We start from the raw sequence: 139,382 nt of genomic DNA, 5'->3' as shown, positions 1-139,382 counted from the left end.
GATCTTTTGAGTACAAGGTGATGTTTTTTGTAGTCTTACAACACCAAGTCCTGCGATGTTGGGCACGTCTTTGATTTCAGCGTTCCAAACGTGCAGTGGGCATTGGCCTTTCTCTAACCACTAAGCCAGGGGTAAGGCTTGTTACAAACAAGGCATTGGCAATTTGGGTCAGAGAATGAAGCATTTTGGGGTGTATTTGCAGAAAACACAGAGCATGCAACACCTCACAGTCAAATCCAAGCCTGGGAGCTTGTGGGAAGCTCGAGCCATGCCAGGCACAGCCTCCTCTAACCATAAACCCCCCCAGGCAATCGTCTGCTTAATGAATTAACAGTTGTGGGGACAGGAGGATCTTTTGGGAGATAAGCTGAAGTGGGTGGAGCAGGCTGGGAGCAGGCATGTAACCCCAGGGCTAACTCAGGAGCAGTGTGATAGACTTGGCAGGAGCACCAGGCTCTCTTCTAAGGGCAGGATTTTCTCTGCCAGGATTCAGCAGAGTCTCCTGAGCTCCCCATCTTCCGTTATCAGCTTGTGTTGAACAAGCAGAGATCAAAAAGGAACTGAGTTTGAGCAAGGAGGTGACAGTAATTAACAGGGGCAACATCTCGAGCAGCCAGATAGGCTGAGAAAGAACTTTCTTCTTCTCCTTCTCTTCCTCTGTGCTGCATAAAAAAATATACATCAAGCAGAAGCATCTTGTTCCTGATGGCAAGACTGTCCTGCTGGACAAAAGAGCATCATAACCACTGGCATTTCCTATACACCAGCTACCAAAGGAAACTGCCTGTGGAAAGTGCCTTTGGGAAGCAGACAGCACACACCAGAGCTGGGATGGCTGCTGGAGTCTGGAACAGCAGCCAAAGGGAACTTCAGGCTTCCCAGAACCAAAAATTTCCAAAAAGTTCTCTCTCCCCACAACAAGAGATCCCTTGATTTAACGGATGGCTTTGCCAAAAGCCACGTTGAACCTTCTCTGCCACAGGCTTCAAGAACTGGCCTCTTCCTCATCCTCCCTTCCAGCACTCGCTGCTCTCCCCTGGCATCAAGATCAAACAAGCACCTTGATTTTCACTGGCAAAATGTTTTGTCTTCAGGTCCTGGAGCATTTCCTCTGCTGTGTTTTACATGGATGCAGGGAAGAACATTAAATATATCTTAACACTTCGGAAAGGATATTTCAGAACTTCCTAAAGCCAATACTGGGGCAGTCTGAAGTGAGTGCTAAATTACTGAGTTTAAATCCAAATGACTCAGAGGTTCATCCCCCCCCCATCAGCGCTGCTGGAATGATTTAACAGCTGTAACAGCAGAGGTTACTCAGATTTAGAAAAAAAAAAACTCATTATGAAGATAATGAAGAGGCATTCTTCAGAAGCCCTACATTTTCACTCCATGGAAGCAGCGTTCCCACCACAGACACAGTGTCTTTTGGACACCTTCCTGCAGGCACATGGGAACGTTTGCTGCAGCTAGCAGAGCACCACAAAGCAACCAGACCACCTTGCATCCCTGCCTTCAGGTTGTCAACACCCTCATCCATCAAACCCCTGCGTAAGCAGCTCCAATTAACCAGCACGGCCTCGGGCTTTCATTTCCAACATGAAAAAAAGGCTGAGCTGCAGACCCATCAGCTCCTGGAGGGGAAAAAAAAATAAAATCGAATGGAGCTGAGGATATTTAATATTAAGCAATTTGAATTGCTACACTTACTCAGTGTGACTGGTAGGGACAGGGCAGGTTCCATGCTGGAGCCGTTAGGGATGTGACCCTGCACTCGTCTGCCCAGAGGAAGCCAAATGCTTCCTAGACAGTGAAATCACAGCCTGAGGGAGCAGGGCTGTCCCACTGTCAGCAAGATGCTGGTCTCAGCCAGCCACATCTCTCGGCTGACAGTCAGTTTTCCGCAGGAGGGTTGAGCAAACCACGGAGAAAGGAACATCCTGGGCAGCATCCCAGCCCCAGGCAGGGGGTACAGCACCACCCCCTCCCTGCCTGCGTCAGCACAGGGATGGTCAATGCTGCCTGTTTCATCCCTAAACACCTCTTAGGCACTTCAAAGGTATTTAAAGCGAGCAAACCAACAAAAACAAGCAGGCTGGAAAACATAAAAGCAGGTTTCTTCTACCCCTGTCGGATTGATCCAAGGGTTCAAAGATTCCTGTGAAGAGGCAGACTCAGAACTGCCATCTAGGATGTAAAGCCCCACAATCAAAGCCCTGCAGAGCTGATCACTGCTGAGGGAGGATGGGATTTCATGCCCACCTGGGCTCAGCTGCAGAACACAACCTGAAGCACATCTGCCTCATGCAGGTGGGGAGAGCACCCAGCACGGAGCCTTCCTGAGCACCAAACCACGTGCAGAAGACGAGCAGAGGGGTGGGGGAAGTCAGGCCAAGTCCTTCCCTGCCCTCAGAGCTGCTGGGCACGGCGGGGCAGAGGTATTTGTGTACTGCAAACAGCACAGAGACCGTGCCAGGAGCCAGCTCACAGCGCTCTGAAAGCATCCACATGCCAACGCCTCCTGGAACACCTGCATCCCTCCCCACCTACACCCAGCTGCCAGGAGAGGTGTTGCTTGGTGTCTCCTGACACTGCTGCTGCCAGCAGAAGATGATGGCTGAGGCTGACGTGCTGCTGAAAGCAAAAGAAGAGCAACCCAGAGTGAGTTTTCACTTTGGAGGGGCAGCAGGGCTGGCCTAGGTTGCTCCCTGCCTTCTGCCAGCGCCTGCAGCCCTGGGGGGTGGGTGATCCCTGTCCCTGCGCTCCTCTCCCAGCTGGCAGGATGTCCTGGCTGGTGCCAGCACCCAAAGGGCAGAGCTGGCACTGGGGAAGCGAAGAGGGCAACGCTGCAACATGAACCAGAGATTTACCCACCCGGGGCCAGCCCGGCAGGTGCTGCCTCCGGGATGGGACAAGGAAAGGCTCAGCTGAGTGCTCCTGATCCCCTGGGCACAGGAGGGGGACATCAGGGCTATCCTGGGAATAGGGTTGGGGGTTTGCACCCCAGGGCATCTCCCAGCACTGCTTCTTGTCCTGGTTGCCTCCACCCCTACAAATCAACTCCCCCTGGGCCACAGCGAGGCCCCTCACTTCTCTCCCACAGGCAAAGCCAACCACTACTCAGGTCTCAACTTGAAGTGTGTGAAAGAGGACAAGACCATTTTTTTCAAGGCCACATTTTTGGTTGTTTGCAGAAACAAACCCAGCCTGTGTTTATTTACTTCATGGTTTAGCTACTCTCCAGCTTCCTTCTGTTTGTTGCTCTAAGCTCTCTGTGTTTGCGTTTCTCAACAAGGTCGTTGCTTTCACAAGACTTCTGCAGCGCTGCCCCACTCCCCTGGCCTCCAGCTTTGTCCTCTGACGTCCAAATACACTCAGAATATTAATTAAAATCACAAAGTGTTCAGCGAGAGGAGCCAAAACAGCAGCAGAAAACATCAGACACTCCTTCCACCCCCAGGCCCCCCGTGAAGGGCAATGCCCAAGACCCAGAAGCAGATGGAACCCGGGAAGGACATCCCAGTGATGGTCCTGCTCAGGGTTTCTCAGCCTTTATTCTACCTGCTTGATGAAATGAATGTGTTTTATAACAGATGGTTTTAGCATCCTTAGGAATATGCAGCTCTTTTGTAACCTTAAGCAGGGAAAAGAACCTGAAGGGGGAAAAAAAAAAAAAAAAAAGGAAAGCTCTCCTGACCATGAGATTTGTTGACATCAAAAGGCACGGCTGGTTCAGAAGTCAACTTGAATCTCAACTCCCTCACCTGCTTCCTATTACAGAACCAGATGTTCCTCTTGCTGTAAACTGCTGCTATTAATAAGATAAATAATTATGCTTTCCTAATCATTTAATAGGTGCACAGGAGAGTATCAAAATTTCTGGCAGGCATTAAATGCCTCTCCCCTCTCTTAAGGGCTCAGGGACCCATTGGTGGCCTCTCATCCTCCACAGGATTTCAGAGTAAGAGAAGCTGAAGCCAAGATAAAAGCTAAGAGAGCCAGGCTCCTCTGCACAGGCTGTGCTGCACACCCATCCTCTCTCCAAATCTCCGTGTGACAGGGACAGCACTTTTCCCACCTGAGATGTGTCTGCAAAAGCACCCAGTGCTTAAGCCAGGTGTGATTCCCACCCCATCTTTCCATGGCAGGACTGGTGCTGCACAGCCCCAGCCCACAAATATGGGGGCAGCTGGTTTTTAACCTGCTGGTTTTTACCACCCCTGCAGGTTCCCAGGACCCGGCGAGGGGCAGCCCTGCTCTGCCAGATCCCTCCCTCCCTCTCTCTCCCCTGCAAGCCCCAGTCATTTACTGTTTTTCCCTCCCAAGAACACTTTGTCCTTCTGTTGACAAACAGCCTCAGCCTCGGGAATGTGAGCAACAGCACCACAGATTAACGAGGTCACTGCAACCTCCAGAACTCTGCCTGCAGCTGCTCAGCCCCTTTCCCATCCTCCAGAGATCTCACCCCGACCTGCACGGCTCTGCCTCAGCCTGACGAGGGGATCAGCCATCACTGCTGGCTCCAGGTGTTAACACAGCACATCTGGATCACTGGAGCCACAGGTTCAGGGGCTCACCCTCGGGGTTGAGCTCAGTGACTGATCAGGAAAAATCCCAACCCTTCAGTGCCACACGCTCCGAGTCCCCCGCTGTGAGATGGGGGTGGTGGGGCTGTGTCACCACCCACACGGGGGACACACACCAGGCTCAGCTCTCCCCATGAAGGGCTCTGCTCAGCCCAAGACCCTCCCTGACCCCCACAGTGCACTGTCCTCACACTGGGACACCAGGCCAGTCCACAGCAGGTGACATCCAAGCCCAGAGTCAAGGGTGAGCGCGTTATGAGAGCAGAGACCCCCTTGTCCTGTTTTTTTCCAGCTAAGAAAAGGTTATGCAATACGGTCAGAGCTGCAAAGCCCCTCTCCCAGATGAACCTGGCTTGACCCTTTCCACCACAGCTCCTCCACACAGCATGCTCACCCCCCCACCCAAACACAGCTCAGCACCCAGGGCTCTCATGCCCACGCCATCCTTGGCACTGCCCTCCTCCTGCACCTCTCCACTCCCACCCCAAGGGACCTGGCACCCCACCAGCTCATTTCCACCACACTTCCCCCTGACCAACATCAAGGTTCATTTCCCGTTCCCCTTTCACAACAAACGTAACTTGCCAAAAGGGAAGCCCCTAAGGAGATGTCGGGAATGAGGGGAAGGCTCCAGCTAATGCGTTTTCCAGGAGTTACGAGGATGAGCTGACGTGCAAAAGGAGGCTGGGGCAGCTGTTGTGACCCCCAGCCTCTTTGAGGCAACAGCTCAGTGGGGCATGGCAGGACACGCTGGCTCCCTCACCATGTTTGATTTCCCAGGAAAAGCTTCGGCACTGACGTGGCCGGTGCCACCTTTGAGATCGATACCGAGAGCAAACACGCACAGCCAGCCCTTCCCTCCCAGAGCCTCAGCCCAAGCATCACCTTCTTCTCCACGTCAGTTCCACCACCAGGAAAGGGAACACTCCGCCTGGGAAAGCGTGTCTGTGCTAACAAGGTCATATTTAATCAGCCAGCACCTCCCGGGACGCGGCTGGGGCTGTGTGAATTAACGAGTCTGCCCGCGGCACAGAGCAGCCAGCTGGCACTGCCCGTGCCAGGCACCCACCAGGGCCTGCAGTGGCCACTTCCAGGACATTCCCTGGAGCTGGGGGCACACAGCAACAGAGGCAGAGTGACCCAGAGTCCAGTGCCCTGAGCAAAGCCGTTCTGTCTGCTGTGACCACGTCTTGCCACTCCTCGTCTCCAGGCTCAGCATCACTGCAGGTGCTCCACGGGTGAGATGTCACCCAGCGGACTGATGCTCCCAACCTGCCTTCAGCCCCTACCCTAGGCTTGTTCTTGGGTGCTAATCAGAACAAGAGCAGCCAAAAAATCCCCGCCAGTCACTTCAGAAAGCCTGTGGTATCAGTTAAATCAGTTAAAAGGGCCCTGCAGAGCTTTAAAAGACACAAAAGCCAATTTGCTGCACGGCACAGGGAATTTTATTCCCAATGCAGATTAATTCCATTAACTCATTCTGTGCCCTTTTTTGGGGTGATCCTTCCCTGCCCTTGCAGGTTATGGAAAGCACAGAGCAAACACATCAACAACCTCCTTTCCTTCGAAGCCACTCTTATTTCCTCCCCGCTTGCAAACACCTCCCCCTCCCCACACCATGTCTTCCCAGTGCCACCAAAAAAAGCCCAGAAAACTCACCTTGTGCTTCATAGCCAGAAGAGTGATGAGCTGCACCCACGTCCTCATCCCCAGGGCTCAGGCCAAGGGCTGACCTGAGCTGGGCCACGTTCAGCTGTGCCGTCAGCTCCCCGCTCCGGTCCCCAATCTGCAGCGGGAACACCAACAGGGCAGCTGGATGAAGGCACGTGCTCCAAGCAAACAGCCCCCCCAGCAAGGGGTTTGCCAGTCCCATCTCAAAGCAGATGCAGAACCAGCCAGAGGAGAGCTTGGAGACACCTTGAGAAACCACACAGCCCAACTTTCAGCCCCAAAGGAGCTCTCTGAAATATTCCTCAGTGGTAATTCGGGATGGGATCCATGTGTGCTGTGCTGCACCCCAAAACACAGTCCTGTGGAGATCAGAGAGGGCTCAGCTCGCCCACAGAACTGAGCCACGGTTAAATGTGCTTGTCTGGTCTGTCCTGCAGCCACACATGGCTTGGCAGAGAGCCCTGGAAATCTCAGCCCCCTTCCTCAAGTATTTCCATGGTTACTGAGCACCAGACACCACAGTGCCATCAGCCAGGGTCACACCAGGGCTCGGATGCTCCCAAAGCCCTTCTCTCCTGGCTCAGGTCCATACAACTTTGAGTTGTTCCTAGTGATCCACCCACACACAAGGCTCCAAAAGTCTTTTGGAGTCTACATTTTTCCCAAATTTCCACCTCTCTCTAGCCTGAGCCCAAGGAAGCTGATGGTACATGTTCAGGAAGAGCTCTGTCCACCAGCTCCTGCTGCTTAAAACAGGGATGTGACACTGAGCCCTCCACAGAGTTCAACTGAACAACGAAATGCTGGTGCTGCACATCACCAGGGAACACAGAGAGGTCACTCAGAAACAGCCTCTCATCTTCAGAGCAGGAGCAGCCTCTGTGACAGAGGAAGACCTTGGCTGTTCCCCTGGAGAGGCCCAATTCCCTGGTAAATGCCTGGCAACAGCTCTTTTGTGGCCCCGTGCGATAGACGGCAGCGGGAGCCGTCCTGGAACAAAATCATAAATCCCCACATTATTTATGACAAAGCCCCAAGCGCCAGTAAAGGGAGGCAGATCAAAGGGCTTATCATCAGCCATAAATCCCCCTGCCAATTACAGGAGATTTGCTGTTGACATCATCTCCAGAGAAATTACTACGTCCTGGTTAAGGTCTTACAGTCCTTGATGCTCTATTAAATGCTTCCATGACTTCCACTCATTCCAGATCATCTCCAAAGCCCTATTAACAACCCAGGAACAGACTGGCAGGACAATGATCCTGGGCAGGACCTGCCACACAACACACGACAGCTGAGCCCTGTTTTCTGCCCTCAGCTTCCCAGGAGCCTCCTGTCACACTTGGACATGGCAAAGGTATCCCAGAGCAGTATCTGAGAGCTGGGGCAGCTTCCAAGGTTTTTAGGTACACGTCCTTTATTCCAGCTGTTTCAGGAGAATTTTGTCAGTAACCCCTGACCATCCTGCAGCAGCTTCCAGTGTGGTTACCCTGAGCAGATTTCATTGGGATTCAAATGTCAGTGTTAGGTTTTTGTTGGGGGGAAAGGGAAAAAGCGATGGGGAAGTGAGTTACAAACAATGGTGTGAAAAGGTTTAATTTCACAAGGTTTCTCCTGGGCAAACTACTGGTACAACAGCACAAGCAGCTCACTCTTTCCCCAACCAGAACATCAGCTTTAACAGAATCACTGCTAAAAGCCAGTGCAGGTTCTCCTCAAAGGGACAGTCTCTGCTCTGTAATTAATGATGGAGGGGGCTTTATCAGCCACCTGCCATGAGGAACCTACTCCTGACACTGCCTGTGGTCACAACCAGCACCCTGGAATGAGAACCCACTCTGGTGGGTTTCCCCTCCACCCCCAAAGGCCCCAGGACCAGCACTTCTTGTCCTCCCATTGCTCCTCATCTGCATTTCACTCTGATGGGCTGGCTCTGCCTCCAGGACTCAGCCCACACTGCCACAGTCCAACAGAACAGAGCTGGAAAAGTTAATCTGTCCTAAAATGTACAGGGCCAGAAGAACAGTGTTTCTTCTGGGTGTCTGATAAGTATAATTAAATCTGTAATTAGGCTGCTGTGTCAGCCCTACTCTGAGATTTCACCAACCTAGCAGACAGGCAGGAGAACATCCAGCTCACTTACATATGGGGATTTCAATTAGTGCTTCAAGAGGGCAATTTCTTCATCTGGGGAAGACTAAAAGAGGCCATGGCCAATTTCCTCAGCACCCTGGAAGGAGCAAACAATGGAAATTCTTGCTTTCTGCACTTCTGAGCCACCCAAAACCACGGTGTGTTCTTGCAGCGAGCTGGGTGAGCAGGCAGTGGCACAGGGTGGCTGCAGGCTGTGTGTGCCCAGTGACAGCATGGATTGCATTAGGACACTGCTGGAGCTCCCACCTGCCAGGTCCACTGAGAGGAAACAGCTCCCCAGGCACACTCCCTGCTGCAGTGCAGAGCACAGAGCCCTCAGGAGCTGCCCTCGTGTTCTCCACGTGTTTTAACTGGCCAGCAAATGCACCAAGAGGTGTCAGAGCTCCTTCATCTGGGTGCACAACACCTTGGCCAGCAGAGCAGACAGCTGGTGCCCAGGTCCTTTCTCAGCCACAAATATTGGTTAAGAGCAAAGCTCAGCTAATAAATACATTTGTTGTAATTAAGAGGAAGACTGGGAGCCTCCCAGCAAAAGAATGTTTTCCTGCCAAGCTCTGCAGTTCCTAAGGACACCACTGAAGCAGCACACAGAGAAGGGCTTTCCAGAGCAGTCACAGTAAGAGAAGAACTACATTAATAGAACTCAGTGGCGTAAAATAACCTTCCTCTCACCGCAGGGGGACTGGCTCCCTCTGATCTGAACCAGCCTCTCTTACCTCTTGGGAGATTTCAAGATGTTTCCTTGCGAAGTGCAAAGCTTGTTCGTGGCTCCCCAGTGAGATGTAGGCATTTCCCAGACTCCAGCAGGCTCTTCCTTCTCCCACCCTGCAGAACAGCAAACTGTCAGCCACAGAAACTCTGGGCAAAGCCCAGCAGCCCCTTCAGGGCCTCCCTGAGAGCACTGACAGTGAGGCTCCTCGCTACGCTTTCATCTACACAACGCTTCTACAGAGGAAAATGAAGAGTGTTGTACATCTTAAACTCCTCTCACTGAGGTCAGCAAGAGCTGGGGATGAACAGCAGCCTCAGGAGCAGATCTGTGCCCACAGTGACACACAACTAAGCAGTGTAGCAAAGGCTCAGGCCAGTTTGGCTTCACTGGTGAGCACCTGCCCAAGAGGGGAAGCCAGAGCTCCTGTCCAGCTTCCACCTCGCACGGCAAGGGCTCCTCAACAGAGATGCACGAGAGGGAACACAACATTTGGCTCAACACGAGCCCAGAGCTGAACTGGTGAGAAGATGGCAAGGAGGGAACGCTGCAGGCAGGCAACAGCCTCAGCTGAGTGCCAGCACTGCATCACCCAGGGGGCACAGCTCAGACTGCCCCAAAGCTGAGTGAACATTGACCGGTGTCCACAAGGTCTCCAGGGCACTGCTCATGGTTTCCAGAAGCCAAGGAAAGCAGGTGGGTGTGGAACCTGCCCTGTGCAGCCCTGACCCCCAGCCTGGCCCCCCCCGGTGTCCCTGGAGGTCCAGCAGCTGTTTGCAGGAGCCTCCTGCTCCCCAGAGCCTGCTCAGCTCTGCAAGCGAGCAGATGTGGGGGGAGAAGGGATAAAAAAAGCACCTGGGGGCGCGGGGGGAGGTTCAGCATGACTGCAACTCCCTTTTCAGAGGTTTGGGCGGGTTGATCAGCATCTCAACGTTTTTCTTGTCACCCTGTTCAATACCTTCTGCTCACAAGGGTGTGTTCCCAGAAACGCAGGAGCCCACAGGCCTGCACCCCCACACAGCATGATTCACCCTTGGGTGGGATTGTACCTTCTCTGAGCAGATACTGCCCGGGTGGTGGCACAGCTCTCCCATCCTGATGTCCCTGCTCCATCTAGTGGAGGACACCCAGCTTCCAAGAGAACTCAGCATAACGCTGAAAAGTCACTTCAGCTGCAAGAAGGCTCAGGATCACAGAGTATCCAGCAGAAAGGAACCAACCCCTCGTAAAAAAAATTTATTAATTTTTTAATTAAGCCTCCAAATAAGGAGGGACGAGGCTGAGAAACAAAATACATCATCTCCACATCCTCTGTGGAACAGCATTTGTTTGTACTCAGAAGTTTCCAGCATTAACCCAGAGAAACAGGACGATGGGGCACACATTTATGCCCTAAGCACACAGTTTCTAAGGAAGAGACAACATTTGTGAACCTGAGGGAGCTTCAGAGAGACCATTCTGGGGTAACAGCAGCAGCCACGTGGCAAAGCACGGAACACGATGCATTTTCTTGAAGTACCTCCTGTTACAGATCTCAGCCCACACAGACACAGCATTCAGGGCACAACCTCCAGGTTTGAATGACACGATAAAGGTGTCAATCATGTCACGTTTCTGACAGATGACTGGACCAAGGCTTGAGTTTTGAGAGATTCCTAATGACTTCCATGAACACACATTACTGTTTAACCCCAGCAACAGCAAACAGTAAGCCAGGGAAGGGTCAGTGCTCTGCACCCAGCACAGACCCCTTTCCCTGAGGCACTGCTTTACCTGTCTCCCAGCTCCTGTGCTATCACCAGGTGCTTCAGGTGGTACTCAATGGCTCTTTCGTAGTCCTGAAGCAGCGTGCACGTGTTTCCGAGGCTGTAGCAAGCCTGGGCTTCTACTGCTTGGTCTTTGAGTTGCCTGGAGAGCTGGAGCGTTTTCCTGCAGGGGACAGGTGGCAATGAAGAGACCTGCTCACTGCAAGGTGATCACTGGCAGGGAGGTCCCCCCTTTGGCACACACTGTGCTGATGCCTGTGAGGTGGCTGTATCACCCCCCACTGCTGAGCACCACACATGCCACTGGCCTCCAGATCCCTTGTCACAACCCCCCCTGAGCTCAGGAATTCACTGCAACAGGTCAAGATTCCCAGGGCAAGAGGAACAGGAGGAGATTTCCCCGGCACTTACTTGTAGTACTCGGCGGAGATGTCGAACCTGCCGAGGAAGATGTGAGCGTTGCCCAGGTTGCTGTAGGCTCTGCGCTCGGCTGCCTTGTCCCCAAACTCCTTGGCAATGGCCAGGCGCTGCAGCAGACACAGGGCAGTGGGCACAGGGGGCACTGACAGCTCTCTGTCCCACGCCAGCCCCTCTGGGACATCAACGTCCCAAAGCAACGGGCTTTGCAAAGCTCCCACCCAGCCAGGCCCTGCTGCCCCTGCCTGTCAGGGCTGGATGCAGCAGGAAATCTCTCCCTCTTTTGCAATTCGGCATCAGGAAAAGCCTTTGGAAAAGTTCCATCCCCATGCTGTCCCCCCCACCCAGGACTTAAAATCCAGAGGAGCTGCGACAGGGCTGAATTTCCAGGGGGCTGAGCACGTTCCACTGCAAGGAAACTGATACTCAGTGAAACAGAAGTTAAACTGCATCTGAATTGGGGCAGCGACTGTGTCACCTCACCCCCCTGTAAAGCTTTACAGAAAGTTATTATGTTCTACAAGCTGCATTTATTCTTGATCAACAGCTCTTTCAGCAGCTTAATTAAATCCATGGCTTGCATTTATTAAAATCTAGACTGAGACAAATTAAGAGCAGGAAAAAAAAAAACCTTGCTAGACCCAGCTGCAATTTGCCCTTGGATACCTCCTTTGGTTTCCAAGCCAACAGCACCCTTCCCTCAAGCTGCTCATTAGGTGCTGATGGGGATTGGAGCAAGATCTGCTCAGTGTGAGTTACTACAACAGGGTTCACACAGGAGGGAGAAAAAAACTGCTGGGGGAAACATCTCCCTGTGCTTGGTGGGATGTGGTGGGCAGGAAAAGCTGCTCCCACAGCCCCCCTGAGGCCAGCAAGGCAGGCAAAAGGTCTCCTACCTCCTTGTGGAAGGCTATGGCTTCACTGAAGTTGCCAAGTAAGTACTGGGTGTTGCCCAGGTTGCCATAAGCTCGGCCCTGAGCAGCTCTGTCCCCCAGCTCCTTCACCAGGGACAAGTTCCTCCTGCAAGACACCAGAGCAGAAGGGCCAGTGAGACACAGCCAGTAAATCTGCACAGAAGGACAGGAGAGCCAACCTGGAGAAGGCATTTCCCTCCCAACCACCTGTGCTGGGGGCAGAAGAGTCTGGTGAGCTGTGCCAGGGCAGCTCTGGGAGCTCGTGCCAAGCCAGGGGTGCAAGTCCCTGCTGCTCCCTCTGCTCAGGAATTGGGGGGCTGGTGCAGGAACCACCCCAGTGCTCAAACAGAGATCCCACATTAAATAAGAAATGGCCTCTTCACTGCACAGGGCAGAGCCAGGGGCACAGGAGGAAGGAGATCACCTGGAGCAGGACAGGGACACACCTGGGGAAAGGGGCAGGATCCACAGTCCCACGACAGAGCTCCTCTCTGGGCTCTTCCCAGCACTTCTTTCCCTTGTTTCTCCCCTTTTACACACACAGCACACAGAGCACTCACAGATTTACCCACTGGCTGTGCTACATGCACCACTCCTTGGAAAAAAGGAGTGGTGAGCTATTTACAGGCACTATCACATCCTCAGATATGAGGAGACAGATATAAGCTCTTGTTTCTCTCTTCATTTAAAAAGCCTGCTTAAAAAACCTGCCTCATAAAAGCAGAACAAGGAGAAAAACACAAACCCAAAAAGCCTGGTAAACAACCTTCCTGCGTGGGACATCACAGGGATCTCTGAAACTATTTAGGAAAAGGAAGGACGTTGCAAGCAGGATAAAGAGAGGGACAAGCAGGACTTCAAAGTGACTCTTCCCTTGGGTGACAGAGATAGAGGCACACGGGGATCCATCCTCCAGGAGGCCAGCAGAGAGCAGCAGGGGCTACAGGAGCCAACAGTTCAGCTTCCCAGCACACACTGCTGAACTTCAGTGCACGATCATAATTCGAACCACAGGGAGTTTTACCAAGGCAATGCCAGGAGGAATTTTAGCTCAAATTTTGCAGAAGGCTCGTAGTCCTTTCCTCACCTTCCCTGAGAATAATTTGCCATCATAACTTGGCATCTCAGGGGAATATTTCTAATTCATTTCAACATGTAAATTCTCACTCAGGGGCCCTGTTCCCTGCAGGAGAAAGGGCTGGCCAAGCTTGGATACTTACTCATAATATTCTGAAGCTTTCTGCAGCGTCTCCTTGACTTCCTGAGGGAGGGAGCCTGGGTCCTGAGCCATGTTCCACGATAAGTGCTTTCCCTTGGCATGGTAAACATTTCCTATATTATAGAGTGCTCTGGCTTCACCTACCTGAAAGGAGGAAGAACAGGGAACAGCAAGATATTACACTTCACATCCCAGCACGGCCCTCTCCACTGCTGGGCAGGGATGGTCAAAGCCAGGAGCCCACATTTCCCTCTCCCCACCTTCACCCTCCTGGCAGCTGTTACTGCCAGCACCGCAAGAGCAGTGCTGGCAGCCAGAAGGGGAGAGCTTTCCCCTCCACCTCCACCAGATCCCATTTACTGACTCGCAGACAGATCATTTCTAAAGCCAGGAGATATTTCCTGTTGGATGCCACGAACCAATTACCTTGTCTCCCTGCTCCTGAGAAATGTCCAAGTGCCTCTGGCAGCAAACCACAGCTTCATCAAACTGCCCGAGGATTTTCAGGGTGTTCCCAAGGTTGCCACTTGCCTTGGCCTCTCCAATGCGGTCCCCGATGGTCCTACAAGGTGAGGGTGGTTCAAGAGCTCACAGACTTTTATTCACCAACTGCTGGAAGCAGAATTCCAGCTGCAGCAGGTGCTGTGTGGTACCTGCACCACATTCCAGGAGCTCCCAGCACACACTCCCGCAGCTGGAGACTTCACACAGGTCCCACAGCTCTGAAAGACAGATCCTTGTTCCCCGTTTTGCTGCCTCTAATGATTTCAGGTGTTCTCACCTGGGCACAGGAGAACTGGACACTGCCCTGCTCTTGCTCCAAGCCCTCTCCTCACATCCATATCCCTTCCTCCACCTCCCTGCTCTGAAGGGACCTGACCCATTCTTGTTGCCCCCCAAGTTCTCCACAGGACAATCACCCTCAGGGCTGCTTCTGGGTGTGTGTTTTGGGCAGATCCCCTCAGGTTGTTAGGTTCAGATCCCACAGAAGTTGCCCTCGCTCAAGGTTGTGTCTGATGAGGATGAAGGCAGCGGTCACTCACTCACCTGGCCAGGGTCAGGTCGTGTTTATGATACTCCAGGGCCTTGGAATACTCCTTTAGGTAAAAATAGGCATTGCCCAGCTGGCTGTAGATGGCACTGAGAGTCTTCAGGTCCTCAGTCCCCACCTGCACTGCTGCTTCGAAGAAGGCTGCCCCAGCTTTGAAGTCCCCAGCCTTGCACAAGCGCTCTCCTTCCAGGGCCAGTTCCAGGCAGGATGCCTCCATTCTGCAAAAAACCAGGGACATCATTCCCAGAGGAGTTCAACTGCAGTGCTCCCACACTGCCCTGTGATGGTTACAAAGTTTGCTTCGTTGGACACCCATTTTCTCCTGGGCATGATGAGACACGGGAGCATCCAGATTCCACCTTCTAGGATGGAATGAGAGTCTTTAAGGTCCTTTTCCACCAAACCATCCTGTGATCCTGTGATTTATAGACCATACCTGCAAGAGGCCAAAGGCAGCCCAAGGTTCCAAGTAGAAATGTGGACAAGAAACTCAAGGCTCTTGGCTCCAAGACAGGGAATCATCACAAGAGTAACACGGCATCTGTTTTCCTTCCAGGGGGTGCCACGTACCCAGGTACTCACCACCTTCCTGCACCTCCTTCCCTGGGGTAACAGAGCCAAATTGTAACACATTTTTATTGGACAGCAGAGAAAACCCTGGACTGTGCAGAATTTCTTGGCTGAGCAGCTCCCAGTGCTCGGTGTCTGCTTTTCATTAACTCTCCTGCTGTCACTTTTTCCACACATTAGCCCTCAGGCCAGCTTTCCTCCCATGTACTGCTGACACCTTTGGCAATGGCACACACCATGCTGTCAGAGGGAGCGCTCTGTGAGCAGTGATACTGCTTCAAGAGAAAGGAAACACGCTCCTTTGAGAGCTCCACCAAGCCCTCTCTGAATTACAGCTGTCCCTGTTAGACCAGCATATCCAAACTTCTCCAAAGGGACTCTCCCCAAGCTTACATTGGAAATATCCTGCCTGCTGCAAAATCAGCCCCCTCCTGAGGAGGATGGACACAGCATGTTCCTGTTCCTCTATTCACACACTTCTCTTTGCTCTTCTGGGCTTTTTCATCTCTGCTCAATGTATTTTCAAAAGTCAACACCACCAGGTCAAAGGTGGACATCTGCTGACAAAAAAAACACAGCTCCCCTGTCCAGGGGCTGAACAGCCACAGTCTGATGAAGGATAATAAAAGCCCAGGGTGGTTTCTGTTCTGTTCTCAGCCAAAGAGCACTTGGAGGGAGTTCTTGGTACCCACACCAAGAGAACAACTTGCCCAGCTGGCACCTCCTGGGGCACTTTCCTGGAGATGCTTCCCCCAAAGCCACCCACGAGCCAAGGCCCAGCCCCCCAACTCATACACCAAGGTTGAGATGTGGAGGCCAAGCACACCCTGCCCCACGTACCCCATCTGCAGGGCAGAATTCCTCCTGCCCCAGGTCTGTGCTCCCACATCTCCTGCCCAAACCCACAGCCAGCACCTGCCTCCCCTTCCTGCAAGGGGCACAGGGAGATGCACGGAGGAAATACCAATCCCAACACATTTTTTTTCCCTCCAAACAGGCAGAATGGTGCTTTCTCAGCTGCCAGGAAACAAAGCCAGGTCCTCTCTGAGCGTAAACTGCCTGAAATCCAACCCCATTTGCTTGGCAATCTCCCTGCTGAGTCGGCTCCACGTGGTTCCAAACTCGCAAGGCTTGGCAGCCCCACAGCCTCCTCCAGAGCAGGGCAGCCCACAAGGACTGTTCAAATAAAAAAATCAGCAAAAGAGATGGTTTCAGCCTCTCCCTCCCAACACACCTGTGACCTCTCCTGTCTCACTCTTCATTTGTCCCCCAAACCACCGAGGAACGAGGGAGAAAGGGATTGTGAAGCTGCTCCCGTGAGCTCCCACCTCAAACTCCCACACAAATATTTGATTCCAAGCTCACTGCAAGGCCCACATTTGAGTGGTTATTTTATTTACACAAGAAAGCTGCTTGTGGTGCCAGTGCAGCATCAGCCCCTGCCTCAACTTCTGTTTGATAGAGGAAATAAAAATATTAATACTAAAAATGCTTAACTTCTCTCTACTGATCCTCTTGCTGGACCACAGGAAAAATTAGTAAGAACGAGCTTGGGGATCACACCAAACTTCCATCGTTCCCAAGGCACATCCATGGCTTGTAGATCACTGGAGTTATTTACTGCCTTCATCGGGTATTGGCGAGGCTTGGGACTGAAGAAAGACAAGGAACACCTTGTACTCAAATCAGCAGGATTAACTTCAGGCAGCTTAGAGGAGATGAATCTTGAGAGGACCTGAAATGCAGCAACGAGCTGCTAACACAGGAATTAACGCTGGATTCCAGTTAGAAGATGGCAGAGACAGCAGCAAAATTTCAAACTGATTCCAGTTCGAATTTCAGCACAAACAAAACTCTGTCCCGTATCCAGGTTCTCTTTGAGAAAACTGAGTTTACCAATGGTAAACAGTCCAAAATCTGCGCTGGGGACCAATTCCCCTAAATCCTGGCGTTGCTGTGCAGCTCGGACCAAACTTCTGGTTGGATTTTAAACAGTTTGAAGTGAAGGTTCCCATTCCCACAGCGACAAAACCCAATTACAAACTCCGAGGGTGGCATCTCGCTCGGGCTGCGTTTGCCACATCCCAAAGTGAATGTTGTGCCCTGGAACCCCCACTCTGCTACATTCCCGGTGTTCCCATAGTAACTGCTCAGGCACAAGGCAGTGCCACGACCTTCCAGTGCTCACAGCCCTTAATTAAAATCTGTTTGTCCTTGAACAGGCTGCTCTGCAGAGTATCTGACTTATCTAATTAACATCACTGCTGGGATTGGGACCTGAGCGAACAAGGGGAAGGGACAGGGAGCTTTTTCCCTGCATCACACTCTGCCAAGCCTTTGCTGCCTCCCAAAGGGACAACAGGCAGGGATGGCAGCTATTTATAGAAACGCAGCCCACTTGTAAAACCCCACCTGCCCTTCCCACACAGCCAGAGCTACTCTGGGAAGCACCTCTGCATGTGCAGTTCAATCACTTCAGGCTTAAAAGCACTCAGGAACAATGCCCAGGGCAGAGGAATCAACTAAAGGTCAATGAACAAACTCAAGCACACTAAAGCTTCACTTTAAAAAGCTTCCAGAGGCCACAGATCAACTGTCCATTAAAAAAAAAAAAATGACTAAAAGGGTGAAGCTGAACCACCCTGGCAGGCCAGCAAAGGCAAAACACTCAGTGAGGACACACCGCAGAGGGTCCAAGCCCTCTCTTACCTCTTCTTCTGCAGGCTGTGCATTTCCTGAGCATAAACCCAGAGCTCCAAACCCAGTGGCAGAAGGAAGCAGTGGGGCTGAGGTCTGCTTGGAACAATTTTGCAGGCAGGCAGGATCCAGGCTTTGGAAGATGCTGACGGCATCTTCACATCTATACAACGTGAACTGCTCTCCAGTTCTCAACTGGTCTCCAATTTTCACTTCATCAGAAAGCAATGTCTTCTTTCCTCTTAGAAATCCAACATCCTTCATCCACTGTTGTAGCAGATAGGTGAGTTCACAGCCAAACTCCAGGAACAATATCTTGGTTCATTCACGTATTTTCAGCACTGCCCAAGAAAAAGGTCCCTAGAAGAGGCTTCAAGATGATCACAGGCAGGCAGTTCCCTCCTTTCTGGATTCGTCTCTTCCCAAAGCACTTTTCCTTTGTGTTCCATCAGCTATTCCTGCTGGTGCCTCTTTGCTCCAGGAGCAGAAGGGCTCCTGCTGCTCCAAACCTGTCCTTGTCAGGTGAGGAGCTCAGGGCTCCTCCTAAAGAAGGTCACCTTTGGGCACAGCACTTGCTAATCCGTCAGTCCCCAAAGAGGCCTCATCCATCTGCCACCCAGGGAGCTTTGGGAGTTCCAGGAATGACTCCAGCATTCCTCAGACTGGGGAAAAGCAGGAGAAGGTGGATCCCACCTTGCCCATGTAAATGGGCTCCAAACCATCCCTGTGGCACAACCTGCTGCCTTCCCAGCCCTGGGGTAGGAAGATTCTCCTCTGCTGACACACAGGCAACACACCTAGGTCTGGATCACTTCAGCAAGCACCTGCTGCTCAGGTGTCAATAGCAGGAAAGAAGATTCCAGTTGTCCCAAGTCAGCAGATCACCAGGACAGGCTGGAGGAGCTGGGCTTGGCCACCTGGTGCAGTTCAGAAGTGGCACTGCAAGAACTCAAGCTGCTCATCCACAGCTGAGACACTGGGGCTCCTCAACACGGTCCTCCCACCACACTCAACCTTTTCACGCCCTCACAGCATGTCCCTGATCCTTCTGCAGAAGGTCCCTCAAAAGGGGACACTTATTTTTTTAAGAAACAACAACAAAAAAAACATTATTTAAAAACAAACAAACAAACACAAAACCCACACACACAAGAAACCAAACCTGTAAAAAGGCCAAATATAAACCCAATGCTTGGCCACAAACACTGGAATTCTGCCAGGGGGATGAGTGAGTGGCACAACACTGGCAGATGACTCGGTCCCCACCAATGCAACAGCTGGGACTCTCCATCCTGGGAATGGGATGTTGCTTGGGACACTCAGGAGGCAGAAAGGGGTGACCTCCCACCATGAGGTGGCAGGGAGGAGGAAATCTCTTCCCAATCCAACACAGGGCAGGGCCTCCCTCCCTCCTCCTTAACTTGCTTTTGAAAGGATAACTGTTTGAAGGCAGAAAAGGCTGAGAATGGGAAGAGCAGCTCCCGCCCTGAAGGAGCAGATTTGCCCGGGTCGTTGATCACTGTCAGACAGCAGCTAATGATGGGATGAAGCACAGATTGCCTTTTGGCTGCTGGCAAGCTGGCTGGAAGGATTAAAGAGCAGAAATGTGCCTTCACAAAAGGTGCACAAGCAAAAGGCAAAGATTCTCACTCATCAAGGGTTGGAGAAGGCAAGGAGGGCCTGGGGATGCCAAGGACACTGCCAAGGGAGAAACAAAGGGAACAGCACAAGGTGTTAGCACTGCCATTAACAATCATCACCGTGACTACTCTAATTAGGATTTGTGTGATGATACAGGTCCCCAGAGGGGGAACACCACTAAAGAGGTGAGTTCAAAAGTGTGGAGCCACAGCCAGACCTCCCAACACCCTGCTCTCCCTTGCCAAACATTCCAAGGAAATAACACTGCATGGACAATATCACAGCCTGTCAGGCTGGAAAACAACTGGGCAGGCTGCATTTAGCCAAGAGCTTGTTGTGCAGGATGGTGGGTTGTGCACTGACCTCAAGCTCCCACCTCTCAGCCCTGCTCCACTCCAGGCAGGTGGAAAAAGAAGGGCAAGAGAACCTCATTATCCCAGCAAGGTGAAACTGCCTTAAAAAAAAAAAAATTGGGGGGAGGGGGGTAGAAGGAAAGATATTTATAGATATTTGATTCATATTAGTGGGGGCGACTGAAAAACTCATTCCTTATCACAGCTCCTGTAGTTCTAAAGTCAGGAATAAAGCCCAAGCTTTTAGACAGAAGGTAAGGCAAGGGAAAAAAAAAAAAACAACACAACATCAACAGTAGTAAAAAATCCCTCTTAGTAGATCTATTGATATGAATCAGTGAAGCAACAGATTTTAGCATCTTGCAATTTTAGCATCTTGCTCGCTGATAAATCTGATTCAGTTTTATTCAAAAAAAAGTGTCCTTACAGAGCACTGATGACAGGGGCAATTAAACGCTTTTTCCTCCGACCAAAAAGGAATCGCATTTACCAGGTGTTCAGTGGAAATGCATATTCACCGGTTTAACCAACTCAATATGCATTTAAATAATTACTTTCTTCAAGGACCTGCTGCAAGTTAATCAAGCTGGGAATTATTCCCCTTCAGCAATTTCCTTTTCCAGCCCTCACACAGCTCCTGCACCTGAGCTGATGATTCTGAACCACCAGGTAACGCAGCCAGGGCAGGGCTGTTCAAACCCCCTGAGGGGTCACAAAAGAAGGAATTCACAGCCCACAGAAACCAGCTCAGCTTCCCCTGGGCCAAAGCCCATCCTGCTGACAACGGGTTCGAGTGTTTTCCTGGGCTTGCCTACACCAGGAAAGCTGGCCCAGAAGCACAGCCCAAATTTATTCACGGTGAGCTGATATCCTATTTAGCCTCGGGCCAGCACAGCAAGCCAGACTGAGCTGCTCTTCTCTGCCCGGGGCACTCTCACAGGGGTGATTAGGGCAGTGTCTCTCTGGGTCCTCACTGCTCATCAAGTGACACTTTCCTCACCCCAGCCTGGGCACTCACATCATTCTGCCACCAGCACATCCACACCTGGCTCTCTCTCCCCTCTTGCTCACGAATGAGGAGCTTCAGCCTCTGAGAAGAAAATCTTATTACTCGCCCCTAAATACACAGATTTTCAACTTCCTCCTGTTAAATATTATCACTGCCACAACACCACACCTTTCAATCGATCTCCAATCATTACTCCATACTCATCCTCCCCTGTGCTGCTCCATATCATCAACATGCCCAGTAGCAAGCTGAGAGGGGACTGATGAAAATGCTCAGTGAATGATCTCCCTCCCCAGCCCAGTTGAGGTGCAGCGTGTCCAGCAGTGCCAGCTCTGCCCCCCCTTCCCTCCCACCCCAGGTCCCCAGCACTGATCCCCTCCTGACAAGCAGCTTCCCTGCAAGGCACCCTATCAAACACGGGCTGGCAGGGAAGGGGACAGATAAATCAAGATACACATGAAATCAGCCTGATGCAAACTCCTTTTGGAAGTCTGAGACCAGCACACAGGAGCTGGTTCCCCTCCAGTCAGAGGGCAGAACCTCTGGGACGCTCTCACCTCCGAGTCACCTCATTAGTGAGGGGAAGGAAACAAACCTCCTGTTTGGTTTGGAGAGGAAGAGGCCAAAGATGAAGCCGTGAATGCTGCACCCTGCCCTCCCCTGCTCCTCAACTGCGTCCAAGTGCCTGGGCCACTTTCACATCTGTGCAGTTCAGGGTCACCAGCACATCTGGAGGGGAGAAGGTTTCCACTCCCCACACTTCCACTGGTAGGAGCAGTGCAGCGAGTCCTTTCGGTGACCCCTGAGCTGAAAATAAGAATATCCACACACAGTTATTGCTGCTGGGGAGGTGTTTGCTCAAGCTGGAGCTCCAGGGATAACCCACACGAAGCGATTTTTTTTTTTCACTGCAGTCTTTTGCTCGGGGCGTGAAACAGAAAATCCAGAGGGGAGAACTCCAGGGAGTTCTGGAAGCTGCTGGCTGTGTGTGCTGGCTCCAGATTTCCTCTTCCCCTCACTGAGGCAGCATCAGTGCTCACAGTAGTCATTTCAGCTAATTGCTATCTACCATTAGCTGCAGAGTACTTACAAGGGATTCAATTCCACTGCATATTTGCTAATAAATACCAAATGACAGTGAGGAAGACAGCTGTATTTAGCTGCATTTACCCTCTTATTAGCAGCACTGAATAAGACCCCATTTCAGTGCATAATGGCTCCAACAAGCTGCGTCATTGTCAGAAATTCAAATCCTAACTCCCCACCGCCTGCTTGAAAGCAAAAGTCATCCAGCATTCCCCTGCTTACACAACCTCTGTGGCTTTGATCCATGGGGATGTGGGGAATGGAAGGCAGATGGGAGTTATTTGCTGGTTTAGGAGCATTTGGTGAGGCAGCTCATGATGATGAGTTGATGGGTGCAGCAACTTTTCAACCTAAGGACCCCAAAATATTTTGCAGAGGTGCGAGGGCAGCCATTCCCTCATTTTGTGAAAGGCAGCTAAAGGCACCGGGGGCAAATTGTGCCTTGCTGTGAGTCAGCTGGAGGGAATGGAAAGGAACACAGGAGCCCTTGGCTCCCAGCACCCCTGCCAGGTCCTCCCCCACAAGTGCCAATTGGAGCTGATCCATCAGGAACGAGGTGCAGCATCTTCCACCCAGGCAAGGACGCTCACACAGCTCGTGCCACCCGCTCAGCATGACACCCAACAATCCCTGCAGATGCCCCCAGCTCCAGGAGCTGAAGATGCTTTTGGCCTCTGGAAACCTGGTCTACACGTGGAAGGATTGGGCTCTCAATAAATTACGCACAGGGAACAGTTATCCTGATTCCACGTACCAAACCCTTCCCACAAACGCAGCTAGACCCACAGGAAGAACAGAGAGCACAACGAAATTTTTCTGTGTCATCTGAGGAGTGAAATCTCTAAGAGGCAACGAGCACAAATTTCAGTCTTTGTGCTCCAAAATTACTCAAATATCAAAGGGCCCTGATGGATGTAATTAACTTCCAGCACTTGAAAATGCTCAGACGAGATTAAGGTGCAAATGTGGATTTCATCTCATCCTGGTTAAGTTTCATTTGATAGCCAGTTTCAAAGCACTTAAATTATAAGATGCAAATACTTCCCAGGGTCTAAGGAAATTACGATTAAGGAGATACCGATTTGAAAATTAATTCAGTAAAACATGTTCTGAATCCCAAATGAAAAAAAAAAAATTATTATAAATCCACCAAGCATATGAACTGATCGAGATTACTCTGAAGGGGGACTCAGAGGAGAACTTTGTTTTCAAGGAGGGTGAGAAGGAAACCTTCTGAAAGGCTCGGAATACAATTCCTTACCTCTGCCTGTCCCAGCTCCTTGCTCGTGCCCAACCTCATCCCAACCCTCCTGCAGCAGTTGGAGGCTGCCCACACTCCCCACGTGCTGCCTCTTTCCTGCCCACAGACCCCTGCAAAGCTCTGATCGCACCCAGGGGACAGCAAAGGCATCGTCATCGCCACGCAGCGCAAAAGGAAACGATGACAAAGTTCACACCAGGGTTTTTTTCCACTGACTCCACAGCAGCCTACAGCCAACTTGGTTCTGTTCCCTTCCTGTCTCAACTGCTTCCCTCTGCCCCAAGCCAAGTCCAAGAGAGAGGGGGCCTTTGGGATCCATCAGAGAACTCACACCCTGATCCTGGGCCATCCAGGCTTTGGGCCAGGGAGATGCTGAGCGATCACAGCTCACCAAGAGGCTGCTGAGGATGCTCTGCAGCACCAGCACTCGCTCCTGAAGGGGGTTTGGATGTGACCTTAGTGACAGAACCAGACAACCCTCATCTTTCTACAGAAGTCACTGGAAAGCAAACAGCAGGAACCAAACAAGTCCAGTCAATCCAAGCAAGCAGCAGCTTCTTTTTCAAACAACCACTTGGTAAAGCCTGTAAGGAGGGTGACATCAAGCCAGAGCCCGTGACAGTTCCTTCCTTGGTCATTACAGCCCTCTTGCCCAAAGCAGAGGAATTCACAGAGGTGCCTCTGCTGGGTGGCACGGGGCACGTGGGCAGAGCTCGTGGCCGGGCTGAAGCGACGCCAGGCACTGGGACAGAGTGTTGTTGGCAAAGCAGCAGCAGAGCAGACTGCACCCATTCTACATTGTTTTTCTGCAGCTGTCTCTTGCTCTGAGGGCTGTTAAAAGCATTGTTGTGTTCTTCCTGAAAATTCCAGGGGTGCCAAAAATCAGACATCAGCCCGGAGCCACTCGTGCATTTAAGAGGCTGCCTTGGCCAACTGTGTGAGAGCTCACACAGGACACAGCCCTTTTCCCTGACATCCACGCAGTCACAAGGCATCCCTCTGGGTTTTGTAAAGATAATACTCCACATCTGTCTGAAAAACCAGGAAAGAGGCTCCCCAGGAGCTCAGATATCAGCCAGGTGTCCACTGCAGCCCTTGCCAGCATCTCTGTAAACTGTTCCTGCAGCTCCTCTGTGCAAAACCAGACTCAGCAGAGCAGCACCAGAAGGGCTTTTGGGTTCTCCAGCGAATTATGGGAAAAAAATCTATGCATCCCATCAATCTGCAAGCGTGGCAGGATTCCCAGAAAGCCAAGCAGTTCCCATGCCAGGTGAGAATTACACACTCAGCTCATCCAAGGAGAGCAGCCCCACCGTCTCGCACCGGCTGTGGTGGGTGTCTGCTGCCCCTGCAGGGAACCCTGCAGCTCCAGCACCCTGCAGGATGGTTCCCCAGCTTCCAGAGGATTGTGTGGCTGACTCCTCCACCACATTCTCCCGGATTTTTAGCACTTCCATGGGTAACATCCACCCTGGAAAGGCTCGGCACGTCTGTACAAATCCAGTCTGGCTCCACCCCACACCCCACGGCAGGTTTTGCTCCAGCACTGTGGCATTCCTGCAGTTCAGTCAGTGTGTAAACAGCAGGAAAGCACACGTTGTGATATGAGCATGCCATGGAGAGCAAAGCATGGTATGTCCTTGCATCTGTGAAACGGGCTCTGGTCCTGTTCTTCCACAGGAGGAATTCATCTGTGTAAAGATCGTGTTCCTTGGAGAGTCTTTTCAAATACAGCAAGAAGATTCTTCTCCACAGACCTGTTTTAGGTTTAGGGTAGCTCCTTCTTGCAATCTTGCAGGTATTGCAGTGGCTTTATGAAGACCACAGGCTGCTGCTCCAGAGCACTGGAGGAACTCACTGCTCCCCTCTTGCCTCCCACTGGTGAGAGAAAGGAGGATACAGCACCAGGGTTACACACCTGCCCAAATCCAGGGAGCTAAGCAATCCTGACAATTGAATAATGCAAGTCTTCAGGGGAAAAAAAACCAAACCTCTGCTCCTGCAGAGAGACATCACCATCATCCAGCAGGGAAGGAAAGACATGGCACAGCACCAGGCTGAACAGAGAAACGTGCTTTGGGAGCAGCAACAGGGGGGAGGAGACAGGTGACAAGACAGCTCTTACCTTAAATCCATAGGGGTGATGGGCTGGGAAAGCTGCTGCCAGGCAGGAACAGCACAGCTTCCAAACGGATTTGGTGTGCTGGAGGAGCCTGCCTGTCTTAATGCAGGGCATCCTGGAGTGGCTGCATTTGTGCTGCACAAACATCCTCCACGAACCTTTCAGGAGCAGTTACGTCCTCCAACACGCACGGTTTTAATTGGGAATTTCTTTTTTTTTTTTTTTTTCCCCCTCTTTGATTCCAGTCACATGTTCTGAGCTGTTACTTTTCTCTCCCTCTGTGTGTATAGATAGCTGTATTCTCACAGTCTCCTGTCTGTGTGCCACGCTTGCCTCAGGCAAGCGGCTCCCAGAGCCGTCAGCCTCGACAAATGACTCAGTTCTGTTGGGAGCCAGGTCTGCAAAGCATCTCCTGCCTCGCCTTGCCTTGCCTAGGCTGCTGCTCACACAGCTGCCCTGGGCTGGGCAGGTGAGCTCTGCCCTCTGCACGTGGCTGGAGTCAGACCCTGCTTCAGCAAACCTGAAGGGAATCCAAGTCTGAGGAGAACCTCACCCAGGGTCCCTCAGAAAGAGATTTCCATCCCAGAAGAATCATCTGGCTCAGTGTGGGGAGCCAAGGGCAGGACACACCCCAGTTCTCTGCTCGCTTCTCATCCTTGTGCAAGATCTGATCTTACAGGTACCTGCAAAACTGGCATGGCTGATGACAACTGTCTGCCAAAAACACCGATGCCAAAGGGTGGTTTTAGTGAAGAAAACATACATTTTGCAGAGTGACTTTTCCTTTTCTTCCAGGGCAGCAGAGGAAAAAAAATGGGTATTTTCAACCTCTTCGTTATTAACCCCTCAGACAGCTGACCGTGCTGAGAAAGCTCCTCGTGGACCCCCATCTCCTCAGAGCCCCTGGGCCCTGCTGGCACACTCAGTGTGCACTCCCTGCCTGCACATCCAAGGGATGAACACAGATAAAACAACAGCCTTCCCTCCTCCCAGGGCCTGACCCAGGAAAGCACCAAACCACAGACGTCCATCAACCAACCGGTTCGTGCCTGTAGTTTCCTGGATTACTGCCCTGATGGAAGCAATTCATGCAAGAGCTGGCCAAGGGCTGTGGCCTTGAAATTCTGGGCACATCACAGTGAACTCATATGTTTTATTATTTAAAGCCAGGCAGGAGCTCAGACACTCAGCTGAACTCAGAGACCAGGAAATGCCCTGAGGTACAACTGGAGTATCACAATTCCAGGACACTCATCTGCCTTTATGGATGTAAATCCACACTCACCCTCCAGAAGGTGTTGGCACATGGGCTTCCCAAGCTGCTCCTTCCTTGGGGAAACCAGAAGGGCTTATTTGTCACAAGGGCGAGGAGAAACACGCGTGGCTTTCCATGCTCCATATTTTCATTTGCTGAATTCATCTGCTGGTGGTTTGTATCCCTGCCTTCCTGCTGCAGAAGGCTTGGCTGATGAACGAGCTGAATCTGATGGGCCTCTCTGTGTTTTGCAGCAAAACGAAATCCCCGGAGCATTTTCTCCACACAAATCTCTGCAGATAGTTGCTGAAAAAGGGGCTGTTCCTGAGGCTGCACCAGCTGTGATGTGGTAACTGGAAGAGCATTGCTGGAGTCCAGTGATGACAAGATCCTCCTCAAAGCACTGGCAGCTCCTGCCCATCCCAAATGCTTCCTGCCTGACTGTAACAGATGCGTGGCTTTTTTCCCCTCCATCTTTCACCATACCCCAGAGACAGAGCACCCAGGAACTCCACTCACTTATCCAATTTAACCTGCAGGATTTTCTCCATGTCCCTCTCTCCCTTCTTAAATTAAGTAAAGAAGTGCTGAAGGGAAGGAGAAGGAGCCAGGACGTTCAGCTCCCAGCTTTGCCACCTCTATTCTCTTTCACCCTGAAGACTCTACAATTTCCCACCCTTGAAAACAGGAACAATATTTCCCAGAAAGGCTGCAATAAAATCCTGATGTTTACCAAGCAATCTGAACCCCTGGAAGGGATGTAATCCTGCCAGGATCCACTCAGCACAGCAATACAAACCAGGAATAACAGGAATTAACAAACAGCCCAGAGAGATGAATATTAATCGACACTTTCCAGGTCTCCTCAGGCATGAATGGATATTGCACAGATGGAGTGCACAAAGAGCCACCTCAGCTCTGCATCCTGGATCCCAGCAGAAACCTGCCCCACGGTTAATTTGGGCTCAAGCTGCTCCAGAGCACAGGAAGTCACAGAATTTGCACCAAAATGCCCAGGAAGGTACCAGCAGAAATCACAGAATCAACGAGGTTGGAAAAGACCTCTGAGATCATCAAGTCCAACCTCTGACCTAACACCACCTTGTCAACTAGACCATGGATGGCACTGAGTGCCGCTTCCAGTCTTTTCTTAAACACAAAAAAATTGATCCTTGCTGTGAGCAAATACAGCCCAGTGCTCTGCAAAATCCCAGGAGGGATTTGATCAGGAAAGTCCTGGAAACACAGACCTGGGACAGCAAACTCTCCATTCCACCTGCAAACACACGAGGCTGTGAAGCTTTTTGAATCAGCACCACACACACACACACACAGAGACCTCTTGCTCGTCTCAGCTGTGGGATGGAGCTTCCCCTCGGGAGCTCAGCACAAGGATGAATTCTTTGTGTTGCCCACGGCCAAGCTGCTCTCCCTGAGCAGACTCTGCTGCTCTCCTGCAGCAGGAGTCCCCCCTCCCAGGCTCCCCAGGGCAGGAGAGCCCCAGAGAGGCTGCAAATCCAGGAGCTGCCCCAGGGATCCCATCAGGGATCAGCAGCTGGTCCCACTTCCACAGCCAGCTCTGCCCAGCATCCTGATGTTCCCAGGAGCCAGCCCTGCTCCCTGGCAGCCAGAGTGTGGCAGGGGAATGGAGCTGGATCCCCAGGGCAGCAGAGGAGCCCTGGCACACCATGTGTGTGTGCAGAGCTGCCTCCCAGGAGCACAGCAACAGCCTCATCTTCCACGGCTCAGAGAGCAATCTGCAGCAGCAACTGATGGTTCCCAGCTCCAGCCATGCATTTTTTAAAAGCAGCTTCCAAAGACAAAACATCTGCTCCCAGGGCTCCAAATGAGATGGCTTCCACCCTGAGTTGTGTTATTAGTGTAACAGAGGTGATTTTCCCCCCCATTTCAAGCCATTTTCTAAGCCTTTCCCCTGCATTAGCCCCAAACTCCCAGGGAAGAGCCCCTCTGGCTGCTCCAGAGGGTGTAAATGGAAAGGTAACAGAAAAGCATGAAGGGAAACAAGCCAATCCAATATTCCCCTTCCAAAAAAAAAATCCCTCCAGGTGTAGCAGGTGCACAGAGCCACTGATTTACACAGAAGGTGAAGGTTCTTCAGATATACCCTGCCTAATATCCGAGCTGGAAAGGAAAATCCAGTGGTTCCAGTGCTGGCATCCTTGGGCAAAATCCTCCTGCTGAAAGAAAACTGGGAATAGCAGATGATTTTTTTTTAAGCTATTTGCTCCTAGCCTGTGATCAGGCAGTGATCAGACAGCAGCACTGCCTGCCAAGCCATTCATTCAGGGTTTGTGTTGCTGCTCCAGTGCCTGGGGACTTGCAGAGGGTCTTTTTATTCCTTCCACTGAATTAAGGATCCATAAGATGTTTCAGGACAGGCTTGCTCCCCCTTTCCCAGGCTTCAGTGGGACAGGGGGGAGTCAGGCACTTCCAGGATCAGGCCACTGCACTGGCCTGGGTTTGGCTCTCAGTCCACAAAGCCTCAGATTCAGTTCCAAAAAGAGCCTGTATTTGCTCCACTCCTGGCAGGAAGAGAGGTCATGGCTATTGCCCTCACCAGCCCCGTTCATTTTATCCTGGGAGAAGCCAGTTAAGTCACTTAAGTACAGGGTTGTGCTGCAAATTGCTCATTTAATATTGCCCTTGAAACTGCGCTGTAATGATAATTTTTCACTTCCTTCCCTAGATAGTTGCATAACAATGCTGGGCATTGTTTAGAGAGCTCCAAACTAGAGGCAGCCTTGGCCCTTTCCCCTTCTCCTCACCAAGAACTTGTGACTTTCTGGCTGTGGGGAGGTTTTTGGCTTTTTTTTTTATTTAATACACTATCAGCTTATTACATCAAACACCAGACAGACGTGAGTCTGAATTTTAAGCAGCCTTCCAACAAAATTATTCCTACTTTTCTTTCATCAGAAAAAAAAAAATAATCCCATTTACACCAGTTAAATCTAAGCCAGTTAGAAAGTCAGATCTGCCAAATAAAATTTAATTAAAAGTATCTTTAGGGAGGGAGCAGCTCAGTCAATGGAAAGCTTTCCCAACTGACAGTAAATAGCCCAGGCCCAGAATTCCACAGCCCCACTTTGTGGTCGGGATGTGCAGCAGGAGTGCCCAGAGCAGGAGGAATTTGGGTTTCATGGCTTTGGCTGGCAGGGGGGGTTTAGGACAGGGAAGTGGCTTTGAACTCTGAAAGCTGGGCTGGCTGATCAGAACAACACACAGAGCAGGATTGGAATGAGAGGGATGGGACACAGCACCAGGAACTCCTGAGCAGCAATTTGGAGGTAAAACTGCTCCTGAAGCAGAACAGCATCTTCCATCCTGATGATCTTCATTTAACAAACCAAGTGATTCTGTTAGTCTCCATAAAAACATCCCCCTCCTATCTGCACAGCCAGCTGCAGATGTTTCCCTCCAAGCCTGAGGGCTGGATCAGGGAGAAAAGAAGCTGATTCCCCAGACTTTTACCAGAACAGCCAATTTTAAGCCTTTCTGCTCCTGGCTGTGACTTTGCTCATCCTCAAGGCACCACCAAGGCTTTCCCCTGTGGTTTATGTAACATATCAGGAATAAATCCAATGTCTGGGACACATCACTGAACTGGAGGAGGAGGGGAATGCCAACAGAGCTGTGCAGCCTGTTCCTGTCTCCTTCACCCAGGAATTTCTACTCTCCCATCACCTCCAAGTCTCTGCTATCATCACCAGAGCAGTCATGGCCCAGCTGCACTTGGCTCGAGAGAGGAACAGCCAAAAACGATTTTAAAAAGTCCCTCTCCTCCAACAAAGCAATTTCTCAACCTTCATAACACATTTTCATCCCGTTTGGCGTAACAAGCAAGGGGAGGCAGATCCCTAAGTGGCTACATCCTCCAGGAGAAGAGAAATTCATGACACAAGGTCTTCTCGTGGCACAAGCAAGTCATGCTGCAGACGGCAGCCTGAAGGGGACCCAGCACTCATGGAGTGAACCTCCACACCCAGCTCTGTGCTCAGCCAGGCTCTGGTGTGATCAATAGATTATTAACATTTATCTCACAGGGAACTGGTGCCCTCAGGCCACACACACACACACACACACACACGAGTCAAACTTATTTAAACTCCAGTTGACTCAGGAGTGAACTCCACACAAGCCACAAACACGTGGCCAGCACGCAGAGTTCTCTTTCTTACTCTGCTTGGCACAAGAGCCTCGTACAACACGCAGAATTTCGGGATAAAGCATCCACAGGGACAGCTCTTGCCTGGGAGAGGCACAGCAAGCAGGAGGTCTGGCAGAGCTTCAGTCAGAGAGGTGCAAGTCAGGGAATCACCTCAGCTCCCTTCCCACCTGCACGTAGGAGTCCAATTAACGCCCTGCAGACACGACTGTTTGTACTGCAGCAGCACCTACAGGGCACAGGGAACAGGAGGATCACACTCTACAGGCACATCCCTACCCAGAGAGAGCAGGGACAGAGATTTTCCCCCCCCACCATCCCACGAGGGGAAACAGAAACACCAGAAAGGATGCCCGAGGTCCTGGGGACACCTGAAAAAGCAGCCAGGCACTGACTCCAAATCCAAGGTCTGAGCAAGGGTCTCACGAATTTGCTCTCCCTGCTGTGGTAGAGATTAAAATGTCCTGCTTGGCTGCACCTCGGCCTTGACCACAACGTTGGGATTGACCAGATGACTCACAGATGCTGAAAGTGCAAGTGAGTCGTTCAACATGTCCCAAAAAGAGATGTCAGCACAACCAGCACTGCCAACACCGCCTGCTAAGCTATCATGTAATTTTTTGCTCAGGCCACCTATTATGCAGCACAGCTATTTTAGAAATGTTTGTCCTGTTTTTCACATCCTTCTGCAGTCAGGCTCCATCAGGCAGGGGCCTGCAGAAGTAAAATTGGAATCTTTCTCTGAACCAGCTTTCTCCAGGGTAATAACTGAGCAATTTCAGCTTTGATCCATGGAGGAAAGAGAGGCAAAATGTCTGGTAGCGTACCTGAGCCCTTTCTCAATCCCACAGAAGAAGCTAATAGCGTTTTCCCAAAACCAGCACTGCTGCTGGTGCTAATTTTCACCTCTGGGGCAGACAGAATTAAATACCACCCCTTGGAAACAGGAGAGCTTTTAGCATTATATAGAGTCCAGACTTAAAAAGTTGTGGAAGTTTACAAGAACTAGCAGCATGGAAATATCAGAATATTTCATGTTGTGATCCCTTGGAACCACTCCGGAGGGAGGTTGATCCCGATGGTGGATTTTCTCTCTAATTTTCTCTGCAAACACCAGTTTATTCTGCCTTAACCACCAACACTGAGTTGTTCCCTCACTCGCTGCCTTCCGTGTCAGAAGGCCAAGCAATTCCTCCCTGCCAGTTTTCCCATCAGAGCAGGAGGAAGATGCCTCCTCTCAGAGCACTCTCTAATTGCCTGATGCACATTCAGGTCAGGTCCTCGCTGTGGTGACACTAATGAGCGAGATGGGAGACTGTTTGTGACACAATCAAGAAAAGTTTCCAAACATCACAAACGCCAACAGGGATATTGAAAACACGGAGACTGCAAGAAAACAGAGCAGGGGAAGGAAGGAACAAGGTGTGCTTTTCTCTGAGTTCTCATGCCAGATTAATACATTTCTGGACCAACTGCAGCCTCATCTGCTGTTCTTTCTGTGTGGGATCAATAATGTCTCCCTGATGCCAGTGCAGCACAGTGATGGCTTGCCCAGGACATGCCCGTGCCTCCCTCCCACACCCAGAAGCCTCCAGAGTGGCCTCATAAAGCAAAGGGCCAAATCCAGCAGAGCTCTGTGGACACTGCTGGGCTGGGCCCTGGAATGAGCCTGGCACTCTCAGGAATGATGGCCCAGGGTTTGGTGCTTCCTCCACATTCCAAATTAGTCAGCACAAAAAGGCAAGTTAGGGCACCTGCAGCAGCAGAGAAGAGCAGGACACTACTGCAAGCAGGTACTTCACTGCTCCCCCAGCCCAATTCTGCCCGACAAGAGCCCTCAGAGGTCACAGGCAGCTCAGCTGAGGCACTTGAATGGGTACCAGCTCAGAACCCCACGGAAGGTAAGGCAGGAACTCAGGCAGTACCTGCTCAGCTCGAGTTTGTGGAGCAGTCCCAGAGCTGGACATTTCCAACAAGCCCCAAGCAGAGATCCCACACCCAGCACCAGGAGCTGAGCACCACAGGAACAACCAGCCCTGCACCAGCACCACTGCTCAGCTGCTTCCAGAGCCCTGGACCTTCAACGAGCCCTCCTGGAGCAAATGGCATCAGAAAGGTCAGCAGGGGCAGAGCTGCACAGGGGGCTCCTCTGCAAAACCACACGTGGGGTGTGACTGCTGCAGCACAGGCTCCAGCTCTGGGCTCTCCAAACAGCAGTTTGGCGCCGTCAGCACCAGGATTCTCTGCTGCCAGCACAGAGCAGATGCCTTTGTTTAGGATGGGCTGAATTCAGGGACACACTAAGGGATGGAGTGAAATGAATAAACACTTGCATTTCTTTGGGGCACACTTCTTCCCACCCCATCCCATTTCCCAGAAGGGACACACCTCCCCCAGCCCAGCCTCCACAGAAGAGGTCTGGCACTCTCTGCCTGCACAGGCAGCACCTTCTGCAGTTCTTACACCTGAGTTAATGCTCCCAGAAAAAAAACAAACAAAGAAACAAAAAAAATAAAAACCAACCAAACAAAAAACCACAAACAAACAAAAAACCAGGCTTTGGTAGCAGTCACCATGGCTTTGCCACCCAAACTGTCACCTGAGATTCCACCTGTTACCCAGACATGCCTACCAGATGGAGTTCAGAGTCATTTACTTCAACCCAGAAGTTTCAACGCTGCAATGCAAGTGGAGTTAAGGAAAAAACTCTCAGTGCACTTCACAGTGCTAAGGACAGAGAGGCTCCACCAACACCTACTTTTCAAGGCCTGAAAAGCACAGCAGGGACTTCCAACACCACACACCCTGCCAGAGCCACACAGATAAGCCACAGGAGAGGTGCCTCCCCTTTCTCTTCTCTTTTCCTTCCCTTACAGCTGGTAGCAGAGTTCACTGTGCTGGACAGGCACGTGTTAGTGGGACTCAGCCCCACACTAGAATTTCCTTCACAGAAAGGACCAAAATCTAGTCCTCAAAAAGTTTCCAAGCAAAACAAAAAAGAGAAGGAAAGAAAAAGCCTCAGCCTGATTAAAATCCAGCTCCACCAGAGTAGGCAGAACAGTGGGTTTTAACTCTGTGTTCTCCTTTCATTTTCCCAGGAGTCGCTCCATAATACAACAAAACCAAGAAACACCTGCTGCCCTGATGAACCAACACTCATTAAACAAGACAACCCACTAGCTGTGGGCGCTAATTATTGCAGAGCATGCAAAGAGAACTGATGAAAAGCTGCCGTAGTTCATACACTTCAAGCATTCTTGGCTTTTTTAGCCCTCAAGTCCAGCTACTGCATCACCTCCACTTGTGACTGCTAGAGGAGAAATAAAACACGAGGACCAACAGCACGAACAACAGCGTTGCGAGGCCTCAAAGTGACTCGTTTAGCCTTCTTTGCTTTCAGTCTTGAGAAGAATGGGCAAGGCACGGCATTCCTGCCGAACGCTAAACAGCCTGGAGCTGTTTTCCCCCAGCCTTGTGCCAATTCCCGTAGCGCCCAGTTTTAAAGCTGAGACTTGGGAGCCTCCGCAGTGCGATCCCAGCCTCCCGTGTGAGCACCCAGCGCTGACCAGCGTTCAGCATCACCCTCCTTCAGCGGAGGAGCCGATCCCTCCAAGGACACCCACCGGGCACCCACCACCCCAACGCGAGCGGGAGCTGCCCCCGGTGTGGTTTTTTTTTTCCCCCCCCGACTCCTCTGGGTTTGGTCGGGGCTGGGTCCCGATGCGAGCAGCAGCTCCTCGCTCGGCGGGGATGAGCGCGGTGCCGCGGGGGTGGGCGCAGCCCCGGGGCCGGGACGGCGCTGCCGCCGGGGCTCAGCTCTCCCCGGGGCCGGGCTCGTCCCGGGACGGGCTCACCTGGAGTAGAAGCGTCTGGCAGCGGAGCCCGGGCTGTCCCCGCCCGAAGGGCACGCCATGGGCGCCGGCCCCGCGGCGGGGAGCGGGCAGCGGAGTATGGCAGCGCCGGGAAGTGATGCACCGAGCAAAGAAACTCGCGGGCAGGCCCCTCCTCCGGCTGATGTCAGCTCAGCCCGGCCCGGCCCTGCCTCCCGCCCGGCACGGCGTGGGACGGGGGAGCAGAGCCCCGGCCGGGGCGCCCCGCGCTGCGGGCACCGCGCCCCGGGCACGGCGCGGCCACCCTCGTACCCCGCGCTCCATCCCCTGCGCTCGCATCTCCTCACCCTCTCTCTTACCCACCCCTGCGCTCACATCTCCTCACCCTCCCTCTTACCCACCCCTGCGGTGCCTCCCCGCTCACCCGGCAGCTCCCGCAGCACCCCCGGACAGCGAGGCGAGGGCACCACGCGCGTCATCGCCAAAGGGATGTGGCACAGCATCGCCCGTGTCTGACCCGCCCCAGGTGGAGCCGCTTGGGTCCGTGATTAGGAGAAGCAGTTTTGGCTGAGCCGAAGCCTTTTTGGCCTCGAAAGGAAGTGTCTGCACCTGGAGGCATCCCCGAGGAGCAGCTGGGAGCAGGACCTGGCAGGGCCGTGCCACGAGCAGGTTGAGCCACCAAGCCAAGTCTGGCTGCTGTCTTCGGTAGGGAGGAATCCACCTGGAAAAGGGGTGTTTCCCTCCAGCCCACAACAGCTTCTTTCAGTTAATTCTATCTTGTTCAACCTCGTGGCCTTTAATATTTATTAAACTGTTACCTAGAGATGGATGCAGCTCATCCTCAAACACTGCATCCAAATCCCTGTGTTTCCCAAGGCTTGAGATGCCCCTGTGGAAGTTGGTGAGCTGGTCACTCAGCAGAAGCCTGTCTGAAAATTAGTGCCACTTACCCAGCAACAGCAAATTAAACGTTGTTATCATCACAGAACCCCCCAAAAGCAGCACAGTTGTAAGCTGTGGCTTTCTCTGGGTTCCAGCAGCTTCCCTGAACACACAGAACTCTGTGGCTGGAGGGAATCCAGAGCAACGCTTGCTTACTGGACTGTTTCACCCTGGGGACCTGCTGAAAACCCCTCTCTCAAGAGTAAACCCAGATCCTGCTCGGGGGAAAAAACATCCTCAATAACACCCCACTAGCAAACCACAAAAGCCTCTTTCCCCAGAGCTAATTGATTGGGCATTTACATTCAAAACAAAACTCCATAAAACAAACCTGTATCTGTGTCTCAGCTTAGGAACAGCCTCAGTCCTGTAGATAAACCACAGCAGAGAAAGCTGAAAGCATCCAGCTCAGAGCTGCCTCCTCGCCCAGGGAGGTGGGATGGTGTCCTGGGTGCCTCATCACCCCAAAAATAAGGAATCCTTCTGCCACAGAAGCCCCTGTGGGAGGATCATCACCAACCTGTGGGCCAGGCTGGGACTTTGTGCCTCACAGCAGGCAGTTTTTAGCCAGGTTGTGGTTTCCCTGACAGCAGCAAACATCCTGGTGCAAGCAGCTTTTCACAAGCACATGGGGGAAAAAAGGAACTGTTCAGCTCTAAAAGATTTGGGTATTTCTAGGGGGCAGGTTTGAACATGCCTCCCCTCTCCCCAACCCTTCTTGAAGAGAAGAACATTAGTGCAAAAGATGCAAAGCAGCAGCTGCTGCCACTGGTTCCAGCTCTTCCCCAGCCACGGAGGATGCTGGGCTGGCATTCCCTGCGTGTGGGCAGAGAGAGGAATTGCCCTTCAGAGAAACAATGCTGGAAAGGGGAGCAAGGGAAAGGAGGGTGGAGGCCAGCTTCCAGTTTGGGCTGCAGCCAGAGACACGGAATTCCAGAGAGCTCTGGGCAAAGGGGTCACTCCCACGTTAATGGCACAGCAATCGCCGGGTCACGTCCCACGGTCTGGGTTAGGCAGGAGGGCAGAGGGAGGGGAGCACAGTGGTCCCCTCTGGCCTTCAAATTCATGAATTTGCAATGGATAATTTATCATCTGACAACCTCAGCTGCTCATTGCTCTCGTAGAAGTGGCAGATAGGTCACAATAGATTTGAATTCGTCAGATGAAGGAATTCAATGACTTCGCTGCGGGTTGGGGTTGGTTAACCCTACATGTTCACGCCAAGAAGCTCCCTGCGAGGACTTGGACCCGAGCCACAACTCGGATCCAGTGCTCAGCTGCAAGGAAACAGGCAAATTATGGGAGCACAGAGAGAAAGGGACCCCCAGTACCTCAGAAATCCCACTAATTCATCTGGTGAACTGTGTGCACATCGTGCCGTGTGCTGGGAAGGACACGGAGCAATTAGAGAGGCTCCAGATGAATGTGACAAGTGTGACCTCTGAGAAAAAAGGTATGAGAAATTGATTTGTTCAGATAAGATCAAGAAGTGGAGCTCTAATCTTTAGACACGAAAAAAGGATGTTGCAGAGTGGGGAAAAAAAAAAGGAGGAACGGATCATGAAGAAGAGGGTAGGATGCAAAGAAAGTGGGATAGAATCCATCAAAGGTGAGGCAGGTTCATTTCTGTCAGACCTTGGTTACCTCTGCACCTCCAACACCTTTTGTTCCTGCAATCTCGAGCCTCATCATCCTGTTCCTCCCAGTTCCTGAGTGTCTCTACACCTCCACTTACAGGCAGAATCACAGTGCTAAATAATAGGATTGCAGGATCCTTAACACTTCTTGAGTAGTTCTTAGGATTTCTTTTATAAATTCCTACCCAACGCTGTCACAGCACAAGATGGAAGGGCTCTAACTATCATCATATTTCCCTGCACTTGGAAGAGGCAAGAAGGCACAGGAAGATGGAAGTCAACACAGTAAATTTTACCAGTCATTTAAGGATTGCCAGGACATAGGAACAGCCCTCCAGTGCCTCCATGTCTTCATCATCCAGACACGCTCTAGAGCCAGGCACTCCCTCCAAAACACAAAGATTCATCTTAATTAGCAGGGCATCTTTCTTGCAGCTCGTGGAATGGATTGCTGGGGGCCTCTGCTGGGGTTTCTGTGCAAAAAGAGCTCTGCAGTTCAGCTCCCCAAGCTGGCAGCCCCCAGCTGAAATCACTACACAACTGGCACTGTAAATCCTCATCTCTCTCTGGCAACAGCTGGAATTAATCACTGTATTCTGCACTGTCTTTTTTTTTCTCAAGCTGGCAGGTTCCAAAAGCACCTTGCTGTTGTCCAACATTCCATTTTATAAATCCCTACAAAGGCAGCCTGCAAGGAAGTTCTAGTTTAAACCAGACTAAAAAAGAACCCCACAGCAAAACTGAAGAAACTTTGCCCTGGCTTTGATATCAGATGGTTCCACAGCCGTGAATTTAGACGGGAATAAACATGTCTTTGAGGAAGTTTGCACCTCTTTTAATATCAGAATACCCCAGGGGATGTAACTTCCTTTTGTGTGCAGGAAATGATAGCTCATAATGGGTGGTTTTCATCTTAGATCCAGTTCTTTCCCAGTTTGTTGGGACAGATGGAGGCACCAGACAAGGGACACTGGGCTGGGAAGGGAGGGGATGATGGGCAGCCTTGGCCTGGGCTGCTTTCCTGGGAAACACCCCTGGAAGCCTGACACCAGTGTGGAGTTGGGAAGAGAGGAGTTGGCCTTGTGAAAGAAAAAGGGGATCACAGAAACGCCCCTGGAGGGTGTGAAGGCAAAGCGGGGCCACACATGGCGTGTCTGAACCAGGAACGTTTGCTTTGGCTTTGGGATTTTCATCCACCATAATTACAGGAGTTGCAGCAACAGCCTGCTCAGAACAGCCCAGAGCCATGCAGGAAACTGGGATGGGTTTCAGCAGGACTGCTTAGCTATTCCTTTCCTTAAAACAACATTTTAGGAGCAAGGCTCAGTGTCTGTGTTTGGGGAACGGAGCCCTCCGTGCTTCTGAAAGATTGAACAGGTCTAAACAAAACTGCTGTGCCACACAGCTTTGCTTTTTTTTTTCAAGACCTGGAAAGGAATTACAGTTTTCAAGGGCTTTTACAATCCTTCTTTCCCCTGAATCTGGTCCTAAGGCAACAAAGCTCCTTTGATCAGGGAGAAGGACTCAGTGAGGAACCATTATTTCATCTCCAAAGTAGAAGCACAAAAGGTTATTACAATCTGCAGATAACCTGTAATAAGAGACTCCCAGCCAGGGATATTATTCATACCTGAAATGAGGAGGATCATCTGAGAGTGAGGAGTTGATTTGCTGACTATGATTGTCTCTTTTAAAACCTCTTGGAGCACAGACACACAGGAAAAGCTCTGAGGAACGAGCTCCTCTGAATAATTTAGCTGTGTGCAGACACTCCTGAAACCACTGCTGAGCTCACGTTCACCCCCAGAGCTCTGCTGCCCAGGCTGAGGGGTGGCTGAGGTGCCTGTTGGGCAGCAAAGCTGGATGCAACCCCTTCCCAGAACCTGGGTAGGATTGCAAGTGGGCTCTTAACTTTCTTTCAGGGTAAGACCTTATTCCCACCCCTCCCTTCTCCTGGTGCAGCCTGAAAACACACACCAAGCCCTTAATCATTCTCCCAAGTTGCATTCCCTCATGCCTGGGTGCACGTGGCAGCTGAGGATTTGGCCTTTGCTTTGTGAATATTTATATATCCTGTGTCTCTGATGTCCCTGAATTTCCTCTTCATTAACACTTCTTTCAGCCTCGGAAGAGGCAAACAAAGAGACAGAGCTCATCCACTTCCTTCAGCTTCCCAGCCTGACTGAAAAAAAAAAGCTTCATTAAATAAATACCAAGAGACACTGAAAATGCCCTCATGGACAGCTGGATGAAGTGGAGCCCCATGGCCTGGCACTGGGATGTTGGGGATTTTTCAGGCAAGGCCAGAGGGGACTGTGCTGGTGTCTTTGTGCCAATCTCACGCGTGCCTTGTGGCCAAAAAGCAGCTCCTCTTTGCTGAAATGCTGCTCTTTGCCTGGGAGCAGAATGGCTGTTTGTACAGAGTGCCTGGAGAGGCTTTTGAGCTCAGCAAGTTCCCAGCAGAGGCAGCTGATGAATGTTGTAACCCAGCCCTGCCCTGTGCCAGCTCCTCTGTGCCCTGGTGCAGATTCCTGAGGGACGCTGGACCAGCTGAGCCCAGCACAGGCTGCTCAGGGGCTCTGCACACACATCCCCCTCCTGTCCTGGAGCGATCACTGGAATGGTCCGTGTTCCAGCTTGGCTTTGCCATGGCTGTGAATTCCCCCAAGATTCCTTCTCATCCCTTGGGAAGTTCCCTACTCCTCACTGCCTGGGGGGCACCAGCTCTCGCTGTTCCTGCAGGAGAATTAAACATCCCGCTGGTCCCTGCACCAAGAGAGCTCCTTAGGATTTCAACCAAACCCCCAGCAGGGTGGTGGGAGCCTCTTTTGGGATTCACCAGAAATATGCTGGATTTTTATAGCCTTTAGGGAGCTTTTCTTGGAGGCACCTTATCAAAGTTTTATTGCTCAGGCAAATACCCCAGGGTTGTGATCAGCTTGTGTTTACAATGAGGGCAATGGGTTTGTTTAACCAGCTTCAATTTCCAATAGTCAACAGAGAAAAACCCAATTACTCCTGCTGGAAGTCTGGGAAAAACTCCCGTTGGCATTGATTGAAATGAGGAATAACCTTTTGTTAGAGTTGAAAGCCCGGGGGGGGAAATTCACATTTTCACCTTTGAAGGGGGCTTTATTTCCTTTTTAAATCGTAATGGTAGATAATGACATTAATTAAGAGCGTGTTTGGGTTTGTTTTTGAAGCAGATTGCCAATATTTGCAGTGTAATTGCATTGTTTTAGTCGAGCCTCTGCGAGTGCTTCCCATCACTCCCTGCATTACTGACAGGGCTGGTTTCTGTTCCACTCCCAACCACTCCTAAGACCAGAGAAGGAGTGACTCTGTGACACCAACCACGAGGTCACCGAGGCTGCTGCAGCAGCCCCAGCCCTGCAGAGCCCCTGCAGTCGCCAAAGCAGCCCTTTGTGACAGGAAGCACGTTCTGGTTATCACTAAAGCTGCAGGGAAACCACCCAGGCTCAGGTCTGAAGCCACCGAGTTCCTAATCAGCAGTGAAAGCCAGTGCAAAAATACCACCACTCACAGCTCAGCTCTGCTCAGTGGTCGTGGCAGGATATACGTATTTTTTTCTGCATTTCTTCCACTTGAAGATCAGGCTGTTCTTAGCATTTGCATAGAATATCCTAGTAACATTAAGCAGTATTTCCTAAACTTAATAATTCTCCTTTCAGGAGTGATAACCGGCACACAGGACACTTTCTGCACTGTTAATGCTGGGTTTTGAGCAAATAAAAGAACACAAGGAAAGTTTCAAAGGCTCAAAGAAATCCTTCCCTGTGAGGGTGGGCAGGCCCTGGCACAGGTTGCCCAGAGAAGCTGTGGCTGCCCCATCCCTGGAAGTGTCCCAGGCCAGGTTGGACGGGGCTTGGAGCAACCTGGGACAGTGGGAGGTGTCCCTGCCCAGGGCAGGGGGTGGAACTGGATGAGCTTTAAGGTCTCTTCCAACCCAACCCATTGTGGAATTCTAGGAAATAGAAAAGTAACTTTGGCCTCCTTAGTCCAAATATAATGCCATGCTAATATGGGACACAGTCTGTGGAATGTCAATCCCTCGCTCCAGAAAACTTCCCATCAAACAAGTAATCTTTCATCTAAGTTCAGTTTTAATAAAGATAATTCTGCTGACATGATAGACTTAGACTTCTCCAAAGCAGTTGACTTAATCTTGCATGACATTCTGTTAAAAATAGTACCCCCCCAAAAAAAAAGAGATCAGTGTAGCTTATTTTAAATGGATGGAAAAATTAGTAACGTGCATTTAAAAGTAATTATCTGATGGAGGAATTTCTGGTGTGTCCAAAAGGATTTGCTCTTGGTACAGTGTTATCCAACACTCTCATCAATCCAGATTTAATCAGTTCTCTGGAGAATGAGTATAAAGACATTAGTGGTAAGATTTGTGTTAAAAAATGGAATTCAGAGCAGTGCCAATTAATGGGAGAGGTGAGATTGCTTTGTTTGGGAGGGTTGGATACCTTGGAGCGTGTGTTCCAGCACAGCCAAACATCACTGCATTTACCGTTCTGGTGACAAGAACAACATGAAGCTGCCCAAGTTGAAAGGAAGGGGCTGTGAGAGGCCAAACCACCTGTAAGACCACAGAGCAGCACTGCAGCAAAGACTGCAAATGTCAGCTCCAGGAGAGATGCAAAACTGGCAGGTGAATTGTTTTCGCTTGCTTAGGTGGTTTTTAAGGTGTGACTTAATCTCAGGTCACAGCTGACTTCACAGACATGAAAATTTCTGGGAATAGAAAGCGTTTTGTGCTGGTGGGAAGCAGCAAATCCAGACCTTGCAGAGAGGCAAATTCAGACTGGAAATAAGAGGTGATGTTTAAAGGCAGGTAATTAAGCAGCGCAACAATTAACTTCTCGGGAGAGCAGCCTGCCTTAGGTGGTGTCTGGAGGAAGGGTGTTTAAACATGCTGCAGTTCCAGCACGAGTTGGGGTCTGATGCGGCGTTCACCAAGTGTTTGCTCTGCATTCTGTCAGATCTCTAATTAGACAACCTGCTCTGTTATCTGCAAAACCACTCTTCTGGTTGTACCTATTGATCAGATTAATCAGCTGATGTCTAGTGTGTGGCCCGGCCTGGCAGTTCTCAGCGTTCTGGCTGATGTGCCAATGGTGTAACCGGGGCTGTGGTATCGATCCCTCCCCGGGTGATTAACAACCTGCACCGCCCCGGGGACAGACACAATGAGCGGGAACGTTTGCTCAGATCGCCCAGCGGGATCAAACATTTGTGTCCTTTGCTGATTGCAGCCCGGAGGCTGCGGTGGCCTCTTGGAAAAGAGCAGAGCCCTGGAACCGAGGGAGAGGTTTGGGAGTGGCAAAGCACAGTGTTAGTCGCTGCCTACAATCCCCATCCCCTCTCTCCCTTGGAAAAGCAGAGGCAGTGCAGGCAGTGTCCTTGCTCCTGCCTCCTCCCTGCTGCTGCTTTTGACTCTCACTCCAGAGCTGCTGAATGATGTTGTCATAGAAACAAAAAAGGGGCATCTGGGAACCCTTCCAGGCCAGTCTGTGCCCAGGACAGCACATTTTACTTGCCTCTACCTCAGTTTCTACAAACTCACCACCCTTCTACCAGACAGCAAAATTAACCCAAGTCCACGTTTTCCTACCAAATTCCTGCATAGTGCTGGCAGTCCTTGCTCCCAGTGGCTCAACCCCGAAAAAAGCATCATTTCCAGGTGTCCAGGATCTGCTCTTTCCCCAGCATGCCCACCCTTTGCTGCAGGCAAGCAGAAATTGCTCAGGGTCAGCTTCCCTGCTTACATAAACCTGGAGAGCTCTGGTTACTGGCACAGGGCTGCACCACTTGAAATCAGCAGAGAATTGAGCCTCCCAACATATGCTGGGTTTATTTTCCATTGGAGATGAGCACGCAGTGAGTATCTATTTTCCTTTGCACTTAGCTCCATATAGATTAATTTTGTCAATAATGAGGCAATATTTTTGCTGCTTTACATTATGATCTGAAGAGACAGGGGAGAAAAAAAAAAAAAAAGAAGAAGAAAAAGAGCCCAGACAAACAAATTCCAGTCAGTCATAAATGATCTTGGGTTAAATGACTGTGCTGCCTGGAATCCCAGGGGAGAGCAGCAATGAAACTCCAGCAAATCTGAGGGCAACCTGACTTGACGGAGCGTGGCAAGGCAGGAGACGGCCTGTTGTGTCGGCTTAAGCTGCTGCTTCTCACTGCCAGTGCTTGGGAGTGGCATTTGGTGGTGAAACAAACACAATCGAGGGGAATCAGGTGAATTTATGAGCAGAGGGGCAGTGACACTGGGGACTGTTCTCAGTAAGTGGGGTTTATAAAGCTGCTCTGCTCTCAGAACCTCTTGTTGTGGGAATTTGTGCCCCGGCCGGGACTGAGATCGGCTCTGAATCGAGGCCTGAGATTGATGGCCTGAAAGTGGCTGAGTGGACTTAGAGAGCTGAAAGGAGGCAGGAGGGATTTGAAAGCTGAAGGTCCAAGGAGAGCACTACAAAGAGGAATTTATGAGAAAGGAAAGAGGAATTCTGGCTGGCAGCATCTGCTGTGTGGGCAGGACTTGCAAGGGGCAGCAGAGGTAGGACAGGAGGACCCAATTCCCAGCTTTTGATTGGACTATTTGGATTTTGAACATATAATTCTTGTTGAAGGAAGAGGCTAAATCCTGCCATTCCTGGTAGCTGTTTGATGCTTTGTTGAAAGGTTGAAGCAGAACACAGTAACACTGGAAGAAAAACCTGTGGAGCACAATAAAACACCCTTACAGAGTGTACAGAGCTTTGCCTTTGCTGCTCAGGACTCTATTCTCCAGCTCAAAAGGGATTTTCCTTCTTGTGTTTAATGTTATAAATATACCCAGGTTTGTAGTAAAGTCCATATTTAAATCCCCTCACACTAAGCCATGACTAAGTCAGGAGATTTTGAGGTTTGTTACCAGATATGACAACAAGGCAAGGCAGTTAAACTCAGTGGAGGTAAAGACCCCTCCGGCCCCGTGGTGGTTCCATGGGATTTACCCACTGCCCTTCTCTGGGAGTGGGATCAGACAGGTGTGTGGGGTCTGATCCAGAGTACTCTGTGGTCCCATCACCTGGTAACTTATGGAGATGAAGGCAGCACTGCAAAAATGATGTTGTTGCTGTCTCACACCACTCCACAGATCCCTATGCTGGAATGTCAGTACATGGAGCATCTGCAAGCAGTAAGTCATTCCCCACTGCCCTGATCCTTTGCAGCAGAGCATTGTTTGGGGCTCACAGCACACTTTGTCTCTAACAAGCTGGTCTGGGGGCTTTTACCAGGTGGACTCTTCCCCAGCTCCAAACAGAAAACACAAACTGGGAGCATTCCTGAGCTGCGGGGTCTCCAAACTGCAGGTTGTGCAAGCAGGGAATGGGCTCTGCTTCTCCTCCCTCTGAGTTTGCTGGGCACAGGGATGGGGCATCCTTGTGCCTGCTGCTCTGGTTTGGGGCACAGGGGGACACGTGCCTGGTGCAGCCCCCACCAAAAGCCACCAGAATCTTTGCATCAGCTTCTCTGTGCGTTTTAGGTCAGGCTTTAAGACACCTCATAACTCTGTGCTGTGATTCTCACCACCCACCTGCCCTTCATCACTTCACAGTGCACAGGGACAACGTGGAAGGAAAATGTGCCATTTTACCTGTAGATTGGTGATTTAAATTGCCCAGTCCCAGCCTGGCACTATAAATCCTCTCTGCAGCTGGAGAGCCCCATTTACTACATCGGGTTTCCATGGCAATGCTGTGCTCTCCCACATTCCACTGCACAGTGCAGGCAGCCCCCCCCTTTTCACTTCAGATTCCATTCACATAGTCTCCTATTGATAGGAATAAAACCCAAATGGGCCATGGATAGCTATTTCCTAGCTTAACACACTTTCCCCCAATAACTGGATGACAGATCTGTATTTTAGCCCATCAAGAGAACACTTGCCCTTTTTCCAGACATCACTTGGCAGGCAGCAAAAACATCCAGATATTCTGAAGGTCTCGTTCTTTCCTGACACACATTTACCTCTGTTATTTTAGGACATCAGTAGGAAAACGCAAGCTTAATATTCCCTCGTGTTTCTGGCTGTCATCCAAGCAAAGGAAACCTATCTCTGTGGCAGCAAATCCCTCCCCGAGCTCGGGGCAGCCTCGTGGCAACCTCCCACCTGCATCTGAGCTGTTCCCTGAGCAGCACTCAGTGCAACTCAGAGAGTGAGTGTACAGCACAGACCATGGGAGAAGGATCTGCTGGTTCCTAACAAGGAAGGAATTAGGAATTTAATTTGCTAGGACTGGAAAAAAAAAAAAAAAAAAAAAAAAAGAGGAAATACTATGAGTGGTAACAGCAAAAATTCTGCAGCCAGGGTCAGGTTCCTCCCCCGTATCTCTGGGTGTTTTACATGAGTGCTGACACCTTCCAGCATTGCCTGTGGAGGGAGAAATTTGTGTCTTATCTCAGGAACTCTGACAAGGCAACACTAATGGGGCAGCTCGTTTATCTCAGTCTTATGCTGCTGATTGGAGAGATGATAAGAACCATTAAGATTGACTTCAAAGTGTTGTGGTCAACCCTCAGCTCTTTGCAGGTTCAAAACAAATCCCAGTTTATTAAGTGTCCCTTTTAGCTTCAGCTAAATTGTCACCGATTTCAGTGGGATTGGGCCCTTGGCTGTCAGACTTCAGAGCAGTGCACTTGCTTTTTTTTATCAGCTGCCTCTTCCCACCATATGCTCACTCCCAAATTCATGTCACATCCAGCTTGCAATCCAAGTCTGGATTTGGGCTTCGATTGTTTGCTGACTGAGAATTGCTGTGAAAATGGTTTACAATGGAAATTGCTTAGTCAGGCACTGTAAAAAAAAAAAATAAAAAAAGAAAAAAAAACCAAAGAAGTACCTTTTAGCTAGACATATTTCCCAAAAAGTGAGGGAACTCACAATGTTCCCACAAAGCCAGGCACAGGGAGCAAGTCAGCAAGAGAATAAAGGAGTGTGTCTGCCAGAGAGGGGGATTATTGTTTTTAAGATCCTTGGGGCAGGTCTGGTGGGTGCAAAACCTTCAAAACACAGAGGCTTAGGAGGAATTTCTGGTTTGGGTTGACACTCCTCTGCACTTCCTGAATTTTGCTGGGCCTTGTGGGTTATTGGGTGAAGTATTTCCTAAGCAGTGACAGGGCACAGCAGCGGAACATGAAGCCCCTGGGAGATGAATCTGCAGCCTGAACCACGTCAGACAAACCTCCAGACCCCAAAGAGCCTCCCACAGGGTTGAGTAATGCCCAAACCCATTTGTCTTTGCCTTCAGGAACACCAGAAATCCACACTGGAGCTCCAAGTGCCACAATGTGGCAGAGCCAGGCACTTCTTGTCCCACTCACCATCATGTGTGCAAGTGGGACAGCAGTGGAATGTGCTGGCTGGGAAAAAGCAGGAATTCCAACCTGGACCATGTGCTCTCCGTGGGATAACTCCCTGTGGTGGGTTCGCTGCATCTCTCTTGATAGATTCCTAGAGGAGAAACTCTGCAATATCCTACAATGGCTTTTGTAAAACCTCCCTGAGTGTGTGATAGCCTGTTGTCTAAGTTGCTAAATTGAGTAGGTGGTAGTTGGAGCATCTCTGCAGGGGAAATTCAGAGTTTGGGGGCTGATGCCTCGTAAATGCCATAGGATTGCAAACACGGGGCCTAATCCTGCCTTAGTTCCACGTGACAGGAGCTGTGGAGTCAGCAAGACAGAACTGTGCATTGCTGGCCTGTTTTGTTTATCCAGGTCTAAAATCCACCCCCAATGGCTTTGCCCCTCTCTGCCCCGGCTCACACTTGGCTCCCTGACTCGGGAGTTTCACACCCTGCACGCGCAGGATTTGGCCCAATGATGGGTTTTCCCTTCATCTCTCGGCAGATTTGTGGTCTAACACTCCAAGATGTGCAGCATAACACGCTGGCAATCTGTCACTCTGCTGGCTCCTGCGAGCTCCAACAGCTTGCTGAGGAAATGCCGAGCCAAAACAGACTCCAGCGCGACCTGAGGGACGGGAGAAGCTCTGCCCGTCACAGCACGGGCGTTCCTGCTCCACTTGGCTCCTCCACCAGCCCAGCAGGCTGGGAGCAGCCCTGGGCTTTCCTGGTGGCTGTTGCAGCTTCCCATCTTAGCAGCTTTCCCCCCCTGCACTGCTGAGGTTGCCCACTGCGTTCTGTCCCCTCCCTGCAGGACCCGTTCCCCTGGCACGGTGGGTGCCCCTGAACCCCGAGACTGCAATTAGGGCTCCTCTCACTTGTGCCCATGGAATGGCTGTGGTTCCCTCTTGGACAGGCTCTGCATTCCCAGCACTGAAACCTCCAATCAGGCCGAAATGTTGGCTTGGAACAGCTTGAAAGGGGAATTTTGCAGCTCAGGAATTCCTGGGTTGGTTAGGCTTGGAAAGCTGGAGTGCTGGGGATGTCTCAGCACAGACTGCAGGGACATTTATTGCATCAGGGGCTGTTTCTTTAAGGGGGCTTCAGAGGCCACAGGGATCTGTGGGCATCAAAGGATGTGGTGCCAGTGTCTTGTCTCACCCTTTGAGTGCTCTCCAGTAAGAACGAGCACTTACAGTACTGACACTGCTGCTTAATCTGTACAGTTATAAAAAATGAACAAATGATTGAGGATATAAACCAGAAAAAAGAGCCAGATTCAGTGTAAGCCAAAATGCTGATGGAACAGTAGACAGATTCCTCTGCTCTGCAGCAGGGTGGGAGAAGGGGATACAGGGCCTCCTCTCAGGGTATTTACAGGAATTCAACCCACAGCAGCACTAAGTGATGGCCACTGCTGGGGGGGGAAGAAGAAGAAATGTGTTTTAACCCTATTTGCTTGTCTTTCTTGTGTTCAAATGCCTTCCATGAATATCTGAGCCAAGGGCAAGGATAGCCTTGGGACCTGCAGAACTTCAGCATGCGAGATGAGAGGATGACGAGATGAGACGTTTGTGGGAAGCAAATTTAAAATTCACAAATGGAAAAATGCCATTCCAGGGGAAGCCAGTGTCTCAGGAGCATCCAAGCAAGGAAGAGAGGTGGCACTGACTGACCGGCATGGTCCGGTTATTTGTTGATTGTAACAATTTTGGTTGTAAGCACAGATCCGGGAATGAGCTGTGAGTGACTGTGGGGCAAAGAGCAGCAGAAACCACATCCCCAAGAGGGAAGCAAACAGCAGGCAAACCCACCATCCGAGATGTGCCTTAAGGGATGCTCAGCCCTAATTTTGGGAGGGTTTAGGAAATGCACTGGCAGGCTCAGTCCAGGAAGTGAATCGCTGCTGTGGTGAGAGGTTTTCTGCTGCTTCCTTTCCAGGTTGTCTTTGTCCAAGGTGGCACCTGCCGTTCTCCCGGGTTGTCCTGGCAGAAAGTGGGGCCCGGAGCCTCCCAGCACCGAGCGCTGCGTCCCCGGTGTGTGAGCTGCGTTTGCCCTCTGCTGTCGGCTGATGAAACTGTTCCCTCTGCGTAATCCAAAACGGGAGCGGCAGGAACTGCAGGACCTGGAGAACCAGAACCGTTACCCCCGGACTGCAAACACTTGCACTTAAAGAAGAATCGTGACACTTAAAGAAGTGACACCCAGAAAGGGGTGAGAGTTCAGTGTACCTTTATTTTATATTCTCAAGCTTTTCTTTGTAATCACAAGTACCAGACACCTTTTTTTTTTGTCCCCTTTAGTTTTCATTTTTTTCCTGAATAACACCCAAAAATTAAGCCCCCTGAGACCAGGGGTTCAGGTGTGACTGAATCTCCATGCTGAGAGAGCAGGATGAAGGGATGGATGACCCCGCAGAGCAAGGTGTGAGCAGAGATGCCCCAAAACGGCAAGAACTGCTTTGCAATGAGGAAAGATGCCCTGGACTGAGGGTGGCTCTGGTTTCTCGCCCTGCTCTGGCATCCCAGAACTGCAGAGCTGCTCCCACCTGGGCCCCGGGCTGCTCCCTCTGCCCTCTCCTGCAGCCACCCAGCCCTGGCATTGCCAGGATGCCCGGGACGCCCTGGAAAGGACACAAGGGCCTGTCAAGAAATCTCTTGGCATCTTGCCACGTGTTTGCAAGTTGAGATCAGCACTCGGGCTCCTCTTGTTGCTGTTTGTTTTCTCCCTGCCTCCCAGCAGCCTCTCCCCGTGCTGTGGCCACCGTTGCCCCGCACTGAGGGGCTCAAACAAAGGTGTGGCCGTGGCTGGGGGGATCCCTCTGGGCTGGGGGGATTCCTCTGGATGTCCTCCCACTCCTGCCAGGACTCAGGGGCAGGGCAGGGACTGACCTGGAGGGTGCCCCTTCTGCGTTCCCAGCTGGCACCAGGGATCGATGCCCGTGGATGGCTCAGCCCGGGGAAGGAGCAGCAGCACATGGGATGTTGAGGGCTGAGCTCTTCCTCACCCCTCCCTTTGGAAGTGGCCACTGTAGGCAGACTGGAGATCATCTTTAAGTGCTTTTCCACAGCTCCCAAGTGGAGATTTTGTTCCATGCATGGCTGAGGCTTCACGAGGTAAGTGTTGAACTGGCAGTAGCAGGGGACACAGCAGGGAGGTGATTTTTCTGTCTCTCTGAGCACACAGTCCCTGCCTCAGGGGACTCCTGAGCTCCCAGGGCAGCTCTGTGATGGGCATCGACCCAGAGCAGGACTTTTCCCAGCTCTGCCATATCCCTGTCTCTCCTTAGGCTCCTTCACAAGGCTGAGAAAATTAATAGTAACAGGTAACATTTGCAAGCCCCACGGAAATGTAAATGCTGAGGGTCTTTATGGGCAGTCAGTAATTACAGATGAGAAAATTTATATATATATCTGTATATAGAGAGACATCCAAATTACCTAGGCTGTTCTCAAAGGGCACCAATGACTGGTCCTTTTGCATGGCTGTTTCAGACCTTGGGCATCAAGTAAGCAGAGCTGACAGATGGATAAGAGCTTTGCATCTGGAGATCCTCTAGCTGGTATGTGGGCAATGAGCTTCCATTTTCCTCTGCACAGTCATTGGGTAACTTCATTTTAAACCAAGGATTTATCACTTATGGAAAGTGCTTAGTTTAGTCTGGATTCAACAACTTCAGGCACAGTGGAGCAAATATGTTGAAGTTTGGAGAGGGTTGGACAGTTTTGTGACTGCTCAGAGCACACACTGAAATATAAAAGCAGCCAGACCCAGTTTTTCAAGAGCAGTTCTGTGTTTCACCCACCAGCTCTGTGCTCTATTCTGGCTTGGGCATTTTAGCAGTGAAGGTGCTAAAAGATGTTTTTCATCTCTTGACTCCCCAGATGTGGCCTTGGCTTGGAAGAGTCTCCAGGAGGCCAAAGCAGTGGTAGGTGTGGATGAGGGAACATTTGCTGTCACGTTCCTTTATCACTTTCTCTCAGCTACCTGAGCATCATCTCCACAGGGTTTAATTCCATGGAAATATTTTCATTGAAACATGTAAACATGCCCTTTGTATTATTCTTTTCCAATGAACATATCACCTCTTTAATCCTTTGCTAAATATGATTATTAATATATTAATAAATGACAACAAGAGGATAAAGGGAAAAGCAAGGAATCCTTCCCAGTTTCACAACACTCATCAAAATTAATGACAAGAACAGACAAAGCTTGGCCTTGCTTGTGTTTGAAGTCCTGAGCAGGATAATAGTGTCACTGTGTTATAGCTGACACTCACTGAGCTGGGGCATCCCCTGAATTCTCCCTGTCTTATCCTCTTAATAGGGAACGTGACAATGCTGATATCAGGCACATCAGGACTGGTATTGCTTGGATAAATCATCACATTATCCCAATTTGTGGGGTGTTGCTGACTCCGGGATCCCACTGTTGGGAGTTGCTCTTGGCTGGGTTTGCTTCCAGCTTAAGCTGGTTTTAAAAGCATCAGTAAAAATCTGCAGCACAAATACAGGCAAAGTGTAAATAAAGAGAGAGGTGATTTCATCTCTTATCTTCCCAGTCGACTGCATTCTTTCCAACTGTAGGAAATGCCACATGGAACATGCTCAGACACGCCACTATTTACCCAGTAACTAGGAGCTGCAAAATTAATCAGAGAGGCAGTGTGTGCCAGCAAAGAGCTACCAGGGAAAAAAAAAAACCCACCCAAAAACATATGTCACCCTTCAAAAGAAAAATCTGCCTTTTCACAGCTACAAAGGATTGAAAACAAATTTTATCATCAAACGTGGAGTGGTGCCAAATCTCAGGCAGCCAGAAGAAAGCTTTGGCACCAAAAGAGCTTTGGTGAGTTCTGAATTACTGGGGAACTGCTGAGATGGGACTGCTTTGGTGCTGGAGGGAAGGGAAGGTGACAGGAGATAGTGGGAAACCCTTTTTGTTGAGGGAAGTGTCTATTTTTATCAGCTTTCTGTGATGTTTCCAGCAAGAAGTGGTGGGGGAATAATCCCCAGTAAAACGAGCTGTTTGAATCGAATGGTTAAGGAACATTTCTGCCACTGACATGGTTTTGCTGTGCTGTAGATGGTGAGAGGAACAAAGATGAGACAGCTCTGAGTGAGAAAAAGAGCACTGAGATTCCTCCAGCTCACAGGTAAATAATAACCTGAATGTACAGCACGTGGGGGAGGAAGAGATGAAGCCACACATAAAGGGATTTAAAATTCTGGGATGCAGGACTTCAGAAAAAATTTAGCACCTCATTGTTTATTAGGGGGAAAAAAAAAGAAAAAGGAACAAAAAGTCACCAATTTCACCCTCAGAAATGCTGACAAGGCACTTGAGGAAGGCAAATCCTGACATCAGCTCTCTGTGTTTGTCAGCCCATGCTCATAATTACTCTTATCAGACCATGATTTGCATTGTACTTTCCTAAGATTATCTTAGTTTGCCAAACTTCTGGTAAGTGGCAAAATGCTGATCAGAGCATGTTGAAGAATCTCAGCGGTCCCTTATATCAGTGTAGTGACCAATTTAATAAATCATCCCACGTGTTCACTCTTGGTTTGCTTTTTTCCTAAGAAAGGGAAGCCCTGCTGCTCTCTGTGCCTGGGCACAGACCTGTGTGCCTGAGAGCCCTGCTGTGATCTGTGCCCCTTCCAGGATGATCCCTCTGTCCCTCGGGGCAGCCTCACACTCAGCACCTTCCAGCCCTTCCAGGAACTGGGCTGTGGATGGCGCAGGCACGGCTGGGACGTGGACTCCTGCAAAGAGCCTGTGCAGACCAAGAAGGGACGATTTCGGGGATCAGGCAGACTCAAGGGGTCACAGAGTACAGCAGGATAAACCTCCCTGCTCCCTGCATCACCCACCTGACCCCCCTGCAGGGAGCAGGTCATTCTTGGCTGACCCTTGGGGCACCTGCAGCAACGCTCCCATGGACCACCTTTCAGCAGCCAGCAAGGCCAGTGATCAGAAGCTGGAAGAGCTGTGGAAAAAATCACCCCCAAACAAGTTGGAGCAACTCAAGAAGAGGATCCAGGAGCAGAAGCAAAGGCAGCAAGCAGCACCTTGGGAGCAGAAGCCCCTGATTTCTGCTAAAGAGCCACTGCCAAAAAGAGCCGTGAAGAGAAAGGTGTGCAGGGTGGGCTCTGCTCCTCCTGCTCCAGCTTACAGAGGTCAGTGGTTGTCTGGAATCTGTGGAGAAAAGGCTAGAACTGTGTGTTACCCAGCAGAGCTTTGGCACAGCTGAATAACTTCCCACACAGCTTCCACCCCACCTTTGGTCCATGCTGGGCATCACCCATATTCTTATGATAAATCCATTGATTTCTGCAGCTGCAAACTTCCCTGGGCTGTCCATCCCACCCTGCTCCCTCCTGAGGTCACTTCTCCACTGGATTTACTTCCCCCAGTGTGCACAAATTCATTAATTTCTTTCCACAGAATAGCAAAGGATTTGCTGCAAATCTGTTTTCTGCCCTTTCCTCCCACATCCTTTTGCCCCATGTAAAGCATGGAATGGGACACAGCAGTGCAGAGGCATCCCAGGTATTTAAAGCAGGAATTGTGCAGTTCAGAGGCATTACAGGGGATTTGACAGTCCATTCAATGGAACTACTGTGGATCTGAAAGGAAATATTATTAGACTGTCCTTATCCTGCTTTGCTGCTAAATTTGGGGCTGAAGAACCATCCATGCACAGCTGTCACCTTAGTTTAGTGTGGTTTAAGATCTCAGGTTGCTGGGAGCAAGGCAAGGAGTTGGGAGCAAGGCCTGCCTGGGGAGAACCCAGCAAGCTCCTCAGCCAAGGGGGATTACTGAGGGAATATGGGACTAGAGGAGAGGAGCTGAAAAGCTGCACATAATAAATCTTATTGCTGTAATAGCATTAGCGTTAATTCATCGGGCGCTGGCGTCCCTGTCACACCCCACCAGCTTCCACAGGCATTTCCCTCGGATTTGCTGCCTGTCGCCTCTTACAGTGGTGTTTGGAGGTGTGTTTTGGTGCTCCCCAGGGGTCTGTGGGAGCCACACATCCCTGCTGCCACCTCCCCTTTCCAGCTGCCTCAAGCAGTGCTTTCCGTGGTGTTACCCCCGCTAATACCCAGGAGCCAAAGCCACAATCCGGGCTGAGCCTCTCTGGAACATCCCAAGGGAAGGCTACTTTTGTTTTTAACCCAGATCATTTTATGTAACCGAGCCAGGGAACTGCCAGGCAAACTCTTCAACCTGCAGAACAGAGGCAGCCCCGAGGCTGAGGTTTAACAGCTCCAGACACTCCGTTCTGATGCATCTTGTTCAGTTTGTCTCCCTGTCCTCTACCACGGAGAAAAGTGTGTCACAGCTATTTGTGACATAATCCCTGTGTCAGACACCTGCAGTCCAGCCCAGGGAGCCACTCCTGCCTTTCCCACATCCATGAGCTCAGTGCTGTTGGGTACCAGCATCTGCACAGCTCCTGGTGGCCTAACAGGTCTCAGTACCCTGTTTGTCTTGCGTTTAGTGCTCTGAACCCGAGCTCTGCTCTCTCCTTGCCTGCTGAAGGGCACAGAATACCAGGTGGAGAAGCATTAATCATCCCTGGACAAGGAAGGGGCTATAAAAAAATCAACTCCAAGAGTCCTGCTTGTTGGGTGACCAGTTTCATTAGAAAGACTCCTTGCTTTTGCATTCCAAGGGAATGGGACTGGGCTTGGTTTGCTGGGTTCAGCAGTCGTGTCTGAAGTTTGGTTTTAGCTGCACACTAATTCTTTTCTGTGTTTTATTTTCCCCCTCCTGATTAAAGACCAAAGAGAGAGAAGCTCAGCACGGAGAATCCAAACAGAAAACCAGAGGCAGCCTCCACCCAAATCCTCCGTTCTGGGGAGAGCAGCAGCAGGGAAAGGTAGGGATGGCAATCATGAGAAATTACATGCTCTGATGGACTAAACTACTGGAAGTTGGTGGCACCTGGAAACTCACCTGCCAAAATCTACAGCTGGTTGTTAAATAACACCAAATCCCAGCCAAAGACCCAGCAGGTTATACCGAGCAGGTACCAAAGAAAACCAGTGCCACCAAAGGCAGGGATGTTTTGCCAAACAAGGGAGTGCAAAGTCAGATGAATTGTCCAGAACTAAACTGCAAAGTCGACAGCGGGAACAGGAGTCTGAGTTGATAGTTCTCAGTTTTATTTGGGAGGCCTGAGGGCAGATTGGAATGCCTGGTGTCATTTTACCCACTGAAGGCTGTTACTTTGCATTCAGATTTTGTAGGGGACGAGGCAAAGGGTGGGAGTGCCGTGGGTTGTTCTTCACACCAGCCGAGTTACCAGGGAAGTAACTTGTGTGAAACAGAAAAAAAAAAGCCAAGCAGATGGAATTATGAGCAGAGTTACATCCTGTGCTCTACTACCTAAGTATGATTTAAAATGCATGAAATATGTAATAATTTCCTTCTCTCTCTCTTTTTTTTTTTTTGTTTTGTTTTAATGGATTGTTTGAAAAATGGCTTGATCTTCCTCTGAGAGTGGGTCATAATAAGCCCATGCCACGTGAAGCATTCATCATTGTAACTGCCAGTGTCACGGTGTCTTTATTGGCTATTAGTTTCTGTCAGGGAAAGAGCCAAGGCAGGGCTACAAAGAGATGAATGAGGGGCAGGGGTCAGAGCCAGAGTACTCAGGAATTTGATGAATTAGAAATTTGCTGTAGTTAACAAAAAATTAAGTCACAGCAGCTATAAAATATTCATCTGTTCATAGGTAGGGGGGGAAAAAAACCCACCCGGGAGAATATTTAAATCAAAAGATTTTCTTCTATCAACTGTTCTCATCAGAAATGCAGCTGCTCTCGAACTTCAGCATCATAGTTTCTGTAGTTAATGAACACTGTGCAGATTAAAAAGAGATTTAATTGAAATCAAACGCCATGGTGAAGCATTTTTTAGGCCTACATATTGGTTTGGTGCATTCAGAGAGACTAAGGGTGTACAAAATAAACTCATCCTTAATTTTTAGTACCGCTAAACTGGGAAACAAAGTGACCCAGCAGGTGTTTCCTGAAAGACGTGGATGGATCCCAGCCCTCCTGAGCCCAACAGACTCTGGAGAAGTGTTTGCAATAAATACATAATTGTCCCAGTATTGGCATGCTGTGAATGCAACCTGAAATTATGAAGTAAAACAGTGATAAATGTTGTCTATTATGTGACACCGCCTATTAAGCAGCAGTAATTTGTTTGGGCCTCGTTCTGCACCGTTTATATCTGCATTATACATCGTCCCTCCGTCCTGCGTCGTTCATTGATCCCTCCACACCACATCCTGCTGAGTCTCACCACTTTTTAAAAATGAATTAGTTTGCTCCGGTGAGGTTGAAGTCATCGCAAGGAAAAGCATAATTTTGTTTTCCCCTTCCCTCCAGTTCTCAAATGTGCTGGTACCCAGCAAAGACTTTTTAGTAGAGTTACAATTCTCTTTCCAAGAACATCTGAGGGGCTAATCATAGAATAATCATAGAATAATTCAATACCAATGCTGTGTTGCAGGTGTGAAGCTGCCTGGTGCTTCTGCGTGGAGAGAAGGTCAGAAGTTGGCCAGAAAGTTGCTTGGTCCACCCCCTGAATTTCCAAATCTGAGGAGCACAGCTGAAGAGCAGAGCACAGCAAACAGCCTCGGTACAGCTGCCCCCCTGCAACACTGGGTGTCTTGGCACACACACAAAAAAAGTGATTTATCAAACCTAAGTGACAAAAAAAGGTTTCCAGGCCCTTCTGAGCACCTTCCTCTTGCAATGGCAATTGGGCACTTCAAATTTCACTTTTGTTTTCTCCCTCGAATGTCCCAGTTTTTACAACAGGTGTACAAGTCCGGCCTGCACCTGAAAATAGTGCTCAGACCTAGAGCAGGTTTTGAGGTGCACACGGTGATACAGGGATTGATACTCTCTGGAGTAACAACACCACTCTTGTTTCCAAATGTTTCCCACAGAAGTTGGTAGAGGATTTGTGGCCGTGCCAGCGATGGAAAACGGCTGGAGAGACAAGGGAAATGGAGCTGTGGGGAAGAGCCCTGCATTCCAAAGCCGCCAGGCTGTGGAAAGGATCAGCACTGCACCAGCTGAGGATACCAACCAACCACTCTGGAACCTCCACTTGCCAAGCCAGTCCCATGATGAAAACAGGCATACCAGGCTCCCAAAAGATACTGCAAAAGGAAAGGGACCCCTAGGGACTGTTCTGCAGGAATCCCTAGGGATCCATTCTCCTTCAGCTGGACCTTGGGGCACAACTCCCTCTGCCTTCTGTGGGGAAAGGACACAACTTTCATTAATGAAAGATGGAGCCAAGCCCAGCTCCTCAGAAAGCTGCAGCAGAGGGAGAAGTACATCTCCTCAGAGCCAGAAAGGCTTGGGCAACCCTGCACAGAGAGGGTCTGGGAAAGAAAACCTTAAGCACCCTTCAAAGAGGAGGGTAAACCTTAAAAAACCTCACCCCTACAGCCCTGAGATCGTTCGGGAATTTATGCAGCGCAAAAAGGAAGAAAGAAAGAAAAAACTCCTTGAAGAGAAAAAGTCCTTGGTGGAGGCTGCAGAGGTGAGGAAGAAGAGGTTGCAAGAGGTGTACAGGAAACAGAAAGAAGCTGTTGGGAAGAAATCACATCCTATAAAGGTGCACAAGTTCACTGGGAAAACAGCTCCTGCAAAAGGAGATCCTCAGTGCGAATTTGAGCAGGTAAGTCGTCCAGGAGTGGCACCTTGAAACCCCTCCAATCTTGATCAGCACCAGGTAGGACACGGAACACTTCATTTAAATGCTTTGAAGCATCAGGGAGAAAAAGTTTTACCTAGAGAAATGGAGCAATTAATTTGTAATTATGGCAAGAACTGCTGGGCTCGTTAGTAGGGCTGAAACCCTCGACTTCAGGGCCAAAACCCTGGAAATCTCCATTGCCTTGGGCTGAAAGAACAGGTTTGTTGTGTGGTATGAGCAGCTTGCCAGTTCCATGAGTCAATTATTAGGTGGAACAAAAGCCAAATATTACTGATGGCTCTTCTCTTTCAGGAGCAAACCAGTGGGGGAATCCTGGAGAGGAATTCCATGGCCTGGGAGGATGAAGCATCCCATCCTCTGTTACACAGAGATCACAGAGGCAGGTACTCAGACTTCAAAAGCATCCTAGAAAGCCTCTTTCTCAGAACGCACTGCAGATATATTTCTCCCTTTTTTTTTTTTTTTTAAATAGGAACCAACTTCTAGAAGCAGCTCAATCCCCTAAAAAAGGAGAGGCTTTAGCTCCTGCACCACCACTGGAATGGGAATGCTGCTTTCTCAGTCCTCTGAGATGTGAAGACTTGAGGGCCTGCTCTCCCCCAGTTCTGCATTCACCTCTGAGCTTTTCCCCTCCTCAGAAAGATGCAAAACCTTCCTCCAAGGGCTGGACTCCTGGTTTTTCTCCTCAGAGAAGCAAACAGGATCGAGTGAAAGCCATTCACAGTCTGTCCAAGGAGCTTGAAGAAAAGATTGACGTGGCAACCAAGAGGCTGAGTGGAGCAAACTGGGTTAGAGAATCTGCTGACAAAGCTTGGACACAGACACCTCTGGACCTTTACAATGAGCCTCCTTCTGTCCCAGAACCTGAGAGTTCTAGGAACAAGGAAGACAGCACACTGACTGTACAAATGCTCCTGGATGCTGTTGATCCTGATGTGCCACGTGTGTCATCCAACAGGGAATTTCATGGACTGGACAGGGTTAGACTTGTGGGCAGCACCGAGGGAGCAACAGCCCCGGACAGACAGAAGGAAATGCTCATTCCTTTGCCTGGTGGGAGTGCTGAGAGGGAGGAATTACCCTGGATCACTGACAGAGCAGGACAGAGGCACCTCAGCAATGGGGGAGCCCTGAGCAACACATTGCAAGGTAAATCATGGCATGATGCAACAGGGAGACTCAGGTGCCATTGCCCAGGTCTTTCAAAGCTACAAAGCAGTGGTTAATCCTCATCTCCCCTGGCCTATTGGAAGTGTTGTGTCTTGGGAGATCCCTGAGTGCTGGATCTTCTAGGCTTTACTTTCCTCTCCTCTCCTTTCAACTGTGAAACTACATCTCTTAATTCCCAAAAGTAGGAAAGGAATTATAAGCCTAAGTCCACAAACTCGGAAATCTGTGGAAGAGAAGAGCTGTATGGAAGTTAAGTGCTCACACGTAAGGAGGCAGCGAATAGATGCCAGAGCCTGGGCCGTTTCATTTCTACAAAGAGCACATTTATTAAATGGCTTCATTTGTCTTTTTAAAAGGTTTCCCTGTGAATAAGAGCCCCGAGGTGGACAGGAGCCTGTTGCATGAAAAGCCAATAACCAGCCCAGCCTCTCCAGCTCACAGATTCCTCTCCAGAAGGTAAACAAAGCTGGATGTATTATCCTCTGCTAAATGTGCCACATGCACGTAAAATAAACAGCACCAATTCAGCGCGGAGCAGACAGCTCTGTACTGCTTACCCAGAGATTGCCGGGAGGAAAGCTAAAAGAGGGAAAGCACCTATCTGGAGGGAGTTGGATCAATGAGGAAGGTGTGTTCCCCGGACCGATGGATCCCCCTCCGCTCCTGCCGTTCCTCCCTCGCTCCGCCGGGGGGCAGCGGCAGCCGCGGCGGGACGGGCCGAGGGTCCCCCCCGGGCACCCGGGGAAAGGTCCCCGAGCTCCGGGCGGGGACGAACGAGGGGTTCCATCACCGCCGTGCGACAAATCCGCTTCGAGCGGGTGAAAAATTCCGATTATTGAAGGTCTAAGGGCTGTGTGTCTGCTCGCAGGCAGCACAGGAGGCAGAGAGCGGGGATGGCTGAGGAAAATAGTTTTGGGAGTAGGAAGTTTAGAAAAATGGATTAGAGTTTTCAGCCTGCCTAATTAAATATTTAATGTAGATGGCAGTCGATAAAACCCCCTCTGCATTTAGCCTGTGTCTTAGAGGGCAAACATATATTTGTGTAACTGCCCATGGTTGGGTCATACCTGGTGACAGGAGGGACTCTGAAAGGATGTGTTAGTTCAGACACAATCACTACCCAAAAATTGCCCAGAGAGTTATTTTTCTGATTTTAGGCAACACCTGCAGGTGTCAGAGCATGCCCTGCCCAGCCATGGAGAAGGACAAAGCCAGAGCCCCCTGAGGGGCCACACATCTCTGCAGAAACGTCTTCCCTTAGACAGTAAATCCCCTGAGCCCTGAAGATTAAATATGACCTGGACAGGCATTACCAAAGAAAGGACATATGTGCAGCAAACTGGCCACGGCGCCCCAAACGTCCCGTTCTGAGGGAAGAACGAGGTGCTGTGAGATCCCGCCAGTCAGGGATGGGCTGGCTCTGCTCCTTGGACACTCTGCTGGAGCATGGAACCAGGCTGGCTGTGCCAACCTACCTGCAGAGAGCTCTAGTGGGGGAAAAAAAGAGCATGTTGTGGGGTTTTTTAAGTGAAGGCGGGATATTAAGCTCAGCATTCTTTTTAAGAAGATTGTTTACAGCTTTGCAGCGCAAAGTAAACACGAGGAAAATGAAAATTGGAGAGATAAGCCCAGACAGCTCAGCTTACCAAAGTTATGAACTGTAATTACTGGAATTACCAGGAATTAAACCCCTGTTCTTTGTGCACAACTACCGTGCTCACAAAGGTTGGGCTGATTTCTGCTCCGAGAGATCGGTTGCAAGGATTATGGAGCTGTTCTGTCACAGGAGATGGCAAATGTATAAAACATGAGCGCTGGGCACTCAGAGTGTGCAGTGGAGAGAGTCAGAGCTGCGCCTGCACCGCACCTTGGGGAGCACAGACCACCAGTGCTGGGCTCCATCGCTCTTGTCGTGCTTCTCTGCAACCCTAATTCACAGCAATGGCAGGGAGGGACAGAACCCCCTGGGCCCCGATGGGAACAACCCCCCAGCTGGAAGGGACAAGTGGAAAGAAGACAGATTGAGCTGATCTCCTGAACGATGCAATTACTGAGAAAGCAAAGCTCCCGTGTGTTCGAGCGGCCGAGGCAAAGAAAGTCCTCAGAGCAAAAAAAAAAAACCACCACCAATAAAACCTCTCCAACAATAAATCACAACCCTGTTGCAAGTGCTGCTCCAAAAGATGAGGAGAGCCACTTGCAGATAAAATATTGCTGTATTTAGAGATGAGAAGTGGAAAGTGTTGCTCTGTTGTGAACGGCTCCAGACTCATCTCCTTGTGGGCTGAGGGCTCCTCTGATGCAGCAGTGACAGTAAGGGGACAATACAAAGGCAAAACCACCCCATGTCTAACCCTTTCTTAGCTACTGGTAAAGTAGATAATACAAAGGTTCAGAGTAAAACCCTGGCTTTTGTCCTCAGCTTTTATTTCTATATAATCTATTGTCTAATTTTGCCCCTTTCCCAAAGCTTGCACGCTCACTCACGGGAAGGAAAAGAGGATGAGTCCTTTGGCACAAAGCAGCTGGCAGCACATGGCAGGGACGTGGTGAGGCTCCTGTCATCAAGTTGTTCCTGAACCTGATCCATTATCAACTGATTCCCACTGAGGGCACACAGATCAGATCAGATCAGATCAGACAGAAAGCCACGGGGTAAGGGAACACCAGTCACCTCAGCCACCTCAGTGCCTCAGTCAGCCCACTCACCAATGTGGCTGGGTTAGAAAATGTGATGGTAAAATCAGCTGAACTGGGTTCATGCTCAGCGTTACTACCGATGACAACAAGTTACGAATTCACAGTTGGCTCCAAGAGTTCATCTGAACAAAGCCACCTGTTAAAACTGACTCTTTGCCGGCCTCGTTCACAAACACAAAACATCCAGCGCCACAAACCCAGCGCTCTTGAGCACGACCTGCTCCACAGCCACTTCCAACAGCACGCTTTTCTGTTTACATGTTTAATTATAGCTCTGAAAACAGCGACTCGTGGCCATGCAAGAAATCCCACAGGTGCCTGTTGCCATCAGAAATGTTCCCATTTCATGCACGGCTGCCCTGCAGTCACGGGGGCGGCTGAGGGAGGTTTGTTGCTGATGCAAATGACTCCCTGATGGGAATTCTCCAAACTGCCAGGAAACATGTATGCAATTCCATCCTTACTTTGTTTCAGTTACCCTCTATAAGTGAACGATAAAATCATACCACTTTGGCCATAAATTTAGATCTGAAAGCGCTCTGGGCAGCCTCAGGGCTGAAACAGTGGGATCACAGCTCTGCCTCCTCCTGTGCACCAAATAACACTTTCTCTTTAGCTGGTGCAAACCCAAAGAGCCTCCTCTGGGAATTGTGCTGGTTTGTGCCCACTGCAGAGCTGGTTGTGTGTGGAGGACAAGTGTTGCTGGCCACTCCTGTGTAAAGCAAATACTTTCTACAGAATCTGCATTGACTTCCACTGGTGTCCTGCCCAGGATTTAGACCTTGGCATCAATCTCTCCAGACAGAAGTAGGCATTTTTCAAGAACCAAAAAAAAAAAAAAACAAACCAGTAACTAAAAAACTGTCAAAACACAAATGCAGAGGCAAAACTCAGCACATTTGCCCATTGAATATTAGAACTGCTTTTTTAAGAAATCCCTGTTTGCTCTTCTCTTTCTCTCTCATCCACCTTTGCTCCCACTTTCAGGAGGACACACCCAAGACGCGTTAGTGGAAGCTGTTCTAATCATTTTAGCAGTTTCTGGGTCATGAAAAACAAAGAAAAGCTTATTAACCAGAAAAATGAAATAAGATTTCCCTAAGCTGATTGCCCATAAAAAAAAAAAAAAAAGATTTCCACATTCATTTTTTTCTCTGTAAAACAGAAAACATCTGTCACCATTTCAGTGTCTCGGTGTCCCTGCATGCGTTTCAGCCCCGGCTTGATCAATAAATGCTCCTTTTCACACCTTCTTTCCTAATCTTTTTAGTTAAGCTCAGATAGTTACAGACCAAACCAAAGTAAAACCAGTTAGCCGAGGTCTTTGTCTGCAGGACTTGGTGCTGGCATTGTTTTGAAATATTAAAATATATATATATATATCACTAGGAGATCTTAGCTGGGCCACAGCCACGCTCAGCACAAGTCCTAGAAACGCTGGAACAGAGCTCAGTACTTTGTGTTTCTAAACAGATTGCTTTGCCAAGGTTCAGATTGTGCAACCAAGTCCCAACAATGGCACAGACTGTACAATGCAACCCTCATAAATTAAGCTTCCAAACTGCAAGGCTGTTGTTTCTCTTTGCCACTAGGTTGAAAATATCCAGCCCTTTCAGAGCGGTAATCAGAGCAGGTAAAAATGAGTGTTGATAACTTTCCTGACGATAGCAAGGTACAAAAAAGAAGATGTTGTATGTTGGCAGGGAGGCTTTTGTTTCCATTTGACAAAATGTGGGAGTTTTGTTAAAATGAAAGAACTATTTTTCTTTAGTTCAAAAGGTTGCTTATAGACATGCACCATCTCCAAACCTTGGTAATTGTTGTTGTTACCTCGTCACAGCCCGCGGGGAGGACTCTCGGCGCAGGGGGATCACTATCGACGTGAGGCTCTTTCGAAAGTTCAGAACCGAGAGGAAAAGACCAACCAACCTCCTGGAGAGAGCCTGAGGATCCCAGACAGCCTGAGCTTCCAGCCCTCCGCTGCTCTGAGCACCGGAGCTGAGACCGATGGCTTTGAGCGGGACTTGGGTAAGGTGGCATCTCCTGGAGGGTCAGAGCAGGGTGGTCACTCAGTGCCCTCCCAAGGTGGTTCTTATGCTGTTGCAGTAGAATGAATATTCTATTCTCCTTCATTGCAAGAGAATTCTTCCTAATGGTCCTGGCTTGGGCTGAAAAAACTTCTGGGGTGATGGGGGATCTCAAAGAGATGGTTTGTATTCCACGTGTTGAAGGTGAAGAATGAATATATGAAAAAATGTCCCCTCAACGTTCATTTTACAGTTTAATGGATGAGATTTTTATTAAAATGGCATAAAATGCAACAGGAACTCTTTGCCTTTTCCATGCAGGGCTGTGCTGTCTCACAGGTGTGAGTTCAGCGGTGTCACCTCACTGTGGCAGCTACAGATAGTCCCTGATGGAACAAACCCCATTGACTCAGAGACATTTCCAGCACCTCACAACTTCATCCTAAGGTCTCCAGGAGCCTTACAATTAATTCTTCATAATTACCACATCAGAGCAGTGTGGAATATTGTCCTGCCTGTACAGCAGGAGGCATCAAGGCACAGGACATGGACAGGGGTTCCAAAGGGTGCAGGGTGAGTGATCTGCTGCAGGGAGCTCAGGGCCCTGCGGGGTGGAGGGCATTGCTGCTTCTGCCCAGAGCAAAGGTTTGCATAGAAACAAGGGAAAGTTTGTGGCTGAAAGGGTTAAATGACAAACAGTAGCGTGCAGACCAAGAGATCCCTGCCTGCTTCCACCAAACAGGAGCAGATGGTGCATTGTTTTAAGGGCTTTTCCGAGACAAAGGAACAAGATCAGATAACCTTTCCTCAAAGAGGGTACTTACAAAAAGCCTTTGCTCTTATTAAGGATTCTTCATTGTTTTCCCCACAACATTTTATACATAATATTGGATTTTGAGGTGGTGGAGAAGCCAGCATTGTTTACTGTGCTTCTCCCTACCCCCCAAGGGACTAAGAGGGCATCCTCGGGGGTTGGACAGCGAGTCTGTTGTCTGAAGTGTTTACCATAAGAGAAAGACAATGTATTTATTTACTATTGATAAGTAAGGGCCTGGCCCGACAAGAAGATCCTGCCATCCACCACTGGCCACAGGAACAACAGGAACTGCTGCCTGGTGTCTGTGCCAGGAGCAACCTCCACCTTCCCTGAGCATCTGCAGGAGCTGCCAGCCCGAGGCCGGGCTGTAAAGCAGCACCCCCAGCACTGCAGATGAGGAACTGTCAACGCTGGGGACAATGTGCCTGTGAAATATGGGTCACAAGTGGGGCTGGTCACCACCCTCAGCAGGAACGGGGCATTCAGGCACGGGGCCACATTGTCTGCTCTGAGGCATCGCCCCAGCAGTTGGTTCTGGGCTGTCACAGAGCGCAGAATTCACCCTGCACGTGCAGCATAATGAGGTGTAATTGCCCAACTGCTGCCAAACAAACATGTTTACCTTTAAAGGGTACTTGCATGGCCTAATCTCGACCTGCTATGCCAGAGGGGTGAAGAATTTTCTGCAGTGAAAAATACTTGGCAAAATTACACATTTCATCTTCAAACCTCATCAAGCACAGAACAAGAAGCAGATATTCACAAAATGTTTGTAACTATTTGCTACCTGCAGTAAGACTAAACTTGCCCTGAACTGTTGAATTTCCTTTTTAAACACAGCCAGTGTAAGACCCAGAATTACAAATCCTGTAAGCACGTGCTGTGGTGAACAAAAATAGTCTCCACAGATAGCACTGGAAAGTATTTCACCTCAGTTTAGGCACAACACTGGGTATAACCAAGTGAGCTGATAAGGAAGTGGTTTATATATTACACCACTATATAAAATCTTTCCATTATTCCTGCCAGAACACCAGGTCTCTTCCATGGGGAGCTGAGGAGATGAGCTACACTTTCCTTGATACTTCAGCACATCCCCTGAATAAAGTTGACAGTACCCAGTTCTCTAAATGAGCCAGAAATCTCATTGCATCAGACCAGACTTTTTTCTTTCTTCTTCTTTTTTTTTTTTAATCTTTGAGACATAACAAAGTTTAAGCCAAAATTAACGGTTAAAAAAGTGTTTTCTGTATTTTGAAGCTTAAGCCTGGCTACTGCTTTACAGTAGTTTGCATTGGGAAAGGAAATGGAATGTTTCCATTACTCTTAAAACGCAGAATTTTAACCTGCATTAGAAGGAGAATATTCAGTGTAACATCTTTCCCCTAAACTGCTGATTGACATATTTTCTCGTATCGCTAGAGGGAGCTGCCTTCTTGCTTCTAGCAGAGGGAGAAGTAATGAAATCGGTGGAATCAGCACAGAAGTGTATCAGCATGGTTTCAGCTAATTGTGCCCTGATTGATAGTGCTGAGCTAAGGCAGCTCTTCCCGTTCCCTTCCAAATCCTGCCCTGTGCTCTGTATTTTCCAAAGCTTCAGTGAGCTCCATCCTCAGCCTGCAAACCCCCCTGAAGTGTCTGCAACGGTGGGGTCGTGACTCGAGGGAATTTGGCAGAACTGATGAGGAACAGGAGCACCATTCCCTGGAAATTCGGGCTGGCGGTTGGCTCCAGGCTCTCCTGCCATCCCGCAGCAGGAGCTGCTGCTCTGCACGAGGGGCAGCAGCAGGGGGAGGTGCTGCCATGTGCTGCAACATCTGGCTGGGAGCTGAACTCAGGCCAACCCTCCACACCAGAGGATTTAGACACAAACACAGAGTATGTGGAGGGCAGGAGTAGCAAAGGCCACGTTAATCCCCTTGTTTAGTAAGCAGCTCCTCTTTGGTGACAAGTGGGTACCAGATGTATTTACAGAGGGGAGAAGAACCTGGAAGTGCACACTCTGCCAGGCCCTCCAGAGTGCAGATCAGCACACTGATTTTCCTGAGTGAACAGGCACAGCCTGCAGGTGGAGAGTCTCTTGCTCAGGGGTTGCTCTTGGCTCACAGGTCATGCTGAAGGAGGGCCAAACAGTCTGTGCTGGGTTTATCTCAGCTGGGATCAGGAGTCACCAAGCCTCTTTCTGCATCTCCATTTCCCTGCCATCACCCCATCTCTGTTCCTGCACGTTAACAGAGTGCTGGAATGCCTGGGTGCTGCTTCACCCACCTCTCTTACCTGAGCAACACCTTGAAATGATAAAGCAATTGAGCCAACACAGTAATTTTGGAGATGGGAAAGGATTACCCAAAAAGGGGGAAAATTGGTCAATTCTTTCTGGATCTGCTGCTCCACTCCACAGGAATATTTCAGGACACTTTGTACCCCATATGCAATAATACAGTCAAAGTTGTGCTCGTGCTAAAGTTGCAAGTCTGTATTTTTGTAATAGCTGGGTTGGTCTGATTGCTGACATGGGCAGAAAGAGGAAAAGCTGTCCTTGAGTAAAGCAGCAGTAAATGCTTCTGCCTTGCTTCAAGTGATTAGAAAAATGAGACTTTTAGCCTGGCTTTTTTAATTATATGTCAGGGAGATTCTACAGGGCTTTACTGAGATTCTGCAGGTGCAGCGGAAAGTGATTTAATAAATAGCATTTTTTTTTTCCCAAGGCTGAGTGTTTGCACGTTGGAGCTATCTGGGGAGGCAGTAAAATGCCATTCATCACCACAGAAAAGGATGGGAAGTTTAGCCAGATGGTATTTTCTTTAATGCAGGATGTTGCAACACAAGAAATGCATCTGGAAATAGCCACAATTAGGAAAATTATGTTCCTAAGCAGTGAAAACAGATCAAACTTTTTAATCACTCTGAGATCAATACCACCAGTCAGGCTTTGAGCAGAACAACAATAGCATTGTTCAGCTTGAGGCACAAATTAGAAATATTTGCCAGGTTTTAAACTATATCCCTATAGGTGATCATACTTCCAAGTGGCCCAGATATTAGTTTAAAAAGCTACTCAAACAACTTAGCATCAATAAATTTAGCTTGTAATTTCTTTTTGATAAAATGACCTTATTTGTCCGAACTATCACAAGTATTGAAGGAGCTTTTGAGAGTGGTGAGTGTTCTGTTTACCTGCTGAAGATCTGTTCACTTTTCTTTTTTTTCCTATTGTGCTACTTCAAAATTTCCCTGTAGTAACAACAGCTCTTTCACCCACTCAGTTTTCCTAAATATGCCATTTCACAAAATCATCTCTAGCAGCTATCAGCATTAAAGAGTCTGAATCAGTCCTCAGAATCAGAAGGATTGGCTAAAACCAAAAATGCTTTTAAGAGCATGAACTCTCCCTTTGGCATGTGATTTCTGGGTAATTCAGTGTGATTTTGCCTTTTCCAAGCACCTTCCAAACCCAGGAAATGCCCATTACCGAAATAAAGATGAGATTTTCACCCAGTCCCTCGATTCTGAAAAGGAGGGGGTGAAGAAAAGCCTCCCACAACACCACTGGAAGTGGTAAATGAAATGTGCAGTCAGGCTGTTTATAAAAACAGAGCAGCAGTCTGATAGAAAATCTGCTGGAAGATTTAATATTTTATTTCACTCACACCCACATAAACACAAGCCCCATCCTGTCATGCAAACAATCCCACATCTCTGCTCCTCCTGTGTTAAAGATCCTTCAGGATTTAAAGCAAAAACAAACCCTGCATGTTGTGGGTTTGTCCTGCAGTGTGGGGCGATTTGGATTGAGATTTTATCTCAGGTTTCCAAGTCAAACCTATTTCTATTTATGAGCCCCACTTCAATTCATTTCTGGCTCTGGTTGCTGTGACAGTGGCACAGCACAGAGTAAACACCAGCCCTGTTTGCATAAGCTGAGCAATTCATCTGAGGAGCTCAAAGCAGCCAAGAACGTATCTCTGGCAAACATGACATCACCTGCAGTGTCCAGGACAGGCAGGGGAGTTACAACAAGGAAGGAGCAGGGAAATAGGTGCCCCTGGAACAAGAGGGAAAACAGCTCCACTTAAAAATGAAATTTATTTGCCGAGGTTTTTGTCTCCATGTGACAGGAGAGGAACCAGCCTGCACACATGGAGGGGACACGAGGGACGCAGCTCAAGTTCCAGAGGGAATTACCTGTTGGGAAGCTTTTCTTTTGTACCTGGTGGCTCTGATCCTGTTGGTGCAGCAAAGGAGCAGTGGGACCAAGAGTGGCAATAACCCACACTCTGGAATTCAGGCACAGAACAGGAATTGTTCCCCAGTCCTTCTCTTTCCTGGCACACACCCTCAGGTTCTACCCCTTCCCAAAATTTGCAAGGACTTTATGCTCACAGATTTTTTTGACAGGATGTAGGTAGTGACATTTTCCTTCTACAGTTAAGGCAGAAGAAGTAAATGTATGCAGAGAAGTTATTTCAGGAATAAAGACAGATGTCAGATTTGGGACACTTCCAAAAATAGGCCCAGGGAGGATTCAAAAGGAAAATGCAGTAGGAACAATGTACACATTCCCCTTCTGATGATCCCTTGTTTAGGTATCTGGACTCAGACATGTTTGGGAAGCACAGTCAGGTCATGCAGCAGAGAAAGCTGAGGAACAGATGCCCTGGAACTCTGTTGGAAATACTTTGGTGCTGTCAGACTCTTTCTGAGGTGTACTGGCCTCAGTGGGGAGCCAGCAAGTCAGCCCTGCTGGGAGAACACTCCATAAATGCTTAGATCCCAAAGGACTTTGACAGTGTAGAAACACACCGCCAGGGCAGCAACCAAAATCTGAAGGAATCTGGTTCCAGTGCCTCTGGTTAACTCTGATATTTCTCCAGCTGGCACCCATTAAATGAAGAACAGGTTCTTTTAATTAAATGGTGACTGTTACCATCTATTTCCTAAACTCCTGCAGGTGAGGGAGGCCGTAGCTACAGGGAGCTGGAAGACAAACACAGGAGCCACCTGGACATTTTGAGACAAACTTCCCTACTTCTGGCTCACAAACTGAAGGTCAGTGAAGGTGCTGCTGTCCCTGGATTCAGGTGTGCTTAGGTGATAGTCAGTTGGTATCAGCTGATCTGCATCAGGTTTCTAAACCCCCACAGAGCTATAAAGGAGAGGTACCAGCCTTTATTTGCTGTTTGGAGGTCCTGCTGTAGCTCTGGGGGGTAAGAACAGGTTGCTGTGCTGTAACCAAAGTGGTGTTTGTCCCGCCCTTCTCTTGGAGTTGGCTGCCCTTTGCCCCCAGCTCTGAGGTGCTGTGTCATCCCGTTAAAAACGTCATTTATGGTGTGTCATTTCCTAACACAGATCCATCAGCTCCAGCAGAAAGAGCAGCTTATGGTGCTGAGGGAGAAAGCAAAGCAAGAGCTTCAGGAAAGCCAGAGGTTTTTGAGTGCCTTGCTGCAGCACAGCTCTGAGGTAAGTTATCATTTCATGTCCTGGCTTAACACTTCTAGGTTCAGCAAAATGTTCCTCCAATCCCCACTGGGTTTTATTCTCACTTAGAGTCACTTAATTGGAAGAGGTTTTTTAACTGACTAAAAGCTGTAGATCAGGGTAACTTTCTGGAAGTGCCCAGGTCTCTCAGGTGACAGAGTCCCTTAGACTGTCACTTGGAGTGTTGAGCTGAAATCACTGAGGTACTGCAGCTTTTGGTGTCTATGGCTGGTTTTGTTGTAAAATCAAGAGAAGGTTTTAAGTCCTCAAGAGATAATTACAGTGATGCTTGCTCAGACACGAGAGACTAGTGAGATGCTAATACTGACCAAAAAGTGTCCTCTGAATTATCCTTTGCCTTATCTACAACGAGGTGCTTTCCCAAGAAGACGAAGGAAGAAGATTTAGAAGTTGTGCCTTTCACAAAGATGAGGGAGGTCTGTGGATAATTTCTGTGTGTGCAGGAGTGCAGGAGCTCCAGAGGCAGTGATCCTCCTGTGTCAGGACTGTACCACACACAGCAAACACGGAGAGGACACCAGCTGGAAGGTGACCACGCTGCCGGCAGGTACAGGAGGCAGGATGCAGGGAGGCGTTTGATGATTTGGCCTGTGGTTTGACTCCGTGAACAACTTAGGGCACTAAAGCAAGTGCAATACAGTCATTTTACTCTGATTTACGCCCAAATCATAATATTAACACCTTCCAATCTAGGGGGAGATGCTGCATTTTTAAAAGGTAGAAGGCCCTTTGAAACCTGCGGGACAAAATAGTTTTCCTCATTTTGCATTCCCCCTCATTTTGCATTACCCTCATATACCCTGGTGGGAATGAGAATATTGTATGTGCACATTTTTTTATGTTCATTTAAAGTGGCATAAAGACCTGAGAATTGCTTCTAGGATCTTATGGATGCAATTACCAGAAAGGCACCTTTGCACAGGTAAAACTTTCAACATCACATAAAAATGAGCAGCATTCTGGTTTGAAAAATATTCAGTTTCCACAGAGCCTTAGCTATGAAAGGTAAGAACTGAAATAGTATCTCTGACTGCAATAAGGAAATATTGCCTTTCTTTCTCACCTTCAGTAATCAAGAGATGTGTTCACTGAAACAACCTGCACTGAAGAGAGAAAGAGTTCACACTTCAGTGCCTCCCAAAATAGTGGGAGAAAGAAAACCTCTGGGAGGAAGAGGTTCATGTTGCTCAGTGCTGCAAGAAGGTAAGGGCTGAGTTGAAGGATTTGGTGGTACAGGGAAAACAACACTTTCTAATAAAGCATTAGAAACAGTGAAGCATCCACAGATTGGGACATGTAATCACAGGATAGCTTGGGTTGGAGGGACCTTAAAGATCATCTTATCCTAACCCCTGCCATGGACAGGGACACATTCCCCTAGACCAGGCTGATGAAAGGCCCATCCAGCCTGTCTGGAACAAAATTCGATAACTGACTTCAAAAATTTTGATGTAAATACTTATATTCATTATCCATATCTAAACCATAGCGATCTCCCTTTGTACTCCGGACCTTTCTACGGGGAGCTGGGAGTTAATTAATCTATTGATGGGCCCCTTTTTCCTTTTTACCTGTTTACCATGACTGCACTTAAAAGTGAGCTTAGTGTTCATACCTTGCTCCTGGGAGTGAACAGCCGTGGGGTGGCTCCTCTGGCTCCTGCTGAGGGCAGTGCACGGGCCTGGCTTCCAAGTCTTTGCGAAGGCACCTTGAATTCAGGAACGGATGTTAACTTGTACCGTGGGAGTTGGGGTTTTTTGGGTCTCTCTTTTTCCTTCTGTTACAGATATTTTATTTATAGTGACATCAGTTCCTTTCCTTAGGATCCCTGCCAGCAGATCGGGGGGAGCCGCTGCACAGCCATCAAGCCGTGAACGTGTTGTCACCTCTGGTGGATCTGCCCCATGGGGAGTCCTGTGCAGGGGACAACTCTGGAGAGAGCAGTGACAGCCAGGTAAGGCCAGCTCTGGGAACACTCTGAGGGGGGGTTTTCCTCTGAATTTGGGGTGTTTTTTGGCTTTTAGTCCCTCTATCAGTGACTCTGATGCTCTGCTCTGTCCCTAGTGGAGCGCGGCCATTCCGCTCCACGGAGGCTCCAGCACGTTCTGCCGCCTCAGCCTGGCCCTGGCGCAGCAGTGCCTGAGGGGAGAGGAGCTGCGGGCTCGACACCAGGCCACCCTCCTCCAGCTCCGCAAAAAGGCTCTGAGGGAGAAAGCCAGGGCCGAGCTGGCCTGGCTGGGCCACCAGAGACGGTGAGGGGCAACAATGGGCAGGACGCCAAACCCACCATGGCGGGGACAGGGCCCTCAGCACCAGAGACCTGCTTGGCCAGGACTGCTTTACTCCCTTTTCTTCCTTTCAGGGAAAGAGAACAAATATAAAATCCTTCTCTCAGAAAGCAAGCATGGGTATAGAAGGGGAAGAGGAGAGGAGGCTGCATGGTTTTAGTCTCTCCAGAGCAGAGCTGAGCTTCCGACTGCAGCCTCCTTTGGGGTGGGGTGAGGAGCCCTCAGGGATGGTGAGGGGTGTCCCTCAGTGCTGACCAGGATGAGGAGCCCTTAGGGATGGTGAGGGTGTCCCTCAAAACTGACCAGGATGAGGAGCCCTCAGGGATGGTGAGGGGTGTCCCTCAAAACTGACCAGGATGAGGAGCCCTCAGGGATGGTGAGGGGTGTCCCTCAAAACTGACCAGGATGAAGAGCCCTCAGGGATGGTGAGGGGTGTCCCTCAGTGCGGACCGGGATGAGGAGCCCTTAGGGATGGTGAGGGGTGTCCCTCAGTGCTGACTGGGATGAGGAGCCCTCAGGGATGATGAGGGGTGTCCCTCAGTGCGGACCGGGATGAGGAGCCCTCAGGGATGGTGAGGGGTGCAGTGTGAGCACCCCAGTGCACGGTGTCCCTCACCAGTGCTGTGCACTGAGCACTCAGGAAACTCCATCTGCCTTGGGAGAGGTCCAGGCACCACAGCCCCAAGGTTGGGAGATGTCCTCTGAGTCTTGAAGAACTTTCTGCAGAGCCCTCCATAGCTACTGCTGCTCTGAGAGGAGCTTTTCTCCCATCCCTAGCGTTGTTTTCCGAAGGGCGGTAAATTCAAGGCGTTTAATCATCTGATTGTGATTCTCATCCTTCTCTGATCTCCAGTGTTCTGGAAAACCTGCAGGATAGTCATGGAGCCTCTGCCATGGCAGCAAAGCAGTGCAAAATCCTCATGGAGCTGAAACAGGAGCAGGTAATGCTGCAGTGAGAGGAGCTGGGCTTCATCTCATGACCAGTGGGAGAAAATGCAGCACAGGGAGATGCCTGGAGTTGCTGGAGCAAGTGGGGTCTGCTTTTTAAAAAAGAAAAATCACTTTGCATGCATTATTCTGCTTGTTTCCTATATTCAGTGAGGGTTTTTTTGTGCTGAAGTCAGCAGTCTGTAAATCTTGGATAAAAGAAAACACCTTTTTATATCTTGTTTCCTGCTACTTCACTGTTATTGTGGATTTTTCTATTTATGGTACAACAAACAGGTCATGTAATATAGGTTTTCACTGATTTATGCAGATTTATGCTTCTGATGTTGAAATACATTAAATTAATCTGACAGCTAATTTTATAATCTCAGTTATTCTGCTATGCAGGGTTCATAATTACACTTGGTAGTCAGAAAGTGTGTCCTGCTCCTTATGTAGTACAAGCCTGTCCTTTCCTTAAAGGGATTCCGAATGCAAACTGCAAGCATCCTGTAGTTTTGAATGATCTGAAGATAATTAATTTTTAAAGGTCTCGCCTCTTGACACCCCATCGAAATATCCCCTTAATCTGTCATCAGTTTTCACAGGTAACCCCTCCACAAAACCATATTGAATTTTCAGGGTGTTTTGTGAGTAGTATGTTAAGAAACTTTACACATATTTTTTAAGTAGGTCTTGTTATCTTCTCTCTTATGCTCCTTTCCTTTTCTGCTTTGCGTAGGCAGAAATCCAGCACCTGCAAAACATCTACAGGGCAGCCCATCAAGAAAGAAAGCTTTTGTTAAAGCAGCAAAGAGAAATCTTAATGATGCAGCATTCAACAGCACAACTCCAGGAAAAGCTGCACAGTTTGTCTGGGAAGCAAGAGGTTGTGAAGTCACAGTCGCTGGATGTCCTGGTGGGTTTTTGGGTGGGTAAGAGCTGAAGTCAGAGCTGATCCTACAGGTGAAACCTTCTGTTTTCTTTTCCTTTTAGGTTGTGAGGAACCAAGCAACTGAAGAAGCAATAAAGCTGAAGAAAATGAAGCTTATTTCTGGCCCAAAGTCCTACTCCTCTTCAGCAGAGTCTGCAGCCCCTCCAGAAAGGCCTGAGCTGTCAGGGAGTAAAGAGAGTTGTCTCCAGCTAAAGCACAAACAGAAGAAACATGAGGGGTAAGTAAAACCCTTTCTTAGTGATAGCTGAAGGTAAGAACCAACCTAGTGAGGCAGATTGAGACAGTTATGTCCTAGATAACTGTGTGAGCTCTAAACACCCCGAAGAGGGGAGTTTTATAATGATAAGTTTTGAAAATCTTGATGTTCAAGCAGTTGATGCATGAAGATCACTGCTTATTCTGACCAACCTGGTGTCCCAAATGGTAAGTTCCTCAGGGCACTTTTAATGATGCCACGCAGCTACTAATAGTAGTTCATGTGTTCATCATGGCTTTTAAAACCTCTCTGCAACTATATATTAATTAGACTTCAAAATACCCACGCTGAATGAGTAGAAATGTATTGATTTAATTGGAAAAAAAATTAAAAAAAACAACATATCTGTATGAATTAAAACCCCTTTTCATTCAGTGCACCCAGAGCTTTAGCAGAATGGTGAGTCAGGTTTGTGCATTTACTTAAGTCCCCACAGGGAAAGGCTTTCAAATAAATCCCTGCATGGAACTGATCTATAATTCATGGTGTTATTGATTACAAGTCAGAGGAATCTTTAAAAGGTTTCTTGGCTGTGCTTTCACTTCTTATCACTGACAAGGCTGCTCATAGGAGAACAGTGAATATTGGTGTCAGTCTAGAGCAGCCAGGGCCTGCTGGAACTCAAATGCACCCAAATTCAGGCTGATTGTCCACAGATCTCTGTCCTGGGTAGGAGAGCAGAGCGAGAATTCTGCTATTTATCCACCAGCATGGGTGTGGTCATATTTTACACTGATCAGCAAAGCAGTTAACAAGATGGGGACTGGAAAGGGATGGAAAAGTTTGGGAAATATTTTCAAAACTGAAACCAAACTGAAATAATAAATTACCAACATGCAGAAAAAAATGCTGGTTTAGGGTTTTGTAATGGGTGTTAAATACTAGAAACAAATGATAAAGAAATGTATAATTCTTTCACGTGGACAAGCTTTTAACTTAAGAATTAGGGATATATGTCCTAAACTGAGATACTTATTTTGATGTCCTTACATGTTAGTAGTGTTGAATACTATAGAGAAATTTACCTTCTGGATATTCATCCTGTTAATATCCTCAAGAACATATTTACCTTTTTAAACTGGTATTAAAGTAAAAGCTAGTCAAAAAACCCAATGAAACCAAACCAAAAAAACCCAGATTTTTTTTTTTTTTCTGAACAGAATAACTTAACTCTTAATTATAGAGCTGAGGGAAAAGCCTGTGAATATGAGTCATGTTGCCTTGTGATTTTACAGTAAGGAGACTGTTAAGAAAGTTTAAAGTCACCATCAAAATCAGTATCTGATGTCCCAAATGTCCATAAAGTTGCAATGCTATACTTGAAGTAGAAAATTTCATGAGAATTGTTGAAATCTGAAATGCTATGATTGATTGGAAAGGGAGGAGGCAGACAGGTTCAGAGTTTGACCCTGGATTTGCTTTTTGAGTTCTAATGTTGTTTGTTTGTTTGTTTTTTTCAGTCTCCTCCTGTTCTTGTCTATGAAGGTTTGAAACTTGACTGTATAAAATATAAAACCAAGTGAGAGGGAGGGGATTGAAGAAATAAATACACTGTTCAGAGTGTTTCTGGCTTTACTAATTTGCTGGTTTAGAAATGCTCTAGAGATACTATCAAGCACTACCAGAAGCATTTATTTTGTACTTTTGACTTCATATGGATTTGTCATGACTAACTTGGAAACACAAACCCCACTCCCAATAATTAATCCAAATTAATCCTTTGTCCAACTCTTTACAGCTTTCCTGCTGAGAACAAGGGAACACTGGGACAGCATCAGAAACAGGCAGAGGAGTCCCCAGGTTTGGAGCAGTCCCTTGGTGTGAAAATGTCCAGAATGGTGGCCAAGAGAGTGTATGATGATGCTGCTGGTGAAACCACAGGCTCAGTCTTCCTGGCTGAAGACTGCAGAAACACAGGTACCCAGTGCAGATTCTGCAGCAAACCATGTCTGTGACCATTTACTTACTTCAGGGCAAAAGTGGAAGTCTCAGCTGCTCTTTGGAGCAGTTCAAATGATCTTTCAGGAGAGGACTTTCAGCTGCTGGTGGTGTGACTAGTAATGTGTAGGGCAATGGTTACTCAAACTATAAATGACTTAACACTGAGCTAAACAAAAAGCCAAAGTAAAGTTAGTAATATAAAAAACTAGCACTGAAAACATTGTAATTTAATGTTGCATCTTACAGAACTTATTGCTCGGGGTAATGTTTTATTACCTCTGGAACATATAAATTCAGCTAAAATGGATGAACCTGTATCTACACCAATTACCAGAGAAGGCAGACAGCGTGCATTTCAGGTAAGGATCCCTCTGGAATTCCATTAATGCCTAAAGAAACGGTGCCCTGGGATATATTGGCCTCATGGCAGGACCAGCACAAGACTCACCTGGCAGTTATGACATTAAGTAAAAATCAGTCTGTGTTGGGTACATTCACTTCATCTAAACATTAAATTTTGACCTGGGTTCAGCTGGTTCCCCAGTTCTCCCACCCCTTCCATGTTCTCTGTGCTCTTACCTGGTGACATTGTATTTAACTCATCTCCTGTGGGAAAGTGCTGTGCTGCTCCAGGGGAAACTAAACCTGTTCCCAGAGCACTAAACTATTATTTCCCACAGCATCTGCAGAGACCAGTCCCTTCCCTATTTCCTACCTCCTTGATACAACCCCAATGTGGATATATGTGCTCAGGAGCCCACAGGCCCTTATATACTTTAGGGGGAACATGTAAATTTAATCTGATATTAACTGTGATTCTTAAATATTTACATCCCAGGAATCTGTGCTGCAGGAAGAGGCATTCCTTTCAAACCCAGAGGTGGATCCTAAAGGCAGTGAAGATTTTAGTCCACGTGGCAGCAAGTTCACAGTGAAAAGCTTGGGGATGCTTTCTACCTGGTGTAACTTCTGCATGGTTCAGGCAGAGAACACTCCTGAGGGAACAGGTAAATCATATTTAATGCTTTTATGTCCAATCTGTTTCAACCACTTCACTCAAACTTTAATCCAGACAGAAAGTGCCTGTTAACAAAGTGTCTTGCTCACTATACCCAACAGATAAATCACTGCTGGGCAAGATGAGGGGATCTCTCCAAGGTTTATTAGGAGATATGATTGCCCTGCTTCCTCAGAACAAAATCATAACTTATTCTGATTGTATCAGTAACAATTTAGCCTCTCTTGAGGCATTTTTTCAGTAATTTAAGGGTGCTCTTTTTTAAAGAACATAGATCAGTTGAAGATAGACTTTGACAGGACCCGCTGGAGTTATTTTTGTTTCCAGGTTTTATCCTCAGTTCATATTTCTTACTCTTCAGTAGGGCATATAAAAAATAAAACTGTCTGTTTATATATGAGTCAGTTATATCATTTACGTAGTTCTGGGTAGGCATAATCTCTGTATTATAAATACAAAATATTGCCACAATGTGTAAATATTTGTGTCTTTTTTTCCTAATGAACCATCTTTCTGCATTTAATCCTACATACCATAGCGAGGGAGACTATAGGTTTGTGTGTCCTAAAAATACTTTTTAATGAAATGCTGATTTTTAAAAAAAATTCTTTTAAATGTTCCAGTTAAAGAAGTGGAAGTGCCTGTTCCTTATCAGGTGGATGACAGTCAGTGTTTGAAGCATTTGGACCCTGTTTCTCATGAAGCTCCTGACGAAGAACTAAATTTAAAAGCATTTTCTGAAGGATTTTCTTCCACTGAATCATCATCCAAGTCAAACAACTTCTTTTTGAAAAGTGCCAAATCAGCCTCTTCACCTCCAGAATTTCAGAAGGTGTCTGCAGTTTGGATTGACATCTCGGCAAGCTCCATTTCAGGTTCAGAATTGGAGCTGAAACACGGAGAGGACACAGATGGCAGTGTCCCAGGAGAGTTTGTCCATGACAGTGGTGAGGTGTCTCCTGATCTTTCAAAAGAGGTGCCAACAGCAATAAGTAATGGAAAGGAAATATCACCCAATGATGATCATGAACTGCCTGAAGATGACAGCTCTGAGATTTCATCACGCTCCCAGCAATCCCCTGGAGATGGGTTGGATCATGGCTGCACTGACCACCTGCTTTCTCTCATTCCAGCAGACAAAGCAAGTGCCTCCAAAACCAAACCAGCACGTTCCTCCCAATCTGCTAACCCTGAGGAGGGAACGGGTGAGCCACACCTGGGTGCCTCAGGAAGCTCCAGTAGAAACCAATCCTGTTCTCAGGAGATCCCAGAACAGGGTAACGATGCCTCTGCCAGCTCCTCATGCAGTGATGATATTTACTCACCTAAGATCTACGAACAGCAGAAACCTAATTCTACAGCGAACAGAGTGTTAGGGGAAATTAGCAGTTCATTTGTGGATCAGAATAGAGACCTGAAGGGTTTTCCACCTTTGGTTTCTTTGAAACATCGAGATTCAGTTACTGACCAACTGGGGAACATTGTTTCTTTTCTGCCTGAGAGAGATATTGCAAATAACAAACTGTTAGCATGTCTGTCTCCCCAGAGGGGGCTCTTTTCTTCTGCCTCCTCAAAAAAGCAATTATTTCAGGCTGAGCACTGCTCTTCCAAAGGGGAAGATGATGCAACCTCTATTAGTGATAAGGGTCTCCCTCCAGCTGCTGAGGATGCCTTGTCGGAAATCCTGTCTCCTGGGGATGAAGTATTGTCCTGTGGAAGTGCTGACTTGCCATCCTCTGACAAAAAGGATTTGTCATTGCCAAGTGACGATCTTCCTCCTCCCTCTTTAGGTGCAGGTGCAGTGAGAAATGATGATCCTACCTCCAGCACAGATGATTTCCCATCCCCACCAGAACAAATGACAGGCTCAGAGACCAGTCAGGGGATGGGTGAAGATACATCACTGGAAATGGATGCATGGTCCCCATTACCTGATAACATCGTGCCTCAAGAATTTCCCCCACTCAGTCAAGAGACAATTGATGCTTTTTCAACTCAGGGTGGTTGTCCCTCAGAACAATCTTCACTTCAAGCCACTTCCAGCCCAAAGGAGGACTTACCAGAACACCAACAAGGAGATAGTGAGCCAGCTTTGCAGCCTTTGGAGCTCCTGCCTGTATCAAACCCTACTTTTTCTGGTCAGGCCAGTAAAAGTCCTGACTTATTAACGAACCAATGTACAACAGATTTCATGCTGCCCAGCACTGGTGGGGACGGTGATGACCCATTGCTGTCATTTGAAATTGGGGACAGGGTGCTGGTAAAGCAGAGCCAGGCTGGGACTCTGCTGTTCAAAGGACGGACTCATTTTGCCAGTGGCCACTGGGCTGGTGTTGCTCTGGACAAAGCTGAAGGTGACAATGCTGGGACTTACCAAGGGGTGAAGTATTTCCGGTGTGCTCAGCACTGTGGTGTCTTTGTCAGGCCTGAAGAGATCTCACACCTGCTGGGGGATAACAAAAAGGCTTCCAGTTCCTCTGGGGGTGAAGATTCCCACTCTGATGATGGTGAATCTTTCAAAAGGGACTGCAGATATTCTGGAGGTGACAAGCAGAGAGTGGGGTTTACAGAGCAGAAAACAGAAGACACAAAAAGTGCGGGAGGTTCAGAAGTAAAAGAAAACCAGTCCAGGTTACACACTGCCTTGCTGTCTAGAAAAGGGCAGAAGTTTCCACCTTGCAACCAGTGTAAATGTACTGAATTTCTCTGTGAAAAGAACTTGATGTGCTTGGGACCAGATAAGGAAAAAACAGAGCTGGCACAAATAAAACAAAGGATACTTGCAGCTGTGCTTCCAGTGAAAAGCAGGACCAATACCACAGATGAGGTAAACACAAGCAAAAATATTTGTTGCTTGGTAGAGGATCAGAAAAGAATTAAACTTGCTGATGATGTTGCAAGTGAACTCGGTAAAAAACTTCTGGTGGATGTTTTAATTGCATTTTCTGAAACAGCTCAACACAAATATAAAAGTGCCTTTGAAAAGGACATGATGAATTACTGCAAAGGCCTCAGGCAAGGAGACAGCCAGAAACTGTTTCTCCTCAAAGAAAATTCAGCTGCTGTCTTATCTGAACCATCAGCAAAGGTTTCTGATGTTCTCCTGGGTGATTTTGATACGCTTTGCATTCGTGGTTGTCACACAGTAGCAGAAAGAATTGTAACTAAATTTATAGACGATGCAGTGAAAGAATATAGGAAGATTAAAAGAAAACATGGATCAAAAGCAGACAAGATACTTCATTTATCTTCAGAGACTTCTCCAACCACTCTGCCAGTAAGTACAATGGGAGAGTTTTTATTTAAAGTGTTGGACCTGAAGCTGGGTCTACCCGGGCAAGAATTTATCACTCATAAAAATTACATCACGTCACCATTAGGAACCGGGTTGCTCCCTTAATCTGACCCATTTAAGGGATTACATTTAAGGAATTATTCTCACTTAAGGTTTGTTGTTTGTTTTGTTTTGTTTTGTTTTTATTCCCTCTCTCCTGAAGTTCCTTAATAAAATCCTTGATGCTGGTGTGTTTGGAAGCTCTGAAGACTTTGTTCAGCCTAATTCTGACCAACATGTGCTGGTGAGACAAAGACAAAGGCAATACTTGTACAAATTAGATCACTGGCACTCAGCTCCTTGGAAGAAAACTGTGGAAGTTCCTCTTGTGATACCACATTGCAGTTCTTACGTTAGAAACTTGTCTGCATGTGCTGTAGAAGAATTGTGGACCCCAGAAAACATAAATTCAAATTTCAGGAGCATCAGTGTGCCAAAGTACTCTGAATGTACTGATCTTCCAGAGAATGATTTGGAAGCAGAAAGCAAAAGGATGTATCATCAGGTATTTTCAAAGCACTAACTGTTATTAACTTTTCTAGTGTTCTGTAAGCTGACTCAGATAATGTTTAATATTAATCTAATTATTAAACTGACACAAAAACGTAGCTAAAGGAACACTGGAAGGCACTGCAAAGTAAAGCTGGATAATTCCAGTAGAATTATGGCTGCTTTTGCCAGAGTTCTTCAGCCATGAGACCCTGGACACCTGACAGCAGCTGTGGGAGCATCAGTGATGCAGGTGCTGTCAGGAAATCCTGCCCTGAGATTCCAACCTTTCCTGTCACCCCCTCCAACCCCCAAAAATCCTTCAGAAATGCTGAGAAAACGTTTGCAAGGGCCAGCAGGGAGAGGTTCAGCTGTGTCAGTGCTGCGGTTTTGCTGTTCCAGGTTATATTTGACTTGACCCGGGAGCTGTTACGTGCAGAATATCGAGTGACTGCAGATCCAAATAGTTTTCCATGGATGAAAATAAACGTGGGATCTCGCTGTTCCAGGCATCCCTGCAGAAGAACAGATGTCAGGGATGTCAAGGTACGTTCTGGGAATGGGAAGTGCAGGAACAAGAGTCAGTGAAGAGAGCAGGTCTTGCAGTGGCGACGAGAAGTGTGAAACTGGGGAGAAGGGTGGTGGCAGTGGAAGTGATGGGGGAAGAAAACAGCATGAAAATGCCTGAATAAACACAGGCTGAGCTGGTTAGTCAAAATATTCCAAAAGTGTGGAGCTCTGCAGAGGAATGGCCTAAATCCTCCTAATTATGACTACTTTGGGTGTAACCTCTAAAGCAACATTATGACTAAAATGTGTTGGTTGAGGAGTTCCCTAAACTTGGGGAGGTTTCTGGCCTCAAAGCTGGATTTTCAGTGCCTGTCACTGATCTGCTACAGTTCCTGTGAGGCCAATCCTTTTCAGCCTTTTTTTTTCTTTTGTAGACATTTGTTCAGGGTGAAATTATTAAAATAATGAACCTGGAAAAGAATGACTTAGAAATGAAAAGGAAATTCCTAAATATGACCAAGTATGGAAACTGTAAGAGAGACAGAGTGGATCTTATTCTGGTAAGCAGAATTCCAAATGGGATTTGCCCACTTATTAAACTAGAAATTCTTTTGTGAGAACCATATTTTCTTAATTACTTCAGAACTTCAAGTTATTGCCTTTTTTTCCAGTACACTTGCAATAATAATCCAGTATTTCCTGTTCTAGCGAGTGGTTTAATATCTCAATATATAAACTATATTATATCTATTTTATTATATATCATTTATAGAAAGCTGTTGCATTAGGTACAGTGTCTCAATACCTTTCAGAACCAACCATACTCCTCCTCTTGAGCTTATTCTTGTTCTATTTCAGGTTCAGGAGCTCCGTAAAGAAGAGTCTCAGTGGACTTACTATGGTGATGATGAATTAACAGTGAAGATGAGGATGACTGAAGGCATATTTGATTGCTTGATCCTTGATACAATCAGAGTTCTTAATAAGATTTATCTGAGAAAAGCCTGTGAATAGAAGTTTTTCCTCATGGGCCCAAATGGAGGAATTTTAATCTCTGATTTTTTTTTTCTTTATTTTTCAGTCAAGAAATGAGTGATTTAAGAACTTTAACTCTGAACTTGTACCCAATACCAGTGTGGCCTTGGCCTAATTTGTACACTCATATTTACGATGAAAGGTTCAAGGAGAGACTTATGCAGATGGAAAAATAACACACAAAATATCCTCCTTGTTTTCTGTGCTTTGGGGAGGCTCATTAAGATCAATGGTCTTCTTAGACTGATGTCACACAGAATCCAAAGGGGGGAAATTTTATTCTCTTTTTTAATTCAAGACTGCACTTTATCTGCTTTGAAGAGCACAATGTGTTTTAAAATTTTATCCAAGTCTCTCCAAACAGGTTTCAGAACCAATTTGTGTGCAAGTGATCTTATTCTTGTTATCACGCTCAGGTTTGTGAATGCTTTGAAAATTGTGTTCAGAAAATCACTGGTGACTGTCTGAAGAACGTAAATGTGCAGATGGAGTTGCATCTCCCAGATCCTGAATTGCTGTGGGCCTCTGTAGTTTGGAATAAACTCCTCTAACCGGAACAAGTCTAAAACTTTTCCTGATGGGTGCAGCAGACTTTAAAGTGACTGTGCATCATTATTGTTTTTAATACACTGTGGAACTAGTTGAAAATAGCCTGGAGATGGTTCCGGAGATGTGGCATAAGGAATGGCAGGACCTAGAGCCAGATGTTCAGTTTAAATGTCTATAACTTCATGTAAATGAGACAAATACTGATGCAATGCACTTTAACTGGGAGACTTTTCTACCAGTAACTTCAGTGCCTGTCAATTAAATTATGTGCATGTGAGTTGGGTTATTTATAAAACAGTTCACATCAGCCTGTTGAGTTCTTACAACATCTAAACGTGGGGTGCTGGGGATGTGCCTTAAGCAGCAAAACAGAGGGAACCAATAATCCTTTTGTAATGGCAAAACACTGGAAAAAGTGCAAACCCCAAGATTTTAGCAAGGAAATATAAGCATTCCCTGAGCATGGTAATCAGTTCACCATGGAAATTGCTGTCCCACCTCTTTTGCCTTGGTTGTTTTCCTACTGAATTGTTTCATGTTGAATTCTTTTCTGAAGCAACAAAATAAACCATATGTAAAACATTATTTGTACTGAAATCAATTAGAATTGCAGATTATATCGTAGACTGCTATTCTCAGCAGTGACTGGGAGTACTTTTGTTCTGCAGACAGTTCCTGAGGACATCAAACCCTCCCCTGCTTGTTGCCATATGAACAGAAATAAAAAGGCAACTTCTGCCCCGAGCTTATTAACTGTTGGTCTTATCCTAGGAACTGTTTTCATGTCCCTAGTGGTACATTTCCTTAAGTCTCTGACTTTTATCCTCATTGATTAGTTAATCCAGATAAGTTATTTGTTTTCTTGTTGTCAGTTTGTAGTAGAATTTAACTCAATTTTTTTTTTCTCCTGGACTTGCAGATTGTTGGCTACAATGACAAATCTATATATCGAAGCCCTCTGGTTTTTCACTTTACTGTCACCCTGACTTTGCAGCAGCAGCAGGAGCCTTGTGTTTGGTATGAAAGCTGTTAAAAACATCACTTATCCATGAAATAATAGTTGAAGGACTTGTTTGATTTCAGACCGGTGCCTCACGTTGCACCTGAGGCTGATAACCCTCAGATTTGCAATGAGGTTTGTGAGTGAAGCCTGAACCCTCAGGAGATGCTCTGCAGGGAAGGACACAGCTATAAAGTAACCCCTCCTGCTGAGAATAAAAAGTGTCTACACAGGGCATGTCAGACATGTTTAATCTCCCCCACCATTCCGTGCTCCAAACCTGAGATTCTGGCACCCAGATATATTGACCTGCTCGCTCAGTGGCAAGACTTCAATATCAAGATTACTCTCCTTCAAGGTCTAATATTTTGTTTGCCTTGGGTTTGATCAATATTAACCTCCTGGGTCAATAAATCTTGATACTAGGCTCAAGAGGAGTCATTATCTTTCATGGAAAATGATTATTTCTCAGTTAAAGCCTACATTTAATTTTCCTGTAATCCATCTCTTTCATCTTTATACATTTAGCGATTCTTCTGAATAAAATGTGCTCTAAAATATCTTTGGCACTGCAGATTTTTAAAATCCTAATTAGCAGCTGCTGCAAGATTTTTCAATTCTTTGAAGCTGTTGGACTCTGCTCTTGTAACCATGTATTTTTTTGCTTGTTGTACCCTGGAAAAAGAGACAGAAAACCCCAAAGCTGGGCTGTGATTGGAGAAATCATTTAGCCTGTAGCTGTGGCTATAGATCAAAAGATATGTGTCTGAAACACTTCAGATATTAATGGTCAAAAAAAGAGAGGATCAGGAAAAGAAAAAGCAGAAGGGGGAGAATCTGATAAATTAAATTTACACTGGTGGGCCTGAAGTAAGAATTTAGACCCATTTCTTTCCTACTTGTTCTTCATGGATTAAAAGAAGTGCTTGTGAGTAACAGAAACAAGAATTACATTTTCAGAGACCTCAGTCTTTAATTATCCTAAGTTTTAAACTCCTCTGAAATTGTCCTCGGGGGCTGTTGTTGGTTTTCTGCCTCTCATTAATGTAATGGAAGTTCTTAAGCCTGTATTTAGAAATGAAAGGAGATGTCCACACTGTGGCCAGAGCTATAAAAGGTGCTCAAATCCATTACTAGTGCACATCCAACCTGAATTTGTGGAAAGGACAGAGTTTTTATCAGCCTGCCCACGTGCAGCCTTTTGTCAGAGCTTTAGTTTGAGGAGAAATGGCTCTTCCCTGCTGAGAGAGGGACTTCGGGATGAAATAGCTCTCGACCCACAGGCCATGAGGTTTTCATCTCTTCTCGGTGAGAAGCTTTGTGAAGTTGAAACTTCTGTTTCTGTATCAATTGTCACATCAATTTGGCCACTGAGTGATCTCAAAGTATCACAGGCTGGGTCAGGTCGGAAGGGACCACAGTGGGTCGAGGAGTTCTGCAGAACGTCCTCGTGGCCTGAAAATTGTGCGTTCTTTGTACCCCTATCGGTGGTACATCATTCTTTCCAAGCTTTAACCTCCCCACTGAGGTATGTCCAGCCCTAGACCTTAACAACTCCACCAACAGGTAAATTGTTCTGACACACGGACATCCCTCAGAGCTTGCTTATTAGCTGCTGTTTCACGGATTAAACCTCCCTTCTTGTTGATTAGGCTTGAAAGGTCAAACATCAAAAACACCCTCGCTTATGAAAGTTTTTACATACTCCACACTTCGAAAGGCTCTGAAGGACACGGGGCAGTTGTCGCTCCCCTCTCAGGGACACGTTATCGTCCTGGATGCCCTCAGGGGACACGAGACACTCAGGTGACAGGCGACACTCCTGGCTTCCCTCAGGACACAGGAGAGTCCTCATTCCCCTCAGGACACGGGGCACTCCTCGCTGCCCTCACAGGGAATCAGGACACTGATGGTTTGCCTCACAGGGACAGGGGACACTGCTCGCTGCCCTCAGGACACGGCACAGCCCTCTCTGCCCTCACAGGGACACGGGGCACTCCTCGCTGCCCTCAGGACATGGCACAGCCCTCTCTGCCCTCATGGCTCCCATCCCACCCCTCAGGCCGTGCCGCCATGGCCGGCGCGTTGCTATGGCGCGGCCCCGCCCCGCCCCTCTCCGCGCGTCCCAACATGGCGGCGGCGGGCGGGGGGCGGCGGGCGCTGCTCCCGCTCCCGGTGCCGCTCCCACTGCTGCTCCCGGTGCTCCTGGCGGCGGCCGCGGCCGCTCGGCTCTACCGGCCCGGCCACGACCCGCTGACCGTGCTGACGGCCGGCTCGGTGCGGCCGGCGCTGCTCAACTCGTCGGCCGCCTGGGTGGTGCAGTTCTACAGCTCGTCCTGCGGCCACTGCATCGCCTTCGCTCCCACCTGGCGGGCGCTGGCGGGGGACGTCAAAGGTGAGGCTGGGACCGGGTCACGGCCGCCCTGAGCGCGGCCTCCCGGTGCCCGGTGCCCGGTGCAGGGCCGCGCTGGGCTGGGGGGCCGCGGGGCCTCGGGCGCGTTGTCACCCCTGGGCTGTGCGGGCCGGCCACGCGTGGCCAGGTGGTGGGTGTGGGAGCCGTGGGGCCTCGGTGTATGAGAATCACCCCTCCTCCCAGCGCCCTGGTGGTGTTCTGAGTGTGGGCATCACCGCTCATCCCACTTCCCTGGTGGTACCTTGTGCGAGCATCACCCCTCAGCCCACTTTCCTTTTGGTACCTTGCTGTGTGAGCATCACCCCTCATCCCGCTTCCCTGGTGGTCCCACGCTGCTAGGATGGCACGTGGGAACAGAGCAAGGCATGGGTGGTGGTAGCACATCCCCAAATTAAAGGTTTCGTGGGAATCCCGAGGTAAAACATCACCTCACACGCAGTGATCCAGCTGCGGGGTTCACACGCGTGAGCATCCACGTGTGCCCACGGGAGGTTTGTTTAGACTGAACTCTTGGAGGCAAAATATTTATCTTCTGAATGTTTTGTAAAGGGAACGGCCTACTTGGGAAGCTAAATAAAAAATATTGTGGTACTGGAAGGACCATGAATGTGTTTGATCTATATCTTGCAAATTCATCACAGTGTGGATGGTCTAGAAGGGGGAAGAGGACACCAGGAAATAATTCAAAAATCAAGCAAAGTGAGAAGCAGGTTTTCAGATTTATCACATAGTGAATTAAAAAGAAGTAGTGGCCTCCACTGTTTGTACTGAGAGACCTGCCTTGCTGTGTCAACCTGCTCAGTTTTTTTGGCAGGTGCTGAAGTGTTTTACTCTGTTTTTATGTGTGTAAGGGAACAAACAGGCCCCTCAGGTACTGGGTACATTCAGTACCTCTGGTGGGGAGAAAACCAGAGCTCAAATTTGAACGAAATGTTATTCTTAACATAGTGGTGTAAAAGGCTTTTGAACTATTCTTAATTTAGCATTTCACCCAAGAGATCTTTCCAGGATGGAACAGCAGTTCTAATGCCCTTGTGGTTTCAGTTTGAGAGGGAGTGAAGAGCTCTGGCTCTTCTCTGACAGCCTGAAAAGTGTTAACAACTACCAGGAGATGCAGTGTTAGATGTACATGGCTTTAGATCTGTGGAAATGAAGGCCCACCCAAAAATAGGTCCTGAGGAACTCACCATGCACTGAGGAATTCTGTCTGATGAGCAGAGGCTCCAAACCAGAGGAGAACGGAGCAGTCATGGTTTCAAAGCAGTCCAAGTGCTCCTTGGGGGGCTTGTTTAGAAAAGCAGTGGCTTTTTTCCTGGTTAATCTGCATAGGTTTGTGTAAGATTTTTCACTACTGCTTTGATTTGCTTCTGGCCAAAATATGTTAGGTTTTCTTCTTCTTTGAAGTAACAAGGAAGTGTTTGAGCACTGCAGTGAAGGTCATGAAGAGCCTGAACTGACCAGAGCTTTTGTCAAAATAAAACAGGGACATGTTTATATATTAATACAGCAGTGGGATACCTTTGTAATTTGTAATGACTTCTTCAAATATGTATTTTCTTTCTCATCTACAGCCATGATAACTGCAAATTCTGTTATACACTTGTATTGCTGGAACCACTTAAAGGCCTCTCTCCTCTTTAGTCCTTTGAATTTTTATGAAGACTTTCATTTAGAAAGTGGATTTTGATATTTGTGGACGTTGGCACTGCCAGCAAATGCAATTGGCTTCTGGTGTTACTTGTCAGGAAAATGTTTCCACTTTCAGGTTGGAATGAATGGATTTTAGGAGGAGGCTGAGAACAGGCACACTTTTCATTGGGAGCTTCATCAAAAAAACCCAAACCCAGAACATTTTGCCCACTTAGGCTGTCTCAACATTTATTTTTTCAAAAATATTTACTCCTCTGCTAGGATATTAAAGCTTTCCTTGAGGATGCAGGTTCTTTTCACATTAGGGAACTCCTGGATCGCTGTGGATGTGTTTGCTGATTTGGTATCCAAACAAAATCCAGTTCAATTGGTTGCTACTGCTTTGTCCATAAAAGACCTGTGCTAATAGACTTCATTTGTATTTTGTTTCTCATTTTAAGTTAAATCTTGGCAATACAACCATTGCAGATTTCGTAGCAGAACACAATCCTCCTCAAAAATAGGAACAGTGTTGTGTAGCCTTTCTCAAGTGGGAGGTTTGACCAACCTGTGGATTCCAGTTTGTCCGAGACAGTCCTGTCATTCACTGGAACTTGTTTGGCATGAACAGAAGTTGTGCTGGTTAATGTGTCACCCCCCTGCCTTTTTCACATGGCTTGTGAGTCACTGTTTCAAAACTGCTCATGCTAATTTAAAATTAATCAGGACCAGGCTGCAGTGGCCGTGTAAACTGCACAGTGTGGGCTGTGCTCTCCAGTGACATTGGCATCCCTGAGAAAGGAAAAGCTGCTTTTCCAGCAGCAGGAATGCTGAGCGACACAGTCCCCAGCTGGTGCTCTTTAACCCGGGGGTTTAGCTGGGCTGGGGGGTGCTTTGTTGTGTGGGGTTTATTTGCACTGGGATCACAGAGCTCCTATTCATGGCCCGGAGGAGGATCCAGACAGGTGGAAAAAGGAGGAGGAGTGCTGGAAGTTGAATGGCAGAGATACCCAGAAGCCAAACTTTCCTTTTGTATTTTGCATTTTGGTTGATGAAATGGACTGTTGTGTCCTTTGTGCTGCTGTGAATAGGTGCCCATCTGCTCCTGCACGTTTTGGGGGGGGGGGGGTCTCCTGGTGCCCGCTCAGCTCTTGGCACGTTCGGCACAAAACTCTCCCCTCAGCTGCCCCATCTCCTCCGAAGACAAATAAAGGTCAAGCTAAGTTTCAAAAGCACTTTGGCAAAGCAGCTCTTGAACTTGACGAAGCTTTCCTGCTCTTTGCTGTAAAAGCAAGTTTGATTTTAGTGCTTTTTAAGTTTTATTGATACTTGGGAATTGGGGGCGGGGGGGAACCTTGACATTCTGCCCATGGCTGGTTTGATTTAACTTTGCTTCAAAAAGGAACTGTCTGAGGATTCCCTTGGAGTGGTTCTTCCTTAAAGTGATTGCTGCAGCACAGCCTGGCTCAAAAAGATAAGTTCCCAGCAAAAAGAGAAGGAAAAAGCTGTAAGTGAGTTGAAAGCTCTTACTGAAGATACATACGTATATTATGGAAATACTTGAACTCTTGTGGTTACTGCTTTGAAACGTGTATAAAGAAAACTCACAGTGATGCTCAAACTCCACTATTTAGCACTCTGGTTAAAATTCAGGTGTTTTTTGAGGCATATCTCATGTATTTCTGAACAATGCTGATGGATAAAGACAACTTTCAGCAGCCACTGCATGAGCTGGGGGATTGTGTGTAATCCTGAGGCCTCTCAGAAAATCGTAACTTTGAGAAAAAAAACAGCTTATTAAAAAAAACCAAAGCATCGAATTTATGGGTTAGTAATTGACAGCCATGTGGATGAGTAACTGCTGGATTAATTTGATTCAGTCCTGTTTTCTGCATGCCTCATTTTATGAGCATAGCTAATGGAGAAAGCTGGGGAATTCAATCCAGGGTCCTGATGGGATGACCCCAGTTTTGTCTTCCTGGATTCACTAAAATGCCTTCAGCCCTGGAACTGCTGCGCTGCCTGTTGGGATTCCTCTTGTTTAGGTGCATTTAAAATCCTGATGCAACCAAGAGAAACAGGGAGGTTTTAGTTCTTTGAAAAATCAGGAGCTTGTGTTACCCTCGGGGGTGGAAATGAGCAGCAAATGAGCATCCACAGAGGGCTGGATTTTTGTGCCACTGAAATCTGTCAGAGTCCTGTTCCTGCTTTCCCTGGGAAGCAGGGTAATCCATCAGCTGGGATCCCTGATCACTTCTGCTGAAAATGGAAAGGTGTCTTTGTTTTCAGACTGGGAACCTGCAATCAGAGTTGGGGTGCTGGACTGCGGGGAGGAGGAGAACTATGAGACCTGCAAGGAATACGAGATTCACTATTACCCCACCTTCAGGGTAAGTGGCACAACATCCTGCCTTGGGTAAATAAGACATGTTTTGTAGGCATTAAACCCATGAAATTATGTATAACTCGTTTTTCTTTAGCTGGACTTTTACTTTGCTTTTTCTGAGAAAACTGCAAACTGGATAACAGATTAATTTGAGTTTTTTTTTTTTTGCTGAATGCAAGAGGTGATGCAGCTGTTTAGAGCAGGAGTTCTGATTCTGGAAGACTGTCACACAAAATACTGTGTTGTTTCATTTATATAACACTTGGTTTTAATAGACTCATTAGATAACAACAACTTGTACAAATATTTTTCAAATTCAGATGTTCGTGATTATCGATATTGTTTTTAGTTTTGAGGTGTGAAAGCAAAGGATATTCATGGGAATTACCTCATGAAAACAGTTGATTTCATGACCAATTTAAAATTTCCCCTTGATTGATCATTCACTATTTTCCTAATTAATTTCATAATTTGCCTAAACTGGCTTTTGAAAGGATCTTGTGTTAACCAGAAGTATCTACCATTGTTCATTTTTAAATCTAAATGCAGTTTTTACCTTCTCTGTCTCTGTCAGTCTGTATCGTCACATTATTAACTGTAAGGCTGAGCAGAATGTGGTGGATGGAGAGGATTGAATAAACTTTGTTTGTGATGAGGGGGAACAGGAGCCATTTCACTGTAGGATTTGTGATCTTTTACCCTGTTAGAAAAAACAATATTTTTTTTTTAATTTTTAAAGTTTTAGGTGTAAATTGGAACACAGCCTTTATTTTTCCATTTTATTTTCCAGAGCAGAAGGTGGCCAAGCTCCCTTAGATCTCCTGTTTAACCACTGGAGGGAGTTGGGAAAATGTGAATTGTGTTCCAAGCATATACAGAGATGATAACACAGATTTTTTTGAATCACTTCATCTGGGTTAATGTTTGCAGTATTTTTCCTCTAAATTGGCTTTATCGTTATCAGAGTTCTGAATGGTACATATGAGTGAGAAACAGCTCTTTGGAGCTCATAAATTTAGAGGGAAAACTCCAAGATAAAGATGTTTCGTAGTTAGAGCTGGAAAAGTAAAAATTTGAAAGCCATTCTTGGTTTTGCCTGATAGAGTGACTTTTCTTTTCTCCCCCACAGTACTTCAAAGCATTTACAAAGCAGTTTACTACAGGAGAAAGCTATCAAGGTAAGAATATCCAACTGTAAGGAATCCCAGGGCAGTTCTCCTGTGAGCCAGGGATGTGTCACACCACAAGCAAAATCACTTTGCCTGTCAATTAGTTTGGACAGAGATGGGATGGGCACTAAATAGCTTTTCAAGGCAGGATATTCCAAAATGGAATATTAGGCACAATTTTAGGCAGGCAAAACATTTGTTCCAGAACTTAGGGCTCACTTTCCTCATTTTTCTTTTAAATAAAGCTCTTAATTACCCCAAATGTCTTGATAATTTTTTTAAAATTCCCTTTTTTTTTTTCTTTTTCCTCCACCTCACACCTCATCAGCAGGAGATCCAATTTGCTGGATCCTGACTCCAGCAAGCCACTTTCCAGGCATCCTGGATGGCACTGGGAGAGCAATTCAGATGTTGCCTGACTGAACCCAGGCTTATCCCCCCCCGTGTGACAGGATCACAGCTTGAGCTGGTTTGTCTGGCACAAAAGTGATGTTGTGTCTTTCAGTGGATTAACATTTCAAAGGCCAGAGGTCAGAGGAGAGACCACCTGCACCATTAACCCTTCCTGGCCAGGGGAGCCACGCTGGCACCTGCTGCTTTTTGGCATTTGGGGCAGCTCCTGCTTTTTCGTTGGCTTCTCTTCAAGCAAATCAAATATTCTCACGCTCCAGTTATTTCCTCAAATTGTTACCTGGCCCTTTTGGTAGGATTGATACACCTTTTCATTAATGATTAATAAATACCCTTATGGCAAAAAAGCTCCTGAAGGTGCCCACACCAACCATTGTGAAAATGAGCACAAATTTAGAATCAAGCATTATTTGAAGAGAAAAATCAGCCAGGCGGGCAGATGGGTCTATTTGGAAAAGCCTTGAAGTTGTATTAATTTTGGGGTGGGAATACAGCTTTTAAATATGATCTTATATTAACATTAAAATGCAATCCTGCAACTCAATCCTTAGTTCTTCAGCCAAATAGTGTTCTGGGTTGTGAGTCTGAATTTAAAACAAAAACCTGACAAAGTACAGCAAGAGAAAACCTCCCTGCACAGGACCAGGAAACCTCCTTGGGAGTCACTTCCCCGCAGTTCCTGAAGGGGTTGTGTTTTTTGTGACCTGTTCTCCGCAGGAGCCGACAGAGAGCTGCAAACAGTCCGTCAGATGATGATTGACTTCCTCCAGAACCATTCCCAGGAGGTCAGACCACCTGCTTGCCCACCACTGGACCCAGTTTGGTGAGTTCCTTGTTGCAAATGGAGCTGTTTATGGTCACTGAGTTAATTAAATAAAATACAAAAGGTCCTATTAAAGGTGAAGCGAGGGGTTTTTTTCCCCTACTGTCACTTCTGCTGTGAGGTTGCAAAAGGAAATTCCGTAAATATCGGGGGGTGTGTTGCACTCTGAATTTCTTTTCTTTTCTTTTGTTAAAAGGTCCAGTGATATCACTTCTCTTTTTGACAAGAACAGCCACCACTACACTGCCATTGTGTTTGAAAGCAACAGCTCCTACGTGGGACGAGAGGTAACTGTGCCTTCTGAACCCCAGGAGGTCCTGGAATGAATGTTGGCACAACACAGCTGAATTTTGGGTTATTTAGCCAAGCAACAAACCCTTTCCAGGACTGAATTCCAGGGTCATAAAGGGCAGGTCATGCCTGTTGGAGGGATCACAAAGCCAAGGGATTTTCTAGGGCGGTGCTTCGGTCACACAGAGGAACTCGCTCACAAAAGAATGTGATGTCATGTTGACTTCTTCCATTCATGTCTCAGTGGAAGATTAATTTATCAACTTCACTGTTAGCCCAGTCCTTTTTTTTTTTTTTTTTCAGGATTTAGAAGATCACAGGAAAAATACCGTCAGATTATGTTACTATTTTGTTACTGCTGGAGAACCATTTGGGATATTCGTTCTCCTGGGCAACTTTTATGATTTCAACTGTCAATAATGATCTAAAATCTCTGGTTCCCTTTCTTCACATGTAAATTTTGGGAAACTCTGTTCTAAATTAGGATGATAGCATGAGATTATTTTCACATCTCTGAGACATGGAGGAAGTTGAAGTCTTTGGTTTCTGCTTTCGCCACTCCATCAATAAAATATTTGGTTTGGCATCTTTTCCCCACCTAATGAGCCTGCTGTTAGCTTAGAGAACTGCTGCTTTTCTCTTCCTGCCAAGATCTAGGATAAGTGAAGAAAATAAATTGCATAATTATCTGGGCTTAATCTGTGTAGAAACATCCAATGTCTGCAAAATGTTTCTAATTAGGTTTGATGCTGAGATGGCCCAGTTGCAGGAGGGGAGCAGGGGGTGCTGCCAAAAGGGAGAATCATTTTGGGAAGCAGGCTGCTCTGCTTCCAGGCATTTTTTTTTGGAAGCTGCTGTGTTGATACAAGGGAGCATTACTGAAGAAAAGAAATGAGAAGATTATAAAGTTCTTTAGCTTTTTATCACACTTGCTTTGATTTTTTTTTTTCTTTACCTGCTGCTGCAGAGGAAGACTGAGAGTCATCTGATTAACACAAAGTGGAGTCTGCCTTCAGAGGAAAAGATATTTGCTCTTGTCATGTAGCATTTTAGCTTTATAGAATAGAAATAGAAATAGTGAAATAGAAAATAACACTGTTTTCATGTTTACAATATAAGACAATATGGACAAACCTAACAGGAGTCCCAGCTCCTGAAGAAGGGAAGGCCACGTGTCATCACTGTGATGGAAGGAAAGACCAGGAGAGACCAAGGAAAATAATAAAAAAAGAGGAAGATAGGAGTAATAATTTCCAGAGAAGAGTAAATCCTCTTTCAGTGCAGTTGTTACTGTGCACAGAACACTCATAGCTGCACTTCTTTGGCAAACACTTTAGGATGCCCTTAAAGGCTGATGCACTTCACCCATTTCTGTGTTTTGTCCTACATTCCTTGGTCAATGTGTAATTCATGCCATCTTTTTTGTCACCCAGGTGATCTTGGACTTGATCCAGTATGAAAACATCGTGGTGAGGAGGGCCTTGAATTCTGACAAGGCTTTCCTGGAGAAACTGGGGGTTCCCTCAGTGCCCTCCTGCTACTTGATCCAACCCAACGGGTCCCATGGCTTAATTAACAAGTAAGTCATTAACTGTCAGAGCAGTATGAGGAGGTTCATTTAAGTTATAAAAAAAAAAACAACAACAAACTTCTATGGATTCCTTTCACACAAAGCAAATTATTCTGTGTCATCCTTTAGCCTGGAATAATGACCTTGTGTCCTGGCGTGTCATCAGTGCACTGCACTGACTGATGTTGTGTGTTACCTGTCTTATCAATAAGAAACCTAATACTGCTTTTACTTACCCCTGTTGCCTATTTATAGCTTTAATTTATTACTGTGATACATCTGAAAGGGAAAAACTTAGGAATAAAGGTGGAGAAAAATAAATGAAGCATCAAAGTTCTTAAAAAAGGCTTGATTCTAAGTCAAAATACTCATTCCATGTGAACATTTTTTGTGTAAAGTGAACAAATGTTTTGGTGAGCGTTATTTGTTCTTATTTTGAATGGATTTTATTATTTTGAATGGAATTTCACGCCACTAATCCAAATTGCTGTTGCTAAATTGAACATTATTTCACTTCACTTTGTATGGAAACACACCGTGCTGCTCTAGGACTGGAAAACACGAACCAGAGCGAATATCTTGTTTTATAAATATCCCAGTTTCCTTTGGACATCTACTCAGTCTGAGATTAAAAGTAATCTCCCTTTGTTTGTGTTTGTTTATGCGCAGTTTGAAGCCTCTCCGGTCTTTCTTTTCTTCATATTTAAAGTCACTGCCAGGGGTGAGGAAAAAACTCCTTTTGCCACTGCAGCTTCCTGCTCAAGAAAACAAAGAGGAGGGCACAGAAATCAAGGTGTGGAAAGAGTTTGATAAGTAAGTGATCCCCTTGATTTTCAGATCAATACTTGGTTATTAAAATTTACTTTGCAGGTTTTTTGGTTGTTTTTTTTTTCCCTGTGGGAAGCTGTGCTGTAATTTATAATAAAACCTTCAAAATATGAAGAGCTTATTGCCCATTGCCTGAAATGTATAAATCAGTGATGTGAATTGTTGGAAAACCTCAGGAAGTAAAACTGAACAGTAAAATAAAAAGCTGTAGAAAAGGAGAGTTCTCTGTGTGTGTAACGGTTGAAGCAGTGCCCACTAAAAAGTGCTGCCAAACGCAAGTATAACAGAAAATACTAAAGTCACTGGAAAAAGATGTTTATCATCCCAAATCCCAAAGGTTTATCTTCACCCTCTTCCTCTCTTTGTGCGAGAGGAGGATGTAAAGCCTTTGCAGAGAGATAATCCCTCAGCATCTTTAGATGGAAAGATGGAGGACTGAGTGCTTTAATTTAGTACTTATTTTCCTTTCAGAGACACTATTAGTGTCATCTTCTTTCAATGGCTATTAGAAAGTACTTTATATGAAACATTCTCATAGCAAAACAACTTAGTTAAATTGAGCTGCTTTCCAGCAAGGCCGAATCCTGGGGACATGAATCTCCAGTCCAAGTACCTCCTAAACAGGATCCTTTGGGAGAACCTCCTGCATTCACGTGGTTGTCTTTTTAAATAAGAAACTTGATGCAGAATTTTGCTGGTTTTTTAAATTTAAGTGAGTACATTGTTAATTAAGGAGGTAGATTCAGAATAACTCTGTAGTTTGAGCTGTTAAGATATAGAATATTCTGTACTTTAATATGTTCTTTCCTGTGTGTAATTTAGGAGGTGGGGCCAGCCAATTTCTTGAATGATTGCTTTAGGAACAACAGTGCTGCTGAGCTCTTACAAGAAATTTTAACTATTCCCCAAGTGAAATTCTGTTTTTTTCAGTGCCATTGCTCTGTCTCACACTGGCTTAAGTCCATGCTCTGGCAGCACTGAAAGCTGGGGGAGGGCTGTGCTTGATGTATTTGTACTTTGTAAAGTGGTTTTTGTTATGAAGATGATTGGTTGTGAGAAGGAACTTTTAAAACTATTCGTTTTACGTGGTTTGCTTTGACCTGCCCCAAGGTGCCTCGTTCAATCAGCCAGTGTGGTTTAACTCACACAGGAAGGACCTGCGGTAAAACTGCTGCTTTTGGGAGAGGATTTCTAACCCCGGTCCTTTCCACCAGTGCCATTTTCAGCCCTGCTCTGTGTTTAATCCACTGCTGTCCATCACACTGTCCATCCCGTGCCATTTTGCTGTTTGTGGCCACCCCAGCAGAGAAGCTGTAATTTCCTTGCACCGCTTCATTTCCTTGCTGACAGTGCCAGGGCTATAATTTCATGGCAAGGTAAAGGCTGCCTGGGAGGCAGAAAAGTTTAGTCAAATATTAAAAAAACCAACTTTCTGCAATGTGATTGTGCTTTGTTTATCCAAACCCTGAGGAGAATGAAAGAGCCCAATGACACCAACCCGGGGTGGGGTAACTGCAGTCACTGCGGGACTGAGGCTTTAATGACGCCTCTCTCCATCAATTTTATCTTCGTGGCTGGGGAGAAAAGAAGCAAAAAGAAAAACTGCCAGGTTTGTCCCCCCCATGATTTGTGTGTTTTCCAGGACCAAGCTGTACATGGCTGACCTTGAGTCGGGATTGCATTTCCTGCTCAGGGTGGAACTCGCCACGCACAAGACGCTGGAGGGAGCTGAGCTCAGGACCTTCAAGGATTTTGTCACCATCTCTGCCAAGGTACACACTTCTAGTCGTTGATTATTTGTGAGAATGAAGTGGTTTGACCGTCATCAGTTTATTATGGGGCAAAGGTCTCTCGGGATGTTTAAATCTGTGTGTCCTCGATAGGGGAAAAAGGAGTTTTGTGGGTTTGTTTACGTGTTGTTTTTGAGGTATTTTGTGCTGTTGTGACAGACTTACAGGGTTAAAATGCATTTTAATTTAATCTTAGAAGGCTCAAAATTAAATAAAGCTTAAGTAGTCTGCAGCATATTGAACAGCCACTGTAAATATAGTCCATTTATCAGATTTTCAGGATAAGTAGCTATTGGAACTCAGTGGGATTAAAACAATTTGTTTTTCATTCTTGACTTTTGGATTTCGTTAATGCACACTTGGCAAATGGTGTTCTGTCTAGAGATCTTAGCAGATTCTGTCTAAATTTGGAATATAACTGAGGTACTGAATTTAACCGATTATTTCAAAATAATGGAGGCATTGAATATTAATGAGTCTTTAAAAAATAAAAATGCTTATGTGTTACATTTGTAATATAGGGAATTAAAAAAAATTGAAGTAATTTCACTTTATAATGCCAGTTTACTGAAGTGACCAATGTCTCTTTATATTTGCTTACAGTGTAGCTACCACTATGTTTTATTTTAAAAAAGTGAATCAATAACTATTAAGGGAATAATAAGGCCTATATGAACCATTTCCAGATATCTGGATTTATCTGAAAATCAGACAGACAGTTTCTTACCCCCCTTTTTCCCCCCCCTGCAGCCATCAGAGGTCAGAAATCTCTCACTGGCCTCATTTCTTTAAGAAAGTGTGGTGCTAATCTTTCCATCATATTATCCCTAAAACATCCTCTGCTCTTCCTGATGGCCCCTGGCCAGCTGATGTCATTTGCTTCCCTGGTTAGTAGTGCAGAAATTGGGAATGCTCTCTTTTGGGCCCCTGCTCAGCTCCACCTGCCCTTGCAGGGTGGCCTTGCAGGTTTGCATTTATTTTGGTGATGTAACATTTTCCTTGTATCTCCTCTTCGTGATTTGTAGGTGATTTTGGTAGGAAATCTTTTATACTCTGCTCCTGGTTCTAATGAGGATCAACCCAAAGTCACAGAGATCTCTGGTTCCCTACTTGGGGGATTCTCATTGCTCAAATCTTATTCCCTAAAGGCTGATGGGCACACTCAACTCAATTCTGTAGCAATCACAGCCCTAATTAAAGCAAAATAACCATTTCTGGTGTAAAATCACGGCCTCACCACTGAATTGCAGTCCCTCACACCCTTCTGTGGCTTCTGTAAGTTCCAAGCTGAGGAAAACACTGTTTCCAAATCCCTTTGGAAACCACTCTTACACATATGAGAAGGAAAATGCTCTTCTGGATAACCAGCTCCTCAACTGACAGAAATCTGGCCAAAAAGAACTCGTTTTTTGTGATTGGTCTTCTAAAAGTGAGAAAGGTTTCAGCCTCCCTGATTCACTGAGGTGTCACCTTTGTTCTGAGCCACCCCCTGAACTGAATTACCCCAACGTGAAATTCTGGGTAACCTGGCCAAAGTTATTCCATGCAACTCCTGCTCGTTCTTCAGTCCCTTCCATTTTAATATTTTGCAGATAAAACTTGTTAGTTTTGTCAGCCCAACTCAGTGTGAGATGGCTTTTCACTGGAAGCAGAACAAGCAGTTAATTTGCTTATAATCTGAAAGCATTTGAAAGGCAGGAAAACGTTTAGACGACGACAGAAGTGTCTTGCTGGTGATGGGATTTGGGCTTTAAAAAATTGTTTTCCTTGATTTTTTTTTTTTAAATTTTATTTTTGTTCTTCTCAGCTCTTTCCTGGCCGTCAGCCTGTGGTGAAGTTGTTAGAGACCTTGCAAGAGTGGCTGGTGAGCCTTCCATTAGACAAAATCCCTTATGATGCTATTCTGGATCTGGTCAACAACAAAATGCGGGTAAGCTGGTGCCAGTTCCCAGCAGAAAATGCAGCATTAGTAAAGGATAAGATTCTCTATAAATCTAAGACATCACTTACTGATGGTCCCTCAGTCATAATGGAGTTATAAGAAGGTTAAAACGAAAATAAAGTGAAATCATTACCAGAAAAAAACACAAAACAAAAGCCGACAACATCAACAACAAAAAAAATCCACAATGAAGAAATTGAAATGAGAGAATTGAAATCCACAAGCCTGGCTGGGTTTAGAATGAGCAAGCAATGTGTGTTCCCTAATGTCAGCTTCCAGGGATCCCAGATTCCCAGGGCATATTTTGGGCTTTGCTGTGCCTGTTATCAGCAGGATTCTCTGGGAGATTCACCCACTGAAATGGGCGTTATTCCTGAATTATTCTTTCATGTCCTGGCATACCAAGGCCTTACTGGAATCCCATCCCACTCTGGCAATCAAAACCCTGTGACAGAAATGAATAAGAATCTTCCCTCCCTATTTGCCCTCTGAAATTTGGAAACCTCCTGAGTGTTTTGGGAAGCAGAGAGAGAAAACTCCGAAACTAAAACATTTGCACCGGATTTGGGGTGTAAGGAATAAAAAGTGGGTTTGTTTGAAGAAGAAATAATATTAAATTCTACAATATTTTTGTGTTGGTTTTGTTCATGCTGTTTTTAAAAAAATAACTTTACAGGTTGAGCTACTTCAAGTGTTTTGTTGTTTTTTTTTTCCCCAGATTTCTGGGATATTTCTCACCAAGAAGGTGCAGTGGGTTGGCTGCCAGGGCAGCAGACCAGAGCTGAGAGGTTACAGCTGCTCCCTTTGGAAGCTGTTCCACACCCTCACTGTCCAAGCTGCACTGAGACCAAAAGCCTTGCTAAATACAGGTAAACAGCGCATTTTTTGTTTTTTTTTTTAAATCCTCAGTTAATACATCTGTGGCTGCAGGTCTGTACCAGCAGGGGTCAGAGCTTTGCTGCAGCTGGAAGGTTTTGAAAACCCCTTCTCCTGGCTGGGAAATGCGGTAAATAAAGACTGTGGCCCTAAAGCTGGGAGTGATAAAGCAGAGGGGAAAAAGAAAAATAAATAAAATTCAAACAAAAGAAATTCTGAGCTCCCTGAAAAGGGATGAAAATGATTCAGGTCACCTGAGGTTACACTGGGAATTCAATTTGAGAAGAATGAGATTTAACCGTAGAATTTAGTAGCTGTAAAGGATGTCCAAGCGTTAGCTGATCCCTCTGTAATGTTATTTATTAAATACTGAATGTTATGACTGTTTTGGGTTGTTGTTTTTTATTTTCAGCTGAATGTACCTGTCATTAATCTCTGCAGTGATTTACTGCTTTGGCAGCACTCTGTAAAATTGCTTGTTTTTAGACTTGCAGCATCTTGTGAAGCAGAGTGTTAATATTCTGGTGATGATTCCCATTTAAGAAACATGCTGGATATATAATCTATTCTCCTCACCCAATGAAAACAGAATTATTAATGCTAAAATACTGGCCTCCATATATTTTTATTCTTGCCAGGACAGTACTGTATTTGGTTACAATTCTATTTAGTTCTCATTTAAAGCCTTTTAAATGTCTTTTCCAAGGAATATGAGAATTCTAGGTGGACTTTTCCTAAACCATAAACCTCAGAAATCTGCAATTTGCCAGTTGCTAATTATTTTATTATTTCAAACTATAGATCCGTGAATTATTTGCAAATCTTTCAAATCTTAATAATTCTCCTGGAAGAATTATTATATAGGGATTTTTTGTTGTTGTTTGTGATAGCGAATCAGCCTGTTGTTTATTTTTGTTGTTCTCTTTGTTTCTCATGGGACAGTGGGTTAAATCTCTTCCATTCAGTGCTGTGACTTCGAGGGGTTTGCACTTGCATTAAGTTAAATTCCCTTTTTGTCCCACTTGGCAAAAGTCCCCTGATTAAATCTAAAAAAATTCCCAATATTTAACAGTGCAAAATCACCCCTTAAATTATGTGTTTCGAGCCTGGAGCCCAAACCTGAAGTTGAAAAATGCGTGGCAGGACCTGAGAACTCTTTGGCACAGCTAACCCTGGCTGCGAATCGGGGGCAGGGATGTGCTGATCACTTCTTACAGCCAAAGAATTGGGTCAGTCTGAGACTGTGGGATTATGTCTTGGGGAAGGTTTGCCTCTCCTTATTGCTTGCTTAAATCCCATCGACTAAAAAGCATGATGTGCTCCCCTAATCCTGCCCACCACCACAGGTAGGGGTTTTTATGCTTCTTGTCCACTTTAAAGATTAGGGTTACCCTGAATTGCAGGGAGTTTGGGGAGGAGAGAGAGAGGAAAGGAGGATTACACGATGATGATACGTGGCAGATGTTAATAGAAGATCCATCTCGAGGGGGCTGAGAAAAGAAAAACAAACAAAAGGAGCTGTTTTGCGGTGTTTGTTTTCTTTGCCTCCTCGGGGTGAGCTCGCTGTGGGTTTAGGGAGAAAATGCCTTTATTGGGCTGCACTTGGAATATTTGAATGGGGAAGGGGGAGATGTTGAACCTGCAGCATGAGGGATCCGAGCTGCTCACACCCCAGGACGTGTCAATTGACTGCAGACATCGAGTCCTGAGCACACTTAATTATAAAGGAATGAGTTTTTGATAACAGGATCTGTTGGTGTGAATAAGGCAGGCTTGGGGATTTCATAATGAATTATCTGGATTCTTTTCTTAATCTCGTGGTGAATTGGAAAGGTCTCCCCACAGAATGAATTTTCAGGAGTTTAACAGATATAATGAAATTTCTGTGTGAATTATTTGCAGGTAGTTACTTTGGTTGTGTTTGGTGTTGTGGGGTTTTTTTCTAAATACATATTTCAGTGTGAATAATAAAACTGTTCTGCCTGAAATTTCGTTTCAACTTTTCAAAATGATTTTCCAGCCCTTTCTTTTAATACAGTAATTTAATCTGCTTTAATTTCACAGCTTTTATTTATACATGTCTGTTCAATCACAGATATTGAGGGGGCTGAGGAGGGATTGGTTACTGTTTAGGGTTTCTTTTTGGCTTTAAAGGCTTCTTTTTGCTGCTGGGTTTAAGAATACTGTGATGTTATTCTAAATAAAGCTCTACATGTATTTCTTATACAGATAACAATAGTGCCCTGATAGTTTGAGCAGCTTTTTCGAGGCTTTTTTTTTTTTCTTCCAAAAAACAATGCAATAGTAAATTATTCCAGTGTTCAGCAGCAGGAGGCTGTAATTTGATCAATCTGCACCATAAAATGTGTTTAATTTGACAAGTGTGTGTTCCTGGTAGCACACGGTACATTTTTAAATGCATTTTGACATAATTTACTGGGTCAATTAAGCATGAATCAGAAATTCTGCGAGACAGAGATGAAACCATTAGGATTTCAACAAATTATGTCAGGTTTTCAAGCCTCTTGGAGATGAAAGAACTACCTGCTGACACAGTAAAGGCCACAAAGTTCTCCATCTGGGGAGACCTTCTTTTACTTCAGAATTAATTATTAGCTATGTAGTGTAAAAATATGAGTGTTACAGAATAATAACGTGCTTGTGTTTATTTTAGGAGGGATTCCTGATGCGCTCTTGGAAGTGCAAACGTTGCTCAGCAGCTGTTCTGGGGGTGCATTCGGTGCCTGCCAAAAAAGCTGTGGGATTAATAAGTGTAATGAAATTCTGGTGCTCAAATTCCTCAGGAACACACAGGCATCACAGGCACCTTGGGAAATACTGACCTGAGGGGGGTTTGACTCCTGATTTTCCAGCAGAAGGATCGCCAGAACTTCAGTGCCTGGCCATAAATGCCATGAAACTCATTCCCTGGTAGTTGTGTCTGACACCCCAGCCAAGCTTTCCAAACAGTGTGTTGTGGAAAGCCCTGTTTGAGAGCACTCTCAGCTCTATTTATTGCCAAATAATTTTGCTTCTAAATGTCTCACCTCAACTACTTAAATATAGATGAACTACTTAGTGACAATATTATATATGTATTTTGTGGGAGGGGCTATTTCTTCAAAGACCTGTGTGAAGCTTTTAGTCTCTCTAAGATCTTTGTGACTTATTTTTATATAGATCCTGTGTGGTGACACTTGTGCCCTGGGTATCTTTAAGTTACAAAAGTGGCTGTTTTTAGAGCCAGGTGTAAATTTGCACAGAACAAGAGTGGTGGAACATTTTCCCCTGGCTCACTGTGATGTTGAAGTGCCTGTGTTGGTCCAGAGGGGGCCAAAATAAACCTGTCCCCTCGTGTTGTTGCAGGTCTCGAGGACAACCCCCAAGTTGTGCTGCAGGTGATGAGGAGGTACATCCACCACTTCTTTGGGTGCAGGGCTTGTGCTCAGCACTTCGAGGAGATGGCCAGGGAGTCCATGGATTCCGTGAAAAGCTGGGACAAGGCCGTGCTGTGGCTCTGGGAGAAGCACAACGTGGTGAACAACAGGCTGGCAGGTAGGGAGGGAGACACCTCAGGGACTGCTGATGTGCCTTTGTGGGATATAATGACAAAACCCCATTCCCAAAGGGAGTTCCTTCTGGAATTTCACCTGTTGCTTGAGGAGAGGATCTTCCTGGAGTCCAAATCAAAACCTTTTTAAGGAGGTACAATGAAAGTGGATAAAAATTAATCACATTTCTTTCTGTAAAACTTTAAATAGAGGTGAAAACCTGGCTTTGTTTTATGCTGGAGCGACGCTGGATGGAAAAATATAATTGAACAAGAGACTTTCTCAGGATAAAAGAACCTGAATTATTGGCAGATCAGCAGTGGAATAAAACAAAATTAGTGTGTGAGGGAAATCTGTGCCCCCTCTAGATCATTGTGTTTTCACTTAGACTGAAAGTGCTGTTAAAATACTGGTTGTGTTTAATCCCTTCTGTTATGGGGGTATCAAGTAACTAAAGCACTAAAGAAAATTGGTTTCTCTTTGCACTAAATCCCTGTCTGCTGTTATGGATCTGGGTAATGTAGCATTGGTTACAATTTAAATATGCCACATTGTGTTCATGTTATGGTCCTGCTGAATTCCCCAGATTTATGAAGTATTAAATACTGTTGTGAGCACAAACGGTTTGGTCTCCTTGCTCCGAGGGGAAGAAAAGGAAATGATAAGGGATTTAAATGAAAAAAAAAAACCCCACACACCCCCCTAATTTTTGGTTCCAATTGCTGAACGCAGAACCAGGTGACTCCTCTTGGCTTGGGCTTGCTAAGTGGTGCAGCAATACACTTATTTAGAGCATTAAGGGATTGGAAAACTCCCAGGGATATTGATTTAGGGTGATGCAACAGCCAGCAAAAATACCCTTTCAGTAAGAAGTAGAAACCCCCTGGAATAAATAACAGTGTTAAAGTGGGCTTTTGAAGTTTGCTAAAATCTCTCCATGGGACAGTGATGTATTTTCAGCCTTAAGAGCTCTGGAGTTGTGGCCACACGAGTGGCTTCCAGTGAGAAATGATGTTTGGGCAGTGAAAACACCTTGGGGTGGGGCAGGAGCTGCTTGGAAATGGCTCTGCCCTGGGGGATTATTCCCTGTTGCTTTAGAAGGGGCAGGATTGACAGCATTTCCCTCTTTGGCAGCAAAACACGAAGCACGGGGAATTTTCTGTTTGTGACCTCACGATTCATAATGATTCGTTGTGTTCCTGCTTTCTCTGTTGAAACAACTTGATTACTGAGTGATCTGGAAGATAAAAAGGCAAATTTGCTCTCTTGCTTGTACATATCAAGAAGACACATTTTTAAGCATCCTTTGAATCCCTGTTTTACTCAAAATTGTGGGGAAGCTTCCTGCCTTTAAAAAAACCATAAAATAATAATAATAATACGAGGGTCTGTCTTTCTTAAAACATTTTAAATATTAATGTACTAATAACCACCAACTAAATAAACCAGCTTTATCTTGCAGGGGGTTTTTTCCCCAAAAATTATCTCCATCCACATAACATTTTCAAATGTTATTTTTTTAGAGCAAAAACGTGACACCAGCTCCAGCCTTCAGCTGTGAGCGTCCGAAATGCCCAAACTGGATCAAAATCAAGACAGCACTAGAGGTTTAAAGGCTGAAAAAAAAAAAAAAAAAAAGCTGAAAAATACATCTTTAAATATAAGAATGGGGTGTGTTTCTACTGCTAAAACCAGTTTGCTCTGGTAATAATGCCCAGCTGTGGAAGAGCAAGCTTAGGATGGAATGATTCACAGCACAGAAACATGAAAATATCAGAGTCTTTGGCCTTGAAGCTGCTCCTGCAGCCCAGGCAGAACGCAGGGATTAAAGAGCACGGAGTGAAAAAAGAGCAGTTCGTTTTGCACCATAATTCAGGTTTAACCCTGAAGGGCCCAGATGGCCCTTCCTGCCTCCTGACAGCAGCAACTGCAGGAGCTCAGACTGGGATTCCAGGGCTGCAGCTTTTCCTGGGAGAAAAGGCAAACAATTATCCTTTGGTGTTTGTATTTGGAAATATTTCAGGTCACAATTGGTGCATCCCCGAGGAAACTTCCTGAATTTGCTTGTGATTGTCTTGGTTTCATATACAAACATTTTTGTGCTGTGGGGGGGTGTTTTTTGATTGTGAGTGGGAAATGCTCTCTGTGGGGTTTCAGCTTTCCCCAGTTCATTCCCTGATTTTTATTCTGACATTGATTTTTACTGTGTTTTTTTTTTTTTAACTCCTCCCAATCAGGCGATTTGACCGAGGATCCGAAATTTCCCAAAGTCCAGTGGCCGACTCCAGACATTTGCCCTGCATGTCACGAGGAAATTAAAGGCCTGCACAGCTGGAATGAGGAGCAAGTCCTGCAGTTCCTGAAATCCCACTACGACAGTGCCAACATCCTCTACAAATACACCGAGAGCCAGACTGACCCCAGTGACCCCGAGCAGGGAGACAACAGGGATGGGAAGGACAAAAACCTGCTGAAGAAACCAGGGGGAAACAGAGAAAATAAGATCCAGGAGAAGGAAAACCCGGGAGATCCGGGCTCCAAGGCCTTGGAGAAGCCAGCGGGGAATCCCGGAGCTGTCCAAGGTAGCGGCAAAAACGCGGCGGCCTCGGTGAACCTCAAAGAGGTCAGGCAGGCCGTGTCCTTCCTGGGGATTGGCTTCTCCAACATCGACATGAGCCTCTGTGTCATCCTCTACGTGGCCTCCTCCCTGTTTCTGATGGTCATGTACTTTTTTTTCAGGATGAGGTCCAAGAGGTGGAAGGTGAGGTATTCCCGGGCCTCGGTGTAGGGAGTGCTCCGTGTTCGTGGCTGTTCCCAGGCACAGCTTTAACCTTTCTGATCAGGGATTTTGTACCCAGTGTTCCTTGTGGCAGAGCCCCCGAGGCATTTGCAGGTGGTGGGTGTGAGGAGCTGGCTGTGGGGAGCCCGAGGCACACGTGGCTGTGCTCTGGAGGGAGCGTTGCATGTGGCAGCGAGTGCAGATTTTTCCATGACTTACCACCGACATCCTTTACTCATTGTCAGAGTAAACATTGCATTATGCAATCCACTGTGCCTGCCGTGGGAGGAAATTGAATATTGTTTGGTGAACTTCCAGTCAGGGGTTATTTTTATTTTTTAGTTTATTCCAGAGGTGGTTTCACCTCCCCGAGTTCTGAACAGTTCCAGTGGTACTTTGGCTGCTTCTTTTGGAGGAGCAAGAATTCAATTCTGAGTTGGTTTTTTGTTTGGGTTTTTTTTTTTCCAGGAAACGAGTTTTATTCTGATTAAACCATTTCTAAACCTCTGTGACTTTCTGAAACATTATTTCCATGGCATATTTAAAGGGCAAAGCATTCTGTGTTCAAATCATTCTTGTGTATTCCAGCCAAGGATGTGTGTGTGACTGCCTGGGTGTGAGTTTTGGGGCAGTGTGTCTCAATTAGCAGCCTGATTCTGATTGCTGATGGTCACCATTTTATTGGAGATTAAGGTGTGAGCAAGGACACACTTGGACCTGGTGCTTGACTTGCTCCACTATTGGATGTGCTAATGGAGCATTGGATAACTCACCTCATTTATGAACCAGGAAAATAGCTGAGTAATTATCTTGTTATCCAGGTGGAAGCCAATCCTGAGGAACTCTTCCCTTGGCATTTCCAGCTCTGAGCTCACAGAGTGTCACCTGCCAGCTGTGAATTGTCTGTGCAGTGCACAGAACAGCCCTTCCCTCCCTCCCTGCTTCTGGAATTCTCCTGCTGGAGTCAAGAAGGGCTCTCTGAAGGTGAAGGGCAGAGCTGCTCCTTTCTGGGAGGTGGCAGCAGGTTGGGATTGTGGCATTTTCCTTTACAGCTCAGTCTGGGGGCCTGGTGGGCAGCAATTAGAAGAAACCCTGAAAACAACTCTAAAGTTACCAGTGGGAATAGGAGTTGCTGTGATCCTGGCTGGGGGGGATAATTCACGTCCTGGATAGTGAAGTTTATAATCCTATCCCATGTAATTGAGCATGTTCTGGTTATCCATTACCTAATCTTTAGTTAATCCTAATAGGTTTTGGCCTCAATGTTTTCTCGTGGCAGTGAGTTCTCCAGATTAATTATGTTATATAAAAAGGCTTTTCCTTTCAATTCTACATATGCAACTTTTAATTTAATTGAATGTTTGCTGGCTCCTCTGTTACACGAGAAGGAATAAGGAGTCTCTGGCCAATTCCCTGTGTTTATGCCTTTAGTGGGTCCTCCTCTGGTTTCCCTCATAAAGCCCCAGCATAGAAAGTTTAAAACCTGGCAACAAGAGTGATCTAAAAAGCACAAGGTTTGTTTGGGTTTTGTTTTTGTTTTTTTTTCATAATCAAATCTTGTTTGTTCACAAAACTGAGTATTTCTGACGTGTTTCTGCAATTTCCACTTGGAGTAACAGAATTGAACTTCGGGGATTCGCTGTCCCCTGTTGCTTTTGACTCCCTCCAGCACCTGGGTTTGGATATTAAAACACCCTGTAAGCAACTGGAATGATGGTAGAAGGTGGGACAGGCTCAGTGCAGGTTGGTTTGGGCGGGAATCCAATGAGAGATCCCAGGAAGGAGGAAAACCTGGAGATTCCACCTTTAGTTTTGAAAATCAGGCAACTTTGAAGTGACCTGATCTGGGCAGGTGTTCTCATCCCACAGGCAAGGACATTCAGCTTTTAAAAGTAAACCCAAGCACCCCAAAACCCCCCTAAGCCAGCACAGCAGTGTTGGATCTAGGAAACTGGGCCTTTTCCTGTGGGACCGTTGAATTCCTGCTGTGGGAATTGCTGAAAATCAGTCACTGCTGCTGTTGATTGGAATTCTCCCGCATTTAGAGACCTGACTTGGTTAGCTTTGACGCCTTCTGCTCATGAAGGTTTTTTGGGATGATTTTGCCTTTCAAAATCAGCAAATGTGTGTTTGGAATAAGGTGGGGGGGATTTTGCCACCCACCTTTAACTTCCACATTGCTGCAAACACAACGAAAGGAACCAATAATCAAACTTCCAGTGGATTTTTAAGAGTGCAAAAGGATGAAATTAGGATGTTTCTTGTCTGTGCTCCAGCTCTTGCCAGTGAACCAGCCAAGGCTTTCCCTTCAACAACCTCATCTGGGCAGGTTTTTCCTCACTTTGAATTCAGTTGTGTAAATCTTGGTTTGCTCGTTCTTGTTTTCCACCTTTATCATGACAAATGGCATCGTTTTATGGCTGCGTAACGGCACAGTCTGTGCTGGGGGATGGGTGATGCTGCCAGGAAAGTGGTTCTGCTTTCAAAATTGCCTCCAGCCCCATCTCCTCACTCCTGGGGGGTTTATTTGTGTCCTGTGCTGTGCCACGGAGGTTCCTGCAATGCCCCTACTCTGTGCTGGGGCCAGACTGGTTCCAAGAGGGATTTCTTGGCCCTCTGTAGTTCACGGAGCTTTCTTTGCTCTCTGGATGTTTTTAAAGAGGGAATATTAACCCTGCATAGGAGTAGGATGTGCCAGGAGAGAGAGAAAAGCTGCAAGTGCTAAAGAAACCTAATAAAGTTATTCCTGAGAACTGCTAATTTCTGATGTCCAGCAGTGCGTCCATCCTGCTGTTCCTGCTCAGAACTGGATGGGAACAGAAATCCCGGGTGTGTTGTCTCAGTCTGTGCTTTGCACACGAGGTGTTGGAAATAGTGACGATACCATTGCAGTAATTTAAATGTTCTATTTATTTGAATTCAGTAACTTGACATTTTTTGAGTCTGTTCTGGTTTGCTTTGGTTGGTTTTTTTACTGTCTCGTTCCTCTCTTGGAAGGACAAGTGACTGTTTTGTACTAAAATGTAAACTAATGTGCTTGTTTAAAATAAATTGCAAACATTTGGGCAAAGTGGTGTGTTTGGGCTCTTTACCTGTGTTTTCCAACTGGTTTTTAGTTTTCAGTTTGTTTTTAGCTAAACTGTGTTGCCAGGATTGCCCATGCCCCTGCCTGTGTCAAAGCACAGCCATCATCTTGTGCAGGTGTTTAATTCTGAGAACACCTTGACTCTGTTTCTGTCACTGTTATCCCATAAATTCCTGAAATGTCAGGGAATGTTTGGCACTGAAACTCCTTTCCTGGCTGGCCCCTGACCTTGGCTGGGAACCAGCAATGTTCCCATGGGGAACTTGAGGACTGGGCTCACCACCTGAATCCCTGAGGACAAACCTGGGCATCGTCCCTGCTGGGGCAGGACCAGACCTGTCCTGACCACCCAGACTCGGGCCATCTGCTGCCTCCTGGTGAAGAGATACCAAAGAGTGTCCTGGGACCACTCAGTTCATGGTCTGATGCTGTTCTGGGGACAAGTCCTACAAAAACTGGCACAATTTCATGGGAGGGAAGGGCGGTGCAGCCTCTGGGTCTGGTCATAGAAGAGCCAACAGAAAGGAACAGGGAGGGGAGTATTTTTAAGCCCAGGAGAGCACAGGAGTGTGTGCAGGGAGAGATCACCTGAGGGGCTTTTGTGGGGTGATGGTGTCACAGCGTGAGAGACCACGGGGCTGGCGTGTGCCACGGGTGGTCTGAGTGGGAAACAGCCCCTCCCTCCCTCTGCGCCGTGCAGGGGGAACAGGCACCACCACACACCCACGTGTTCCTAAAGTGCTTCCTTAGGGGCTCAGACAAAACCCACTTTAAAACTGAGCTTAAAAGCGACCCCGTGGGCCATCACCTGCCCCCCCCAGGAGCTGTTCGTGGACCTGTGGTGCTGGTGGTACCTGTGCCACTGCAGCACGGTCACAGTCCTGCTCCAGCAGTGCTGTACCCGCACCCCAACTTCACTCTGCCTTCTGGGCTGAAGTCCCTGCAGGTAAAGGATTTGATTCGATTACCTCCTCCGTTGTGGTTACTGCATAGCCTGCCATTCTTACTCCTTGTTTCACAAAGCTGCTGCCATCCGAGAACCAGTTGTCCGCATCTTCAAATGGCTCCTCCTTGAGATCAGGGCGACTGGAATAAACTGCTTCGATCGTTTCCAGGCAATCGTGTTCGATGGGTTCCGCCGGGATTCTTCCTTCTAGAAATGAGGCTGGGTTCACAATATTAGTCACTTGAATGGTTATATCGTCTGATTCAGCTAGGATGGCTTGATATTTTAGGAATCTTGAAGGTGATAACCAATGGTTACCCTTTTGTTCTAGCACTGCTGAGACAGTGTGAGACACCAACACAGTCATTTTCTGGCCTAATGTAAGTTTTCTGGCTTCTTCTATGTTTATGATTACTGCAGCCACTGCTTTTAAACAACCAGGCCAGCCTTTGCTCACTTCATCCAACTGTTTGGAGAAATAGGCTACAGCTCTCTTGTGTGGTCCCAACTGCTGTGCCAACATTCCTAGAGCCATCCCTTGCTGTTTGTGAGAGAATAACCAAAACGGCTTGTTTACATCTGGAAGGCCCAAAGCTGGGGCTCTCCTGAGTTCTTGTTTCAGTCTCTTAAAAGCTCCCTCTGCCTCGGGAGTCCAGACTAGGGTACTCGTAGTTTCTTTTAGTAAATTGTACAGTGGTCTGGCAAGTACCTTGTATTGATAAATCCATAACCAGCACCAACCTGTCATTCTTAGAAAGGCACATAGATCTCTCACCGTCTCTGGTCTGGGATTTGGCAGATGGCCTCTTTTCTCGCTGTTCTTAGGGATCATTGTCCTCTGGAGATTTCATATCCCAGGTATATCACTTTTTCCTGTACTAATTGTGCTTTCTGTAGAGAGACTCGATATCTATTTAAACCCAAGAAGTTTAGCAGGGAAATAGTCCATTTAATGCACTCTTCTTCCGTCTCAGTTGCTATCAATAAATCATCCACATATTGTAGAAAGGTACCATTTCCCTGTGGCCTTTCCCATTGTTCTAATTCTTTGGCCAATTGGTTTTCAAAAATTGTGGGACTATTTTTGTAACCTTGAGGCAACACAGTCCAAGCTAATTGAGTCTTTCTCCCTGTTTTAGCAGATTCCCATTCAAAAGCAAAAATTTTCTGGCTTGCTAGAGCTAAGGTTAGGCAAAAGAATGCATCTTTTAAGTCTAATACTGTGAACCATTTTAAAGTTTCCCTCAGTTTGGTTAGAAGAGTATAAGGATTTGCTACTACTGAATGTAAGGTTTTTGTAATTTCATTTACTGCTCTTAAGTCCTGGACTAATCTGAATGTCCCATTTGGTTTCTTAATAGGTAGGATTGGTGTATTGAAATCTGATTCACACTCTACTAATAGTCCTAGTTCTAAAAATTTTTCTATTATTGGCTCAATTCCCTTTCTGTCCAATCAATATCTTGGTTCTTTGCCAATAATTCAAACCTTCTAGCTACTCCCTCTGGATTCTTTCTGAAGTTTCTTGCTTCTTCTCTCCAGCTATTTAAATCACTTGTTGTACATGGTACTTTTATTCGTGCTTGTTCCCCTGCAATAGGCATTATCCTTCTGAGGGGAGCTATCGTATAATTCTCTTCATTCCTCTCTTTTGCTTCTTTCCGCGCTGTAGATCTAGTGTAATATGAATAACTGGTCCCCTCCCCAGGATCCTCTTCCTGGGTTTCTGTATCTGTTCTATTCTTTTCTGTTCTCTTTCCTCGTTTTCGTTCTTCACTTTCACTTTCCAAACCATCTGCCAAGTCATCCTCTACTAATTTCCTGGCATGGTTTACGCAGTCCAGCCGCCTCTCCTTCTGTATTTGGATGAGACGCTGACGGCGCTCAGCCTGCCCTGAGACACTGTTTTCTTCGTCTTCTTCTCCCTGCATATTTCTCTTATCCTCTATCTGAATGACTATATTTAATTTCTGTGAGTTGTTTGCTTTTTCTCCCAGGTTTGTTACATCATTATTTTCCTCGCTGTACTTTAACTCGGGGAGACCAATCTCCCTTCTGGTGCTCCCTGATCTCGGCGGGCTACTTTCATTTTCATAATTCCCAGTCTTTGGCGTACTGCTCTCTATTTCGCAGATGCCTGACCGTCATGAGCTGCTTATATCTCTCAGTGTACTACAATTTCTACTCTGGCTACCCTCTAGTTTGGGCGGGCTTTTCTTTTCCCCACGACCCTCCAGCTCTAGTCGTGACAGGCTGCTTTCTTCCCTATCACTCTCTGACCTAAATGGACTGCTTTCTTCTCTGTAACTTCCTAAATCTTGCGGGCTGCTCAGTCTCTGTGAGCCACTCTCCCTTCCGCAACTTTCTGATTTTGATGGGCTACTCCCTTCCCAACTATTTTCTGATCTTTGGGGGCTGTAATCGGTCCTGGACCTGTCTTGTTCTAATGACATATACCCTAGTAGACTAGTGTCTCTCTCGCCTTCCCTTCGCTTGGGTGGAGGCACTCCATATCCTGGGGCAAATGGCTGATACTCCCACAGGCTTATTTCACTTTCTTTTCCGCTATCCCTTCTTGTTCATTTAAGGCATTGTTGTCCGATACTACAAGCTTCACAGCAGCGCTCCTTAGGTTTTGAGTTTTTCTTATCCTTTTCTAAGGCTAATACTAGGGGATCTTGGGGTGCTACATTTACTCCACATTCTTTCTGCCATTCTGGTTTATTTCTTAGGGTAAAGAACATGTCACAGTAAATCACTTCGTCCCACTTGTTTAGTCGGCGAAGGAACACCATAAGTTGTAAAAGTGTGTTATAATTAATTGTTCCCTCTGGGGGCCACTTTTCATCCTCATCTAATTTACACAAAGGCCACCATTGTGTACAATATTTTAAGAGTGTTTTCTTACTTATTTTTCCCCCTGGAATCGCCCCTAAATCTTTCCAATGCTTCAGAACACACCCTAAGGGGGTTTTCATGTTTATATCTTTACTTTGTTGTCCTCCCATTATTACTTTCTGGATTTATCCCTTAATTCCTAACCAGGTTTTTCTTCATGTTAGTATTTCATGCACACAATTTTCAATCGCTTCGTCCGTCTCTGGCCTGGCTTCTCGCGAAGGACAGGAACCACAGATTAGGACTCCCTCTCGCTTCGTAGCAATGCTACATCTCAGTCACTCTCAATCACACCTGCATATCTTAGATAAAACGTTCCTACCTTTCGGTTTGTATTTACGCAGACTGCTTTACTACGGGAGGTCGTAAGATGTCACTCGCAGACCGTGAGATATTGTTTTGCCGCGGAGTATACAGCCAAAGTGTTACAAATACTTGCTTATGAGTGTTGGTTTTCCGCCAGATCCTGATTTTGCAAGGACAAATTTATCTCAAGATTCAGGTGCGCAGTTTTTCACCTTTACAAAATTTTGCGCGTTATCATTCCCCATATAAAACTGTAAAACATACTATAAAATGCACCTTTGTAAAACCTCTTTACAAGCGGTAAACAGAACTTTTTCTCTATACCTTTAAATTTCAAACAACATGTTAGTAAGAAATTCCTCACGTTCTAAAAACCTCTTCTCAAGGATAATTGTTGGAAACGTTCCTGGACTTTGGTTGGAAATGTTCACGAACCTTGGAAACAATCCTAGATCAGTTAGGAAATATCTTTTTCCTTTTAACTCTTAAAGCACAACGTTAAACATGTTATGAGACAAAACCAGTCACATAGGATGCCGTTTCAGTAGAATTTTAACCAGCCTGGGCCTCTAACCCAGCTTTGGCGGGACTCTAACCCGCTCTCCTCTATACCTGGGCCTCTAACCCAGCTTTGGCGGGACTCTAACCCGCTCTCTTTTATACCTGGGCCTCTAACCCCGTAGGGATTAATGCCAGGGCGTCCCCTTGGCTTTCCCTGGGCGGTGACGTCTCACCCCCGTCTCTTAATAGAGCGCTCTTAATTTAAAAACATATTAAATAAAATACCAGTTAATTTGAAGCAGGAGATCTTGTCCACCGTTGCGTGTAGGTCCGAGGGGTCTGGGAGTCTCTTTACCGACAAAAGATCCGTCGGGAGAGTCCCTGGGCCCCCCAGGCCACAGCCTTGGGAGACAGAGAACCGTCCTGCCACGGTCGCCAAATTGAAGCCGAATTTTTGCCCCAAAAAAAGCACAAAAGACTACTTTAGAGACAAAATTTGTTTCTTTAAAGCAGGAGGTATTTTAATGCAACGCGTTGGAGAGTTCCCAGGTTGCCCTGGACAAAGAACTCTGTCGAATACATTTAGCACAGCTCTTTTATACAATCTTAGAGTATAGGATTATATCACAAACATGCATATTCATTAAATTGCAACATCTACTTGTAATATTCATATATAGGCGGAGTCTTTAATTTGGGGAGGTTTAGAGGTGGGAGTTCCTGTAATCTTCATCATGGGCAGTGGTCGTTCATCATCTTCCTCATTCTAAACTTTTGAACTGTCCTGAAATCTTTCCCTAATTTGGATAGTTTGCAAATATGATAGGGTCAGGTTGACTTTTTTTGGCTCGTCCTAAGATTCTCTGATGTTGTTATCTCTGTTTTATGCTTTGAATGTTCCATCTTGTCAGCTTGTTCTGTTCCTCAGAGAATTTCTTATTTCTGCGGTTTTCTGATACTAAGGTTTTGGAGCTATTTCCACAATTTTGTGTTTAACCTTTTGTTTTTCAAAGACTGCCTCAGAGACTGCTTCATTTGAGGGGCTTCAGTTGGGTGCTCGGTGTGGAGCTCCCCGGGTGCCCCCACGAGCGGGCGAAAGTCCCGGTGCTGCCGTCGGCAGGAGCATATGTGTGTTCGGAGCTCCCGCCCCTAAGCTGCTTTTATTAATTTGTAATCCCCTGCGAGCAGGAGGTAAAGGGATTCGGGGGATTAACAGGCTCACAGTAACAACCACAATTATCAGCTCCGGCTGCCTGGGGCAAGCGGGGCACACACGCACGGGGCTGGCGGTGGCACACGCGCAAAAACACAGACCCGTGAGCCCCGTGGACGCACCGACACCCTGCACACACGGACACCCGTGTGAGTACAAAAACCCCACACAGCCCGACAGGCACGCCCGACATGATCCACGGGCTGCCATGCGCGCACAAACAAGGGCACACGCACAACCACACCTGCAGCTCTGCTACCCACGCAGCGCACACGCACACACACGTCCCTGTCCGCCCCGTCCTCAATCAGCGCAATTAAGCTCCTGCTGGCGCCGCGCGCCGCTGCCCGGGGGTTGGACACCCGCTACATCTCCGTGCTCATTAATTAATTAGCAGAGGGGGAAGAGCCCCCCCGCTCCCCACGGGCGGCGTTGGAGGAGACCCACAGACTGCGCTGCGGGGACAAACGAAATCCGGGCGTGGGGGCTGCTGGGGCACGGTGGGACCCGGGAGGAGTCTCCCCCTGACGGAGGCTCCCCCTCCCCGCTCCGTGTGGGCTCCGGGGGGCTCAGGGGGGTCCCGAGGGCCACTTTGCCCCCTCGGGTGGCTCCCACAGCCCGAGCCCACGCGTCGGGAACAGCAGCCCCGGCCATGCGTGGGCCGGGGAGGGGGGGAGGGAGGAGGTGGGCAGCGCTCCCCCCGCCGCTTTTGTGATGCTAAAGAGCCCGGCGCTGAACCGCGGCCCAGCTGCGGCCCCGGAGCCGCCCCCGGCCCGCCCCCCGCGCCCCCCCCGCCCCGCCCAGCCCCGCGCCGCTCCCTGCGCGCCCCTCCGCACCGCTCCGCCACTCCCGCGCCGCCGCCGCGCTCCTCGGACGGCGCCCACGGAGGCCGCGATGCTGCTGGAGCGGGTCCGCGCCGGCTCGGAGAAGGCAGCGGAGCTCTGCCCCTTCCCGCGGAGCCCAGGTGAGGCGGGGGCGCGCAAACCTCCGCGTCCCCCCGCGGAGGCGCCGCTGGGAGTCCCGTCTGTGCTGCTTCCCCCGGGCACCGTCAGGGCCGCGGTCGGGGTTGGCTGCGGGGCAAAGCGGGCGGCCCGACGGAACCGAGGGGTCCATCCCGGTCCGTCCCGAGCGCCCCACGCTCCCGCTCGCTCTTTCCTTCTCGTTCCCGATGTAGGAGACCCCCTCGCTGCCCCCCCGGCCGCTCCAGACGCCCGTTTGATTTCCCCAGTGGTAACGACGGGGCTGTCCCGGGCTCCCGGAGCGGCAACGACGGCAGGGACGAAACGGGGAGTTTTTGGTGCCCGATAGTTCCTCCCGACTGCAGGGACCCCCCGCGCCCCCCGCCCGGCTCCCACACGGATATTTCCGCACTTCGGAAAAAATTCCGTTAATTCTTCTCTCAAATGTTCTTTCCTCCCGTTTAACGAACGGGAACTGCCCTGTTGGGGCGGGGGGAACCGCACGGCGCTTCCCTGCCGTGCTGGGGACTCCACATCTCACCAGCGGTGGCACAACCGGGACTGGGACAGCGGGGCCGGCCCCGGTGCGGGGCCGTCCCGGTTCTCTCCAACAGCGACCGCGGCCGGCGGGGGCTTAAAAACTGGACAACGAGGAGCCGGCGCGGGGGCTCCGCCGGTGTGCGGAGACTGAGTTGTCACCGGCCGCGGGACGGACTCCGCATCCCCGCAGCCCCCGTGGTGGGGCTGATGCCCCCGGTCCTGTCCTGGCTCGTCTTTCCGTGGCTCTCCCCGTCGCCTCCCCGCGGCTCGGGATTTGGGCGTTTGACCTGGCAACCGGGAGCTGCTTTTGCCCTGCGGGGGTGGAGGCGACACCGCCGAAATCGGTACCCCCGCTAGAACGAACGACCAGAAAAGAACCGTTTTCCAGCAGGACGCGATGCTTGGTTTTGGCCCCGTGGTCTCCGGCTCCGTCGGGGAGGCAGCGGCAGGGGAGCGAGAGGGCTCGGTGGGGCTTACCGTGGGGATACCCGGGGCAGGGCGGTGGCAGGAGGTTCTCCCCGCCGTGGGGGGGCCGAGCCGTGCTGTGTTTGCTCGAGCCGGGGGCAAATCCCGGGTTTGCGGTTCACAACGAACCCGGCGCAGCGCCTGGCGCTGCCTCCCCCCGGCGCGACCCCCGCCCGCCGCCGGCCCCGTCGGGGTCGTTTCCCGGAGCCGGGAAGGGGCGGCGGGAGGGGATGTGGGGATGCGCCGCCGGGGGCGGGGGGGGATTAAATACAGCCCGCCGCGATGCCCTGCCCGGCGCTTCAGAGCGGCACCGGCGGGCAGGGCCGCCAGCTAAAAATAACCCGCTTTAGCGAATTAAATCCCCGGCGGCACGGGGGTGGCAGCGGCCGGGGAGGGGGGACACAACTGCCGCCGTGATTTGGGGTGGGGGGGAGGATCGGCGGGGGTGCGCGGCGGGTCCGCGCCCGGCCCGACCTCGGTAGCGACGGGGCGGGGGGCGGCGGAAGATGCTGCAGAGCCCGCGGCCCCGCTGAGCGAGCGGAGCTGGCCCGCGGACCGCGATGCAGCGTAAGAGCCCCGGGTCGAGCCGGGCTGAGCCGGGACCCCGCGGGGCTGTGCCGTGTTACCGCTGCCGGAGCTCAGTCCTGTCCGGAGCCGCTGCCGCTGTTGGGGTTGTTCGTTTGGACGCGGTGAATTGTTGAGGAGAACAAGATCACCTCCACCTCCACCCCTACGCACCCCGAGGCAGCTCTGTGTCTCCACATACAGTTGTCTTTACATATAGATGCTCTCGTGTCCTCATCTATCTGTATCTACCGCCGTGTCTATCTCTCTCCATCTCCATCTATACCGATATATCTGTATTTAAATATCCCATATTCATATTTTTACCTAAATATCTCTATCCATACCTCTATAACGAAATCTATGCATTTGTGTCTATGTATCTGTACATTTCGTTCTCTGTCTGCTGTATCTGTTTATTTTTATATCTCTATTTCTCCATGTCTGTATCTTTATCTCTTTCTGTCTCATCCCTGTCGGTATTTGCAGGGTGAAGGGACAAGCCTGCCGCGTTTTTATTTTCAGTGCAATTCTCGCAATTTTTGGTAGTTTCTTCTCTCACTCCACCCGGGCTACCCTGCCGTTATTTGAAGGTGAATTTTGGAAGTGCAGGAAAAGGGAAAAGAACTTGAAATAATTGCGGCTTTGCCGGCGGATCGGTCGGGGGGTTAATTCCGTTTCCATCACTTCCCTTCATGTTTTCCCGGGTGCTCCCGGGTGTGCTCAGCCCAGGGGCTCTCTGATCCCCTCCGAGCGGGCAAACGCTCACACGGCGCTGCAAAAAACGAATTTGAACGAATACTGGGGTTTTTCGGGCTGTTCCCCGGGCCACCCAGAGGGGCAGCGGCCCCGGGGGTGGCGGGAGGGGCCGGGCCGGTGTCGGGGGGCAGCGGGGCTGCCGGGGCTGACCGGAGCTGCCTCCCCGCAGAGATCCCGCTGTGCGCCGGCTGCAACCAGCACATCGTGGACAGGTTCATCCTCAAGGTCCTGGACCGGCACTGGCACAGCAAGTGCCTGAAATGCTCCGACTGCCAGACGCAGCTGGCCGAGAAGTGCTTCAGCCGCGGGGACGGCGTGTACTGCAAGGAGGACTTCTTCAAGTGCGTGGGGACCGCCCGGGACGGGACGGGACAGGAGGGGACGAGGGGCGGCCGGGACGGGTGGGGGTCTCAGCTCGGGCAGCGGCTCAGGGTGAGGGGGGAATTCAGCACCGGGACAGCGCCGGGTTCAGAACCGCGGACAGCGCCGGGTTCAGAACCGCGGACAGCGCCGGGCAGGGACGGGGATCTTCCCCCGGACACCCCCCGGCTCAGCGGCCGCCGCTTGTCCCCCCCGCCCAGGCGCTTCGGGACGAAGTGTGCCGCCTGCCAGCAGGGCATCCCCCCGACCCAGGTGGTGCGCCGGGCCCAGGACTTCGTTTACCACCTGCACTGCTTCGCCTGCATCGTCTGCAAGCGGCAGCTGGCCACCGGCGACGAGTTCTACCTCATGGAGGACAGCAGGCTGGTCTGCAAGGCGGACTACGAGACGGCCAAGCAGAGAGGTACCCCTTCCCCTTTCCCCTTCCTCCGAGGGCTGCAGGGAGGCGGCCCGGGGCGCTCCTGCCCTCTGGGACAGGCTCAAGCAGCGGGCGGGAGGGGTTGGGAGCATCTTGCCGTCGGGGGGTGGCTGTGGGGAGGTCGCGGGTCCCGCGTCCCGTGGTGACTTCACCTCCAACTCGCACCGTGTCGGCAGAGGCTGAATCCACGGCCAAGCGGCCCCGCACCACCATCACGGCCAAGCAGCTGGAGACCCTCAAAAACGCTTATAACAACTCTCCCAAGCCGGCGCGGCACGTCCGGGAGCAGCTTTCATCGGAGACGGGGCTGGACATGCGGGTGGTGCAGGTGAGAGCGGGGTCTGCAGGGCCGGGGGGCTCCGGGAGGGACAGACCCCGCAGCCCCCCGAGCTCCCCGGCGTGTCCCGCCCGCAGGTCTGGTTCCAGAACCGCAGGGCCAAGGAGAAAAGGCTGAAGAAGGACGCGGGGAGGCAGCGGTGGGGTCAATACTTCAGGAACATGAAGCGATCCCGGGGGACATCCAAGTCCGACAAGGACAGCATCCAGGAGGAGGGGCCCGACAGCGACGCCGAGGTCTCCTTCACAGGTCGGTCACCGGGCTGTTTTCACCCCCTCGGTGCCACGGGCAGAATTTTCAGACACGGTACAATGAGCGAAACCAAGCGCCCGGGGCGGGAGAAGGGCAGAGCTGGAGGGATTGACCGCGGCGCGGTCCCGGTGGGGGAACCGGAGCGGCGGGGACTGAGGAGAGGGGGGGACACTCCGCTGTTCCTCCCGGGGGATGTTTGTGTCGGGCGCGAAAAGCTGCGGGGACAGCAGGGAGAGCTCCCTGGGCAGGCGCTGCGATGTCAGAGCCGCAGCTCATACACTGCCTTTTCAAGGGACTCTTGGAAATATAAAAACCAGAGAGTTCAGAACCACTCAATGTTTTTACTGGGAAAAGTGTGCGAAAATTTAATTTTTTTTTTTTTTCATTTTAAATCTTTTTTAGGGGTGGTTTTATTTGTGTAGTTACTCGTTGGGAATCCTCAGCCCTGTGGGAGCTGTGGCAGCTGTGCTGCAAAAGGGAGAATTTGCTGCGTGTTGGGAAGGTTTCTGCGTCAGAGGGTCCTGGTTTTGAAGCGCAAATTTCTGTTGACAAATTCAGGGACATTCCCACAGCAGCTCCTGCCCTGCACAGCCTCATCCCGCACTCTCCAGAGCCGCGGGAGCAGGATGGGGTTGGGTGGGGAGGTCGGTGCCGGGGGCAGGTTCCGCACAGTGCCGGCTCCAGGCAGAGCTCCATCCCAAACGCGTGTGTGCCGTTTTTAGGGATAACGGGAAAAAACAAAAAGCAAACCTTTGTACATATTTACCCAAACACATCCATAATGTTTATGCACACACAGCTTTGCATCTCAACTCCTCTCTGTTTCTGAAAACTGTTTGATTTTCGAGTCTGTTTATGCACACACTGCACATCAGCTCATTAAATATGAATATTCTATAAATAATAACTAAAAAATGTGAACAGTTATTGAGAGCCCGATGCCACAAACAGGTTTGTATCCCAGGCAACAGAGCAGCTCTCACTGTCCATAAACCCCTAACAAATAAAACCAATTTTTGCTGGGTATTTAAAAAATGCTGCTCATTTTTTTCAGGAGTGTTTTTAAGTCTTACAAATACATTCTGGAACTGTGTTTTCATCAGCCTATTCCTGAGCAGAAAAATATCTCTATTTAATATATATATTTTTTTTTTTCCCTGAGAAATGGAGAGTTTTTCTTGCATTGGTGAATGTTCAGGTAGCTCCTAAAAATTATATCAAAATTCAGGATGAACCTCAAAGCCAAATAGAAACAAAAGGTGGAAAGGTATTGAACTCACTTTCCCTTTAAAGGATTGTTTTTAAATCACAGTCTTATATTTTAACATGTACTTTTCATGCATACTTTTAAAACCCAAATTGTGTTAGATGCTCGCACTGGGAAAAAAAATAATCATCCTGTGTCCTTCTATGAGGATCCGTCAGCAAGGATGGGAATAATAAGGAATTACAAGTGGGAAGAGCGGGACTGCTCAGCTCCCATCCATCTCATCTGTTTATACCCAGAGCTTGCAGGGGTTCCTGTGCAGCCACTGCCACCCTGACCATTGCTCCCCAGTAAAACCAGTCCATTTCCCTTTCAGATGAGCCCTCCATGTCAGAAATGAGCCATTCCAATGGGATTTACAGCAATCTCAACGAGGCATCCCCCGCTCTGGGGAGACAGGCCGGGACCAACGGGAGCTTTGCCCTGGATCCCAGCGGGATCCCGGCCCAGGACCAGTACCACGACCTGCGCTCCAACAGCCCCTACGGGATCCCCCAATCTCCAGCCTCCTTGCAAGCACTGCCAGGCCACCAGCCTTTAATCTCCAGCTTGGTTTACCCCGACAACGGCTTGGGCATGATGGGACAAAGCGGACAAGGGGTGCCCCAGCCCATGAGGGTCCTGGCTGGGAACGGCCCCAGCTCCGACCTGTCCACCGGCAGCAGCGGGGGGTACCCGGATTTCCCGGCCAGCCCGGCCTCCTGGCTGGATGAAGTCGACCACGCTCAGTTTTGATACAGGATCCACCACCCTGCAGTGGGAAGGGGAAGGACTCGGTGCTGTTGAACCCTTGGAATGATGGAAGGCCGGGCTGTGGCTGCCGAGTGGGGACACGGATGGGATTTCGGAGGGGACACGGCCTGGGCTGGCAGTGGCACCACAGTGAGTGGCATCCTGAGCGTCCAAACAAACTGCTTCTCGTGTCTTTAACTAAACACCAAGACTCGTGCTTTACAGATTTGATCTGAGGTATTTTGCTCTCTGTTGTCAGTGCATTCTCCAAGGCAAGGACTTGCTTCATCGCCCGCCCACACTGAGACGTTTTCAAGGGGAAATAAAAGTCCTCATCCACGGTGAAAGGTGTGACAGTGTCTATATTTCTATAGGAGAACTGTTCATAGTGAATCACTTCAGAAATCCATGGTAGGAAACTTCTCTGTTCTTCCAGCAGGTTTTTTAAAAGCGCACTAATGGTGATATGTTTTGGTTTATTTCGGATTCACATCCACTTCTCTAAAACGAAACGCTCTTTCACATGCCAATCACTCACCAACATTTTCCTTTGTGAAATGAAAATCATATGTTAATTCTGCTTCCCCCCCTTTTTAATTTGTAGATTGCTAGTTTGACTCTTCCATATGAGCATTAAACCGTGAATAGATGTATTTATTACCAGATAATTCCACGTTTATCACGGGGTCAGGAGGTGAATTTTTCTTGACCCAGGAACACTAATGGCTCTGGGCTGTGGGTCTTCTGCTTTTCCTTCCCATTTCTTTGCAACAGTTTTTACTGCAAAATGTCTCAACAATCACCCTGATGTCTTGTTGCCAAAATACCTTCTCGGGGGGGTCTCTCGGCGGGAGGGTTTGGTTGGTTTGATTCCTGCCATTCCCGAGGCACCGCTGGGAGTGTCGGAGCCAGCACAGGCTTTCCTGGGAACTCATCTCTGCTCCGGGCATTTGTGTATTCCCACGGATATGGTGCGAGCCGATTGTGAGGAAAGGCAAGACAATATGTATATTGTTATCTGTAAAAAAAAAAAAAAAAAAAAAAAAAAAAAAAAAAAAAAAAAAAAAAAAAAAAAAAAAAAAAAAAAAAAAAAAGGAATTAACTGTAGATTATGTGAATGTCCAGTGTCTTTTATTTATATTCTCGCTTTCTCTCTGATGATCAAATACTTCCAGGTTACAAATAAATTTGTCAGCTAAACTTTAACCAGTCTTTTGCTAAATTCACCTCGAAAGCATCAACGTAAGTAAATAAAACATGCTAATCTAAGAGTAAAAGCACTTAAACCTCGATGCCATGATCCAGCAAAGTGCTGAAATGTGCTTTCAATATTTTAATGTTGAAATATCTCTTCCAACAGAGGAGCAAACCCACCGAGGTGGAAAAGCTTCAGAAGAAAAAAATGACATTTTTTAGAGGCTGGCAATCCTTGGATGATCTGAAGGGGATTGCTCTGGGCACACACAGACTTTGATCATGGTCTGGCTGGTTTTGATGGGTCCTGGTTATTTTTTAGCGTTCATCCCAAAGGTGGAAGCAGAACTCTGGGCTGATACAGCAACAGCAAATACAGTCTGATGTTACCTGTCCATGAGCAGAAAGCTGGGAACGTGAAACACGGAGTCAGATACTGGAATATTTCACGGAGAAATCCGAAAGAAAAGGGAAAAAATCCTCAAGGGGTTTAAGTTTGACAGAGCAAATACACATATATTTGTTTGATTTCCATATCTGTCCATACAAACACACATATATATCCAGATATGAACATCTCCTCCACAAATGTCCCCCATCTCTTGCTGTGGGGGCAGCTGTGGGTTCCCATTCCCTCCTTCCCAGGCCTTTGCTCGGCAGGGATGGGATGCTGATGTTCTCCAGAAGGGAACAGGTGCTGATAATATCTGCAGAAGGTTTGGATTTGAGAATTCTAAATCCCTAGAGCTACAGCAGGGAAGGGAAAACCCCACCGTGTGACACCGTGGGTGCAAAAAACACCCCACCAGCTTGGACCTGGGGGTGACACGTGGAAATCTGCTGGTGCCTCTGCTCCTGGGGGATTTTGGAGATGGGGGAAGCTGTGTCTCCTCCAGCCAAGGCAGAAATTTGCCTTGTTTGGGTGAATCTGAGCAGCTTTTCCTTCCTTCTCCAGGAACTGAGTAATAAAGAGACAACTGTTGATCCCAGCCTGTAGGTACATCACAAGGACATTTCTCATGGAAATTTCTGGAGTAAATAGAAAACTGAAGGATTTGAAAAATCAGGTGGCAGAACTTCACCTAAAGAGAAAAGAGCAGTTTGTGCTTTTCAAGATTTCCATGTCTGGAAACACCCTCACCAAAACTGAGGGCAAGTGTTTTGCATCAAAACATTTTGGTGGTTCAAATATTGATAATATTTTCCTACAGAAGACTAAGAAAAAACTTTGGGGACGTTTATTTCCTAAACATAAGGAAATAAGAAGGGAAAGACTGAAATGTGGCTGATTTTGGGGATAATGCTGTTATAAAACCAGCCTAAATAATGTAGCACTTGAACGTGCAGTTTACAGATGTTTCTCTCATCCTTTCCCTCCCTGCAAATAACGGACACTGCTGTCCCTCTCCCCCGGGAATTCCCAGGGGATGGCTGAATTTAAGAAAGGGAGAAATGCAAATCTGCCCCTCTGCCTTCTGTGCTTTGCTCTCAGAGGCAGAACAGGCTGGAAGTTGCCGATGTTTGTGCTCGTCTGAACACACAGAGAGAAGGAGCTTCCCCAGCGCCCTGGTCTCAAATTCAGGGATTGCATTTCAGCCTCTCCTTTCAGGGCTGAGGTTCAAGGATTCCATTAATATAAATGCTTTCTTCCCCTTAAAAAGAAAAAACCAATTTGAAAGAAGCAAATAAAACTCGCACTGTCCGAGTGACTGACAGCTTGTAAAACCCAAACAGAATTAGGAAGGGGGGGGGGGGGGGGGGGGGGGGGGGGGGTTGCACTGCTCAGTTTTCAGGTGATCTTTACAACCTCTGCTGATTTCCCTGAGTGCAAGACATGGGAGGCAGGAAATTTTTGGGTATTCTCAGTGGGGAAAATCTACTGTAATAATTTTTTTTTTTTTCAAACAGCAAATTCACCTTTGTGCCCAAACCTGTGTCACCTGCAGAAATTATCAGGTTTTATGTCAAGCAGTAGAATGTGGGCCAGGTGAAATCCCTCATCCATGGGGAGCAGAGAAGGAGGATGGGGCCAGTTCATCCTCGATTTCCCCTCCAGTGGCTTATCCCAGCTAGGAGCAAAGGGATTCCCACCACCCCTCCTGTCTGACCTCATCTCCCCCTGCCCACACCACAGTCCTTGGGAACAAGGCAGGAAAGCCCCCAGACCCTCCTCTTGCAGCACAGGTAGAGCTGCTGGCTGGGATGAAGGAGAGACCCCAGAGATTTGGACTCAGTAAATACTCCAGCAGAGATGCTGCCTGTTAACAGGCGGCCTGAGCCACCAGCAGCCCAGAGTTCAGCCAAAAACAACCCCCACACCTTTTTTCAGCCCCCTGGTGATTTTTCCACCCAAGTCTGAAGACCATCCCTGTCCCTGCAGGGAGGGCAGGGCCTCTCACTGCCAGAATCTGTCCAGACAAATGTCCTGCATCCCACTCCCACCCAGGCACCGGCCTCTTCCAGGGAGGAAAGTCTCCGAGTCAGCTGGAGGCGAGTAAATCACTCCTGACAGCTACATCTCTACAGGGCAGTTAGAATTAATGTAACAATTTGGCGTTTAATGAAGCAACAACACGCCGGGCTGCGGAGAATGGCTGGGACCTGCTGCAGTCACATTATAATCCCTGCGGGACCCAAACGGCAGCGACTCCATCAGATGCCGACTTGTTAAGCTGAGCGAAGGGCCAGGAGGGGAGAGCAGAGCTGGGAGCGCCTCCAGCTGGGAATGGGCCAGCGTGGGGGCAGCTGAGCGCGGCTCCAGGGACAGCCCCAGCCCCGGGATGGGAATCGCCCCGAGCAGCAGGAGCAGCCCAGGGGATGGCCGGGCACTGCCCGGAGCTGCTGGGCCTGAGCAGGTCGCAGAGATGCTGAATAACGTTGTTCATGTGTCAAAAAAAAATACCGTGTGGTGCTTGTCAGAGGAGGAGAGGAGTAAATCAGCGCAGGGTGGGACTGGCAGGGCGATGTGTTTTCTAAATAAAAACCAGCTCCATCAGGTGCTCTGCACCCAAAAGTCTGATTTCTGCCCGCTGCAGGTATTCCAGCATCTCCAGGATAAGACACTGCGTGGAGGAGGGAGGGAAGGGAAGGGAACCAATGCAAATGGCTTTAGAGACAATCTCCCGTTCCCCCATGTATATACATGGCCACTCGAAGCATTGCAGCAGCTTGGAGGCTTTAAAATAAATCATGCTGTGCTTTTTTTTTTTTTTTTTTTTTTTCTGCTTGCTTTGAAATGAAAGCAACAGCACAAAAATCCAACATCCCCTCACTTGCAGGAGGCTGCAGCTCCTCTCCGGGGCTGGCTGGGGTGTGTTGTGTGTGTGTGGCCATAAAGCTCCACACGTTCTGTTGTGGAGCCTCATGGTCAGCGGCTTTAAGGGCTTGACAGGTTTATAAAGTGCTGAGTGTCCCCGGGGGACTTTGGCACTGTTTGCAGGGAAGATGAAGCGTGCCACATCCAGCTGGTCTGAGCAGGCAGCGGGAAATCTAAATTAATTCAGGAATCGCCGCTGTTTTTTCCGGGGGAGGATGTTGTACTCCAGCTACGGGAATGGCACATGGGAATATTTATTGATGGTGGGATGGGGGGCAAGGGCAGGCTCCCCTCTCTCGGGGTGGTGTAAATTAGGGCAGGGAACAGAAGTGCAAAGGGTGGCCCCAGGGCTGTGCCCCTGCAGGGACAGGGGCTCCCTCCCACACAGACACCCCCAGAGGGCTGGGCAGGGTTTGGGGGGGAAGGTTTATTCCACTTGAAACAGCTAATCTCCTCCAACCTGCCTGGAAAGAGGGATGGGCCTCATCCAGGGCTCTGCAGGTGAGGTCAGAGGGAGGTTATCTAATGGCTCCTGGCTCCCCTTATCCAGGAGCCATCCAGGAGGGATGGTGGTCACCTCCTGGTTAAGGAAGGGCTGAGTTCACGTATCGCTGCACCAGAACCATCACCCTCCCAGGTGCAGTTGGATGGAGGTCTCACAGCCCAAGTGGTGTCTTGTCTGAGGTTGATGAAGCCAAGCCAGGCTGTGTGTGCTGGGCAGAGCCAGGGTGGCAGAAGGGAGCAGTGCTAAAAAGAGGTTTGTTTTCACTGTGCTCTTTGGAAAGTGAAGTTAAACATCCCATGCGGTCTTCGGTGCCCCCCTCGGGCCCTCCTCCAGCAGCACCTGCTCTGATGGCTCTGACCAGTCCAGATTGAGAGCCAAGGGGAGCCTTTGAGCCTCAGTGAGGGAGGATTTGGGCAGCAGACCCCTCTATTTGGGAACTGGGCTCCAGTTGTTGAGTTTATCACATTGAATTGGCTTCATATTATGCGATGCTTTGATGAGAGTGATTGAGAAGGAGCAGAGCCAGGTCCTGCCTGTTCCTTGCCACCAGCAGTGCTTAGCACAGCCTTTTCATTTTCATTTTCTGAACATTCCCTCCTCACCGTGGCCTGTTTCTGACAGGAGGCTGCCACGAACTTCAAAATTAATTTTCCTGGACTATCCTAATCACTCTAGTTGAAACATCCCCTTGTTATGCCTTTATTGGGATTTGGCTCTGGGGGATAAGGGGGTTTTGATGAACCTGCCTGATGTGGCGAAATTAAAACTTATTCTGGTTTTAATTTGTACTAATCATACACTCAGAAATAAAGAATTGGTCCCCCAAGTGTTTTTCTGGACTGGAGGGCCAGGCTCATTTATTTGCAGGGATTAATAAGCTGCACGCTAACTGTGGGATGCTGATATTAGCCATGTCCCAGGACCACACTGATGCCCAGAGCCACTGAAACACAGATTTGGGCAGGTTTTTATCACCAGATTTGCCAACAGAAAAATCGTGAATCTCAGAAAGAGATTCCCTTGTGTGAGTTGAAGCATCTCATTAACTGAGACGAGCACTAATTGACACGCTTTGAGCTGGTGGGGTATTTCTGTCCCGCTTCAATATTAGGGGAAGCAGGTTGTGTCCTGTGTGTGAGTTGAACTTGCAGTGCCATGGGGACAGAACTCACCTGGGAGTCACCTCCTGCTTCCAGCATGGCAGATGTTTTGCTTTCTGAAGACACAAACGCTCAGCAGAGGATGGAAGAAGGGAAAGCCAGAGTGCCTTTTGTTTTTAGGGTCATGTCTGCTCCTGCTGTGAGTTAGTAGAGGAATGGTGTCAAACTTCAGGCTCCCCAGGGACACCTTCCACTGGCCCATGTTGCTCCAAGCCCCCTCCAACGTGGCCTTGAACACTTCCAGGGATGGGAATAGCTCTGTTTAGCTCTGTATGTGCCTGCAGGTGCCTCCTGCCCCAGGTACCTCTGCATGTTGGGGACTGAGTGTGCACACCATGACACTGCCTCTGACTGGGGATGCTCCAGCTATGGGTTGGAAAGTAAAGCCAAGACTTATCTCGGGGATTTTTCTGCTGTCACAGCCCAACCTGGTGGTGATTCTGAGCCTGGAGGTCAAATTCACCTTTGAAAAGCAGAGCTGAAGGCACTCATGCTCGAGGCAGGAGGACACTGGCGGTTAAAACCCCTGGCAGGTTGGGTTTTGGGGAGCTGGGTCACTCCTCACAGCTCAGCCAGCCCCACTAATGAACCAGCTCTCTCTGGAGTCACCTCTCCTCCATCAATTAAAGCCCTTTGGTGTGAAGAGGAATTGAGGAAGGGCTCTTGATGCAGCTCCACTGCCCACAGATGTTACTGAGTATCCATTACGGCCCGTGAAAGCCTTGTCAACATTTTTCCAAGGAAGAATGAAAATGTAAATAACTTTAAAATGATTCAGTGTCACTGTGGTATGGAAAAAGGTCATGCTGCTGGAGACCATTCATCTTTTTGCCGATTTCAAGAGCTTTTTTCCTATTACATTTTTTGAAATTAATGTTTTTAAACATTACCCAAAGTAACGTTAACAATTAGGGGGTTTGTGGGATTGATCGTTATGCAGGCTGGGATTTAAACTGGAGAAGATTTGTTTTAGGTGGTCGTTGCCGAGGGGTTTTAACAGACTTTTTGATTTAGTGCTTATAAAAATGATTGCATGTCTTAATGCAAAGGCAGACCCACGTCCTGAATTCCCATGTAAATATGGGGGGGTGGAGTATTCTTTGGGAATGAGGTTCGGATTATGGAAGAAGAGCTTGTATCTGGATGTAAATGATAAAATACGTGTCTGAGGTGAGACTGAAGGGAGAGGGGCCTTATTTGTGGGTAAGGGATCAGGGGAAACACAGGTTGGAGGCTCTGTTTGCCCTTGTGCCCATAAAGTGCTGCTGTTCAGCACATTTGGAACTCTGTGCTCTGTGGGAAAAAACCCCTCTGAGATCACCGAGTGCCACCATTCACCCAGCACTCAGCCGTGTCCCTGAGCCCCACAGCCCCACGGTTTCGCTTGGAAAGGCTGAGGTAAAGATGCTCTTTGCATCTGTTGCGCTGAGGGCAGCAGTGCCAGCGGTGACAGGCTGTCAGGGGGAGATGGGACGTGGCTCCTGCCCTGGCAGAGCTCAGCCCACCTAACGAGGTGGGCCAAGACCTCCTCGTTAACCCTCTGCTCCAGCTGTCACGGGGCTCATCTCCCCCCCCCGAGGGGGAAAACAGGTGACACTTTGAAGGCTCCCCTGCCCAGGAGGGAGGTTTGGGGAAGGGGGGAAATAGCTGTGCTGTACCAGCAGTGCTTGACCCGCCGAGATGGACTCGCATTTTTCACCTCCCTTGCCCCTGCCACAGCAAGTGTGAGGGAGCAGAGGATGCCACAGCTGGTGCTTTGCATGTAATTTTCACCCTCTTGTTAATGACCTTGCAGGGATTAGCATGGCCTTCTCCATATGCCAGTAGATTATGTCTGTTGGCAGCTGCTGCTACTGGAGCAAAATGGGATAGTTTTCATTAGGAGTGCTTGACACTGGGCTGCCCTGGGTGTCGTCAATCCTAAACTGTCAGTGCCGGTGAATAAAGCAGCGTACAGATGTGATTTATTAGATGTGCTGCTGCTCGGCTGAAAATGTGGCATTTCCAAGTCAGCAAGGTCTTGCAGAAGTGTGAAAGGGATCTTCTTGCTCTTCCCTACGCGCTCACCCTTCCACCCACGGGCTCTGTGGGGATGGATGGCAACACTGGGTGGAAAATCCACCCTGAAATGGTTGAGGGACACGAGGAGTGGGATAAAATAACTCCCTGTGCTGCTCAGTGTAGCTACTCACTAGTAAATACATGCGTGTTTGTTTTTATTTTATTTTTTTTTTATCTTATTTTAATTTTTTTAGCAGCTTTAACTTGCAAATATGTTTTGAAAGAGAATTTCTGTCCGACTTGGATAAGGGATGGGAGAAGCAGGCTCCGTTCCTCAGCTTTGGAACACGTCTTGACTTTGAAATGATTTAATTTTGATGATTAAGAAAATATTCACATTTACCACACAGACCTCTCCCCCTCTAATTCGAGCAGTGCAGAGGGAATTCGGGTTTCGGTATCATTTTACTCCTGTAACTGAATCAGGGGCATATCCTGAATTATTTTTGGAGTCTGAGGGGGGCACAGTTTCTGGGGTGCAGGGCAGGGGGTGGCAGCTGGGTGAGGGAGGGATGCTGCAGAGGCTTCCCTGGGAGGAACCAGGCTCTCTGTGTTCTGCAAGGTTATTAATCCCCTGTTTATCCTGTTTTAAAATAAGCAGTTTAAAGGAGGCTGTCAAGATGATAGGCCACAAATCCATGTCATTCGTTTGATTTGCAACAGCAAAGCTGAACCCTTCGTGTGTCCCTCCCTTAGCACGAGGGGGGTTGTGCTCCCCAGACTCGTCAGGAATATCCCAGCCCATCCTGGCTGGAGGGACCCGCTCCTTAGGCTGGAATGCTCATTTGGAAGGGCCAGGGACTCTCCCTGGGAGCTCCCAGACAGCCACTCACGGGGTTCAGGAGTGCTCTTTGGGGCTGTGCCCACCTGACAGACCCATCTGTCACTGGTGGATTGACCAGCAGACCTGGGGAAGGGCTCCAGTCCCGGAACCCCTCACTCTGGTGCTGCTCCCAAGAGCAGACCCAGCAGCCCTTCTGAGCAGAACAGCCTCATTATTGCCATTTAACCACTTGAAGACTCTCTTTGTAAGTTCAGTAGCCCCAGTTCACTATTTAAGGCGTGTCAGGGGAGGATTAACAGCCATGCTAATAACCAGGTATGATTCATCTTCTGTAAATATGTCTCTTATCATCAGTGGGTAATTACTTCATGAGAAATGGTTCTGATTAAATCTAAATTAATAGTGTATATGGAAGATTTGGTTTAAAAGTGGGGACGTAAAGTGAATTTTCCTCATTTATTGCAGTACAAAAGCTTGTGGCAGAGCTGGATGAACCCAAATACCCAACAGGCACAACTGAAAAAAAGGACAAATTTGGATCAAAAGAATTTCTTGGCACGCAGTAGCTTGAAAACACATCCAAATATTGCCTGTGGGCAAAGCTCCTGGTGCCCTGGGGCTGAGGGGGGTCTTTGGGCAGGTCTGGATGAGCTGGGCACTGCAGGGGGGGTCATTTTGTGCCCCAGGGACAGGGGGTGGGGGCTGCAGGTGCCTGGGGAGCAACTTACTGTGAGCCCACAGAGATTTCCTAGTCAGAAGATGACCCAGGGGAGTGGTGAAAGGGTGTGGACAGGGGATGATGAATGAGGGAGGAGGGGAAAGAAAAAAAAAAAAAAAAAAGATACAAGAATGGAGAATGTAAAAAGAAGTGCTTGAACTCCAGCTGTGGCAGAGTTACACCCCAGATGGGCTGGACTTGTGCATTCAGCAGCAGGAATAAAACATCTCCCTGGACAATCAGAGGCAGGATGGCACAGACAGTTCTCTCTATCTGGCAAAATAATCCAGGTTAGCCAACAGGGAGAGTTCTGAAACACCCAGGAGGTAAATCGAACAGTCTATCATCTGCAAACCAAACTCCAATCCCAAATAAAGGCAGAATAAAAAGTAATGATCAGAGCTATTCAGTTCCCTGGTAAAGAAGGGTCATTCAGAAGATAAAAACCTGAACAACCTGATGGCTCTGCTGCCAAATGGACAAAAATCAGGGGAGTGCAGAGAATATCAATTTTTTTTTCATTAAACTAGGAATTCTATTAGCTAAAATAAAGAGATATTTGAATATAATTATATTTTGAATATAGAAATTTATAGTCGTGGTAGAAAAGTCTCATTGCTTCCCCCCTCCACTTCCATTCTGTTCTCATTAGAGAAAAGCTGGCTCCAAAGTTTAGCTAATTATTTAGATTACTGATGTTTTCAGCAAGGCTTCCATTCTCCTGATATTACAAGTCTAAATTAGAAAGAGAATTTAACACACTGTTTGTCAACACCTCTTAAGTATGATGAGATTCTGGCATAGTTGATGTTCTTGAAACCTGCAGCATTCAGGGATGATGCTCCAAACACTCCCCTTCCCAGAATTTGGCACGTGACATTCCCATAGTGCAGTTTTAGAGGCTCTGCAGTACGAGTTATCAGGAATTAGAATTATTCTAACTACTTGTTAGAGTGAGTGGGTGGGGAAAAAAACCACAATTCCCAAATCCTGGAGACTCTCCCTGGGGCACTGGCAGGTTAAAGCCAAGTCCCTGGGTAGAAGCAGGACCAGAGGGTTCAAGCTCCTTTCCAAACCACCCAGGGAACACAAGAGTTACTGGGATGCTCCTGATTCCTGACTAGATTTTTTTTAATGAAGTGCAAGTCTGTGACCAGAAGACACTAAAAAGCAATTGCATTAAATCAAGAACCACAGCTGACTTTATGGATTGTTTATGGGATCTTTCTTTTATTAATTCTTTATCCTTTAATATTATAAAGGATTTGTGTCTACAATAAATAATGTAAAGTTACATTACATCCTCTTTGGCTTAAAATTTTAATATTCCTATTGCCCATGTCCATAAAGAAATTGTATTTGAGGTCATTGCATATGTATAGCTGGAGCCATAACCCTAATGGAATTACTATTCAAGCAGAGGCAAGATTAGTATGAACGCCAAGAAACTACCCTTCTGTCAGGGGAAAAGGTAAAAGTTCAGAGTTCAGCTTGCATCCAAATTATTTATCTCCCTAATAACTTAATAGATTGAATATATTACTTGTCAGTGACCTTGATGTACAACAATAAAGACCCCTTGGTAGTGTCAGAAAATATATGAGACTATAATAAGTAGTACTTATGTAGGGGAATAAAAACATATTCTTTATGGTAATGAAGTCTCTTCCCCCAAGGACACCACAAGGACATGAAACCGTGTAAATATAAACACCAGCTTGTGTTTAGTTATAGCCAGACAGTGGATTCTCTCCTAAAATCAGTGGAATTGCTGCTGGTGTGGGAAGCTGCATCCTGCAGATGCCCTGATGGTGCCACTGGTCCCTCCACACACGGTGAGGGGTGGATTGTGCCCTTTGCTGCTTGTCCACTCACGTGTTACATCCCACCCTACAGCCATTCTCTGCAGGGAGTTAGTCCCTTGCTTTTTCACACTTCCTGCCACTTCTAATTATTTCCCCTCTGGATCATCCTAAGCATTTAAAAGAATCATTTCAATTCGAGTTTAGGACCAGAGGTGATACTGTAAATCGGCCTGTTGTAAACATGCCTAAAAATAGGGAGGTGATTTCCCCACGTGCCGTGGTCCCTGGAGCAGAGCAGCACAGTGTCTCTATTTCCCTCTGTTTCCATGTCTATTTTTCAAGGCTTCGCAGGATCTAAAGGGGAAAACAATAAGCCCTCGAAGGATATTGTTCTTTAATAAAGCTTATGATTATGGATTTCTTCTATTTCCTCAGCAGGCACAGGATCACCGTTAATGTACTCAAATGGAATGAGTCTCTCCCCTTTAATAGGTCATTTTAATCATATATTTAAAGTTTTCCTTGGAGATAGACGGGGAGGGGAAGAGAGGAAGGAAAGGAACTTATTTGATCTGTTTGATGTCTTTCAATTAATCCTCCCAGCGTGCCCAGCCGTGGTGTCTATGCCAAGCTGGGCAGAGCAGCTGGCTCTGATCCACACCAGGATCTCACCTCCTGGGATACCTGGAGGAATTCCCACCGGGTGGGAATTTGAAAGAGTTACAGAAAGCAAGGTGGTGTCGAGGTCCCTGAAGTCACCAGTTCTTTCTTCCTCCATCAGCACAGCCGCAGGGCCCCCCAAAAATCCCAAGACCCAACCCTGCAGGCTCATCCCTGCTCCCAGAAATCCCAGTGGAGCTGGCACGTCTGGGCTCCCCTTCCCCGGCCGCTCCTCCCGGCAGCCTCGCGGTTCTGATTGTATTTATGGCCACTTAATCTGTGCTTGCAGCCAGGATCAAATATATCTCCAAGTATTGATCAGCTTTAGGCTGATAGAAGTTCAAGCTCACGAGGTCTCGGTCTTTGACCCTCAAATAGGATATGAATCTCAATCCAATAGACTGATATTCACACGCAGTCGCTGCCCAGGGTTGCAGGCTGAGAGGGAAAAATCAATGGAGAGTGCTAATGATTCACAATTTATAGGAGCAGCTGCCATTTTAATATTAGAATAAATGTTATATTGCAAAGGGATGGGAACATAGGTGGTGGCACGGAAAATATTTCTTTTGCAGCCTTTTCTGTGAGGAAATGATGTGCGCAGGATTTTATGAAGTATAATTTATTGGCCTCATTTAGGCTTATAATTTAAAACTCCTTACGAAAAAGGTATTTAACTAGAGTGGATTGGGTAGGAAAAGCAAGGGCAGAGCTGGCTGGCTTAGAGTGCTCCAAGCACGTGCTGGTGGGGAAAAGGAAGCAATATCCTAATACATGAGATTGGATGGAGGAATTCCCCTTCTGCTTAAACAGCCCTGCAGCATCTGGCAGCAGAGAGGCCCCATGCTTTGCTCTGGCTCTTCAGGGCACACTTGTAAATGAAAATACAGGTATTGAACATGCTGAGGAGGTACACGGAGCACATTAAGATTAAATAAGGGGTCGTGTCAGAGCGGAATGGCAGGGCAGAAACTCTGCTGAACCGGGGTGTGAACTGCACATTTCTTCTCAGTCCGTGTGTAGTAAGTCTTCACCTGAAAGTCCAGCTCACAGGGCACTATTTCAGTGTGTAATAATGGTTTTCACTGTGGGGATGCAAATGGTAAAAGGATTTTCAGTACAAAGAACCCAGGCTTTTTAGAACAGACAAGGAAAGATGGAAATCCTACATCAAACCCACGATTTATGGCATCTGTTTTGGCCATCTCTGTATTTATTTTTTTATAGAAGTGAAAAGAACTTAAATAATTCATCTGCCTGAGAGCTCATAACTCTCTGGCCTGTGTAGAATATGTTTCATATATCTCATAACCTGGAGCCTATTGACAAACTGTATGAAAAATAACAGCCCTTTCACTTGCAAAAGCAAAATCCAATTTATTGATTGTGATAGTCTGAATAATGGCATTTCTATGGACCAAAAGGTATTGCCCAAACAGGTTAGAGTTTACTTAACTCAGGGCGTGAAATGTCCCCTGCACACCTTCATAAACCCAAAATGTGCTTGCTGTTTCTCCTTCCTTGGTCATACTGCACCGAGAGCAAACTATTGAACCTGTAATGGAATTAAACACGAGATCTTTGAGGGGCTGGGTGGGGGTGAGGGGAGGGGCAAACCCAGGGCATGAACACATCTTTTTTAGTCTGAGAAGACACAGCACAGGCTCATCCACACAGCTGCTCTGGTAACCCTTAGAGCTACAGGGGTTCCCAGTTCTCCTGCTGACAGACTGCAAGTCCTAAAGTCTGCACCCCAGTTTGATCCTTGAACTATCTGCATCTTAGGGTGGGTCTGCTCCAGAATCCTAAATCTGTACTTTCTCCCCATCTTGACAGATTTCTGATTTCCTTTGTGGTTTGGTTTTTTTGTTTTGTTTTGTTTTGTTTTGTTTTGTTTTTCTCGGTCCCTGTTAGATTCCCTCTTATTGGGCAGCCAAGAGACTGTTACAGCATCATAAAATCCTGAGAACCCTTCCCCATCAATCCTGCCCGTTGGAAAACGTTGTTCTCCAATCCCAGTCTTGCATACATTCTGTCCTTTAATTCACAAATGCTTAAATAGGGGCCTAAGAGATCCCAACCGTGTCTTTTTACATAATGAAATTACAAGGAGCGATACGTTGCCACCATCCATAAACTTATTGTGCACTTTACATAAAATTCAGATGGGTGGCTCTGCATGAATGCAGATTTCACATTTTCGACTTTAATAAAGAAATGACTAGAGTGCTGGAAGGGCTGGATGGTCAATGCAGATCCCGGGGGCTATAAATCTGAGAGGCTGTGATTTGTTGTTCTTTGCTCACAATAAATTAAGCCTTTCCTGATGGAAAGGTTGGCTCCATTTGTAGCAGTTTAGGTCACAGTGTTTGCACAAAGATGTGCTGGGTCTGATGAGGAGGGAGAATATCTTCATTTTCTCCAGCTCCTGGACTGGAACACAGCTCAGGCTGTGCAGCAGGTTTTCAAGGGAGGGTAGCAGAGGGAGATGATTTTTGACTGAGGGCTGATCGCATTTTAAAGGCTTTTTAAGTGTTTCTTGGAGGTTTTTTTACCTGGATGAAGCAGTGGTTTAACCAACAGGGCTGGGTGCAGGTGTGATTTGGGTGGCCCAGCCAGCAGCTTTGTCCCCATTCCCTGGCCAGAAAGAGCAGTTTTCAGGGAAAAAAAAGAAAGGCAGGGCAGCACTGTGTCCTGGGTAAAGGCTGTCCACATTGACCTGGCATGGCAGAGACTCGTGGGCATTAGACAACTAAAATAATGTCATTTCACCTCCACCCCTAGTAAAAAGTGTCCCAAATTGCTACTTAGTGGAGTCTCTTCTGGGTAAGGAATAAGGTGATACCCAGGGTCTGGTGAAGCAAAAAGTATTACTGTTTCAACCATGAAATCATTTAAAAACAAATCATTTCAAAGTGCTTAAGTCTGTCACGTCTGGTGTGAAGGATGATTTAGTTGATAGTTGCTTATAATTTTCCATTAAGGAAAAAATAATCGCTATTCCTAGGTTTTTTTTTCCTCATCAAGATTTAAACCTTCTTTCAGCCAGGAATAAAAACATTCTTGCCATTGAACAAGACAAAGGGCTGTTAAGTTGAAATAGCAGCTCATTGAGAAACAATCTCAAAACCAACCAAACATGAGAAAATCAGACATAACTGCTGATAAATTGGCACTTAACCTTTTCCTGGAGATGCCTGTGCTGGAAACAGAATTATTCCAATATCTGCACACTAGATACAGGTGCCTGTGGATGTGAGAATGTACAGCTGCTTAAGAATTCACTAAACAGCTCAGGGATATTGGTATTAACTTTACCACCTTAAAACATAAGGAGTTCAATCTCTTCTGTCACATTATTGTAACACAGGATGGGTAGGTGTGGGTGGCTCATTCCAAATCTGCTCTGCCTAAATATTGGGTGAGGAAAACAAATTTTGTTCCAGCGAGGAGTATATATCAAATTTAATACTCAAGTGGCCAGGTCAGCCCGGAATTCCCTCTCCCAGAGAGGCAGTGCTGTCAATTGGATGGTAACCTGTGTTAGATCCCATATGCTCTCTGAACTTCAGTTCAGGAGAAGTTTCACCTTGACCCTCAGCCTGTGCTGAGGGGTCTGGCCAGGTGGGTGATCCCTGCCAAGGCTTTCAGGGCTCTCCTAAAATTCCCTGACTCGAGTCTTGTGCAAAGCTGAGCTCTGCCCAGCAGGTGCTGACATGGCAAAGCCTGCCCTGCATTTTGGTTCTGGCCAAAAGCTTTGCCCGTGAATTGCCAGGTGGTACTCGCTGAGGGAGCCAACCTTTCTGACATCACCACAGCAAGAATGGGTGGATTAAAACACAAAATCAGAGGAAAAACAAGAAACCTGAGCTGGTACCTATGAAATGTATGTTAACTTCTTGTGCCCCCAGCGCCCAGGGAGAGCTGCTCTGACCTCTGTAGCCTGAACATTCCTGCAGTGCCGACACAAAGCACCTGACAGACTGTCCCAAGCACAGCCTGAACTTGAGGGGAATTGCTTTTGCTGAACAGCGATTATAATTCCTGCTGTATATCCAGATTTTGACAAGTAAATCTCATATTTTAAACACAGGATTAAAAATTTTTATTACTACAGTGGGGATTAAGTAGTAAAGCCTCAGAATGTAAGTCTGCAAAGTAGAAAACAGGAAAATAAAGTGCAATGTATTGTTCAAAATAACTCGGGCTTAACCCTCTGTCCCCCGGTTCAGACCCAGATTGTGATCAGCACAGGCCTGTGACAATTATCCACGGGGCTCCTGTGACATTTCACGGGACAGGTAGGGGATATGGAATTTCTCCCTGTTGTTTTTTTTCAAATCCCTCCATTTCCAGCCTTGGCTGCACCCTGATGCTCAGAAATAACAGTGGCATTGAGTGGCATCCCAATGAGAAACCCAAGCCAGCTGGGCTCCTCTGCTGCTCTGACTTGGCTGATTCCAAAGCACCTCATTCCCCTTCCTGCTTGTTTGTTTTCAAATGGAAGTCTCATTATTGATACTTCCATTGTGAAAGTGCAGCAAATACAAAAACTTAGCAGCTGAAAAGCTTTTCGAGCCTTTGGGAGCCAGCAGAAGCCTGGCCCTTGTCCTCAGTGAGCCTGGGATTTTACCCAAAACGCTTAATTTTGAACCTGCTCCCCGGAAGGATGATGTTGGAGGGAAGCAGAGGAGCTGCAAAGTGTGGCTTCTGTTTCCTCAAAAACCTCCCTTTCATAAAATGATGGATAATAATGTTTCTCTACCTGTCAGGTGGGAGTTGAGTTCATCTGTGGCTAGCAGGACATTCGAAACCCTTGGCTGAAAGGTGTTACGGAGGTGGAAACAGTAATTCTTCCAGGGTGATTTTGAATACATGAATTTAGAGGCTGCCACCTCCCACCTTGAGCTTCAGAAAGTGAACTCACAAAAGGCACTGCTGAAATTTCCCCCCAAAATATTCCCATCCAGAATAACCAAACACTGAACTTTACCACAGGGAAAACTGTAGCTGAAACACGTGCCAGTAGTAAACAACTAATGGAAAAAAAATTAGATTTTTTTATGAATAAGGGAACTGTTTATTATGTCTTTGCTCCTCTCCCTGAGCTCACAGAGCTGATAAATAGCATTTTCCACAGCAGTGTTGGGGATCAGCAGCCACTGGGCTCAGGATCGTGGGAGAATTTAGAATTTGGTGCTGAGGTATATGATGCAAAACTGTCAAACCAACAGCTCCTGCTGTTCCCAGGATTTGGCTCTTTCCACCAATATTATTTTTCTGAACAACTAATGAACCCCCAATTAGCTGTTCTTTAGGCTACA

General features: G+C 47.8%; 7 protein-coding genes across 9 annotated transcripts in view; 6 read left to right on the top strand and 1 right to left on the bottom strand.

Moving 5' to 3' along the window:
- Nucleotides 1–34,588, bottom strand: part of GPSM1 (G protein signaling modulator 1) — a 63,451-nt gene extending 28,863 nt beyond the window's left edge. Inside the window, exons 1-9 of one of the 2 annotated variants that reach the window (XM_027887160.1) lie at nucleotides 34,522–34,588; nucleotides 14,484–14,705; nucleotides 13,863–13,998; nucleotides 13,438–13,580; nucleotides 12,200–12,323; nucleotides 11,298–11,413; nucleotides 10,894–11,049; nucleotides 9,128–9,236; nucleotides 6,246–6,372 (exon numbers count right to left, since the gene is read on the bottom strand). In XM_027887160.1, the coding sequence (XP_027742961.1) occupies nucleotides 6,246–6,372; nucleotides 9,128–9,236; nucleotides 10,894–11,049; nucleotides 11,298–11,413; nucleotides 12,200–12,323; nucleotides 13,438–13,580; nucleotides 13,863–13,998; nucleotides 14,484–14,705; nucleotides 34,522–34,580 (1,192 nt within the window). In that variant the 5' untranslated portion in view covers nucleotides 34,581–34,588. Of the gene's footprint in view, nucleotides 1–6,245; nucleotides 6,373–9,127; nucleotides 9,237–10,893; nucleotides 11,050–11,297; nucleotides 11,414–12,199; nucleotides 12,324–13,437; nucleotides 13,581–13,862; nucleotides 13,999–14,483; nucleotides 14,706–17,766; nucleotides 17,930–34,521 lie in introns of those variants that run through there. The other variant, XM_027887158.1, reaches the window with a different exon arrangement.
- A 16,695-nt stretch (nucleotides 34,589–51,283) lies between these two features.
- CCDC187 (coiled-coil domain containing 187) lies at nucleotides 51,284–58,159 on the top strand. Its single transcript, XM_027887136.1, has 9 exons — nucleotides 51,284–51,352; nucleotides 51,590–51,659; nucleotides 52,088–52,683; nucleotides 54,294–54,392; nucleotides 56,036–56,164; nucleotides 56,478–56,679; nucleotides 56,989–57,220; nucleotides 57,898–58,047; nucleotides 58,121–58,159. The coding sequence occupies exons 3-9, from the start codon at nucleotides 52,170–52,172 to the stop codon at nucleotides 58,157–58,159; spliced, it is 1,365 nt and encodes a 454-aa protein (XP_027742937.1). The 5' UTR covers nucleotides 51,284–51,352; nucleotides 51,590–51,659; nucleotides 52,088–52,169.
- Nucleotides 57,621–63,312, top strand: LOC114059108. Its single transcript, XM_027887152.1, has 4 exons — nucleotides 57,621–57,642; nucleotides 57,732–58,408; nucleotides 58,786–58,885; nucleotides 62,970–63,312. The coding sequence occupies exons 2-4, from the start codon at nucleotides 58,168–58,170 to the stop codon at nucleotides 63,241–63,243; spliced, it is 615 nt and encodes a 204-aa protein (XP_027742953.1). The 5' UTR covers nucleotides 57,621–57,642; nucleotides 57,732–58,167; the 3' UTR covers nucleotides 63,244–63,312.
- LOC114059096 (centrosome-associated protein 350-like) lies at nucleotides 63,148–78,662 on the top strand. The gene is made up of 15 exons (XM_027887135.1): nucleotides 63,148–63,157; nucleotides 68,925–69,022; nucleotides 69,323–69,433; nucleotides 69,916–70,019; nucleotides 70,542–70,675; nucleotides 71,296–71,426; nucleotides 71,537–71,724; nucleotides 72,614–72,701; nucleotides 73,430–73,606; nucleotides 73,684–73,859; nucleotides 75,637–75,815; nucleotides 76,086–76,198; nucleotides 76,678–76,846; nucleotides 77,481–78,559; nucleotides 78,648–78,662. Exons 3-15 carry the CDS (start codon nucleotides 69,353–69,355, stop codon nucleotides 78,660–78,662), a joined length of 2,634 nt encoding a protein of 877 aa, XP_027742936.1. The 5' UTR covers nucleotides 63,148–63,157; nucleotides 68,925–69,022; nucleotides 69,323–69,352.
- On the top strand, nucleotides 78,582–82,868 carry LOC114059107 (centrosome-associated protein 350-like). Of its 2 annotated transcripts, XM_027887150.1 has the most exons (5): nucleotides 78,582–80,134; nucleotides 80,355–80,696; nucleotides 81,083–81,226; nucleotides 81,625–81,750; nucleotides 82,049–82,868. In XM_027887150.1, exons 1-5 carry the CDS (start codon nucleotides 78,716–78,718, stop codon nucleotides 82,202–82,204), a joined length of 2,187 nt encoding a protein of 728 aa, XP_027742951.1. In that variant the 5' UTR covers nucleotides 78,582–78,715; the 3' UTR covers nucleotides 82,205–82,868. The 2 variants fall into 2 exon arrangements, with proteins under 2 accessions (XP_027742951.1, XP_027742952.1); XM_027887151.1 differs by lacking the exon at nucleotides 78,582–80,134 and having other exon boundaries at nucleotides 80,310–80,696.
- Nucleotides 82,869–85,847: 2,979 nt separating this feature from the next.
- QSOX2 (quiescin sulfhydryl oxidase 2) lies at nucleotides 85,848–106,744 on the top strand. Its single transcript, XM_027887134.1, has 13 exons — nucleotides 85,848–85,867; nucleotides 85,937–86,169; nucleotides 90,106–90,206; nucleotides 91,332–91,379; nucleotides 92,496–92,605; nucleotides 92,802–92,892; nucleotides 94,330–94,475; nucleotides 95,136–95,279; nucleotides 96,937–97,066; nucleotides 98,892–99,014; nucleotides 99,745–99,895; nucleotides 103,269–103,457; nucleotides 105,691–106,744. The coding sequence occupies exons 1-13, from the start codon at nucleotides 85,848–85,850 to the stop codon at nucleotides 106,239–106,241; spliced, it is 2,037 nt and encodes a 678-aa protein (XP_027742935.1). The 3' UTR covers nucleotides 106,242–106,744.
- A 9,292-nt stretch (nucleotides 106,745–116,036) lies between these two features.
- LHX3 (LIM homeobox 3) lies at nucleotides 116,037–121,956 on the top strand. The gene is made up of 6 exons (XM_027887147.1): nucleotides 116,037–116,145; nucleotides 118,638–118,809; nucleotides 119,050–119,252; nucleotides 119,444–119,595; nucleotides 119,682–119,853; nucleotides 121,440–121,956. The coding sequence occupies exons 1-6, from the start codon at nucleotides 116,076–116,078 to the stop codon at nucleotides 121,856–121,858; spliced, it is 1,188 nt and encodes a 395-aa protein (XP_027742948.1). The 5' UTR covers nucleotides 116,037–116,075; the 3' UTR covers nucleotides 121,859–121,956.
- The last annotated feature ends 17,426 nt before the right edge of the window (nucleotides 121,957–139,382 follow it).

This window comes from Empidonax traillii, unplaced genomic scaffold, assembly GCF_003031625.1.
Source record: "Empidonax traillii isolate 1590-97213 ecotype Southwest subspecies unplaced genomic scaffold, ASM303162v1 scaffold204:size1584377, whole genome shotgun sequence".
NCBI classification, from domain to species: domain Eukaryota; kingdom Metazoa; phylum Chordata; class Aves; order Passeriformes; family Tyrannidae; genus Empidonax; species Empidonax traillii.
The sequence above is the reverse complement of the archived record's forward strand: the minus strand, read 5'-3'. Positions and strand labels throughout refer to the sequence as shown.

Excerpts from the sequence above, each read along its gene's own strand:
- CCDC187 (XM_027887136.1), top strand. The coding sequence starts at position 52,170 with ATGATCCCTCTGTCCCTCGGGGCAGCCTCACACTCAGCACCTTCCAGC. Across the intron at positions 52,684-54,293 it reads TCCTGCTCCAGCTTACAGAG|ACCAAAGAGAGAGAAGCTCA; the intron begins GTCAGTGGTTGT and ends TCCTGATTAAAG. Across the intron at positions 57,221-57,897 it reads CTCAGTGCGAATTTGAGCAG|AAAGATGCAAAACCTTCCTC; the intron begins GTAAGTCGTCCA and ends TCCCCTCCTCAG.
- LOC114059108 (XM_027887152.1), top strand. The coding sequence starts at position 58,168 with ATGCTCCTGGATGCTGTTGATCCTGATGTGCCACGTGTGTCATCCAAC. Across the intron at positions 58,409-58,785 it reads CCTGAGCAACACATTGCAAG|GTTTCCCTGTGAATAAGAGC; the intron begins GTAAATCATGGC and ends TCTTTTTAAAAG. Across the intron at positions 58,886-62,969 it reads CACAGATTCCTCTCCAGAAG|CCCGCGGGGAGGACTCTCGG; the intron begins GTAAACAAAGCT and ends ACCTCGTCACAG.
- LOC114059096 (XM_027887135.1), top strand. The coding sequence starts at position 69,353 with ATGGTGCTGAGGGAGAAAGCAAAGCAAGAGCTTCAGGAAAGCCAGAGG. Across the intron at positions 71,427-71,536 it reads GAGAGAGCAGTGACAGCCAG|TGGAGCGCGGCCATTCCGCT; the intron begins GTAAGGCCAGCT and ends CTCTGTCCCTAG. Across the intron at positions 73,860-75,636 it reads AAACAGAAGAAACATGAGGG|CTTTCCTGCTGAGAACAAGG; the intron begins GTAAGTAAAACC and ends AACTCTTTACAG.
- LOC114059107 (XM_027887150.1), top strand. The coding sequence starts at position 78,716 with ATGACAGGCTCAGAGACCAGTCAGGGGATGGGTGAAGATACATCACTG. Across the intron at positions 81,227-81,624 it reads CAGATGTCAGGGATGTCAAG|ACATTTGTTCAGGGTGAAAT; the intron begins GTACGTTCTGGG and ends TTTCTTTTGTAG. Across the intron at positions 81,751-82,048 it reads ACAGAGTGGATCTTATTCTG|GTTCAGGAGCTCCGTAAAGA; the intron begins GTAAGCAGAATT and ends GTTCTATTTCAG.
- QSOX2 (XM_027887134.1), top strand. The coding sequence starts at position 85,848 with ATGGCCGGCGCGTTGCTATG. Across the intron at positions 86,170-90,105 it reads GCTGGCGGGGGACGTCAAAG|ACTGGGAACCTGCAATCAGA; the intron begins GTGAGGCTGGGA and ends CTTTGTTTTCAG. Across the intron at positions 92,893-94,329 it reads GCTCCTACGTGGGACGAGAG|GTGATCTTGGACTTGATCCA; the intron begins GTAACTGTGCCT and ends TTTGTCACCCAG.
- LHX3 (XM_027887147.1), top strand. The coding sequence starts at position 116,076 with ATGCTGCTGGAGCGGGTCCGCGCCGGCTCGGAGAAGGCAGCGGAGCTC. Across the intron at positions 118,810-119,049 it reads TGCAAGGAGGACTTCTTCAA|GCGCTTCGGGACGAAGTGTG; the intron begins GTGCGTGGGGAC and ends CCCCCCGCCCAG. Across the intron at positions 119,253-119,443 it reads CGAGACGGCCAAGCAGAGAG|AGGCTGAATCCACGGCCAAG; the intron begins GTACCCCTTCCC and ends CCGTGTCGGCAG.